Below are 144,179 nucleotides of genomic sequence, written 5' to 3'. Positions count from 1 at the left end.
TAGACTGAGTTGGCAGTCAAACTTTGTGTGGATAACTTTTTACCAGACATGCAACAGTATGAATTCTCAAGATAAATAATGACATAAATGATAAATAATGACAGGGTGGAGGAGCCCTGGGAGGCTATAATTTGACCTGAGGGCAACTTCTAATTGCGATGAACCTATTCCTCTTTTGTCTTGAAACTATGACTTTGTTTTTCTTCTCCAAGGCCTTCACACTCTAATGTTCTGTAATTAAACAATAGCCCTTACTGTTGAAGGTTTTACTATGTCATAATTTGGCCATGGTATAAACTGGAATGCATAATCTACTACAGTCAATTATTTCTTTGTACAGCCTCAAAACAAAGGATAGATTGTGGTCAGGATAAAAAGACTTAGATCTGGATACATTCTGAGATCTGAATTACTCAGCTCTCATGTAAGCTAACGGGAGATACATACTTTGTGTTTTGGAAATCTGGGGCAGTGGGTAGAATGAAGAGTTGACCTATTCTCTGTTCCCCTTTCTCGTTCCTATCTCTGTTTCTTCTCGTTTTGTTTGTCATTCCTCATGTTTTACCATGAGAAAATATGGTGAATCAGCTCCCCTTCTTAGACCCTCAAACAGGAACTTGTTTCACATGACCAAAACAAAACAAAACAAAACACAAACAAACAACAGGACTCCAGCTGGACATATTCCAGGAAATTCCAATTACTGTTGGAATTCCAATTAATATTTTCAGATGTAGAGAATGGTTCAGAATAAATATGTGCTTTTCATTGCACATAATGAGAAAGATCAATCTAGCAGACAGCATCGTAGGAAGATGGACAAAATCTCTTTTTCAGACCACTGTAACATGTTAGCTTTGACAGTCACAGTTAGATTTATGTTCAGAGCAGTCCTGTGAGTTGCAGGAACAGTCATTCCTGCTTTATAGTTCAAGAAATGAGTTACAACACAGACTTATTAAAGTATGGGGAACTGTACTGAAAGACTAATTATCAATGGTTTAGTGTTAAACTGAAATAAAGTATTGAATGGTGTTCTGCAAGAGTCCATCTAGTCCTGTTAAATACTTTCTTTAATAAGTTGGATGAAGAAATATAGAATGACCTTATTGAATTAACTGATTATATAAAACTGGAAAATATTTGCAAACATTTTGTAGACTAGGATGGGGATTCAAAAAGATCTCAGAAAATGGATAGCATATGCTGTAAAAGAATGGAACATATGTTGTAAAGACAAGAGAAATATTCCATGTTTAGATAGGCATAATCATTCCACAAGATGCAAGCAGAGACATCAGGCCCACATGAACACTCCCACTTGAGATCATAAACTGTACTTTCAGAGCACAGCAGTCCTCAGTGCAAAAGGAAATTGTTCCCAGAGGAGCTAAAATATCACTGTGAGTCCCATCAGTTTTTTACTCTACAATCAAAGATGATTTCTTCAAAACTACCTGTCAATACCTGCCACTTACTTAATCACGCTCCTGTTAAAAAAGAGTGTATGGCACCTACGTTTCTACCTTGAGGAAAAGGAAGAGATGGCCTGCACCATAATACATGTTGCCCTTAGAAGCTGTGGATGCCCCATTCATTAAGGCGTTAAACAACAGGTTGGATGAGGCCCTGGGCAACCTGCCCATGGCAGGGGAGTTGGAACTGGATGAACTTTAAGATCCCTTCCAACCCAAGCCGTTCTATGATTCTATACAGGAATATGTGTGTTACCACACCTCTTAGTGCCCATGTGGAAGGAGAGACAGTAGGGAATCAGTATATACAAATGCAAAACAAGCCTCTCTCAATGTTGCTGGATTCTTCTGAATTTCACCAGTTCCTTTATGAAAAGTTTCTAGCTAATGTGTTTTTCTACAATAGCCTCAGAAATGCAAGGTGAGAAAACATTCTGTGATATGGTCTTCTAGAATAGCAGATCTGCTCAGCCCCATTGACCCCTATGAAGAACTGCCTCAGGTGGCTGTTGACTGTCATAGATATGACCAGTTTTAACATTGTTCTAGTTTCAATTAAAAAAAAAAAAAAAAAGTAATGCATGTCCTTTCTGTTTTTGTTTTGTTTGTTTGTTTGTTTTTGTGATGTCATCCTGTTTTCGAATACCCCCTGCATTAGATCCCACTTGACACTCAATCAAAAGGTTCATGGAGTCATGGAGTACCTACTGGACATGTTCAGTCCTCAGACAGGGAAAGCCTGGCTTGGTGAATCCATAATCATAGAATCATAGAATAAGTCATAGAATGCTTTGGGTTGGAAGAGACCCTGAAGATCATCTAATTCTAAAATGTCTAAATCTAAATCTAAATCTAAATCTAAATATATATATATAATTTAAATCTAAAATGTCCCATTGGCAGGGACACCTTCCACTACAACAGGTTGCTCAAAGCCCCATCCAACCTGGCCTTAAACACTTGTCTCTCAGTAACTATACACAATTAAATTTGTCCACTATGCTCAAGAAAAAGCTTTGGATGTGAGTGCAAGAGGGTGAGATACTACCTGTTAGAAGCAGGAAACTTGGCTACAGAATGGAATCCAATCCTCCATTTAAATTAGACCTTGTTCTATCAAAGCTGTTTCTCATTTTGTCTTTCTGCCTTTCATCCCTCATTTTTTCCTCCTGCTTTTAACAAACAATTATGGCAGTACAGTAAAAACAATATATATGATTTTTCTTTGATGTTTTCAACGGCAAAAAAAAAAAAAGAATCTGCACATTTTCAAGTGACACTCTGCTGTGACTAAAAGATTTGTCATCTGATAGAAGTGCTAATTAGAAGCAATTATCATTAAGATTTACCTGCCAATGTATTCTGCCATCCAAAAAAAATTACACTTGTTTACTTTGGGAATCTCACAGCTTTATGGATTTATAGACGCTGAAAATGAGTGTAAAATGTGGCAGCTCACTGCTCAGAATTACACTAGAAGCAGCACTCGTCTTTGTCACTGGTATTTTTATACAGTACTGTGGAAATTATAAAAGCCTTCCAGCCATTCTACTAAAAAAAAAAAAAAAAAAAAGCAGTACTGAGAAAAGTATAATATCTGAATATCTGAGAGATGACAGAAGACTCCCGTGGAGATTCCAGAGCATGGCCAAGTAACATTACTATTAATCAGGAGCTGTATCCCAGAAGCAAGGAAAACAGCCACACAAAGTTTAGTAGATTCAATTGAAGGGAAGAAAGTAGGTGGTCACAAAGCATGGATTACATTCAGTGATGATTGCACATGGATGTTTCTTTATTTTGAAAGAAAGACTACAGCATTACTGCCAACTCCAAGTTTTAAGGTTTTTGCCCAGATGGATTCAATCCCATGTCACTGGGGAATTGAGGCTAACCAAACACACAGAGATAAAGTGTTCGTTGCAAGGAGTTAGTAAGGCTTTGTTGCTAAATCCAGAGCTAAGCATATAAGGCTAAAAGCACAGCAGCTTTATGTTCCTACACAGCATGCCGTGACACCTTTTAATTTTTAGGTCTCTTCCACCTCATGGCATTCACATGACTCCATTAGACACCTGGGCTGATGTAGTTCATGAACAGTTCAACATCTTAGACTGGGATCTACAAAAGCTAGCTGGAAGGCTACTTATGTTAGCCAGCAGGACATGATCATATGTGTCACAGACCTCCAAATCATGGTGTTTAACTTGCAGCTTCAGGGAGAGAGTCTCAGAGATTAAAATTTCTAAGAAATCTCTGCTGGCACAGGGCACATTTTTCCTAAAACACAGGAGAAAGTGGAGTTGTTGTTCGTTTACTTAATAGCCTATTGACTGCAAAACTTATCCATGATTTTGAAAATCTAGGTTCAAGACCAACAGAATAGTTGGACATGCTCACTGGTCTACAGAATTTAGAGGGATAAGGCAGTGAACTGATAGTGTTCTGCTCTTCAGAAGAAGAAAATCTGGACCTGGTCTCTCCTTCACTCCACTATTATGTTAATGCATCTCCTGATCATTGAACTGTGGATGTCTTGGTGACATTTGACATACACTAGACATGACATTCAATTGACTTTGTGTAGATGTTTAAAATAGCACCAGGGACCTAACTCTCCCAAGCTCCTGTTATAGTTAATAGAAGACAAAGAAATTGATCTTAGGTGCTATGTACCTCAATTTAAGTTGTATGAATAAAGTAGATTTGCTAAATCATGCTCTGAAAGTGCCTATTTCTCTCCATTGACTAAGAATGGCCCTAATGAGCTCTGATGGGTGTATTTATATGTGTACCCACAATATCTCTAATGCATCACAGTTTTAATTATCGTTTCAAAAGAAAAATGTATTTCTAGAGAACTGGCCTGAGATTCATGGAGACCACAACTTTCACAAATCCCTTTTTGTTCTCCCACACAAAGAAACTGATTATGTGAATTTGTCTGTTTCTGAAGAAAATGTGTTTACAGTTTTGCAGCTTGGTGACAATTAATCTCACCAACCTCCTTTATTGCTTATTCACAATAACATGGTAAGAGCCTTTTCCTGTGCAAAGACCTTAGTGTACTCTACACCATTAAAATACATAAGTCTTCTATGGAAGAAGAAAACAGTAATCATGTTAAAATGGTAAGACGTGAAATGGAAAACAATTATAAGATTTAGACAGGATCAAAAAATCAGTGACAAATGAATGGGCAGAGTTAGGTAGAGAACTAGTTGACCTTTATGCTCTCAACCCTTCTTCCTCCTGTTGGTCAAGTAGTGGAAAAAAAAGAAAAAAAAGGAAAAAAAAAAAAAAAAGAGGGTTTGTCTATAATAGGTAGGTTCTTTTAAATGCTTTACAAATCAGGAACGTATAAGCATTTCCTCAGCCCACATTTACCTATTTTCTTTTGTTGACACGTTATGGAAAATCTTGCTATGTGTTTTAGAGGTAGAACAACTTGTCCACTAGTGTTTGCATCACCATGGGGTGCTTGGCAGCTCTCAGCACTTTGAAAGCACTTCAGCAATATGTATCCCGGAGCACTTTTGACCACAGGTTTTCCCTTTTGTGTACACTCCTGCCATTTGGTGCATAGAGGAACTTCAAAAGACACAAGAGAGCTCAGCCAAAGATGCTGCTGTTCACTTTAATTTATCCTTTGCATTGAATCCCAGGAAGGAAACTTGAAAAGAAAATATGGAGGTGGCAGGTTATTAAACCATATCATCTCTTAAACTGTTTTTCCTCTCTTTTGCAATTTGCGAATCCTGTCATAAAGCAGGTATTAAAAACAATCAATCTGATTTCCTGAAGGGTGCTACATTAATTATTCAGATGCAGCTCCTTGCAGAACAGACGGGGTCTGACAACCTCAAGTGCAAGACGAAAAAAGAACTAAACATGTCCAGGTAATCTCCAGAAAGTAAAGCTGACAGTGTTTCCAAAGGCAAAGACAGCAAATAGTGATGTCCCCAATGAAAAAGGTGGGACATTACCCCCCACATTCCTTCTCTGCCATAGGCATAGGTTATTTGATGAGCTTTCTTGCTTGGTATCTTACTGTCCTTTGGGATGTGACAGATATAATACATGCTGGATTCCTTTATGTTTCTGCATTAGAGACCAGTCCTATTAAAAATATCTGATACATGTCATTGATTCTAATAGGCAGAGGAGTCCAGGCCTCATTGTGTCCCATAAGTACTCTTTACCTTTTCAGCCTCTTTTTATGATGTTTCATTCTAAAGCACCTCAAATACTCTATGAATTAAACAAACTCATCTTGTTATGAATCTCCAGGGTGCCTTCGGCACTATGGCTTCTAACTTCAGCCCCTGGACACAATCAATGAATGAGTCAATAGTAATCGATACACAGAGCATTTCAGCAGGATTAATGACTGGCTGGGAGGTGCTGATGGGCAGAAATTAAGTCAAGGGCCGTTAAACCCAGCTGGTCATTGGTCTCCAGGCAGTGTTCTGTGCTAAGGTCATAACTGCTATTCTAAGGAAAAGTAAAAGGAAACTGACATTGGCACTTGGGTATTTTTAACCTGACTGGTGCAGTCAGTTGTTGTGTGTAACTCTTTCTAGCAAACGTTATCCACCCTCCATTAGGCATTTCTGTTGAATAAAGTGTCTCAGCACCATTTTCTCCATCTGGTGAATCAACAGACATTTTTCATGCAGGCTGCAGAGAGGTGTCCTGGGATTCATGGAGCCTGACAGACCACGGTTTCCTGCAGCGAGGATTTACTCACAGCCTCTCCCCACAGACATCCAGCTGTGTCTAGGATGACAACAGAGACATCTGCCTTTCCGCCAGGGCGTTAGGAATTGTGGCAGTCACATATCGTGTCTACTGGGTCCTCAGGAAATCTTACCATCTCAAAGCAGAGAGGCATCACAAAATCAAAAAGACTTCTAAAGATTTTTTTACCTCTTCCTGGACAGTCCCTAGCATGCATGCCTAACCACACAGCTACATACAGATGGGATGAGAAAAGAATTATAAACTTTCTCAAAGTATCCTAAGAATCAGTGGCCCACAGTGAAAGGCAGCCATATTGCATCCGTAGAGTATTTTTAAGAGCCAACTTCAAGATGGAACCAGGATGATATTTGTTGACCATCTATGTTAGTTAGCTGTTAGAAAATGATCAGAGACAGCTTGGAGGAAACCCAGCTGCTGCAGCCCAGAACTCCTTGTTCTTCAAAGCGCAGAGTATTCCACTGTACCTGATGTATCTTGAGGCTCTGAGCTTGTCCCTTTTCCCTCTGTGCGTGCAGAACATGTTATCTGTGATATTACTTGGCCAACAATGGTTGGATGAGCCAAATCAGGTTCCTTCACATCAGGGTCCAGCTGTTTTCTTTTGCAAGAAAAATATAGTATGGACAGTAGCATAATGTGCTTGGTAATTTGGTATGAGGAAGGAGCTAGGCAGTCCTAATTATGCTAGGGAAACAATTATGTCCCAGAGGCCTGGAGAATTGTCTTGTGTTACTTATTATAAAGTGCACTTAAGTGCAACTCACAACACTGTTTGAAATTTCTCCCATTTTCCAATCAACTTCAGGTTTTCCTGTAATTCAAATATGAAACAGATTAAATTCGAGTGTCCCTCTGTTCTATGGACTAATTTTCCTATCTAAGTACAAACATGAAAAACCTGAAAATGTTGGAAAGGGAGATGAATATTTTGAAGGGGAAGGCAATAGATGAATATACTCCAGGAGACAACTGAATGAAAAGAGACAACAGGTGAAAAGAGTTTCAGTACTACTTTATGTTGATCGGGTAAAAGTTTACCAGACGTGTTACTTGCTGGAAATTTTGTAAAACTTGTACACAACCAAGGTTTATAACATAGGAAGAGTAGACAATTTGGATTGAGACAGGATAATGTGCAAATTCTCATGGCAGGGGGGAATTTTGCTCTTTCTCACTTGAGTACCAGAAGAAAAAAGTACATAAAGCTCACATTCAGTGCAAACATGGTATCGATAGCAAGACAAATTGTTTTGCATACAAACACAGAGTTGCCTGGGCTGTAAGGAAAACTAACAGTTACAGCACTGAACTACAGAATGGGGCTTGTCGGCATAGATAAGTGTTGAGTGAAGTAATATTTACTATTGCTTTACTCTGTCTTTCCATGATTTTATTAAAAAAAAAAAAAAAAAGGTTTTTAAAAAGAAACAACAGTGAACAATCCAGTTCCTGTTCACTTTCTGTAGGCCTTTTATGATTTATAGGTGTTATCCAGATCCATCCTCTGGACTGTCATAGGTCTGGTAGGAGAAAGAACTGTATAATTGTATGTTTTTCTATGGAACATATAAAACAAACTCAGTATTGAAACATTAACAAGGCAAACTAACTGTATGTTGCAAGAGAAGCTGACCAAGTGATATTTTAACGCTTGAAAGAATTAATGTTACCAAATGAAGCAGTTTCCTGTGCATGGTTTGTGTCATGTTGTGCAATTGTTTAACAAAACTAAGAGAAAAAAATAAATGACTTAATAACTTAAAATGCTGAAGAAGTCATGCAGAACTAGATGGAAATCTCCTGGAGACAATGTGCTTGAAACAATAACCTCTACTGTGTACTACAGAAATGGAGAAAGACTCAAGCAAAGCAATCTTGTATTTTCCTGGTTATCTTCATCAATAACAGGACCATTCTCAGCCTACGGCTACAGCCATGTTAGAAGATGCTTCTGGCCTGATTTCAGAGTTGTTGCTGACACCGTTTAATTAGAAAATTGCTACCTCACCCTGTTACAGACCCAAATTAAGTTACAGAAGTGTATCTCTGCAGAGTTCCCCTGGATATTCTCACAGCTTAACCTCCAGTTTTTAAACGCAAGGTAGACAGGCATATTCAATTAGATGCTGTGTTTTCTCAGGGCTTTCTGGAGCACAAGCTACACAAGGAATGACAACAGTCCCCCCTCTTGTTGGTCCCATCAGCTCATGCAAACATAGCAGGTATTGCAACCAGTATCCCATTTCAGAGAAAGGTCAATGTGTCTGCCAAACATGTCCAAAGGCAAAGCAAGAGAATATGAAGAAACTAAGTGAGAAAGAAGTCCCCGGAATGAATAGCAGGGTGACACCACAGCTGCCATTCAGAAACTCTCAGTGGAGAAGGCTGGGCCAGTGCTGCTGTTAACCCCAGGATATATGCTCCTGGCTGGGTTGCACGCTGAGTTACAGGCTGACTTTTCTTTCATACCAATTAAAAGACAGGCTGCTGAGCTGTCTCTTGCCGTCACTGTACTTGGACCCAGTGCTCAGAAAGCCTTTGGCACAAGATGAGAGCAGTGCCCATGCCCAAGCCCTCTCACAACTGCTGTGGTCACTGCTGGGAGAAGGCTGTACAAGGCTGTCATCACCAAGCACAAGGTAGAAGTGGTAGCAAAGGGGACACGAGAGCAGGGCTAGCTATCAAGGAAGAGAAAGCTGAAATAATCATCCTGGAAGCAGACCAGTTACCCTAAAACCCTTTAAAGCATTCACACACACACACACACACACAAACACACATACACACACACATCCTTACCTGAAAAACACTTGAGAAATACTTGAGATTGTTTCCTACTAGGGCAGATATGAGGACTTTTGTGTTGCTTCGGATGAGAGAGGAACAGTTCCTGGTTGAATAAACTGTATTTGCTTAGAGAGAAGAGACTTTTAAATCCAAAGCAGCAATTAAATGTGCAAGCATTCTAAGAGTATTCACATGGGTAAATACTATTGACATATCCTTTCTGTTTTTTCCAGAGGAAATGTCAGTCAAATTATTAATATCATATTGTTACTATAATGAGCTCTTGATAGTCATGGAACTTAGTTCTCCCTCTGTTGGTTTAGCCCTGAGTCAGTTTTCACTGGCAATAAATAAGAGCTTATTTTGCTTTAGCATCACTGACAACGGCAGAAAGATGAATACAACATGGGAACACCATGAAATGCACTGCAAGGCTTTTCTGAAGTCAACGAATCCAGGGCATCGATGCCAGTTTGCCACCTACTGCCTCAGTCACTGGAAAGTGCTGACCTGGTTAAACTGCAGAAGCAGCAATTGAAACCCTGGACCCAAACCACTAATGAGATAGTGAACAGCTTTCTAAATCCTTTCTCTCCTGCTCCAAGTACTTGGAAACACATTAGCATGGATCTCCTGGTCCTACTGCTTGCACAATGCTTTGGTCTGTGAGCTATTCTACAAGCACCTACAACCCTTATCATGAATAATTAATTATAGACTTGCTTACTCCTTTGCTTTGGTTTTTTTTTGGTTGGTTGGTTGTGGATTTTTTTTTTAATTGTGGTTGTATTATTATTGTTGTTGTTGTTATTATTATTATTATTATTATTATTAGGAATGTAGGAATGTTCCAGGAACAGAACCCTCAGAACGTTTAGTAAAAGACTCTGGAAATCTGGAGTAACTACTAAAATATACTGTTCAGCCTGCCTCTGGTTTATGGTCTACTACTTAGGATCCACGAGGGTAATTATAATAATTGATGGGGTTTTAAAAAAAGCTGAGTCTTTTTTTTTTTTTTTTTTAATGCCTCAATGCTGATCTAGAAAATGAAAGGAAGTAATCTGAAAGGAAATAATTTGATTTTGTTGTACAAACAGATAGAAAGCAAAAATGTTTCAAATAAAAAATATCTAATTCAACATTTTGGTCTTAGCAGACCAAAGCATACTAGGATTGAATAGATTTTTTTTTTTTTGTTCTTGTTTTGAAATGTATTTCTTTTAATAGTGAAACAAGATTTGTAGGGAGAAGTAATAATTTTTGCTAGACAGGATGATGCATATAGAGAAAAATAAAGAATCTCATAGGCATACAATCCTCCCTTTTCTTTTAAAATCTTTAATATAAAGTGAAAGAAATATTATGCCTAAATGTGAACTAGTTGTTTCTATTAAAAAAAAAAAAAGATATTTACAATCACCTACGTCCCCTTTTTTTTTTTTAACCCTAATTATTACTATTCTTATTTTTGAATATAAATAAGTTTTACATGGAAAAACTGTTTTCAGTCTGGCCATCTCAGCATGTTAAGGATGGAGTTTTTAATTTACCTTTTTTTTTTTTTTTTTTTTTCCCTACAGACACCAGATTTGGAACTAAATGGAGCTGGAATGCTGTCTGTCTGCTGAGCAGCCTCCTTGTGCTTCAGTCCATTCATTTGGACTGAGGGAACTGGGGTTGTTGTCTGAAGAAAAGGAAGATGAGGGGAGACCTCATTGCTCTCTACAACTACCTGAAAGGAGACTGTAGTGGTCAGTATCTTTTCTCAGGTGACAGGTGATAGGACATAAGGAAACAGTCACAGGTTGTACCACGGGAGGTTTAGATTGTATATCGAAGAATTTCTTCATGAAAAAGGTGGCTAGGAATTGGAACAGGCTGTCCAGGAAAGTGGTGGAGTCCCCATCCCTGGAGTATTTAAGAGATGGGTGGGTGTGATGCTTAGGGGCACAGTTTAGTGTTGGACTTGGTAGCATAAGCTGATGGTTGGACATGATGACCTCAAGGGTCTTTTCCAACCTAAATGATTCTATGGTTCTGTGATTCAATGATTTAGATGTTGACAATCATTGTCAAATGATCTGATTCCAATACAGAAGAGCAGCCCAAGAATAACATTAACACAGGGGCTGTGCCAACCCAGACTTAGATGGCCATAGTGCTATACTTGGCACAACCTGCTCCCTGACACCTGATCGTGTTGGTCACATTGCTGCTTCCTTCATTCTGCCCTGGGGCACCGTCCTCTGCCCCCAACTACTCTACATTACATGGTTGTTTTGAAACTGTCCTTCAATAGTGATCTACAGGATCAGAAAAGGAGAACAGCAAACAAAAAGGTGTGGAGGCTTTTGTCCCTTTCTGCCCCAGGCCACTGGGCACACTGCAAAGTTGAGACCTGCTGTACTTGTTACTGCTTACTGGAATAACAGCCCATCTTGTCATGGCTTCAGGCTATTTTAGGAGGAGGTGTCCAAACCACAGAACTACAAATCTCTTTTTTGCTTAATATGTCACTGTGCTTGGCCCTGAAGAGACAGATGTGAATTTTGTTTGCACAGTGTTTTCTTTGGTAATTGTCTGTAACATGTGCATTATTATTATTACTGTTATTGTTGTTGTTGTTATTATTATTATTATTATTATTTGGCACATAAAAATCCCAAGGAGGAACCTATTGCTCATTTACACTGTCTCTCAATAAGAACCTTATTTCTCCTGAGATTTGCTGGATGCACACAGACAGCACTCATCAGTTACTTCAAAGCTGCATTCATTGTCTCTTGTTTCCTCTCCAGTCCAGGCTTTTTTAGGGCACCCTGGGAAGAGCCAGGACACTAGAACATCTCTCAAGAACTACACTTGAGGAAAGTGGCTTGCTGGCTATAGTGACCTCCGTGCCCACCCTTCAGAGTGGAGGCTTTTGTGGTCTTGCAGATCTTTTCACCTTTTCTTTCTGGTGCCGTGGGAACCAGAAAGTAACTTACCACAAAGTTGCTTTGACATGAGACTCTGGGACCAAGACTCTTTGCTCCTGTGAATGGTTCATCTCATACTTGTTTTCTTCCTTTTCATGTATTTTAGAAGCTTTCCCAAGATATTCTGGCATAAAGACCATGTCAGAAATAACTGCTAGCTTTAAAGTACATGTTTTGGACATCAGCAATGTGATGTTCAAACTGCATCTAGGCTTTGGTTGACACCTGTTGGCCCATACCTTTTCTCCCAGAATAAGATGACAAAATATTGTGTGCAAAGCACACAGTGAAAGCACAGCCCAGGATCACGCTCCCTTGGGTTCTGTGGAACTTTTTATTAGCAAAGAACGTTGTTGAGAACAATTTGGGTATCTGAACCTGTTGCAATTCTAGCACAGATATCTGTAAACACAATCATGTAGAGTGCCCTGTCATGCAGATGCCATTAGATTTTTAGGTAGTCTGGGATGATATTTCCATGCAAAAACCTGACTGCAAATTATTTCTGGCTGTTCTCTCTGCTTCACGGGATCCAGGCATATCTCACCTTTACACAGGATATCAAAACAGAATAAACATGCACAGAAAATGTGTTTAACCTCATTTCCAGTTCTACGTGATTGTTGTCCTATAAAGTGATGCAACAATCCCACCAGCCAAAAAGAGATGAAGCATGTACTGTTTGACCAGCAGACCTCTTAGAAGGGATGTGGGGAACAAATGACATTGATTAGGAGAAGAGAGGAGAGGAGACATAGAAGCAACAAAGACTGTTCCTATGGAGCAGAGATAGGGACTCTGTTTCAACAAGAAGTGTTGCACATAGATGGAGTGGAAATTGTATCATAGTTGTGATAAATTGAAGCCTTAATGGACCTATTTCCTGGTTTACATTTAAGGCCCTACTCTTAACTTTGCAATGTGGTGATAATATGAAGGAAGACAGATGCTAAAACTCTGGGTGCTAATATTCTTAGTGGTTTGTGGAGATGTATGTCTTCTTGTTCTCTGAAAAAAAAAATGATGACAGTAGTAAGTATTCTGTATTCTCTTCTGCAGACCCAGCACATCAAAGGGCACATGCAAAAAATGTCTCTGTTCTCCTTCTAAGTTCCAGTTCAGGAGATAGCAGTGACAGTACAGGTGGAAGAGGTTTTCTCATCCATAACACATCAGTCATGTCAATAAATAACCTAAGGTACCTGCTATGTGATGGAGAACAAAATACTGTAGAATATGTTTTACTGAACACCCCCCCCCCAGCCACCCCTGACTTTGAATATGTTGTTTGTGCTTCTGTTTGCCTGAAAGAATAAAACCTCAGGGATAATGGGGACCGCTTGCCTGTACAGAGTATTTTGTGCATAATTAATTTTATGTATGGACAAGAGCTGCATTATCTACTAGATTAAGTATCTGTTCCAAGGTAATGTTTTTTGCTTGTAGTTTGGGGCAAGGGAAGGTGGTTTATTAGCCATTTTAGAGGGCTTGTTGGATTTTTTATACTTCAATAAAACTTCTGGCATAGTTGTCATTTCCCCTTCTCTTGTAGTTGAACAGAGAACAATGTAAAGTTTTAAAACAAAACACCCTGGAGGTTTCACTGAGCTCACTACAACGTACAAAAGGCACGTGCACTGTCTGACCTGCCAGCAGAAGCTGCTTCATTTCTCCACCAGTTAGAGTTCTTGCTGCATGACAAACTCACAAGCAGCATCTCCCAGGACCACGGTGTACTCCAGAGAAACATTGCTAAGCCACTGATGTGCCTTTGACTGCTACTCAGAGACTGGCTCCATTTCCTGCAAGAAGAACCATAAGCGACTTGGAACAAGAAATTAATGGTTTGTAGTTTGCTCCTGAAGGACTGATGATTACCTCAGTGAGACCATAAAAGACGATACCAGCTAAAAACATTTTCTTTTTGCTGTACCAATACCTTGGTGAGGATAGAACAACCCTTGCTACTCTTGGCAAGGACTGAAGAGTTTGATGAGAGTTTTTTTCTTAAACTCCAATCCATGGCAGAAACACTCATAAGGAAAAGCAAATATCCAACATCACACATAGCAGGAGCAAACGAGACCAAAAGGGCTGAGAATGGTGGGAGAGCAGAGGACTGTCTGCTTGTGTTCAAGATCAGTAACGACACTCTCAGAGCCACACGAAAACCACTCGACAAACTGATCAAGAAAAGAGCTTTGACATCAGTAGAGCTTATGGGCATGGGCTGAAACAGCGCTTCAAATACTCAGCTTTCAAGTGTGGTTGATAGGATAGTGTGAGGGACAATGTGAGCTTGAATATGCGGTACCTTGCAAACAGACAAAGACCAAGAAAACCAGAAGAAAAGCAGAACTCCCACTGCGTACAAATAATCAGCTCTATATATGCCGGAGTATGACCTCCAGCTAGGATATAATAACCAGCTTTCATGAACAACACTCATTATATTGTGTCCATTATAAAAGTGCAGCTACATGACAGTGCCATAGGCTATAATGTTGTTACTCAGAAGAGTTTCAATTTTCTTCCGAGAGACAATGTCTCCCTTTTGCGAGCTTATTTTGTGCATCCTGTGGTCGCTTTTATGGGACAGGGTGGGTGGTTTCATTGTTGGTGGTGGTGGCTTGTTTGATTGTTTGTTTGCTTGTTTTCCTTCTAAAATGAAAAAAAAAAAAAAAGAGAGAGAGAAAAAAAGGCACAATCAAGTTCTGTGATGATTTGGGAGATGGCTGGGCAGGTATACCGCCATTGTAAATCAGTGTGACAAACACCAGCTAAGGACTTTTACCAGATGACTATAAACTTACTGGATCAGAGTGTTTGTCAATGGCCAAAAATATCTCACAGAAATGTCCTAGTTGGCCTTCTGTTGACACAACAGAAAATGCTGCTTGGTCAGCAGAAAACTTGGATTTGTTATGTAATGGCTTAAGCAAGGTTTTCTCAGTTATTTACTCAGTACTTTTGCTTGAATATTAACTGTGAGATAACTCAGGCTTGTAAAGTACAGGCATCTGAAACACCTGCGATTTTATAGAGAAACGCCTGAATGGCACAGGCAGACCCAGGCAGAGCCTGGCAGAGGTCATTATCTTTGAGTAGTTGCCCTTTATCTGGTCCAACCTTTCCAGGAAACAATAAAGCTACAACTACATGTTGCCAGGTCTGTCCTAAGAAAACCTACAAATCTCAGCCATACAAAAAGCTACTTCTAAGTACGTCATCCTCAATGTCCTTTGCAATGTGTGGAGGTATAAACAAGGGGATGCAGGATGCAACTCATCTAATCCAGCAGTACCTCAAAACCACGGTGAAGAACAGCAAGCTCCAGTGCTTGTTTCCTTCTTATTAGCCATAAAAGAAGCTCAGAGAAACAAATTCCCATGGGTTTGGTGTCTCTGCAAAAAAATTTGAGATCTGACAGTTACTTTCCCTAGAGAGTGACTTGCTGGGATGAGTTTACATCTCACATTTTCACGGAGGTATGGGGAAACACACAGGAAAGTCACTCAGGAGTCAGCTTCCCAGAGAGACAAGACAAACAGGTTCCCACTCCAGGTGCAGAGCTGTTATCTTTCAGATCATGCAAATATAAGTGTTTTGTGATATGCCAAATCACCGGCTAAGTAGTTAACCTGAAGAGCACTCTTGAGAGCTCTCTAGGATGCTAACGTTTTCTATACATGTAAGGAAAGTTTGTCTGAGGTCGTCTTGAGCACAAACGCTTGCTAAATGTAAGTCCTGATGGAGCCTTGTCTTGAATTTCACAGTAGGAAACTGGTGACTTCCTTGATAGAGACAGGAGCTGGTTTTGGTCTGGGGAACGGGTTGATTTCCCTGTACCAGTTAGACGTGAGGTCACCTGCAGCCTCCTCTCAACCTCTCCTCTCAGCAGAGCCAACACAGGAGATAGCGCCAGTCACTGGTGCCAATACTGCACATGAAAAAGGGCACTGAGCCCAGGGTGAAATAATCAGGGTGAGATAACATGCTAGCAGAGATGTCACACTGTTGTCTTCTCCTGATAGGGATGGGAGTCCTTTTCTGCCTGCTGGCCTCCTGCTGCCTGCCTTGTTAGCCCCAGATCAGGTTCCTCTCCTTCACCTTGTGCTGGGGGTCCTTGGCAAAGGGACCCAGCAACCACCCTACAAACTCTAGGGATGATGGGGACACAGCAGAAATTATCTCGGGCCCTCTGAGTAACATTGGTTCCCTCTTTCAGTCCCACTTTGCAGCTAAACTCTTTTTGCCTGTATGTCTCTTTACTCAAAGCCTACTTTCACCAGTGAAATTGGGTTTGTCTGACTAAGCTGTCTGTGTGTGTCTGTGTGATCCATACTAATAACCTCTGAACCTGCTGGCCAAAGGTATTGACAGATGTCAGAGCTGTGAATTTCTGCCACTTTATGAAAATAAATAAATCCTGTCAATCTTTCCACTGGAAAAAAAAAAATGGCATGAGGCTAATCTCTAGTGAGTAAATGTTTCAAAATGCTTTCGTAAGGGACTGCTGGGTCTTTAATCTACTCAAGTCCTCTCTTTCTCTGTCTGCAAGGTGGCAGTGTTTTTTGTTTGTTTGTTTTGATTTTCTTGTTTTGTTTTGTTTTGCTTTTTCTTTTGGGTGGTTGGGTGGTTTGGTCTGGTGGTGGTGGTTTTTTGTTGTTATTTTTGTTTGTTTGTTTGTTTGTTTGTTTCAGTGAGCTAAGGACTTGCTTGTCCAAATGACTCTCTGCAAACCTTTCAGTTATTTCCTTGCTGGTGATTTGCTGGAGCACAGATACCCCAAGGATGCTCCATAACCTACAGAGGTAATACCAGAAAGGCAGCGGCTTAAATTACTATTTTTAGCAAGCACACCCACCCTCCTTCATACAGGAGCATTGCATTTACAGAATTGGTGGGATAACAGCCCTTTAGCTTATGCCATCAGGATTCATGGTTAGGTGATAAAGGACTGCATTAAAAACACTGACAAAAATCCTGAGCTCACTTACCCTATATTTCCCATCATGGTTGCTGCAGCACTACCTGCCCTAGTAAAAGAGCATCAGTAGGGGATTTGCTAATAAGTTCTAGTGCCCAGGAGAAGTGTGGGAGGATGTGCTTGCTGCAGTTATCTCCTGTCTCCAGGGGAAAATACACCAAGTGTATTTTAGAAAAGGTCTTTCCATGCATTAATTAGACCACAACTGAGTCACCCATCTCTTTACACTGCTGATAGAGATCAGCAAACACTTCCTTCACAAGCATTTGATATCTTCCAGGGGCTGCAAATAAAAGCGTAGAGAGATGCACCATTTCTTTTTGAGGAAAACTTGGGTGAACTGTTTTCTGACGGACCAAAATGTTGGCTAGCAGCTCGTGCAGGGATTAACAGTCCGGATCCTCTTCCCTGTGTGCAGACCAGAGCTTTGGGAGGTTGGAGCTTGACACATCTGGGTTGATGGCACAAGTATCTCACTGTGGTGGGAAGGGGGTCAGGGCTTATATGTGATGCCTGATGTCTGCAGGTAGTTTTGAGTCAGCAACACAGTCGAGAACTCCCACTCTGCTCCCTAGCTATCTTCACCTAGCTTCTTGCTCTGTGTCCCATGTAGGACCAAGCACTAGGGGAAGGCTGAAAGTGGCATTTCTGAGTGTCAGAAAATGCTCTGGATGGAGCAACAACAACAGCAACATCAACAACAACAAAACTCTCTATTTTTGTAGGGGGGCCAGGATTTCTCCAGCTTTCATTTCTAGGAGAGAAAAAATGGCACCCCTGTGGGTCCCATACCTCACTGATGAAAATGAAACCCACCAAATCTTTCAGACTGGCCAGAGCATGAAAGTATTACTTTTTTACACACTCTCCTTGGAGGGAAGGAGAACAAAGGAAAGAATTTCACCATCCATTCTTTAATCCTACTCAGTCGGTAGTTCCTTTAGCTGAAATGTTTGTGTCACTTTGGCTGTCCTCTTGTGTCAGCTGTGGGATTGTAAAACTTTTCCTGGTGGAATATCCAAGTGGCTTGGAAAAAATTATGCTTTTCAAAGGAAATTTTCTCATTTGGCTGTTTCCATAAGAAGTTTATTAAATGGTTCTACCAAATAAGAAGCCAGAGACAATGATTTCAAGTACATTACTAATATTTTTTAAGCAAGCTTTAATTCCTATTTATTTAAAGAATGTGTCATGTCCTACTATGCAAAAACTGAGGAGCATGTCATAATTCACTTGGAGTATGACTTATGATTTTAGGAATCCTGAAATGGGCAATGTAAGAAAAGAATATTTGCATAGTGGGCAATACTGTGGAGTGGAGTGTCACAGAGAAATGTTGGCATTTGTCCTCTTTATTTTTCTTTATTTTTGTAAGTCAAAGCACAAGCTAGAGAACCTAACACACATTTCAGAGCATCAAAAAACTCCCTTTGGCAGACAACTAATTCATACCGAAGAAAAAGCACCTTGCCAGGTTCAAAAATTAATTAAAAATGCCTGGTGTGATTCTAGAAATCACCCACTGAACCTCTGTGATACAGTTTTAATGAAAAAATACTCCTGAAATTCATTAAATATTACAGATTTATACCTTCCAAATAATTCAAAGCAACATGTCCAGAACTAGGAATGATCTAATCTCACAAATTTATAATTATTTGGAATTACATAAATAAGACATATGACATGCAGTAAATACTCCCAGATATTTTATTTCACAAAAAAAAAAAAAAAGGAAGAAAAGAAAATAAAGAGAAAAGTACTAGCGATTAGCATTTAAGAAGACCAAAAAGAATTATGCCATTTGATATAAATCAAAAATGTCAGTTCACAAATAATTCAGTGCTTCCATTATTATACTTTATGGCTTTTGTGAGGTTTATAGTATTGCTTGTTACTGTATAGTTCAATGCAAAAGGCAGCTTTGGGGGATAACAGGTATAAAGTGTTTGGTGCAGAATGACAGAAGCAATATAAAAGCAGTAAAAGATCTGTAGAGTGACTTGTGATCCAAATTGACTACATTTTTGATGAGTGTCTTGAGAGACCTTTGAGGGACCTGTTTTTTAAGAATTCACTATACTTAGTGTTCTCTCAAGTGCTTCTGATACAGGAAGTTTTGTACCCAGAATTACTAATGATGCTTTGAAGATCTAGTATAGAAATGTGCATATTAATGTTAAAAAGGGCTGTGTTGTGAGGTTTTCCTTTGTTGGCTCTTTCTAGAGAAACATCCATTTCTTCTCCTAAATCACATCAGCCAGAAAACTAATCATTCGTGTTCTTTGAAAAAGTAGATTTAAATCTCAATGTCAATGAGAAGATATAGGTGTGTTTTAAGGTGTCCTTTAAAAATCTGGATCCTGGATTAATCTGTGCAACCATGGAAGTAATGAACATCTACAGGAATGAATAGCTCCATTGAGCTCCAGAAGGATTCCTTCTGTGAAACCCTACTCGCAGCACAAGGAAGGGATAAACAAACTAGACCTTACCACAGGGGAAGACTAATATTTTTTAAACCTGGCCAAGATGCGAAGTCTGAAGTGTTATGTACTGGCTGTGAGTGACTTACCGGTGTCACATTTGATACAGTAATGGTCTGGCTTGTCAGACAGGGTTTTGTAACATCTGCCAGGTTTGCACCTACACATTCCTGGGCATAGCAAGAGAACAAGAAGGGTCTTCAATATTTTCTTTCCTCTGGCTGGCGGTACCACAATTGGTCATCTTATTTCTGCTGCCGACACAGTTTTATACAGGAGTCTTAGATTAAAAAAAAAAAAAAAAAAAGTAATTCAAGTGGAGAATGCAGAATTCTTGGGAATAGTTGTATGCTGACTTTTTCTTTTCATATATGTTCTTTTTGTCCTTAAAATGTTCATAATATCTAATTGAAGCCATATCTTATGGATTCCTTTGTGCTTGGTATTACAATTACTAAGGTGTTTTTTTTTATTATTATTATTACAATGACTAATAATTTTATTTTTTTTTCAGATCTTGCAATAATTATAAATTCTCTAGTGTACAAGGTGACCCACAGGACATTTAATTGTCTAAATGAAAATTGTTATGAGTTGTGCGGCTGAGAGAGAGGGAGACAGATAGACATGCGCACGGGCTTGTAGCATGTCACTATTGGATTGCAGTCATTCTGGAGGGAGGTTACCTATGTCAGTTTGGGCCATGGTATTTCATCCATGGACTGGTTAAGGTGAAAATGTAAGAATAAAGGCATAAATAAATAAATAAATAAATAAGCACTTATCTTCTGTGATGGGTTCAATTTGGTGGCTGCCAGGTGCCCGCCCAGCCTCCATCTCACTCCCTCTCATCAAGACTGGGGGAGAAAATTACATGAAAAAGCTCCTGGGCTGAGGTAAGGACAGGGAAATCAGTTCCCAGCTACTGTCATGGGCAAAACAGATCTGACTTGCAGAAAATGAATTTAATTTATTGTCAATTATAAATTAGAGTAGGATAGTAAGAAGCAAAACTGAAACCATAAACATGGTCCTCTCACTCCCAGTTCTTCTCAGGCTCAGCTTCAGTCCTTTGCTCCCTGTTCTTCTGTTTCTTCTTACCTCCCCCATCACAAGTGATGCAGGGGAATGGGGAATGGGGGCTGCAGACAGTCCCTGACGCTTCATCTCCGCCGCTCCGTCACAGCCCCTCTCTGCCCCTGCTCCCCGTGGGGTCCCTCCCATGGGACGCCGTCCTTCCCAAACTGAGCCTGCGGGGGCTGCCCACAGGCAGCAGCTCTTCAACAACTGCTCCCACATGGCTCCGTCCCACGGGGTCCATCCCCCAGGAGCAAACTGCTCCAGCATGGGTCCCCCACGGGCGGCAGCTCCCCCCAGACCCCCTGCTCCTGCGTGGGCTCCTCTCCACGGGCTGCAGCTCTGGCCCGGGGCCTGCTCCTACGGGGGCTCTCCATGGGCCGCAGCCTCCTCCAGGCCACATCCACCTGCTCCACCGGGGGCTCCTCCACGGGCTGCAGCGTGGAGATCTGCTCCGTGTGGGACCCATGGGCTGCAGGGGGACAGCCTGCTCCAGCAGGGGCCTCTCCACAGGCCGCAGGGGAACTGCTGCTCTGGGGTTTCTGCAGGGCTACTTCTTTGTCATCTTTCTCACTCTTCTTTTTCTCAGTAGATGGAAAGCATTTTTTATCCCTCTTTAACTATATTATCACAGAAGTGCAACCAGCACTGATGATGGGCTCAGTTTCATCCAGTGAGCAGTCCTTTTTGGAGCAGCTAGACCATGTCCTACATGGGTGCAGCCCCATGTCTCTTCTCATAAAGACCACCCCTGCAGTCCCGCTGCAACCTGGACATAAGCCCAATACACCTACTTAGAGCTGAGAGAGAGGAAACTTTTAGGTGAAATTCCACCATACCCTGTAGCAAATGCAGTCTTACTGAAGATAGTGCAACTGTGCGCAGTGTGAATTAAGAGCAAAATGTGTCATTAAATTGGGGCAGTGAAAACCGAGGCATAAAGGAGGATGGCAGAGGAGATCAGGCCCAGGAACATAAGAACTCTATTCCCTTTCTTCTTCAAGTAATAACTTTTAAGCTTTTTTTTTTTTTTTTTTTTTTCAAATTAAGAAAAAAAGTCACCCTGACCCTTCCATAATGCGGCAGAATAGCAAGACTCAGCTTGGTCTGCAAGGAGACTGAAAAACCACCTCCAAGAAGGTAGAGATCTTGGTTTTGGCTTCCCTAGGAATGTGAGGCAGCTGCAACCTTCCATCCAACCTCATAATAAATCCCAGGCAGAGTCCAGCCTTCCCACATAGCCAGTAACCAGTCTATAAATTGTAGTGATCTCAGCTGCCTCTGCTTGCTGTTTATGCCAGTTACAGATCATTTCTCCATACCTCATAAAGAGGCTTCCTGATCCAGAAATATTCAAGTTTATAACTGCTTGAGATCCCCTCCTTATATGAAATACAACATTCTTTTTTTTTTTTTTTTTTTAATTTCCTTTATTTGAAGATGTCTGTGGGTTTTCAAAACATGCTGTGGGTTTAAAATAATTCTTTCAAGGGTTAGTATTTTTTACTGAAGCAAAATTTTCACAAAACCACAAATGTCTTTGGTCACTCAGGCTTGCTAATACTTTCCACAAACATCTCAGATAGTAGTTTAAAGAAAGAAATTTGCTTTAATGTGATTTTTTCACATATTTCATGAACCCCTTGGGGGAAAAAAAAAAAAAAAAAAGATATGCTCTTTCAGTGTTTTGGTGGTGGTGGTGGTGGTTTTGTTTGTTTTGTTTTGTTTTGTTTTTGTTTTAAAGGCTTTCTCTGCCTACAAAGAAATAATGGATTCTCAGTTGTGGAAAAATCAAGGCAAACTGTCACTCAGATAAAAATTAATTAGCTCAGAAGATCACATCCTGGAATCTGATAATAACGAAATACATTGTTTAGTGTGACCTGACACAGACGATGTACATTTGTTGCTTTGCTGATAAGCAAATGTTATTTCTAGGAAGCAATCATTCTATAAAAAAGCAAAAATCTCCATGTGGGATGGGGTGGTGCTGTGCAATAAAGGGATGCTGACACAGCCTGGCCCCACAGAGCATGGGCTGCAAAGGTGGGTGGAGGAGAGCCAGCGTGGATCCAGGCACTGCTGGGGATGGAGCTGTGGATAGAGCTGTGACAGTGGTAATTCACATGAAGGGTTCACCTATGCTGAAGCTCACACGGCTGCTCCTTCACCCTGGCAGCCTTAAGGAGTGGGGAAACACACTTCCTGAGGAAGACAGGAGGATTCACCATAGGTGATCAACTCTAGGCAGTAAATCTTGGGAAACCTGTAGTGCTCCATCACTTCAGCTTGAGCATTAGCCTCAAAATTCAAGTGATTTATGGGTTCCTTGCATAATTCAGGGACCAGGGGATGGAGGAGCCTTTCTCTGAAAGAAGCTAGGCAAGAAGTAAAAAAGCTTCTGGTGAATGCTGGCTTGTTCAGAGCAGATGTTCATAAAGCTCACTCACAGCATTACTGATCTGCAAGCTTCACTTGAAGCGCCATGCGTGTTTAACAACATTTTTACTCTGTTACTCCCTCCTGGAAAACTGAGCTGTAAAGGGCTCTTTTGTTGAAACCAGCTGCCCTGACTCACAGTTGCAGGGTCAGTCCCTTTAGATAGACCAACAAATGATTTGTCGTCTGGGTGGATATAAGCTTCCACATGAGTGCCCATTGCCATCACAGCTGGGTGGCATCCGACTACACCAACATCCTGTGCGTTGTTGCCTCCAATGTGCTGAAGGGGCCAGGACAGTCAGGGTGGAGTAAGGCTTGATTTGACCTTGTAGCAACATTACTAGGTGTTTTGGGAGGGTGCTTTGCCTCACAGGTATTTGGGGAGCGAGTTGAAGAAACTTGTTCTGGTCTTTGCTACATGTGCATGCAATTTGCATTTGTCTTTTTCCAGCAGGCAGCTGAGCAGACAGAGCTGGCCACACTGCAGAAACCATCACTGCAAACTCAGCAACTCAGCGACTCAACCCTGAGTGATGAATGGAGTTAATTGGAATTGCTCCACCATCCCTGAAGCTGGAAGGTATCATTCAAAGGCATGGCTGTGGGGAGGAAAGTCTCACACTCTGGGAATCTCAGGCTGTTACCTTTTCATAAAAGTTTTTTCTTATTATTATTAAGTGAAATAAAAACTATGGAGCAGCGTAGGAATCTCTACAGTCGGAATCACAGAGTGGTTGAGGTTGGCAGGACCCTCTGGAGGCCCTCTGGTCCAACCTTCCTGTCCAAGCAGTGACATCCAGAGCAGGTTGCCCAGGACCATGTCCAGGTGGGTTTTGAAGATCTCCAAGGAGGGAGACTCCACAACCTCTCTGGGCAGCCTGTGCCAGTGCTCTGTCACCCACACAGCACAGAAGCATTTCCTGGTGTTCAGAGGAACCTCCTGTGTTCCAGTTTGTGTCCATTGCCTCTTGTTCTGTCATTGGGCACCGCTGAAAAGAGCCTGGCCCCATCCTCTTTGCACCCTCTCTTACAGCTATTTATGGACATTGATGAGATCTTACCTGAGCTACCTATTGGACTCTTTCCAGTATGTGCAGGTCTCTCTGGTATTGAGGAGCCCAGCACTGGACACAGCACTCCAGGTGTGGCTTCACCAATGTTGAGCAGAGAGAAAGGATCACCCCCTTTGACCTGCTGGTGATACTTTGGCTAATGCAGCCCAGGATATAATTAGCCTTCTTTGTGATAAGGACTTATTGATGACTCGTGTTCAACCTGGTGTTCATCAAAAGGATCCTTTTCTGCAGAACTGCTTTCCAGCTGGGTGACCCCTGACATGTCCTGGATCCAGGGGTTGTTCCTCCCCAGGTGCAGGACTTTGCGCTTCCCTTTGTTGAACAACCAATATCAACTTTTAGCAATAAGTCCCCTGAGTGTTTTTTAAGCGGAGAAGAAACTCAACATGAAGCAAAGTGAAATGCCAAAACAATAAGAATGGGGCAGTATCCAGGACCTCCTGACTAGAAAACTACTTAATATGAGAATGAGAAACATAGAGGAAAAAATGTTGTTTCTCTCTCCATGTCCTGCCTGGTTCCTTGTGCAGTCTGCTGGGTTATGGCTGCAGCTAGCCTGAACACCCGTAATGAAAGACAAGAGGTTTGCCATGCACTAGAAGACTGAAACATTAACAAAAGTTGCTGAGCACCCTTCCAGTGTATGCTGGGATTTGTAAAGGAGTGGTTGCAGCCAGGCATGCATCCAACAAGCTGAAACCCAGGGAGTGCAGGGTAAATGTGCTGCCGTGTGAGAGAGGCATGAGCAGGTAGGGGAAAAAACAGAGCCACAACTTCAATCATGGCTATATCAGCTCAGGAGGGTCCCCCTTGGAGCTTATCCTGAGAGAATTGTGACAATACAACTTTCCTGGCAGAAAAGGCTTTGTTTTTCTAATTAAAGTATTTCACAATCAGTCAGTAGTTAAAAAAAAAAAAAAAAAGTAAGAAATAAAGGAAGAAAAACTCCAATTTTAAAATCACTTTTAATAGGAGAAAAATTGAAACAACTTTCAACTTTCTAGTTTTTATTTGTTTTGTGTAGATAGACTAGATGAGTTCATATTATTTTTTCTTGTACTTTGTACATGTTATAACAATATTAATCTGGGCTACCAACACTTTTCTCTATCTTACTTAACATCGTGCAGCTTCTGGGACTGGAGCTGTTATTTCAGTCCTGTCCAGAACATTTCCAATAAATCTCAGTATGTCCTGTGGGAATGTTAAATGGGGTCAGGAGTGAGGGAGGGGAAAGAGCATAGAGCCAGGTATGAATGTAGGACATTCTGTTGTCTTTAACTGAACTTTTACACAATAAATGATGCCCTCTGAGTCTGGTTTGTTTTATATTGGACATGTATATTTCCACAGGGAATTTCTCTGCTTTTATTAAGACTAAAAGAAATTCATTTACAGCTACATTTAATTGGCTGCTGTCTTGACACAAGCTTTTGAGAAGAGTGAGGGTTCTTCTTGCTTTCCAGGCAACACATCTCCAGAGACCCTGCTACCTGTTACCACATGACTTTCCTCAACCTTAGAAATGCTCTGAAAAATAAGTTTTCCAGTGTTAACCTGTGCCATGAAGAAGATGAAAGTTGGAGACAGATTAAGCGTTGGGAGAACATCCTGCGTCTTGGTCTATAAACATGAAGGGCTAAAAGGACTTAAGGCTCTTGCTGAGTAGGCAGATGTGTCTCAGTTGGAGAAGCCCAAGTCTGAGAAAACTGAAGCAATTGTAATTTCATTAGTTACTCCTCAGTGCATCTCCTCTTTGACCGTTCTTGTATGTTGTACCTTATAGTCTCCTTCAGAGCCTTTTCCACAAAGCTCCCTGCCTTCTGGTCAGCCTCTTCTCCAGAATAAAAAGCCTTGCTTATAAAATACTTGCTTCCTAGGATGCCCACCTTTTGAGGAAGCTCTTTGCTATGCCCATGGTTCAAACCCTCTGCAATATTCTCCTTCCAGGTGAGTGTCTTCCCCGAGAACAAGGCAGATGGAAATTCCCTTCAAATGGCCCCCTTTGCTTCTGATGATGCGGGGGTGGAAGGAAACAAGCTGCTCCCATCCATAGTTCATAGGTGAATGGTCCAAGAGGCAGCACACAGAGAAACTCTGAAGCTATAGATCAGACAAGAAGAAATGCAGAAGTTAAACAGACACCTCTGGTGGCAGCTTAAATGACCCAGAGTCAAGTCTCTAGAGGCAACAGAAGTTTCTGCTGTCACAGGTACAAACATCTGGGTATTAAGATGCCTTTTACATCAAACTCTGATCTGTTTCCTGCATGGAGAGGTCAGTGGTGTTTCAAGCCACTGGAGAAGCTGCATCAGCAGAAAGTGTTCTGCACCAGGGAAGGCTGGAAACATTAAACGTAAAAAAAGAAGCAGAGATGGAGATTGTTCAGAAGACAAAGTTGATAAAGAGTGATGGGAAATCAAAGACTGAATTGGTGTGGGGACAGAAAACCAGGCTGAGATAAAAGGCAAACTTAGAAAAAAAATGAAAGGATACTGAAAAAAGAGAAAATGGGGCAGGAGAGAGGGGCAGGGAGATGAAATTGGAGGAGTCTGAAGGAAGTATTATGAAAAAGAACACTGCATGAAAAGGAGATGGGGAAAGGAGCAGAACACAGTGGACCAGACAGAAAAAAAAACAAAAAAGAAAAAAAAAAAAGGACTTTCAGAATAGCAAACCTATCCATACAAATAAGAGGTAAATGGAAAGGGATATGGACCCTTCCACCTGTACAAGCTGAATTTGTATATAGGTATGCCCTACCCAGGAGTAGTCCATCAGCAAGTAGATGGATGGCTGGGACCGATTCATCAAGTGTGTTTCCCTCATGGAAATGCAGATGTTCCCACGTGAGACCACACCTATCCTGGGAACAAAGCTATCACTCTTAGAGAGCTTGTTTTAGCCTCATAACTCTAAGAGACAAGGATCTGAGAGGGAGGGAGGGAATTAAATTAAAAAGCTCTTTGCCCTCAGCAGGAATGTACAGAGGGCTTTACCCCAGAAGCTTTCCTCCCAGCTTTTACACCCAGTTGGGGTCATAGTGGCAACAGGATGGACAAAGTTGATTGACACCCATTGTTATTCTATCTCAGGTGATGGTTTAATGTCTTGCAAACATTTTTAATTAGCATTTCTGGGAGGTGAGTTTCTTCAGGGTGAACTTCCTTGCTAGCTTCAGTAGTCTGAATGTTAGTGGGAGCCTGTCTTCCCTATGACTAACACTATTTCCATCCTTCTCGTGCATGACATTTCTGGTCCTTCTTCTTGTGCACATTTTCCATCTTTGGTAGTTCTGGTAGGAAATGTGAGGTAGAGACCTCTCTCTTCACCTTTGGTGGCACTTCTCCCATTCTACCACACTCACATAAAATGTATGGCATCTCAAAGCTTGTTCTCTCTTGCATCTCAAAGCTTTGTAAATAACAAATCTCACACACCAGCCAAGCATGCTAGTCTACCATCTACATTTCCTGGTGGCTTTATGATCATTCTCCCTTTGAAACTTGCAACCTGACATGGGAACCAAGTCATGACAGGTACCCTCCAACTTGGAGCCCCAAGTCTGGTAGATTTGTCTCTTCTTTCCCTTTTGCAGCTCAGCTCTGCAACCCGAATCAAAGTGCATCACAGCAGCAGAAGTCAAAAAGAATCTTCCACTGTTAATTAACTGGTAAGTTCCACTACCAAGAATACCAGTGGTGGCTACCTACTATTCATACAAATAGGTTCTGTCATATCAGTTCTTCTTGAGGTGATCTAAAAAACTGCTTTTCTCCATCCTGTTTTTTTTTTTTTTTTTTTTTTTTTTAACCTACACCCCAAGGCTGCAGCAGTAGCACATGAGCTGAACACACAACCAGAAGCACATCCTTTCCCTCCTTCCAGCAGAAGTACCACCAGGCTGATGGTCCTTCCATTTATATCATCCAGAAGTGTATAGATTCTATAGAAAGGAAATGGCAGCCTGTCAGTCTAACTGTGGAAGTAATTAGGTGCTGGATGATGGTTATAAATAACAAGGATCACTGATCAAAGCATTTCCAGAAAACAAAGCTGAACAGGATCTATGCCCTGGGAGGTGTAGGGTTTCTCTCTGCCCTGGTATAGGAAATGCAGGATGCATTAACATACTGCAGCACATCTTTTGGTAACATATGTTGCTATCTAGAAAGAAGGCAACACAGTGCAGGTACAAAGAAGGAGGTAATTTAAGGAAGAAGAGTGGCCAACAGGGAACTGCTGCTTTCCGAGTCACTGCATCTGATTAGTTAAAACAGCAAAGCAGAGCTACCTTCTTCTATAAAACCTCATACATCAAGTTTCAGTTCTTTCACCCTCCTATCTCTTTTGCTGAATTCTAGTTGCAGACACTGACAATTTCTCAGCCATTGTTTTTTTTTTCTTACCATCCATTATGATTATTTAGGCTACCAGCTGCCTCTGGAATAAATATACCTTGTCTTGTACTTATTAAAACAATTAAACACATTCTCTTCACTCCTATTCCTATCTTTCTTTCTTTATTTATTTGGGTCTGTGAAGGGATTGACACATAGAACCTTTTGAGATTTAAATTTGCAACCAGTTTAGATTCAGATGCTTCAAGATGAAAAGTTTTAAGGAACTGGAAAAAAGTATGTCTGATTTTCATTGCAGATTCTGTCCTGACGTCTCTCTGGCAGGAGAGGCATACAGTTATGAGGAGTGTTTATGTATGGAGTGGAATCTGTAGCATCCTGGATATACAATGGCCATAGGAATTAAATTAAATTATATCTTAAAATACGTAACTCAGGTACTGGGCTTTATCTAATCTGGTTAAGAATAAATAAATAAACAAACCATTTTTGTTAAAATGGATGCAGAACCTAAATAGAATTCTTTGTCTTCCTGCCAGTTCGGATGTTTTGGGCAGCAGAAAGCAGTGAGCCAAGTCTGCTGCATACCACCCTGCTAGAACCATTTTCTAGGTGAAGAACATGTCAGATTTACAGTGCCTTGGGAACACACGCAGTAGATTTTTCATGACACAAGCCCCATAGGAGATATAATTCGTTTCAGAAATTATATGCAATAAATCCTCTGGTTGGTTATTACAGTTAATTGACACTTCTCATAATAACACTTAGTAGTGCCTCCAGTGCCTCCTGCCTGTGTTGTTGCAATGGAAGTCCAAGTTTTGTGCATTGGACTGTCAGAGGCATCAGCAGCCCTGCAAGCTCAAGTAAGAAAAGACCAGTGTCTCACACTGAAGCCGGCGGACAGAATTCAGGAGAGGTCAGAAAAAAGCCCTGCACCTTGCTTCTGTGGACTGTACAGATGGTGAGGCAAATGATAAGGTGTTTCTTATTTTAGGAAGGCATATGAGTACGCTGTGCTAGAAGCATTTTTATGAAGGAGGGAAGGCTGGTTGTTCTCATTTGCTGGTATTTCCACCGACTATCACAGCAGAATTGTAAAACTATTCACATTCATGGCTCCCTTTTATTTCCCTCTAGCATTAATTTTTCAGTAATTTCCATACAGAAAATTGCTGTGTACTGCTGTAGGCTGTGAATGGTCAGGATAGGGGTCTTGCCCATAGACTCCGTTTTCCGAAAAGCAACCAAACCCTCAACATGTACTGTGCATAAATGAAATCTTGTTAATCACCTTTGGACTCTAGTTGCAGGATGATTAGGACATGTAGGCTGGGCAGCAGATAATAGTGCTGGGTACTGCAGTTCAGATGATGTTCTCAGGGAAGATACAACACATTTTGAGGATGCTCTGTGTCAATGGGAAAAGTACTGTCCCTGTATATATTTACAGGACTCAGATGAAAGCACCTGGATTTAGCACATCTCACACTTAATGTCATCTGCATCCCTGCCATTGCCATCAATTGATCCAAAAATGCATTAGTCTCAACCTTGACACAGGGTTATTAGATCGCATTGTCTGCATCTGAACACAGAGTGAAAGCACATGAATTGGTTAGAATAGAACAAATGCCCATTCCCTCGAGTCTAGCCCCAAAAGGATGCCTGTCATATGCATGTTAGCATTGTTGGAGAATGGCTGTGCTACAGACAGAGAGAAGGAAGGAAGGAAGGAAGGAAGGAAGGAAGGAAGGAAGGAAGGAAGGAAGTTAATGAGCACGTTTTATCATAGTTGATAAAATACTTGTGTATCATATCAATGCAACATATATCATTGTATTTGCGGTAGCTTATAAATAACTTAGTGCCTCACAGACACTGGTGGTATGTCAAAGCCCCAGGTCTGGGTCCTCTCAGCAAGGCTCAGGCATACTGTAAGGCCTGAAGGCACACCTGGATCCCACCCCAGCACAAGCTCATCCCCATGTGAACAAACAACAACGTTTACTTGCCACCAGGCTTCACACGCAGGCTGAAAGGAGTGATGAGCAAACATAGGCTACTGTCTGCTCAGTAAGGGTTAGATATAGCCACCGTCACAGAACAAAACTATAGCAGTCACAGTTGTCTTCAGATGGAGAAAGTGTGGCTTTGTTACAGGCTTAGACCTTTCCTCCACGATGAATGCTTCTCACTCATCATTACATCAGTAGGGAACTCCATCAGGGATCAGACAAGAGCAGTTCTGTGCAATTAGTTGACAAGGAAATCTCTTACCCAAACAGTGGTTTAGTTAAGATTTGGATTTAAAACAAATGCAATGAAATGTAAAGGTCAGGCTCAAGAGTATTTCCCCAAAAGCTGGTTCCACAAAGGTTTTGAGTATCCTGTGTTAATAAATCACCTTTTATTTGTAACCTTCTGTTATGCCTATAGCACATGCTTTCCAAATTTAGACTAAAATGTGGTATATATTTCATAAGAAGTTATGACAGGGCAGGCAAAAATTGGATTTTGGAGCTTACAGTGAGTTACAGCCTTGGATGGTTTAAAAAACACCAGAAGATAAATGGATGATACATGCCTACCATTGTGCATCGATCACTGTGACCCAGCTTTGGGAAAGGGTCTAGCTGTCTTTACCTCATTCCCTGCAGCCCTCTTTCTTCGAATACTGCACCGCTTCTATGTGCAATAAGAACCATCCTCAGTGATAAAACAGCAAGAATTTGACTTTTCAGAAATCTAATTTATGGCTGCCAGTGCTGCTCTTTTACTAGTGAATCTTTTGTTTAACTTACCTTGGAGAAGAAAGAAATCAGCAGGTTCCTATGCTGCTAAACACATCTTTGAAAGAGGGAAAAGGGGAAGGGAAGGGACTGGGAGGGAAGATATGGGAAGGGACAAAACCAAATGAAATTTTGTCTTCAGGAAAGTTATATTAGGGAAGTAATCTCTCCAAAAAAGAGCTGAGAGACCTCATTGGCAAAATATGAAAGATGTGTCCTCTCCTGTTCCCCAGTGGTATATGGTTCTTCAGTCTCCTTTGCGGCTCATCCAGCATTACATTCATTTTTAGGAAAAGCCATATAGCAGCAGTCACATATTCTCCTTCAGTATCAAATGCTGCTTTTCCTTTGGGCCTTGAGGCACGTAGTTTTCATTTGCTTGCCATATGTGACTTAAATCACCTAAATGTCTCTCTGATGCTTCATTGTGAAGAGGGCTGGAAAGACAGCCTTCAAGCAAATGAATGTTAGTGTGTGGGCTAAGGACTTCTATGTGACTTCCATACAAGACTTTCATATAGCCTTGTGGTGGAACTGTGCAATATGTTTGGAGGTGAGTTGGAGATGAGCCAGAACTGAAAGGTCCTGACAGGATCCACCTTCAGCCAAGAGAAGAGACCCCCCTAAGGAAGATCTAAGTAACCGCATCACCGAACTGGAAACAAGACAATTGCTGCACTCTTACCTTCAGCATACTGAACATGCATTAGCAATGGCAAAGGATCACAAATGCCTGAGCTAAATTCAGTGGTCATGTTGTTCATCTGCACCAACTGAACTTGCAGAGACAAAACCTAACCCACTTGCTTCAGCACTGGCACAGGTTGCCCAAAGAGGTTGTGGAGTCCCCCTCCTTGGAGAACTTCAAAAGCCACCAGGACATGGTCCTGGGCAACCAACTCTAGGTGTCCATACTTGAGCAGGGGATTGGACCCCATATGACCTCTAGAGGTCCCTTGTAACCTCCACCATTTTCTGATTCTTTGAGGGGGCTGCAGACAGTCCCCGACGCTTCATCTCCTTCACAGCCCCTCTCTGCCCCTGCTCCCCATGGGGTCCCTCCCACGGGATGCCGTCCTTCCCAAACTGAGCCTGCGGGGGCTGCCCACAGGCAGCAGCTCTTCAACAACTGCTCCCACACGGCTCCGTCCCACAGGGTCCATCTCCCAGGAGCAAACTGCTCCAGCACGGGTCCCCCACGGGTGGCAGCTCCCCCCAGACCCCCTGCTCCTGCGTGGGCTCCTCTCCACGGGCTGCAGCTCCGGCCCGGGGCCTGCTCCTGCGGGGGCTCTCCATGGGCCGCAGCCTCCTCCAGGCCACATCCACCTGCTCCACCGGGGGCTCCTCCACGGGCTGCAGTGTGGAGATCTGCTCCATGTGGGACCCATGGGCTGCAGGGGGACAGCCTGCTCCACCAGGGGCCTCTCCACAGGCCGCAGGGGAACTGCTGCTGCGTGCCTGGAGCACCTCCTGCCCTCCTGCTGCACTCACCTTGGGGGCTGCATTGCTGCTTCTCACATCTCTCTCTCCCAGCTGCTGTTTTGTTGTTGTTGTTGTTGTTTGCTTTTTATTATTATTATTATTATTTTTTATTTCCCTTCCTTAGATCTGCTCTCCCAGAAGCACAACCAGAAACACTCACTAGCTCAGCTCTGGCCAGCAGCAGGTCCATTTTGGAGCCAGCTGGAGCTGGCTCTGATCTGACATGGGGCAGCTGCTTGGCTCTGCTCACAGAGGCCACCCCTGCAGTCTCTCTGCTATGAATTCCTTGCCACGTAAAAAAATGAAGGTTTAACCGAGCCCAAAGCAGAAGGGTTTTCTCTGGAGAGCTGTCGAGTCCGGGTCCTTTCTTTACAACCACAGGAGCAAAGGAACTGCCAAGTGCTGTCATATGCACCAGGAACCACATCAGCCTGCATCACTCTCAGCATGTGCCTCCAGCACCTGAAGCAAGCAGAGCTGTGGGTAGGTGACGTGTAAGCCTCTGTCTAATGAGACTTAACAGCAGAGTGCTCCATTTTCTTCAGCCATAATCCAATTTCCACACTGAGAATAATCCACTCCGGTTTCAGATGGAAACTTTATCCATCAAGGGGAAGAGAGAGGAGCAGATTATCACCTTATTGAATGAAGTGACCTATTGCTCCCTAAATAGTCCCTTGCCCATGTATTGCTTTAGCTGTTGGCTACATATGGGGAACAACACTTTGTCACTGCTGCTCTCCTTTAATACATATCTATATTCCCCCTCCACTATGATGCTACTGTTACCTATTTCCCAGCTATCTTTTTAATGTTGCTGTCAGGAAAGTGTGTGATTACAAAACAGAATTTGGTTTCCTAATCAAGGAAAGCCAGGAATTTACTTCATCTAGTTTTGCTCAAGACAATTAGCAGAACTTCATTTATGTACTGTCTAAGAGCCTTTGAAACGCCCCAGATTACTGAGGTTAAAGATGAAGTGAATCTGTGTTTACAATTTATGAGATTATTTTATTTCCTAGGAATGTGTTGTGCATCTGCTGTTCTTGTGGTGCAGCCAGTGACAGCAGAGATCGCTGCATGTCGTGGAGTATTGAATTTGTACTGAGCAACAGGCAACTACTTATAGTACAACACATGAACTGTTATGTATGTATCCTCGCTCTGCACAGCAGGATGTATCACTAAGATGTGAAGAGTGGTCCAGGATATTCTTCTTGACAGAGTTTCAGTGGTTTACAACTGCCAGGAATCATCTCCAAGAGGCTTTGCTATAACATTTATAGCAATTAAGACAAGGGACTGTACTGCAGACAGTTCCCATCTTGGCAATAATTGTGGACATGTTTCTGGGGTCTATTTTAAGCTGTCCAAGGACAGCTACATCAAGGCTACTATATAAAGTGCAAGAACTATGACCTTGAATCAAAGGGAGTATAATCCAGATTAAACTTGCTCTTGGGAGCCTCCTTATGAAAATATGTCATACATTGTTGTTCAGATTCTTACTCCAATCTGCATCTACCTCCCTGGGAACAGAAGTCTGTTGCGTTACTTTCCAACAGTTAAGCTATGCTTTTTGAAAGAGGAGAAGCACGCATAAACTTGGTTTGGACTCTGTTGGTGCTCAGTATGAAATTTAGTAATGAAATAAACACAAAAGTTATGGACAAGGTAACTGGATATATAATGAATTATGAAGAGATATACAGAGATAAGAGCTATATGTGTATGTATATTAATGTGTATATATATGTACAAATTTCTCGTCAATGATTCCCATTAATTTAGTACCAAAACATGAATCTGATTATCATCAATTCCCCTGTGTTATAGTACAGGCTGAGACAAAAGACTTGGGGAAGGAAATAGGGAAAAAGAGTGCAGATTTAAGTCATGTGCTGGAAGACATGCAGAGAGTCACTGTCAATCCCCTACTTCTCGCACCATGCTAACAGGAGGATCACTTTGTTCACAGCGGTAATGCAGATTGCAGTTTATATTAGTAAAACTATGTTGTGATTGGTATTTCTTAGTTCCACCCTCTTCTGGTCCAGTGGTGGTACATATGTGAAACGTAGCCTGACAACCTAAATTACAAGTGAGAATATTCTGCCTTGATCCACGTGCTTTTATTCACGTAAGAACATGGTCCATGCAGAGTCAACAGAGCCCAGGGCAGCAGTGGAAGCAGCCCAGGCAAGAGTTGTAAGAGGAAGATTAGATTAAATTTAATGACATTTTGCCTTGTAAAGATCACACAGATGGAGAGGCCTGTTTTTAAGGAAAGCTAAAGGTCATGCATTGCTAAGGCAGAAGTGAAATTTGTCCATTCTGCTAACCTTAAAATTAAACTGTTAAGAATGTAATAAAATTGGACTTAGAAATGGAAGCATTTTGATTATTTTGAAATGCTTATGCATGAGCCATGTGGGATGCATGTACAGAACCAGGGAAACAGGGAATTTACATAGTGATTAAAACCATGAGTAAGAAGACTGTAAAGTCTACAAGATAGAAACCATATTGTTGTCCCAATGTTTATTATTGAATTGCCCTGAGTTCAGGACTGATACCTCTTGAGACCACAGTAAAAGCAATGTCTGTAACCTCAGAGGAGTGGGTGCATATGATTAAATCACTGAAATTGGCAAGGATTATAGCACCTTACCCACTGACTTCAGGGGGCTTTGGAAAAACTCTTTTTAGCTTATGCATGATATATTATTTTTTTTTTTTCTAATTAAACTCTCTGGTAGATAAGAGTTTGGATAAAGAAATAACACAGTCATCTGCCCCCAAAGGAAAATATACAACCCCATATCTGCATCAGTTCCAATTAGTCTTAAAAAGAAAGGTGAGTCCCTCTAAAAAAACTGACCAAGGAGTGCTTCTTTCTCTGTAATGGATAATGACCATGAAAGAACTCAGAACTCACAAAATTAGAGCAGCTCTTTTTTTCTGAGACAAGTATTTACAAAGATGCAAGCACCATTTTAGCCATGCATGCACAGCCTGACCTGATGGATGTCTCTGTTTCACATGCCTACTCGTCCTGCATGCCTCCTGCTGAGCCTAAGGCCAGTTAACAAAGGTGCAAATGGCACAGGATTTGGTGTGAGAACCACCAGCACAGGTGTCATATAAGTGCCACCTACCTATTTGCAAGACCTATAGGGAATGGAAGAGTAGGAGATCTTGGAACAGCTCTCCTTGTCATCACAAAATACCAAGCAGTCGCCACGTGATGCGCAATGTTTCCTTGAAGGTTATCAATTTAATATGATATTTTGACAAGACCACCTGCTGCAGAAAAACATGCTACATATATCATCAGAACAAACTTCTACCCTAAGGGAGGCATATTTTTGTTCCCATTTGTTTGAAGAAAGTGTAGCCTAATGCCAAAATAAGTATTTTAAGGACTTTTAATATACCAGCATGAGATTAGGCCCCATGGTATTTCTTTGGTGTGATACAGCAATCGAATACTGAATCATTTTCATCCTCTATGGACTCTGGTGGAAGCTGAGGGTCTCAATTGTCTTCGGGAGCTCAGTGCAAGTAAGGAGGAAAACTACCAGTGTGAGGACAGACATATGCTCACTATGGGGCTTGGGTCACCAAATAACATAAATTCGGTTCTTAAATGCATGAGACCTTTTCATACATAAGCAGAACTTATCTTAATCAGGACTTGAAATCCATGCAGCAAATACCAATGAGATAAACTTGGGAGTCTTGTCTTTCAGTGGGGTTCACATACAGCATGGCAGGAAGGAGGGTGATGTTCTGAGTGGTATAGAGCTGCCTACAGTGGAGCTTTCACAAATCACTCAACTATGGGGAGACAATTTACTTCTCTTTCATTGCACTGTGTTTTGTCCTGAACTGTAAGATTCACAAGGGGTTACTTCACCATGCATGAAAGTAGAGTGATAAAAATCACAGGCTGTTTCATGAGCTGGTCTTACGTGAAATCGTGGTTGGGATTTGGGCAGTAGAAAAGAAAGCATTTGCAAGCGTTAACAAAAAAAAGCAAAGAAGGAACTATACATGGGTAAGCCAGACTGTCCCCACAGGGTGTGGCATGAAGAGACCAAGAAAATGGATGTTAAGTACACTTCAGGCTTTTCCACCCTTTTATCTTTGCAATATAGTTGCAGAACTTATTAGAAGACTTCCCACACAGAACTTCAATCCACAGAGCCCGGAGAGCTTTGCTAAAAATGTCTCACATTTGAGAAGGAACCTGCAGTAGTGCAAGGCAGTGCTCTGCACTCAGTGTGTCTGCTCTGCATCCCTGCCACCTCCCCAAACATGCAGAGCTCCCTTTCACTGCAGTCTATCTTTGATGCACACCTGACAAGAACATCAGTCTGGCAGAGAACAAAAGATTGGAGGGCTTCCAGGCTCAGAAATAACGGTTTGAATACAGGGTGCAGCCAAACACACTAAAAGCAAAAACAAAGACTTTACAGCCAACAGGAATTCTGCTTATCAGTTGGCTTTATTTATCAGCTCTTCCATATCGTAACCTAGATCTTTGCCCATAACATAATGACACTAATAATCATCTGCCAAAAAACTGACACAGACAGCATTTAGGTGTTTTGTCAGTTTATGGGGATTTTTTTTTTTTTGGGGGGGGTGGAGGGGAGAACTCTCAAACTTCTAAACTGGTGTACTGGTCTTGACTGGGATGGAGTTAGCTTTCCTCGTAATAGCTTGTGTGGTGTTATATTTTATGATGAAAAGAATGTTGATAACACAGTGATGTTTTAGTTGTTGCTGAGCAGTGTTTACAGAGCATCAAGGACTTTTCTGCTTCTCACACCACCCTGCCAGTGAGGAGGCTGGGGGTGCACAAGGAGCTGGGAGGGGACAGAACCAAGACAGGTGACCCAAACTGACCTAAGGGATATCCCATACCATGTGGTGTCATGCTCATCTCAGGTTAATGATTGCCTTTGATGTCACTTATTCTTGAGTGTTTTGTTTGTCTGTTTGTTTACTTAATTAATTTTCTTTCTCTCAACCCATGAGTTTTCTCTCTTTTGCCTTTCCAGTTCTTTTCCCCCCACCCTGCTGGAGGGGAGCGAGCAAGCAGCTGTATGGTGCTTAGCTCCCAAGCAGCGTTAAGCTACAACTATCAAATTCAGAACTAAATTTGATTTATTAAAAACTGTAGGTTGCTTATATGGTGGAATTTAGTGTGTGTGCCTGGTTTAATACAAATAATTCCCTTTGTTTCACTGTTCCCAATGAGGCTTTTTGCCTCACAAATACAACTGGCTGTAAGGAGATCAGAAAACGAATTCTTCAGTCTTGTGGGCAGTCGACAGTGCTTGTACAGATACACCAAAAAAGCCTAGAGAGAGGAAAGACACATTCCTCTTTTCACAACTCATTAGTGCTACTTTGGGGTGGAAATAACTCCTCACTTGGTGTGCTGTGCCAGAGCAAAGCCTGGGCTGAAACAGTTCATTGCCAGAAGAAAGGACTTCTTGTAAAATAGGGCTACCTCCTTGCTCCCTACATCTCTCTTCTAGTGGGCTGATTGCTCAGGAGCATGACCTGCATACAAACATACTGACCAGCAACATTTTTGCACCCAGCTGGCCACTTGATCCACTTACCCCTTTATTTTCCCATACTTGCTCTTTCCCAAACCAGTTATATTCCTCCCTTTCCCTGCGTTAGTTCCTCCCCTCAACATCCCATAATAAGTTTCATGCAGCCCCACATGCTCTTCCCTGGAATCCCATAGTGTGTCCAATACCTCAGGCAGTGACCCGGTTGGATCTGTGAGGTGTCCCATAGAGCTGTTCCCACCTCACCGCACAGTAGGACAGCCCCAGTCTGGCCTAGAGGCTCGTGTCCCTGGCTGAGATATTGGGGACTCCCCCAGTGCCCTTGTGCCTCTGGGTTTCCTTCTGTGTGTGACGAGTCTTTAATCACGCAACCTAACACAGTCCTTCCAAAACATTTCACGTTGGCTGAAGGAAGATCTCAAGAACAAAGTACTGGAGGTATCCTACTGCTTGCTGGGCTCTGCAGCTGTGCATTGCAGTCTGTTGCATATGATGTGTGCCACAATACATCGTACAATGGGTGAGCATGAGTGGAGAAGGGTGATGACGTACTGCCTAACGTTGCAGAATGCAGTAATGAAATGCAATTTTTTAATGGCTGTGTGTTATTGCAAAGTCTTGTTTGTAAAAAGGGTTAAAGAAGGGAACACTGAGGTATGCCAGAAATTAAAAGAAAGGCCAGAGGCTGGACCGTCCTGAGAGAAGGATACTTTCTGGGGGACTTGGAACATCTGGGTTCAGTTAAAAAGTTCTTGGAAATCATGGTCATATGGAAATGATCCATGGTCCATGCATCATGGAATAAGCCTCTGAGGGGCATGAAACAGTATAGGGTCAGAACCCTGGACCCGCTCTACCACATGTTATCGCACACTCTTTATCCCACACTTTACAACTTTCTCTACCAGCCTGAGGGGACTGTAGTCTGTATATCTTCCTCAGTTCGGGCATTAAACCTAAGTATTGATCCTTCTTTTATCTTCTCCCATGAGTCCAGGTGGAAGTACTACTGCATTTGCTGAATTCATCACTGTGTGCAAACAATATTTACATGACAGCAAATCCATACAACTTTCAGCTAGCAAAAAAAGGAAACTTATTAGGTCCTTGCTGGAGGGCACAGTAGTTCCCTCTTTTTCGTGGTTCAGCACAGATCCTTTGCCCTACATGAAAATGGCCACCACAGCAATTTCCTTGCTGTTTGCTTGCATGTTTGTTTGTTTTTGTTTGTCTCTTTGTTGATTGTTTGTTTGTCTGTTTTTTAGATGGGAAAAAAAATGGATTCTAATAAGTGATTTTTCTCAGCAGTAGTTCAGTTTTAACTTGTTCTATTTACAGTCAGTCTAGTCCTAGCATATATACCATATTTCAATAATCCTTAGGTTTATATAAATAAAGCAAGTCAAAGGGATGGAAAAGAAAGATAAAGCCCAAGCAGAGCTAGTAAAATATTTAAGGGAAGGAGGAGGTATCTTGGTCTATCCATGCCTTTCAATCATGAGTTGATGGCAAAACACTACTGTGAAGGCTTTGAGCAATCCATTGGTGTGTTTGTAGGGGGTTGGAAATAAGAGTTGTCCCAGATTAGCAATCTAAGACCATCTGATAGCTCTAGATTGGAAGCAGGACTAGTGGATCTCAAATTAGACACTGAAAACACTTCTCTTCCTTGGGAGATTCATAAATTCCTAGAAGACTTCCCAGTTTTCCTAGTCATTGGTCACCTTGTTTTTTGCATACCATAGTGTAGCCTTTAGAGGGATAGAGCTCAGTGTTGTAACTTGAGGACACTCAGGAAAGAAATCTATAGTCTATGCAGCCTATAGAATTTAATTTTGCAGAAAAATGCTGATTTAAGATATTCATGGAGATGTGCCAGGTGCAGTAATCTTTCATTAAACTATAAATTTTCTTGGTGCCTTTGAGGCCTGCTGTGGAACCCTGGTACCCCCTGGTGGGATGGGAGTTTGGAAACCACATGAGGTTACAGGTCTCTCTACTGTAATGGTAGGTGTGAAAGATATAAATCAAGCAGTCCAAAATCCTCAAAACTATGTCAGAATTTTGGTATGTTTCCCAAGTCTATAATAAAGGTTTGGAAGACTTGAGAGCTCCAGGTTGACATAGGATTTTCATACCTTCTATATACGTTATGAAGTGGAAGGAGGAATCTGGAGAATAAGAGACAAGTTTACAATATTAGGAGCTCTATAAAGAGCCCAAACCAACTGTTGTCTTTGTATAAGAGACATTAGTTCTTCCCATGTTTTCTGGCTTCAGGCTGAGCCCTCTCAGGAACCTGGTGGGAGGAATTTTCCAAGGGTCACAAATGCACCTGACAAACTCATTTGGTGGTCAGATCTGACCAGATGATCACTGAAGATCCTCTCTTTCTAGAACATCACTTGGCAGAGCATTTGAAAATAAAAATTGGAAATATCAAAGAAATTGGAAATTCAATTTCAGCCGGCAGTATTTCAGATCTCCCTTGCATCCATTTTACTTATGTTGAGAAAGTCATTCCTGAGGTCGTGACTGGGGAGTGATCAGCAAGGAAATCCAATTAGACTGGCGTTGATTAACCTGAGTATTACTCTGATAATCATGTTTATTATGTAGCATGGCATTTCTGAACCCTTAGATTGGATTGCCAAATCCATCTTGCACACATATTGGAGGTATCTGAAACAGTCTATCTCCCCCCAAATTTAGTAACCATATCTTTACTATTTTTCTCATACCACTTTATGGGAGAAGATGCTGTCAGGACAGCAAATGTCTGGCTATGCAGAGGAAAGCAACAGATGTAGTCTGTCTGGCCACAGATCCCTTTTCTGCTCCCTGTTGTCTTGCCCACATCTCACAGCTCAGCAGAGGAGTCCCACACTGATGGGATGAGGCATAAGTCTGTTGATGACCAAATCTCTTCTTACCCAATAAGAGGAACCAGAGCCATATTTTTTTGTTGTTGTGATTTTAGTATCTAAACATCCCAACAAATCTCCCCTAAGTGTTATTCAAGCTACTGTGACAAATGAGGCTCAGTGAATCCAAGTGTTAATTTTGATTCATGTCAGAGACACAAGCCCCTGCCCTGTCCCCTGCCAGGCCTGCCCCAGGGGCCCCTCTGCCCCATGGGCCAGGGGTCCACTCACCCCGTGGGGCAATGGAGCAGCTCTCCAGGTCACCTCACTGACTAAGGAAGATCACTGCATGGGATATGGGACACGTCATGGGATGCAGGGGAAGAGCATCTGGGGATTGCACAAGGCTTTTTATGGGATGTTTAGGGGAAAAACCAAAGGCAGGGGAAGGGAAGCATTAGCAAGGTTTGGGAAGGAACAAGTGTCAGAAAATTAACGTATAATGGGATAAAGTGTCTAGTCAAGTATAAACAGTTTGCTGGGCAGTACACTTGTCTAGTCACACTGTTTCTCATGAGTTCAGCCTGTCCTGTCTTTTCATTAGACCCCATTTCTAACTCTTTTCTTGGGTAAGGGACTCTCTACTCTGTGTATGTATCAGTGTATTGGGGGTCTGAGTACAGCAACTGGAGTGGGACTAGTGATCTTGGGGCCCACACATCCATGGTGCAGCAATGGGAGCCAGTGCAGGTGTGTGAACGAGTGTGAGATTGGTAGTGAAGATCAAACTGGACCAGCTGGCAAGTAGGTGACATGGTCTGGGACCAAGTTGGGTGAGTGGGTCTCTGAGGGCATGACCAAGGTTGGAGCTGGCTGGTGGAGGGACCTGGAAAGCCCTGGGAAGCTTTGTGTGTGTGTTTGTGGCAGTCTGTATGAGCACCTGGAGTGGGGCTGTGGCCCTGGGGGCTCATACTTCCAGATGCTATCAACTGTGGAGACTGGGAGCCAGGGCCAACTACTACACAGGCTGAGTGCCTGAGCCCAGCTGCTGGAGGGATTACACGTTATGTACGTGTGTGTGATGACACATTACATATGTGTGTGCATACATACTCCCTTCTGCTCAGCCAGAAAGGGGAGCAGGATGAGGTTGGTGGTGCTGTGCATGTTCATGTGTGTGCTCTGAGAGTTTGTTCTGTGTGGCCAGCCATGCCTGTATGTATATATGTGATGTACAGGTGTGTGTGCATATATGCCTGCCGGGAATGCGTGCTCAGCCTGGCCTCTGGTGGGACCTGGGCTGGGAGCTGCTCCAGCCTCACCTCTTTCAGGCTGCTGGATTCATGGAATCACAGAATCACAGAACAGTTGATGTTAGAAGGGACCTCTGGAGGTCATTTGGTCCAACCACCCTTAACAAGCAGGGACACCTGGAGCAAGGTGCCCATAACTCTGTCCAGATGTCTTTTCAAGATCTCCAATGAGGGAGACTCCACAACTTCTCTGGGCAGCCTGTGACAAGGCTCAGTCACCCACACAGCACAGAAGTGCTTCCTGATGCTTAGACAGAACCTCTTGTGTTCCAGTGTGTTCCCACTGCCTCTTGTCCTGGCACTGGGCACCACTGAAAAGACGCTGTCTCCATCTTCTTTGTACCCTCCCTGCAGGTGTTTGTAGACAATGAAGAGATTTCCCCTGAGCCTTCTCTTCGCCAGGTTGAACAGTCCCAGCTCTCTCAGCCTCCTCACATAGAAGTACTCCAATCTCTTCACCATCTTGGTGGCCCTCTGTTGGACTCTTTCCAGCATGTCCATTCAGCCTTGCCCTAGCTGTAACCACCACCACTGACAGGACACCACCACCAGATACAGCTGGGAGCTGCTTGGTCCACCTCTGGCAGCCCAACATCACTGGCCTGGCAGAAAAGGCCAAGGAAAGGAAGAAAGGGAAAGCACAGCAATAAAACCCAGGCTGTGGTGGCAGCTGCACACATCAGCCACAAGCCCATCTGACCTATGGGTTTCACAGCCTCTGTCGCCTTCTTTTCTCCTCCATTACCATCCTAGAAAGTTCCTGTCTTCATACAGGAAAATGTGTAATTACTCCTCAAACCTAGCCAACACTTCTTCCCTGTCTCCTTCCCACCTTCTCAAACCTAATCTGTGATCAAATCCACCCACGAAAAGCAGATGTCTTTCCAGGGATGAACCTTCACACCACCTTGGAAGAGATTTTCTAGTTCTGTGGTTGGTGAGAATAAAAAATGAATGCAGCTTGTTCCGTGTAGAAGCATCAGTCACACGCTGCATGTACACCAGATTCACAGGGTCACTGAAATTAGAGGTTGGAAAGCCCAGGGGAGATAACTGCTCCAGCTAAGGAGCTGTGCAAAATTGTTATCTGCACCACATTAAAGCAAGGAAGAGCTCTGGGCATTCCTGAGCTGTCATGTTGTCCTTGTTTTCTTGTCACCTTCTTCCTGAAATGTATGTGCGGGTATTGTCTTTTCCAGAGAAAGTAGTTTATTAATTTTAATGAGCAATCAAAATGTGTGCAGTTGAACAACAAGCTCAAATTAAAATATTACTCTTATGTAATGAAACATGGATCTTTCACGGTGACATTTAAAGAGCCATGTTTTTATTTTCGGTTACAAAAATTTTAGTGCATGGAGCTGACATGAGATCCATCAACTTACCTGTCTAAGGAGCTGACCCAGGTTAGATATATTTGATTCAGTTCTCAGGCTAGTATGCACTCTTTCATTGTGGATCTAGCCTTAATGCCAATTAAAAGCAGTTGGAAAATCTCTAAATGGCTTTGCCTGAGTAGAACTAGACCCCTTTCAGACCATGTGCTTAAGGTCAGTTGCTGCTCTCAGGTATAAATCCAGCAGAGTGCCACTGAAATCAGTCCAGATACAGCTGATTTATTGACATGACAGTGGGAGCAGCAATTGACTCATTGCAAGAGTCTGTCTGTGGCCTCAATCCAGCCCTGAGCTCCCAGGCTCCCCATCCCAGGCACTGAAGTCAAAGCAAAGAGAATCCAATCTGTGGTTATCTGCTGACTCTCGTTTGAGTTCTTTCAGGTTGAATTTTCTAATGAAACAGCCATGATGGGATTGACAAGTGTCTTGTTCCTGGTAAAATTGTTGCCCTGTGTTTTCCTTGCCCTATGCAAGTTGCCAACATTGGAAAGAAAGCGTCCTCCTTCACTTTGCCTTCCTAGCTGAGGGTCAGCCAAAGCACCCCCGCAGTTCTTCATGAAAACCAAGCCCTTGCTCTGTGGCTTCAGCTGCTCCCTCTATTGCCACCTCCACACTTCCCAGCGCTGGTTATGACTTTGCTGCTTGCTTTGTTTGCGTCCCAGATTCACCCCGCTTCATGGAATTAGAAGTTCAGCAGAGGGGCAGCCCCATATGAGGATTTGGAGGGCTCCTGTGCTGCTGCTGCAACAGATCTTTCTCTCACACTTAAAAGTAGCAGTGCTGGACATTAGAAGAAATCCACAAGGGGCAAGGAAAAGATATTCATTAGCAGTGACTTGCTGATGATGTGGTTTCTCTGTCAAAACCTGTGACCTGAATTACTGCCTGTGCTGCCAGAGGGATTATTGGAAAGAGGATAGCTTCACTGGGAAAAGAAATCAGACTGCTGGGCAGAGCATTTATTAAAATAAAAGGGAAAGTCTTGCTTGTATCTCAGATAAGCAAAGAGGACGTGATCATAAGAACATCCTTAATGCTGGACCAGGCTGCAGAATGCAGCTGGTTTATGTGAGCCACAAGTCAGGGATGCTGCAAACTGCCTTAATGCCCTCTTCAGCCAAATCCCCCAAAACTTCACTCCCCAACCTGCAGTTATTTAGATGCTGCTGTTGTTTCCAATAAGCTGACAAAGATCATAGCCAAAGAAGTGGCATGACAGAGGGCTGTCCTCAGACCATCTCCCATCTTTTGTGGTCACCCTCCAAATGGATTTCTGTGGAGGTTTAAGGCTGCTGGAAGCCTGGAGTCCTCACTCAGATGATGTTCCTGAGACACTGCCCAAATATCAAGGGTGGATGAACTTCCAGAGCAGCCATGAGCATGACAGCTTGGGTCCTGCCCCGCTTCTGGATGGATGCATTGCCAAGAGGACCATTAACTGGCTCAGCCACGCTGTCCTTTGGGTGACACAGGGACAGGCTTGGATGCCCTGCCAGTCCCATGGTATAAAAGCCATTCAGTCCAACCTGGAGAGCACTTTTACAGTCAACAGCAGTAGTCAGTAAAGCATATTTATCACTGTGGAGTCACTTATATTTTGCTGCAAGAAAAAAGATATTCCTATGTTTTATTCCTAAAACAGATGTTCCTATTACTTTTCCCTTGTTTTGAGGAAAGTAATAATAATAATAATAATAATAATAATAATAATAATAAAACACAGCATTTAAGAATGACTTATTCATGTTGCCTTGATTTATTCTTCCCTGGAGTTCAAGGGACTCCTTGGGCCAGAGGCTCTACATCTGGCTACAGGAAATAATTTCACTCAAACTTCCAATGTGTCCCATTCACAGAAGATATTTTGACTACAAATATGTAAGAAACATCAAGAAGGGAACTAATGAATCAACTAATGAGTCAGTCCTGAAGCAAGCAAAGAAGCTGTAAAAGGGCTATTAATGTAATACTAAGTTTAATTAGGCTACAAAATAGCATTGCACTGCCTTTGATTAATGCTTGTTACAATGTCCTGTCTGCCAGCCCAGATCCCAAAACTGCTTCTCCTGTGCATAAAGATTTATTGGCTATATGATATTGTATATAAAGAGTCTGGGGAATAGGGAGAAGAAAAAGCACAGGGAGGTCAGGAAACACAGGTGTGGATTTCACCAAGCAGTCGGCACTTGGCACATGAGTTTAGTAAGGTGGACCCATCAAAGCCTTTTATCTGAGTGAATCATTTTAATGATGGCACTTTAGCAATCTCCATATTTGTCTTGTGCACCATCTTTCAGGATAAGTCCCTTCCTATACCCAAAGCAAACAGGAAGCAAATTGTCAATTCTGTCTTCCTCTTGGCTTCTCCTTTCTTTGAGAGCTCCATGAAGATGTTCCAAAGCCTACATTATCAGTGAATTAAAGATACCAGCGTAGCTTTAGGAAAATCCTTAGAGACAGCATCACCGCCCCTTCTAATCCTGGTGAAGGGTGTTGTCAGGGTGGTGGCAAGGAGGCACAGTGATTGAAGCATCTCAGAGGTCCTCTTGCCTTCTGCAGGCAGGCGGGCATTGCAAAACAGCCCTTGGGCTGCTCTGCAGAAGCACTGATATCAAACTGTTCAACCTTATCTACTGCAGGCACCAGGGTATAGCATGTCCTCGCTTGTCTGCCTTGTCTCTCAGGTGCCTCTGCATGTTTCTTTGCAACATCACAGGGACAGCTGAGGAGTGATAGCAATTAATAGTTTTGAAAACTTTGACTGAGAAAGAAAATAACATCAAACTCACCTGAATACCGCTAATGAGTTTGTCTCAAACAGGTGACCCAGGGATATCAAACACTGCAGCTCTTCAAATGCATTTTAAAATCACTGTAAGACTGGAAGTGGATTTTGTTAGTTTATTGCCTTCAATTTTTAGCTTAAGTTTTTATTTTTCTTGCATATAGCATCACTTGATGATCCCCAAAGTTTAGGATACACACCATGCACAAAAAAATCCACAGCAAATATAATCAGATAAGTCATTAACATGGGTGCTTATGCACCTTTACTAATAAATCACCATTCCTTACCTCAAAGACTTTAACCTCTATACAGATAAAAAAAGTCTTCTCAGATCATTTTCTCCCTCTGATAAATGGAGTCATTAAATATCAAAGGTTTCAATGTTTATCTACTGTAACATTTCTGCCATTGTGCTTCTGTAAATTGGATGCCAATAGGACTCATGACTTTAACAAGCTGCAAATCTTCCCTCGTGATGTTACCCTTTATAGAGATATCAGAATGTGTTTTCTTTGCTCTTGCTTGTGGAAACTCTTGTTGACTCTTCAAATATTGTGGCTGACTTCAGAAGGGAGTTATATGGGGGGGACAAAAAAAAACCACATTTTTCTTTTGGCATTTTGGCATATTTCAACACACTGCCCTGAAAACAGACTGATGGGCATTGCTACTTTTTCCCTCTGTGGTTTTGGTTCTGATGGTAGTTTATTTATACTGAAGGTTTGTCTATAATGGCAGATTAGCTTTGATCTCAGCAAGCCATCTTCCCTTGTCCTTTAAGACAAATCCCCATTGCCGAGTGAGTGCTGGTGTGATGGGAATCAATACATTTGATCCTTCAAATACTATTGCTCTCCTAGTAAATACTATGTACACTACCTGTGCTGATCTAGCACTTTCTTGCAGACCCTTGCACAAAATCCTGCTGTGAGCTGCATCCTCCAATACCAAGTTACACATACTCAGTATATGTCCTGAAGGCACGTGCTAGTTTTTGATACATAGGTTGGTAATGGCCGTAGCATAACTCCTTTGCCCTACTGAGACCTGGGCTAATCTCCAGTACAAACCACCGGTGACATTTTCAATGGCATTCAAATGACACTTTTTAAAGGCTTTAAATCTTTATAGGTACTGACTTAATTGGTCAATACGTAAAAACTTTTATTGTTATAGCTACACACATAGAAACCTGTAACAGTTTGGCTCTCGGTGACTTTGGAATTCATATCTTATCTCTAAAAATGAAAGGCACTGACATGCTCTAGTATCAGTGAAAGCCTGATACTATGCTTTAAGTTTGTAAATTCAATAGCTGATTTGATAACTTGACCTAGGAACCAGTAAAGAGATTCACATGAATTCCCATTACCATCCCCATGCATATCAGTTCTTCTGTCCTTTCACTATCTTCTTTTCAAAAAATGTCAGATTCTAACCTCTGTGCTAAATACTCCATCATCACTCATTCTCTACTCTGTCTTTTCTGATTAAAAGCTATTTATTATATCTATGGAAAACAATTTTGTCAAGATCCATCTACAAATACAGAGAACAAACTGCTAACACTAGAATTGAAGATGATAGAACAATTATTTTTCTCTTGCAGCTGTTGATTTATTTTCCAAAACATATGCTCTTATTTCAAATTTGGCAAAGTGTTCCAGCTGACTAATGTACGTGTGTGTGTGTGTATTTATGTATATATGTATATAATAATTGACTATTAATAAGTTTCTCTTCTTTCCTGTCATCATAGGTTATAACACCCTCACAGGCTGTAGGATAAAAATGTTCAGTTCAGATCCTCCAGAATAACACCCCAACTGTAAAACAGCAGTGCTCCATATTTTCCATTTTGCTGAAGTCGTTCTATTCTGCATAAAACATTTAATTTTTTTACTAGCACAGCAACAGGAACCCAAATGGCTTACTGCCCAGGTGAGTCTCTGAGTATCTGACACTGTTGATCCCTTTCTTCCTTTCCTTCCCCTGTTTTCTAGATCACGGAATAATTACCTAATTTGTGCAAAAGACAATATTATTAAGAGAAATAGTAAGAAGAAAACAGATTGCAAATGCATCGACAGTATCCTGGGAGATGTGATCCAAGGAGCGGGTGAAACCTAAAACATTGTTTAAGCTGGCTTTTTATATCACTCTCTGTTGGTTATATTATCATAAATGATATAACTATATCAGTAATGTTATTATATTACTGTCTGTAGATTGGCACACATACATGAGGGTACAGGTTATCTGGAAATCCAGGCTATTCCATGGGGTCCTCTGTGATGGACACCATGGGCACCTTTCCTACCTACCACTGGCCACTGGGCATGCTGGTGGAAGGGAATGTGATGGACTGGGATTCTCTCTCAGAAGGACACACTGCGAGGTTGCACAGGTGCAGAAGCTCAGCCCAGTTATTATGACAGTTCCCTGTAACATACATTCATGTTTTCACTTGCTCTCTGCAGATACAAGGCAAACTGAGATTGAAACACAGGCGATGGCCACACTGAATAAGTTTCTTGAGATAAACTAACCCAGGAAATAAGGTGATTTGTGACCCCTGTTGGGAAGTGGCAGTTGGCATCAGCTAAGCCTGACATGTCCACTGATGCCCTGATGAGCAAAAAGTGATAATATGTTGTTCCATTTATCTGGGGAGATAGGCAATGAGATAGGCTGTAAAAACTGTTAACAGCCACAATGCTGTTGCTGGCAATTCCATCCTTACCCAAAAGTGTATCAGAAGCTAAGTCAATATTTGGACAGTCTAAGCCCATTCATTACTACCTTCTGTAAACCCCCCAAAACAACATTAATGCATTTACTTTTTCCTCAGTGATGTAAGAAAAAAGAGAACAGAAACATGAAGAGGTTTCTCACACACTGTATGCTGCATTCAAACTCCATGAAGGAATTCTGTCCTGGTTAACCACTACAGGTTATCATCCAGTGTCAACCTTTCCTTGAATCCTTCACCAACCTTTCCTTGAATCCTTCACCAACTCAGATTAGAGAACAGAAAGAGAGAAAAATTAAGGATAGGAAATTGAAAGGGTTTGTGAGCTACAGCTGCTGGAGCATCCTGGAGGCACAGAACAAACACCTCAGCACCACCTAAATTGCCCTTCTGATGTTTGTGTCTGAGCAGGTCATGTGTCTGAGTGGTCCCCTGTAGATGTTTCCATCAGCTACAAAGGGACTTTGGATCAATGTGAATGACTTCACTAGACGTAACTCATGTAAATGGGTTGAATTCTGCCTCTGCCCAGCTCTGACCCCAACTGGACTGTCACTGAGATGAGACAAACTTCGCTTGCTTCATCCTCATCTGCGACAACCTCTAGGGACCTCAGAGATCCCAATAGCATTTCTTCTTTTGATCTTCTTCCTTCTTTTCAGTACCTTTCTAGTCTTTATTCTGACCCCTAGGTTCTTGGATTAGTTGGACATTAGTTCTTTTTCTAAAGATGACAGGCAAGACTCGCTATTGGGACAGGAAATGGCAAAACCTGCCAAATTCTGCTCTCAGAACCACAAATTTTGAATAACTGTCCAGTACTGTAGATGCTTGTTCATGTTCTGGTTAGTCCTACATGGCTTAGTGCAGTGCTGTGCATACCCAAGCCATACCAGGACATGCCAGCTCGCATACTGAAAGCAGCCTAATCATGCTAGTGATGTCTTTCACCCAGGCAGTTAATCCTCCTGAAAAGCAAGATAAATTAGGCAGGAAAGCCTGGCTGTCTTACTCAGAACTGTTGCAGTATCTTTATGTGTTACTGCACTGCTCTGTGTAGATACCCTTTGACTTACAAGCTTCATTTACTTCACTAAAATTAATGCATCAGCATGCAGTTACTATGGTGATGTGGGCTACCTAACTATCTTAGGCTATGTCCATACTCATGTGTGAGCTGGTTCTTGCTGTGTCTGAAGTTTGCTGGCACCTGACTATAACCAGACTGCAAGCCAAACTGTAAGCATGGCTGGATGAGCAGGGGACGTGAATGTAACTTAAATAGGGAATTTTGCTCTTCAGTAGTTAAGTAATTGTTTGGGTGTCCCTATGTACCTATGTGCTCCATGTGCCTATAGGGGACAACCACAAAAAGACCTCTGATGAAGAAAGCAGAGACACATCCCCTGTATCCCAGCCCCATTGCTTGTGCACCAGTGTATGCTGCTTTCATTTCACCAGGCTCCTGCCTTAACACGGGAGATAAGGGTACTTCTGGGTTTTACTCTCAACTGGAAAAGACAAGACTTCAGAGAACATGGAATTAACCCAATGGTAAAATCCTCAAAGTCTCTGGAATACCTGGGATGATGAGGCATCCTGTATCTCCAGGACTTCATGAGATTTAACAGAGGCACTATAGTTATATTGGCTCTCCGCATTATAGGGCTCAAACTGTAAGTACCATAAGCAAGAAGAAGATGTCTAAGGGCTTTGATGATCTGTTTGTGTCTAGGAAAAAGGTGAACTTAATCAAAACCATGATTTGCTCTTAGTCACCTCCTCAGCTACTGATGGTGTCTGGCTTTACTCTGCTGCTTGTTCATAGTCCCTCGAGTCTCAGATACCTGATCATTGCTATGGTGATTTTATTTCACTGAACCTCTTCTTTAGAAATAAATCTTTGTCCACTGATGGCTTAGTCAGCAATTTGCTTGCCTGATGCAGCTCACTAAGACACATGACACTGTAGCATACTCTGAAAAAGAACAGAGATGCTCTGATTTGCTGTAATGAGGTGAGTCTCCCTGCTGTGATGGCACAGAGGTGTTTACTCTATTTGGAGATTAGAGGACATCTGTAGAGCTTCCTACTGACAGCAGTGTTGCTGCAGTAGGCTGTTTGCAGAAGCACCCTATCATTACCCAAACTATCATTACCCAATGACATAGACAATGGGATCGAGTGCACCCTCAGCAAGTTTACAGACAAACCAAGCTGAGTGGTGCAGCTGATACAACAGAAGGAAGGGATGCCATCCACAGGGACCTGGGCAAGCTTGAGAAGTGGGCCCATCTGAACCGAATGAGGTTCAACAAGCCCCAGTGCAAGTTGCTGCACCTGGGTCAGGGCAATCCCAGACGTGAGTACAGACTGGGAGAAGAACTCATTGAGAGCAGCCCTGCAGAGAAGAACTTGGGGGTTGTGGTGGATGAAAAACTCGACATGAGCCAGCAGTATGTGCTTGCAGCCCAGAAGGCCAACTGTGTCCTGGGCTGCATCACCAGAGGGGTGGCCAGCAGGGGAGGGAAGTGATTGTGCCCCTCTGCTCTGCCCTTGTGAGTCCCCACCTGGAGTGCTGTGTCCAGGTCTGGGGCCCCCAGCACAAGAAAGATATGAATCTGTTAGAGAGGGTCCAGAGGAGAGCCATAAAGATGGTCTGGCCAAGAAAGCTGGGAATACTCAGCCTGGAGAAGGCACTGGGGAGACCTCATTGCAGCCTTCCAGTACCTTCCAGTACCAGGGAGCTTATAAAAAAGATGGAGAGAGACTTTTTACACAGGTAGAAAGTTATAGGACAAGGGGGAGTTGTTTTGATTCTTTTGATTCTTTGATCTGTTTCTGACTTACCTACTGCTTAGGCCTCTAGTCTGGTCTCAGCCAGGATAAAGTTAATATTCTTCCTAGTAACTGGTATGGTGCCGTGTTTAGATTTAATATGAGAATAATGCTGATAACACACTGATGTTTCAGTTGTTGCAGAGCAGTGCTCACCCAGAGCCAAGGACTTTCCAGCTCCTCTTGCTTCCCTGCCAGCAAGGGGCTAGGGGTGCAAAGGGAGCTGGGAGGGGACAGGACCAGGACAGCTGGCCCAGATGGACCAAAGGGATGTCCCACACCATGTGGTGTCATGCTGAACAATAAAACTGGGAGGAGTTGTCCAGCCAGGGAGGAGGTGCTGCTGCTTGGAGATGGGATGGGCATCGGTTGGTGGGTGGTGAGCAATTGCATTGTGCATCATTTGTTTTGTATATTATTTTTAATGATAATAACTATCATTATTATTGTTATTATTACTATTTTCCCCTCCTTTTCTGTCCTATTAAGCTGTCTTTATCTCAACCCACGACTTTTAACTCTTTTTCTGATTCTCTCCCCCATCCCACTGTGGGGCAGTGAGTGAACAGCTGTGTGGTGCCTAGCTGCCTGCTGGGTTAAACCACAACAAACACTAACCAATGTTGGACCAATACAAATTACCAGTCTGGAAAAAAAAATTTTGGGGGTAGATTTTGAAAAGTTTCTGTAGATGCAAAAATCTTTCCAATATTAGGAAAAAAAAATGTCTAGGGGGATCAAAGGAAGTTGGATGCCTAAGCAGTTGGGGATTTTAAAATCCCACTTTCTGCATTTTTAGATATTGAGTAGCTTTGAAAAGCACTGCTGAGATTTATGAATGTCTTTGAGGACTTTATCTACGGAGATACTTTGGATATCTATGGATATTCTTCAAATTCCCAATGAGTCGGAAGCACCTCAGGTGCTCTCTGGCAGCTGAGGAAAGAGTGCAGGGTGCTGTGAGCTGCAGAGGCACTTGTGAGAGTCTGAGAGAAATACAGCTCCAGAGTTATGGCGAAGAAGAGGAATGAATGGCTTGAGACATTTTAAAGGTGTTTCCTGGTGATGGGACAGGGGTGAGAAAGTGCAAAGCCTGCAAAGACAGGAGGCTTCCAAACACCGAGTTCCCTACCAACATCAAGGCAACAACTTCAGGATAAATTAGTAGATTGTTTTAACCAGCCTAAGCAAGCACAGTGGTCCTGCAGCACCAAGCCTGCTGGGGCGTGCACTGATGTATCTGAGCTTTCAGCTCTGTCAAACCTCTGCATTTCCAAAGGAACTGTCTCCCATGAAACCTCCTATTGCACAGGATGGAGCAGCCCCAGATGGTTAACAACGCTGTGTTCCCTCACATGGACTTTATCCTCATCCTTCTTTGTTTTGCTTTTTCCTTCAATGAAAGCATTTCTTTTAATGCCATTTAAGCTAGAGAAATCTGGCAGCTACTCCTGTGTGCTGTAAATCTGCTGCCCTCCCAGTGCAGCACAACAGCCCCCACCCGCAACAGCAACGGAAACCAAGAAAGAAACCAAAAAGGAGATGAGAATAAGACCTGAACTGCACTAAGAGGTGTAAGTTTTTAAAAATCTTGTTGGACAGTTCATTTTTCAGCACAGGTTACCTGCCACTAAAACTGGAAAGGAATTTTTTTCTTTTCTCTAACACAGAGAAGTAATTTTTGTCTCACTGAAATATAATCCAGGTAACTGCCCAGTTCAAGATATTTACTTGTTCCCAATACTGCAGATCATGAGCTACTACTGTATTTAACTGTTTAAGCAAAGAAAGAGAAAAAAGTATTTCCCACAATAAGTAGAAGCAGAAGAGTGGGCTTCCAGGCAAAACAAAACCAAACCAAACAGAACAAAACAAAACCAAAAAAAAAAAAAAAGCAAGCAACCAAAACAAGCAAACAGAAACATCCTGTGCAATCACACAGTGCCTCTTGCTTTATCACTGCATGTCAATGTTGTCTCAATCTGAATGGCACAATCACCAGTTCACATCAATAATACAAAAAATTAGGTAGCTGTGACTCTTCATGTTCATTGACCTGCCGTCCAACCCACCCACATTAAGGAAGAACCAAAGGGAGGGTTTGGTTATTCAAAGCACTTCATAGCTGCAAAAGCCTAAACTGGAATAGAAATGCTCATTTTGGGGTGCAGGAACCAAACCACAGCTGGAAAGGAAAACACTTAAAACCCAGAGCCAAGCAATCCTAAATCTTTCTCAAGACTGATGGAAATGTGATATTGAAACAAGCAAACAAACAAGCAAAAAAAAAAGAAAAAAAAAAAAAAGGTCTGAGAAGCCTTGAGTCAGGCATTATGTAGGACAAGAAGAAGAGTAATAGTGACAGTAACGCTAGAAGTGGTCCTGGTGGTCATCTCTGCTGACCTCGTGCATACTGTACATCAGTGTTTCATCACTGCTTCCCACACCAAGCCCATAGATCATGGCTGAGCATCTTTCAGATGGCACAGAATTGTCTTAAACTCTAAGCTTTGGGTAAAGATGGATAACACCTCACTGCCCTCAGTAAAGGGATGTTAGAAGGTGGGCTTGGCTTTGGCCTGGAATACCTCCCATCTCAATGTGTCCAAGTTATAGCACAAAAATCAGCACGATTCCTACCTCAGAGGGAAGACGGTGGACCTTGGACTTGCTCAGAAGAAATACTGTCGATTTCTCTCTCTTAGCCAAGAGAAAAGAGAACAAAATAGAAGAGACATAAAGACTCAAGTATGTTATGCAGCCTATCCCTAAGGAGTTAATTCACCTCATGGAGGGTGTGTGAGCGCATAGGAGCAGGGATCACGGTCTCCATCCAGCCTGTGCTGAGAGCCAGCAGCTAAAGGCACCCTGCCACGGCTGTGCGAGCCGCTGTCCATATGGAGGGTGGAACAAGAGCTTCTTGGCAAGTACGCCAACCGTTTGGTAAACCTTTGCTCTCCTCCTTTTTCTGAAGAATGTCCAGGCCTCACCAGGGCAATAAGGAGTGTTGTAAACAAAGTCCAAAGACTCCTAAGCACCGAGCAAAGCATGAGTCAGGATGCTTGCATACTCTGCCTCAAGGGTAGGTCTAGCTAGCAGCATAGCTCACTGATTTGGCCTACTTACTAATTGGCCTCATTGTGAGAAACTTTCGTCTTATTTAAGTTGTAAATATGTTTAGATTCACCTTCCAGATACCAGTGAATTTGGGGTTGTATGTAGGTAGTATAATACGAGCCGTGCCTCCAAAATCTATACCCATACCTGCACTGGGAGTGGTGCAAAAAAGGTGGGTTAAGAAGAATTAAAGATCTCCAAGGAAAAATCTGGTTTGGCTGGCAGGATGCACGAGGTGGACGGAGCCCGATCACCATCTGATGTGCCTTCTGCTTCTTGACTGCAAGTTGGGCAGCTGAAGCCTCTCGTTAGCACCTCAACAAGCTGCGTTCTGCAGGCATGGCCAGCTGCCTGCAGGACCAGTCAGCTCAAGCGGATGGCAAATAGCAGTGAGGACTGGGAATCGGCCCCACCAGGGACACCTGCTGTGGGTTGGGTGGGGAGGAAGCTTCGCCATGCATTGTTTTTTCCTCTTGGGTTTAGTCAAGCCAAATGTGCTCCAGAGATTCTCACTGATTTTCACAATAATGCCAAATTCAAAACCCATGAACTATGTTATCCCACATCGATATTAAAATATTTCTTTATTCAATACTATAATAAACGTTGGAAAGTTTTTATATGCCTTCTGCTTTCTAAACCTTTGGGGAACATTCAGTACACTCATCAAAGCTAGAAATATGCTTTTTCTCCCAAATAACTAGATCTTCCCCAAATCACCTATTTCCAGAAATGACAGATTTCAGTAAAGCACTAATGAGAAGCCCATGACAAGACAACACTTCCGATGCACCGTGTTTGCTCAGGTAACAGCAGATTTTTTTTCTCCCTTCTATTTTGTTGTAAATGAAGCCATAGCACATACCAGTTCTACAGCTACCACACAAATATTGCATGTTACATAAGTAATTTGAATGCTTGGCATTCAGAAATGGCAATTCAGCTTTCTAAAGCTGGGCATTAAAAACTAAAAGCTATTTCCAAAAGTCTGGTCATAACTGGTGTATCCAATGACACCCACAAATCCAGAGTCAGAGTTTAAATTTGAACTCCGCAGTCTTTAATTTGTAGAAACACACTCAGCCTCTGCATATGCTACCTTGGGAGATGAAGATCCATCTGAAAAAGTCTATAAATTTGAAAAATAACTCTCATAAAAACTAATGTGATTTATGTAAGCACATTAAGGGGAAAATACCCTGAACAGTTGGTTTAAGTGCTTAGACTTCCTAAACTTAATATTTCCATATGGTTACATTGTAATTTTAGATTTTTAGTGCCTTCTTACCCTTCTCTGTTAAATTTGAGAAACAAATCAAGGTACCAGCACAAAGAAATTAAGATTAAGGAACAAAAATGCCTGCAATGAGTATTTGATTGCTCCCACATGAAGCAACGGTTCTTTCCACAAATTTCCGTAATCCTCTAGGAAACATTATTGCAATTGTCATAGGATTGTTTGTGTGATGTTGTGAACAGATGATTATAAAAGTCTTTTGATATAAATAGAAAGCAGTAAAATAAAGGGAGAAGTGAACACCAGCCTTTTTTTTTTTTTTTTAATGCAGGATTATATTAGCTAAGTAAAGGTTAGTTTCAAAATACCAGACATGGTTTGAATTCTTGCTGAATTATTTCACGCCTCTAACACTTTCATATTTATCCCACAAGATTTTCACTTTTGCCTAGTCCTTGGCGGCTTTGCAGTGAACCACCCCTAAACGTGTTTCATCGGTAGCACCAGAACTGGCTTATGTTCCACTTTTTAACTAAAGGTAACAAACATCTTAAAAATGATTATTTGAGCCACCACAAACTGTTGTGTGAACATTCTCAAATCGATCGAAGCCCACGTTATATCGATTTAACTTAGGTTGATCCCTATCGACTAAAACTAAATGGATATAAGTCACTCACGCAACAGCACAGAGGGATCTGTGTCTGTGTGTCTGTTTGTGGTCTCAGCTCACTGACGATGATACTGTGCAGTAAAAGGTAAGAAAATGCAATTCTTTGTGAGGAATGTCCACTCTGCTATGATCCATTCTTGCCTCCCCAGCCCCAAAACAGAAAACCAACCAAACCAAAAAAACCATGGTGTGAGCATGTGAGGACGCAACACTGTAAACAGCACCATCTGCCTTCATTGTACGTATGGGACCAGTTTACAGGTAAAGATGAAGTTGATGAGAAATAGCACAGCAAGTCTAGGCTGCAGCTCAGTTCTCTAACATGGCCTGGGCATCTGTGGGGATGCAGATGTAGGTAAAACAAAACAAAACAAAACAAAACAAAAAAAACTTCTTCAGAAGTGCCACCCATTTTCCTGAAATTGTCTGCAGCCAGAGGTAGTAAACACAACAGAGAGGAGAAGACAGGGATGGAGAGAGATTAGGGAAGACAGAGGGGAGAGAGGGACAAACGAGGAATGGGGCATGCCTGAGCTGTTCCTACAAGTTGTGGTAGAAGACCCCCAAAGGGAAGAGCAGGGTTCTGATGGGGAAAAACAAAGAAACAAAACAAAGAAACAAAAAAACTCTTCTCATTTCTCCTAGCCAGCAACACGTCCAAGTTCCTATTCAGCCTTGCCTGCTGCCCAGGTGAGCAAGCAACGTGTAATTATGTAAAAGAGATAATATTTATCACATGAGAGGTTAAGCAGGGTTAAGTTGTTGGTCAAGAGAAAAGATTTGCATTACTCCCTGTCTTCAGACCTAATAAAACACTATCGAGTGATGGTTAACACGCTGACATTTAAATACACTTGATTTAAAATAAAGGGAACCAGCCCAGCTACATGAATGCTTTGTCTTTTGTTTCAGAGATTGTGTAATTCTTTGGTTGTCTTCTTCAACTGGAAGAGTAAAAAAAAAAAATAAGGATGGATTCATTGCTCTCTGCTGCACAATTTGACAGATGTTAGTATTTATTAAAAAAAAAAAAACATCTGGCAGCTGTCTGGCTAGGCTAGTGGCTGAGCCTGGTGTTATTAGATACAGCTGATGCTAGAAAACCAAGTTGGATGGAAGGAGCTGAAGTCTGTGATGCTGCAGGGGATGTTAATATCATAAAAATGGAAAATGGATATGGAACAAAAATATCAAGATTAATAGTTGCATAATCTAGTCTATTTTTCCAGGAGGACCCTAAGTATTAAGGTGTTTTCTCACTAGTGCCGCGTGTATGTCATCAAGCAGGTATGAACAATGAAAAATGCAGACTGTGGACAACATGCATACTGAAATCCAGCTATATCTCCCTAACCAGATTTTCATTGAACCACACCACTGCATAGTCCCAGGACTTAAGAGGTAGGCATCCTCATATATAGGAATTAAAGTCCTGCATCTGCTCGAGATGTTTCTAAGTCTCATCTGTGTGAGGTGCAGAAGGGAAAGCCAAGGAAATGATTCAAAGCTGAAAAAATGACTTAGCTGGAGAGTCAGATCCGTCTTGCCTAAACACAAAGGTCTTTAATACAGGCATTGACATGAGAGGTAGTCACCACAGGCTTCCTTTGCTGTTGCTAGAGAGAAATAGAAATGCTGTGAGGGACATTTATCTAGTCTGTTTTAAACAGCCACTTTAGGATGAGAGGAACTGCATTCTGGAAAGACTCATTTCTCTGTGCTGCCTGCAAAGGGAGGCAATGGTGAGCAGTGCTCTGTAGCCATCTGTTGGGAAGAAGTTCACATCTGGTCAGAGATATCCCACCTGAAAAAGCTCAGTGTTCTTAATTCATTACAAGATCACAGTTTTAACTTGATTATAGTACCGAGGACCTTCAAATGGAGACATTTATTTCCGGTGGGCATTGTTGTCCAGCAGAGATAAATAAAGATTAACAGCTGGAAGCTGAAATTACCAGATTCGTCCAGGTAGTGTTTTATTTATTTATTTATTTATTTTATTTTTGTACAGTGATTGAGAAAGCCCGTTGTCACATAGCAGCAGGAGAAGAGAGCACTTCTTTGTCTCCTTGAGCCTTTGATGTCTTTTTAAAACACCTGTTCGGACCAAAACTCTTTGTTCGACTTAATAAGTGCTAACTGGGTAAGCTCCTGTGGAGTATGCTGCTCCAGAAATCAGATCAGATGCCTCATCCAGACCCTTTGGCTGATCCCTGTCTTAAATTTATTTTAAAGGTTGCATACTGAAAAGTCCTCACTCCCTTGCACTCTGCTGGGAAACAAACACACACAAAGAAAACACATAAAACGGTCAAAAACAAACAAACAAACAAAAAAAAACCAACCAACCAAAAAAAAAAAAAAACCAACACAACCAACCAGCCAGCCAGTCAAACAATCAAACAAAAAGAACACATGAAAATGTAGCAGGTTCTTTGGTCTACTCAAAAAAATAAAATAAAATAAGAGATGTGATCCTTTTTGACCATAACCATGCCTTACATTATTGTGGGAGTGATGATAAGGATTTGGTCTGCACATTTAGAAGCAACTTCACAAGCAGAAAGGGCCAAGTCTTCTGAGGTTCCACCCCTGGAAGCAATGTCTCCTTACTCATATCTCCTTTAAGTGACAAAGGAAGATCTGAGGGACTGAGCATGTTCGGCCCCCTTCAGCTGGTACCAGTGCCCTTAACCATCTAGTTTTTGAGATAAAGAGAGATATTCGCCCTGGGCTATGAGCTTCAGGCTCAGTTCCGATCTTAGAGGGTTCAGTAGAATATAAACTGCCTCACGTGGCCTGGTGCCAGCCAGCTCCTCTGCCTCCTGTACGCAGCAGAATTACTGCAGCAGGCAGCTGGGAGATAGAGTATGAGCTGCGCTCAGTCCTGGTGTCTTTATCCATGGTGGTTCCTGCTTTGCTCATTTTTGTTGGTCTAAAACAAGAAAATATTTTGACTGAAGCTGCATCTCTCTTCTCTGAGCCACGAGAGCACCCCATAAGGGTAATATCTCAGCTCTAATGCAACTGCTCCTCGGGGAGGAGTGGCTGGAGTATAAGGCAGCTGCAGCAGTAAAAGTGTGTTCATACTGGATAGGTCCTTGATCCACGATGGGGACTGCTAGGAACAATCTCAGTATGAGAGATACAGATATTGCCCAGTGATGGCAGCACATAGGCTTTGATACAGCACAAAGAAGGGAACAGAAAACAGCATTTTAAATGCAACAGGATGCGTGTATTTCTGAAGTCAAGAGGGGAAGGATATGTCAGTGTGAAGATCTATGGAGATACAATGGGGGAAAAAAAAAAAAAAAAAGGATTGTAACAGCCCAGCATTTGTTTTCCTAGACAATTGCTTATTTTCAGCTCCTTGCTTACGATCTGCATTCCTGTGATGTGTACTTTACATGGGGCTGATACTTGGATGGAAATTTTAATAATGTGGATGGCAGAAGAAAGCAAAGACAAAATGAGTGTCCTGCAAAATAAAAGATGAAGGTAGATCCCTGCCTGATGCAGATCATCATAGACCTATGGAAGCTGATAAAAAAGCTGATTTACGCTGAGGATGTAGCCCTAGTGTCTGCAGTCATTGATGGATCAGGTCTCAGTACTCAGGCACATGGTGTGGGAGTAGCCTCCACCAGGGAAAAATGCCTTCTTGGAATAATGGTGGAAGAGTGGGGAAATTGCAAAGGCATTGCAGCCTTGTATGAATTCACGAAGCTTACTTTGAAGCACATCCTTTTCTAATTAGCAGCGGTGAACCTGGAATGTCAGCCAGTACTGCAGCAGCGTGGTTTTTTCCCCCCTCATATCTTGATCAAAACTTCTTTTGACTTCTCAAACTGCTCGAAGTACAATTGAAGGAAGGAAAAAGACAGTAAAGATAAAAAGTACATTCAGTGACACAAACTAGCAGTAATGAAGGAAACTGAACAGTAGCTCATATTTTGCTTTAAAAACACTACTGTGCCATACAAGCTGGCATTTTTATTTATTTATTTATTTATTTTTTCATGAAAATCTCTCTTCTGCCAAAACTGAAGTATTTAGAAACTACATTCTGGAACAATAAATCTGTGGGAAACTTCAATGTTGCATAGAATGTGCTTGATTATGTGAACATATTAATAATAACAGATCTCAATAGCACTTCCTATGACAAGCAGTTTCCTATTTGCAGCTTTCTTCGGTTCAGTGCTCTCGTAGGAGTAAACCAGACATCCCTTTGACCATCAGAGAAGTTAGGAAAGGGTCCTGGAAGGTGGCCTTTGCTGGGATCAGCAGAATCTCTGCCAGGCTGTGTAATGTCTTTCTTACTCTTTTCAGAGCAATTAAACGGATGCCACCTGCTAGTGATGTACATCCTTGAGCATAAGCAACATCAAGCCACATTTCCTTATATAAGGAGAGTTAAGTCTGATTCATTAAGATCAGTTGTTTACTCATACAGGAAACCATATCATAAATTTTTCCCTGGGAATGCATCAAGCCCCATATGTAAACATCAGCGAGTTTGCTCTCCCGTCTCCAGTAGAGGCTTTATTTTTTGCATCAGTTTGTCTTTTTACATACTGGTTAATAACACTGTTTTAATTTACAGCCCGAATGTATTCACCTGCAGCTGATACTCATTGCTCCTTTAGCTGCTATGCATTCCTCACTTCCCTGACATTTACCTCCCAATTAATCGACAGCAATCGGATTCTCCCTCAGCTTTCATTTTGCTAGGCTGAGCAAATCTCATTTGCCCATTTCACGGCTTCATCTGGCTGGCGGCTTAGAGTCATCTTGTATACCAGAATCTTCCCCCTCCTTAATTGGAAGCAAACAAAGAGCTCCTGTCTCAAGGCAGATGGTTTTCTTCGTTCCTAAGGGTGTGTTTCACTTCACTTCACTTGGTCTAAAGTGCATATTGTCAGCTTCCTCAAATTTGCTGCTTTCCAGCCATGAAGCAACCCCCAGCCCAGATAAGTCTTCCTACATGTCCAAGAGCCGTGTATTGGCTGGCTAACTCCTCTTCCTCAACAGTGGGCTTCTCCTTTATCTTACCTTGGATGACAAGACCCTCTCCAGTTGCATGAAGACATGCTATGCAGCCACGTTTCTGAGCACTGGCTGCAAGCTCTGGATCAGCTGGGAACTGAAGGTGAGCACCTTGCACCAGGCCAAAGGGATGTTCCCAGAGAGATGGAGAAAGCTGGGGACAGTGCAAAGGCATGATAGCCTTGGATGAAGCTTATTTTGAGCCACCAGTTTCTTTACAATGCAGGATGGGCTTTCTTCCCTATTTCTTCACAAGAAGCTATTTTGAGTCCACTTTTACATAATGTTTTGGCTCTGTCTATAACTTCTGATAGCTCCTGCTCAGCATGCACGCACTTTGGCCTATCAGTCTCATTCCACTCTTAGCTTCTAGCAGAACTACCAAGAGTCCAAGTAGTACCACTCCACCTGCTTCATCAAAGATAAATACAACCTACTACGAATCTTCTCTTGAGAATCACTTCCTGTCTCAAATGCACTTACAAATTATTCTTGTTTAATCTCCCTTTGGTAAATACAGGTTGCTTTTTATCCCATTTTTCCATTTATCTCCAGATCTTAAATTAATGTTTCCTCCTGAATTTGTTCTATATCAGCCTGGTTTAAGCTTAGATTAACTGTCCTCTCATTTTCTAAATAACTGTCTGTTAAACTTCTTAGATGTAGATTATGATCTGAGTGCAGCATCCATCTAGTTTACAGAAAGACCATCTTCAAGTCTTTGAGCTCTTGTGTCCACCTCTCATCTCTAATCATTAAAGCAATTCCTTAGTTTACCCAAGTTTGGCCTTCTGAAATCAGGAAAATGTAGCTGTAGTCTTGCTTATGTTTGTTTATCTTGCCATACAACTTAAGAAGAAAAAAGTCATGATCAGTTACTCCCCAGTCATCTTTGATGGCAAGTTCCTCTATAATAGCTGATTTGTTACTGTCAGATCTAAAACAGCATTATGGATGACTTACTGCTGCTTTAGTGAATAATTCTACTAGCTTTTGCTCACAGAAATAATGCAACCTAAATATTTTCCAGTCTACATCTGGGAAACTTAATTTTTCTAGACCGTTACAATTGCCAGATTTTTTTTTTCTCTAGTAACATCTCAGACACTCTGCCCAACGTAGATCTCCAGCCCTGTGGGTTAATGGGAGCACTACCCCCAGCACAATGCTCACCTGTCTTCCCTGGAGCAATCCTGTCCACCCCATTTAGCCCTGCTCAGCTTGTCCCACCAGCTGTAAGGGATTGTGCAATGTTATTTCAACCTTTACACCTGGCAAGAAAAAAAAAATTTCTATCCTATGTAGCTTACAATACTGCATTTCTGCCATTGAACATAAATGCCATTCCCCAGTAAATTAAGCTGTGACTAACATCTGTCAGGTGTGGTTCATTGTTTTTCTCATCATTTACCCAACGGATGACTTCCACATGCAATTAGCGTGCTGTTTTGTTAGCGTGTTTAATTTAATATAGCATGTAGAGCCCTTCGTATGTGTGCGCTGTCCTTTGGGGGAAAACATTTGTCTCAAAAACTGCACGGTGGCACAGCTTGTGTGCTTCTGTGACATTCAGGAGAGATGAAACAGTTAGCTGGTACTGATCAGACAAGCACATAAGCCTGACTTTGAAAAGGTTGTTCTGCGTTACTATATTTATTTTGTTTGAGCCACAGAAAAATGCTTCCTTGTCAAAATGTTTCTTTAACAGGCTTTGCTTGCCATCCTTTTTGTGGTCTGGAGACTCAAACACAAGTCTAACAGACACTTCAACCTCATCAACATTTGTTTTCTGCCTCTAAGACTGATCTCACCTTCTGGTTTATTCCTGACTATCCTGGGGGACAGCTGAAATGAAATAAAATGAAATGATGCTAATAACGACACAATCAGTTAAGGCACAAGTTTTTAAGTCTTTGCTTGGGAAAAGCTGAGGATTTGCAGCTGAAGTGGCTGGGAGTAGACAGTACTCGAGGCATGACAGGATCAAGATGCACGAAGATAAATCAGGTGAATTTTACTGTCGTGCCTTTCTGTAGGTGATACCTGCACTGCCTAGAATGGTCACTTATGTTGGGGAGCTTGTGCATGTTACAGGTGTACAAAACACCCCAAAAGTATACCACGTCTGTCCCTCTTTGCCATATGGTTACTTATATTTACCCTCTTTTTTATGTACTTTTGTCATTTGTTTGTTTTGCAGTAAATTGCTTGTGGCCAATGAAAGTTTCTACATGAATTTAACTTCCTGTATCCTGAGAGATGTACTATAGTTTTATCTATTTTAATATCCTCACTGTGTTTTATTCCTATCTGGTGTTTATTATTCCTCTCAGGCTTTATATTGTCCTTGTAGGAAAAAAAAAATCATTTATCTAAGAGTATAAAAGCAAAGCAGTATTTCATTGCTGGGATTTTTTTTTATGTGAGTTTGCTAAGGGCTTGGCTTGAGCTCCAGACTTGCTGCGTATTTCTGCAAATCAAGCTTTTGGTATTTACTGTGTGTTTTTATGTGCTACAGCACTGAAATGTTTTTCTGCCTTTCCCAGATATTTATTGAGAGCAAGTTCTGCCATATCACAACCGCCACCCACAGCGGATGCTCCCATGTCCAGCACTAATGGGTCCTAGAAGGTAAAAATGTGTCACTGTGTAATTGTTTGGCATCGAAGGAAATCCTGCACTGATGTAAAGCTCTCTCAGACACAGTTCTGCATCTTGGTGCTGTGAAGCAGATGCTGAGAGCACCGGCCGTACGTTCAGTCCCACCGAGCTCTTCCACCTCCTTGCCATACAAGCACCAACAGCAACCAGAGGAAGATGCTGCATGCTTTTTGGGGTTCTTTCCTCCTTGATTTTTAAAGCACCTTAACCCTGGAGTCAGATTCTGGACACTGTGGAGGCTGCTGAGGACCTGATCTAAATACCTGTTTCAAACCTCTGAGCAGTTCTCAGCTGCCACAGCAGGCTTAGGATCAGAGGACACCACCGCAGTTCTGTGAAATCTGAAGAGATAGGACAGCAGTTCAGCATTTAGTTTGCAACATAAATAAATAAGTAAACAAGGCAAGATGACCTAACTGGCTGAGATCAAACCATCTATCAAATATGGCAAAGTCAATTGCTACCAGATACCTTTATAAAGTTCACGTTCTTGTTTTCACTACTTATTACGCTGTTCTAATGAAGACATTTATGTAAAGTAACTGCAGTGCCTCTTGTGCATCTAAATAAAGAATATTGTTCATCTTCTCAGCAGAAATAACATATATGTAGATGACCTGTCTCCCTTACCAGTCAGAACAGAGTTCAGAGTTCAGTTGTGGCCAATAATCCTAGTTTCACGGTTACAAAGGTTTTTTTTTTCAGAAGTATTTAATCTTCACAGGCAGCTCTAGCAGTCAATAGGTGTCTCTGTACAATACCTAACAAACACGTATGATCAGCTGCGATAAGAAGACAGATTTCCCAGTAAGCCCATCTACATGGAGTTTGGCCTTGGAACGGGGACAGCATTTATATCGCTCCGGCAGGGTCAGCAATCGCTCCCATGATGCCGGCTGTGACGGCACACAGCCATTGCAGTGCATTTCAGCGTGCACGAACACCCTGGGTCTCATTCAGCCCAAGTATTGGGGAGCTGGGGATGGGGCATGTGTTGGCCATGTTCCCACTTGTGCCTCCCCTTTCCTCCAGCAATAGCACGGTGATAGCGCTTAGCTTCCCCGCGAGTCTTTCAGAGCAAGCCAGCCATTGCTGAACAGCAATTTATTTACACAGGCGAGGAGAAATAGCTTCTTGGCAACTGCGTACACAGCAAATGCCGATTTTTCTATTTTAACTTCTGCTTCTTGGCCTAGCCGCGATGGCAGTTGGCTTGTTTGGAGGATGGCAGGTTACCTACTGAAAAGCGAGCAAATGCGGTAAGGGCAAACACCAGCCCAAATCTGCTCTCTCCCCTTGGGGTGCCCATTGTTACATCTTGCTGAAACACTTGACACTGGTTTTGGCCTCAAAGAGCTTTCAGAATAATCCAAAGGATTTCTTTTTTAATTGCAATCCCGGAGTTAAAATAGAAATGAAAAGCTGGACAATCCGGAGAAGTGAGGGAGTGGAAACAAGTCTGTGAGGCTGAAACCTGCACGGACTTTGAGCACCCACAGGATAGGTGCCTAAAGCCAGCATTGTGTCGTTAAATAGTTTCACCAGACACTTTATCAGTTGCAAGTATCTGTCTGGGGGTTCTTTAACGATGCTTTTTAATTCCGTAGCATTTTATAGTAACCTTAAAAACGTCAGATGCTGGACGCAAAAAAGGCATTATTTACTATGTGCTCTTTCTTTTTTTTTTTTTTAATCATCATTAATGACGCAAAACGCGCTCTCCCCACGGGAAGCACTGAATTTCTTTCTGCCTTCCCTCCTGCGCTCGGCGCCGGGGATCCGCGCGGGCGCAATTTTCAGACAAGGAGAGCTTTTGGGGCGCGGAGGGGAAAACGAGGGGGGCAAAAGCATTTCGGGGGGGGGGGGGGGGGTGCGACGCAGGGCGTTTTGTCAGGAGCAGGTATTTCGCCTCGGTGGGTGGGGCGGGGGTGAAGTTTGGGCTGGCGGCCGGCGGGGCCGGGCTGTGCGCGCATCTCGCCTCCTGCCCGCCCCGCGCCTCCTGCATCGCGCAGCACCGCGGAGAGCCGCGGAAAGGGGCGGAGGGGGGCAGAAGGGGGCGGCTCCGCCTTGCCCGGCTCCGAGGAGGAGCCGCCGGGGGCCCCGGCTCCTTCCACGTGGCTGGGGGCGCGCTATATGAGCGGGCAGGAAGCCCTGCCGGGGAGGGAAGGGGAGGGACGGGGGAGCGGAGGCTGCAGCAGCTCGGCGAGGAGCCGGCAGCGATCGGTTCGCCCTTTCCCCGGCCATGGGGTTTGGCCGCCAGCCGGCCCCCAGCGCCCCGCCGTGAGTACCGGGCTCCCTCCTCTTCCTCCTCCTCCTCCCCCGCTTACCTGCAAATCCTCCCGCTCCCCCTGCTGCTCCTCGTTCGCTTAAGTTGGTTGTTATTATTATTTATTTTTTGGGGATGGGGGTGGCGGTGTTATTCTGATCAGCTGGAAGCAGAGGGTGGCCCCGCCGGAGCCCGCAGCATCCTCCGCCGGCCGCTCCGGAGCGGGGCGGCTGCGCCCCATCCCGCCGGGCTGCGCCCCCAAAAAATCCCCGGAGAGGGGCAGAGGTGGGCTGGGGGGCACGGAGAGGCTCCGGGCAGGCCCCTTCCATGGCTGGGTGGCTGGGGAGAAGCCTAAGGGAGTCCCACACCCCGCTGTTTGTATGGATTCATTTCTTTGCTTTTTTTTTTTTTTTTTTCACTTGGGTGGGCTGTGCGGCGAGGGAGGGAAGGCAGTGTTGCTCCGTTAGGGGAAAGCAGGCTGGCTGCCTGAGGTACCAGCACATCCCTGCTCGCAGAATGAATTTCCAGCGGAGTATAAATAACTAATCTCCGAGTTTGTTTGTTAGGTGTGTTGATGTTGCGCCGGAGGTGTCTCAGTAGCAAACGTGCGACCTTTGTCCTTGTAATAATTGATTTTAGTTTTGGCAGAAATAGAAAACAAACTAATTAAAAGATAAAAAAAATAAAATGCCTGGATGCGTATTTACTCCTTTGAGACACGCAGGATTTTTCAACTCTTTGTAAAGGTTGAGTGTGTATGTGTCCAATACACAGAAATAACTCTTTCATATAATTGTAAGTCTAAATTATATATTTGCCTGCTGGGCACACATGTTAAAGGAAAAACCTCCCTAATTATGAATCTTTCAGAGAGATTGGAAGGGTGACAAAGCCCTTGTAATCTTTTGGGTCAATTTTCATAAGCTCCAAAAGCTCTTTTTGAAAAGGAAATTAAACTTCAGTGTGGAAAAGAGACAGGAAATTCGAGGATATGAAAAAGAAACTCCACCTTTCGCTCTGATCCTGTCCCCAGGAGTTCCTTTACGTTGGTGCTCTTCGGTGACAGAAGGGAAAATGAAGAGCCAGCCGCCTCTAAGCAGTCTTCCTGCCACTTGGCAGTTCAGAAGATACTCAGTTAGCAGCAGCACGCTCCTCCTGGGGGTTACTGACATGGCTGTAGCTGGAGGGGTGGTCATGGGAAGCATCTGCTTTGAAACACTTGGATCTCTGCTCCTAGTGTCCCGTGCGGTCTGTGCCAGCCAGGGCCTTCTGCAGCCGATATGTTCACCCCTCCTCAATTTTTAGGACTTTCTCCAAAGCCCGTGGGGTTCTGCCCACTGTTTGTAATGGATCACCAGAGCTGCTCTCCGGTTAGAATTTGGGGTTTGTCCCAGGGCCCCTCTCTGGCTTTTGGCAGCGGCCGGTGGCTATCTGCAGGGCATGGCTGTGCTTGAGGTCCCTTCTGGGAACTCGATAGCTTCTAATCTGTTTGAACACACTTTCAGGCTGAGGCTGGGGGGTGGAGAAGGGAATGACCGGATAAAAAAAAAAGGTGGATTTTTTTTTTTTTTAATAAGTTAAGGGCACTTGTTTTCTTGATTATCCCTGAAGCAGTAAAAACTCCAGTGTGGGTCCACAGTGAACTTGGTGCTCTTCCTCTGCCAATTTCTCACTTTATTTACTCTATTTTGGTGCTGCTGTAGGATAACATTTCAGCAGGTTTAAATCCTTTGCCTCAGCAAAGACAAAGCCCCAGACTGTGGTCCTCCCAAACCTGTGGTTTTTTTTTTCTCTCAAAAATAGTTTTTTAAAGTACACTCCTGTCTGATATACTTGTATTTTACCTTTCTGCTAGTAGCATGTAAGAGCACAGTCTCGGACAAAGCAAAAGGAGAGAAAAATCCAATTGCATATTCTTTTGGCTCACTCAATTTGTGCACAGTTGGACTGTGCAGCAGAGACAGCTTTTTGTATGAATTTTTCACGCATCCCGACCAGAAAGGTACCTGCAGCCTTGCTTGCAGTTTTTCTTCCAAACTTGATGATATTAGTAATGGTGATAGCATCTCAGCTGATGAAGGGAACTTTTAACACTAAACATCACTTTGTTTAAGGCTTTGTATCTGCTTATCAATTTGGTTTTCTTTTGATGGAAAACTGGGAGTTATTTGAGGGGAAATTAGGGTCATGCAGATGGCAGTTCCATCTTCTTGGCTATAACAGCATCTTTTATCCCAGATACATTGTAAATGCTGTCATTAAATGATAGCAATAATATGTTTTTATTAACAGCTTCTTTCAAAAGTATTTTTGAAAGTGTGGTGAAGCAGAAATGTGCTTTTGAAAGCAGAGGAGTAGGAGCAAATCCAGCTCCACAGAAAACTTAAAGTGCTGTTAATCCCACCACCTGGTGGAGCTTTTTATGGTGCCAGCTGAGGGACCACAGAATAAGGATGCATTTTTGTGTTTGGTTTTATTAGTCAAATGCTCTGTGTAGAGTTTCTTTAACATTTTTTTCCTCTCCTCACACCAGACGCTCTTACCAGTCAGAACAAATAAATTGTGGCGAGCATAGTTGTGGCCAATAATCCTAGTTTCACGGTTACAAAGGTTTTTTTTTTTTCAGAAGTATTTAATCTTCACAGGCAGCTCTAGCAGTCAATAGGTGTCTCTGTACAATACCTAACAAACACGTATGATCAGCTGCGATAAGAAGACAGATTTCCCAGTAAGCCCATCTACATGGAGTTTGGCCTTGGAACGGGGACAGCATTTATATCGCTCCGGCAGGGTCAGCAATCGCTCCCATGATGCCGGCTGTGACGGCACACAGCCATTGCAGTGCATTTCAGCGTGCACGAACACCCTGGGTCTCATTCAGCCCAAGTATTGGGGAGCTGGGGATGGGGCATGTGTTGGCCATGTTCCCACTTGTGCCTCCCCTTTCCTCCAGCAATAGCACGGTGATAGCGCTTAGCTTCCCCGCGAGTCTTTCAGAGCAAGCCAGCCATTGCTGAACAGCAATTTATTTACACAGGCGAGGAGAAATAGCTTCTTGGCAACTGCGTACACAGCAAATGCCGATTTTTCTATTTTAACTTCTGCTTCTTGGCCTAGCCGCGATGGCAGTTGGCTTGTTTGGAGGATGGCAGGTTACCTACTGAAAAGAGAGCAAATGCGGTAAGGGCAAACACCAACCCAAATCTGCTCTCTCCCCTTGGGGTGCCCATTGTTGCTTAAGTACTTGACACTGGTTTTGGCCCCAAAGATTTTTCAGAATAATCCAAATGATTTCTTAATGTTCTATAACTTCTATCTATTCCGTACTTTTCAGAAGAGAGCACGGTGTTATCAGTGTCTCATCTAAAGTAGCACTCACCTGTAGGTAGGTGCATCAGTGATGTAAGAGACAAGATTTCTTCCTCCCATCCTTCTTTCCCTTACAGCACGCTTTTTATTTGTACTTTCAAAAGCAGAATTATGCTTACATAGAGCACACCTGTAACCTGGGCATCCAAAAGCTATTTATTTTCACTTAGGGGCCTTTCTCAAGTGGAAGAATGTTTTTAATAGCCAGCTCCTCTTTAAAGATGCATTGAATGTTTTCTTTAGAAAGGTAACCTGAGTAATCTCAGTTAGCTTTGTACTAATAGTTTTGCTGTGATTATTGCTATACAAAATTTCCTAAACAGCCTGTGTACAATCATGTGTGCTGTGAGTTCTACCTATAGGACAAAACTGGAAGGGAAAGGCAGATCTGGAGCCTTAAAGCTTGGTGTGTTGCACAGAAATTTCATGCTTTTTTTAGTCCTGAGCAGGTGAGGTGAAAACGTACCTTGGACTGTGTGCAAAGTATGATTTATTTTTTTTAAAAAGCCCATAAATTTGCAACTCATTTCTCCAATCTATCCATAACCAGACTTAAGGAAGGTTGTTGAGACTGTATCTTAATCTGTGGATCTCTGTTCATTTCAACCACTGAAAATAATGTCTAACAACTTACTGGAGAAAGTATCTGACCAGGAAAAGAGAAGCAACAACACTTTCTACTTATCTGAGATTTTTGATAAAAGATAAAACAAGGGTGTACATGCCTTTTAATAAGGCGAAGTGTTGAAGGGATGTCTTTGCCCCTTTCTGGTGTATGTAGTCCTGCTTGACTGCATAAGAACCTGTGAAATGAAAACATGAGTAAGTCAGAGGTATGCAAATTAAAAATAATATTTTGACTGTCTACGATTTCTCATACCCCAGAGTGGAATTACAATAGTGAGAAATGTTGTATTAGTCATATTCCTAAGAAGACATCTGTATGGGACAGGAGACTGAAACATGCAGGCAAGCTACAGTTTATGCATGGTTATATTGCTTTTATTGCCATAGTATGTGCGTCAGTAGGCAAGAGACTAACCCAGGCTTTAGCTCGGGAAGGTGGTAACTCCTGTGTGCCTCTCGAGTCCTGGGTGGTGTGGTCCATCTGGTCCCACTGTTGAGGTGGATAAATGCCTTTGCAGTCCATCCAGAGCAGAGTTCCTCTCTGGGCCAGCCTGGTGTTTGAAGGTAGATTCAGCTCATTGACCAGCAGGCATGAGAGTACCACGAATCCTATTCCTGGCTTCAGGAGCTTGATCTCCATGGAGAGCAGTGGGATTGCAGTTGTCTACCTGCAGGCACCTGTATTTCAGCATCTTACATATGATGTGACTTTTGTTTCCTAACCATAATCACTTAGTGCCATTTGAACTGCCCTGGACTGTCTGTCCTGGCCTTCTGGAGCCGGTTCAGGAACTTGTTTGTCTCTGACACCTTGTGTCATCATATCTGGACCCCAGGAAGGTGGCTGATTTTTTGGGCATCTCCAGTGGCATTTGAAACCTGTGTTGTTGAACTGAATTGTCCCTTTCAAGAACTGTGGGAGCTAGATATGTTTTCTGGGCACTAATCTTTAACTTAAATATGATCAGCTTAAGTGTCTGCACCTACTTAGGAGGTAAATTCATTAGAGAAGGGTTGTTTCCTGTCTCACGTGTCTCTGTTCTGGAAAGACCTCTGGACCACCCTGTCATCCATAAATGACAGCCACAGAGGAACCACCATCAGCCTTTTGATCGCCTTTCCCTTTCTTACCTACAGTCTTCTCTTTCTGCTGGTGTTGAGTTTCCCATGGTGTAGCTTGTAAGTAGTAGACTCAAATCACTTAATAGAAATATCCTGTGAGGATGTGAAAAGCTCCTGTAATTGGGACTGTACAACATGCATAGCTGTGAAAAGCTGTAAAGCAAAGAAAACAGAGCTCTGGGGGACAGGGAGCATTTTGCAGAAGAAACTCCCAATAACAGTGGTAGAAACTTGCTCTGAACCATGAGTGGAGGTTAGGGATGTAGTCAATTGTAAAAATTGTAGTAATTGTTCACATATAATTCTGGGGGAAAAGGAGGGTGGAACTTAATTTGTTCCTGGCTCTGTAGCACGTTGAACTGCTCTTGATTAAATTGCTTAATCTGTACCGACATGTGTGTCCCTCCACTGGGAGAGCAAGACTTTTGCCTGCGTACTAGACGACAAAGCCTTTGGGTAGAGACTGGGTGCATTATTTCCAAGGGGCAGACAGGAAATCTGTAAACCTCATAAAATGACAGCTGTTTCTGTCAGCTGATGGCTGGGTATAGCGGAGTGCAAATGAGGCACAATAGAGATGGTTGTACCCTGCATCTGGTGACAACTGCTTGAAGTGTAGAGTTCTTGCTCTGAGGACATCATCTCAATAGACCTTTTGTTTTTTAGTAGTTCTACTATTTCATTGGAGGTCCTTTCTCCCGGCAGCAGTTTTTGATGTGGGCTCAGCCCTCTGTAGCTCTTCACCCCGAAGTGTTAGAGTGGAGGAGAAAGTGGTGGCTGTGGTCAGAGACTGCAGGGACTAAACATCACCTTCTGACACAGGATTGCTGCTGACAGAGGTGCCCACACATACTCTGGGTGTCTCTAAAACTCTTCTGAACCAGACCAGTTGCTATCCAGCCCCTTGGAGGATTGTTCTGCAGAGCAAAAACTGGCACAGTGACGCTTAGGTATTAAACTGGATGCAAGACGAAAATGTCTCTGGACTAGATAATTGCTATTGATGTTTTCTCAGGTTTGGTGGATTTTTGCAATTTTATTTTTTTTAGCTTTGACGTACCAACACAAAACAAAGGTAGTTCCATCTAAAGGGCATCACATTATTTCTGGAAGCTGATTATTCAATCAATGACTTGAACATACATATCTGAAATGCTGTATTGGCTGACACATCACAGTACTGTACCAGCTCAACAAAGAAATCTAATTCTATAAAATCTGCCAGCTCAGTTAATATGACCCTGCCAGGGAAGCATAAGGCATCACCTCCAGATTTTTAGGTAAGAATCATGTTCCGTATCTCCAGCTCAAATTCAATGAACACTACACATGGTCAGAAGTGGATTTCTTTTTAAGGTACCTGCTTATATTATGGTGCACAAAAGATCAAATTGCAAGATGTCATCTGAGTATTGGGGTTGGCACATACCAGCTGAAGTCCTGCAGAAAGCCTTGACTTGGGATTAGTGTGGAAATAGACTGGTCTTCATCTTGAGACCTCTACAAAATCATACAATATAACATGGTGTAGAGCTACCTACAACTTGAATTGGAGCTGAGCTTACAGTATGACATTGTCCTCTTTTATGTTGCTCTTAATTTGGTGGCAAAACTGAGAAAAATACTGGTTTATATGGATTCAAAAGAAAGCTAAATTAAACATAATCAGGTCATGGTAAATTTGGTTTTGATCAAACAAAGTGTACAGGGTTTGCCTGTCAAGGTTTTGGTACCAGAGGGACTGCAGGGGTGGGTTCTATGAGAAGAGCCCAGCAGCTGCCCCATGTTAGATAAGGGCCAGTTTCAGCTGGCTCCAAAGGGACCCTCTGCTGGCCAGAGCTGAGCCACTAAGAGATGTTGTTTGTGCCTCTGTGAGAGCAGATTTAAGAAAAACAGGGAGGAAAAAAAAACTTCTGTGCAACAGCAGCTGGGAGAGAGAAGAATGAGAACCATCCCTGCAGCCCCCAAGGTGAGTGCAGCAGGAGGGTAGGAGGTGCTCCAGGCACCCAGCAGCAGTTCCCCTGCGGCCTGTGGAGAGGCCTCTGGTGGAGCAGGCTGTCCCCCTGCAGCCCACGGGTCCCACATGGAGCAGATCTCCACGCTGCAGCCCGTGGAGGAGCCCCCAGTGGAGCAGGTGGATGTGGCCTGGAGGAGGCTGCGGCCCACGGAGAGCCCCCGCAGGAGCAGGCCCTGGGCCGGAGCTGCAGCCCGTGGAGAGGAGCCCACGCAGGAGCAGGGGGTCTGGGGGGAGCTGCTGCCCGTGGAGGACCCGTGCTGGAGCAGTTTGCTCCTGGGGGATGGACCCCATGGGACGGAGCCGTGTGGGAGCAGTTGTTGAAGAGCTGCTGCCTGTGGGCAGCCCCCGCAGGCTCAGTTTGGGAAGGACGGCATCCCGTGGGAGGGACCCCATGGGGAGCAGGGGCAGAGAGGGACCGTGAAGGAGCAGTGGAGACAAAGTGTCAGGGACTGACCACAGCCCCCGTTTCCCTGTGCTGCTTGAGGGGAGGACATAGAAGAGGGCATATAAGGGGTGAAGATGTTCTTAGTTTGCTTTTAGTTTTTCACTGCTCTACCCTGTTAGTAATAGGTAATAAATTGTATTAGTCTCCCTGTGCTGAGTCTGTTTTGGCTGTGACGATAATTGTTGAGTGATCTCCCTGTCCTTATCTCAACCCTTGAGCCTTTTCTATTGTATTTTCTCCTTTTTCCCTCCTTTCCCTTTGAGGAGGGGGAGTGAGAGAGTGGTGATGGAGCTCAGCTGCCCAGCAGAGTAAAACCACCACACATGGCATTCTTGCTTTTTGGTTCACTTAATCTTAATTCCAGGTCTATTTCAAACTCTTTGACATGGTCAAAATTATTTCTTTTGGAGAACCCAGAAGGAAATTCTGCCTTTAGAAATGTCAGAATAATTCCTCTGAATTTGACATGGCCTGCATTAACACCATTTATGTTGGCTGGTGGCTATGTTGAAATTATGCATGAATTTGGATTTTTCTTTCTTGTCTTTGAAATGCTTTTTCTATTTAAGTTGTTAATGTTCTTCAGAAGTTTCACCCAGCTTTCCTCTTGGGGGCAATTCTGTAGATTTTGAATAAATAAAGGATCAGTCTTGTGGCGTGGTCTTAGAGGAATTAGAAATCTCCCCTCTTGCTCTTTTCTTTCCAGCATCCTCTGCTTTTCCCCTTTAGGTAATGCTCGCTGTTTTGGGAAGCGATACCTGTATGATCAGGTCTCCTGTGGTTTCAGACTGCATTTTGCAGATGGATCTGGTATTCTTCCCAAGCATTTGGCCTAAATCTAGTCTGAAAATTCACCCTGAAATGTAAAAAATGAACTTTTGCTTGCCCTGTACTCTGTTAACAAAAGTTCAGCATCAAACTTACAGAATCAAAATACAGAGTGTGAGAGGCTAAAAGCTTTTCCAGAGCTTGGGGGTAAGTCTTCCTTGTTTCTCTTCTGTTTTTCTTCTTTCTGAATACACACTGAAATATTCTTCAGTCCTAGTGTCCTGGTACCCTCCTGTGTTTCTTATCCCCTCATTTGCATGTCTTCTCACCACTCCCTGTACCACAATTGCTCCTTGCTAGAGGGGAGCAGACTTGCAGGCTATTTCTGTCTCTCCTGCCACTCCTTTTACTCTTCAATGTTTTGTCCTCTGCATGCCAAGTTCCGTGCCAAGTTCTGAGAGAACCAAGACATGGGAGGGTGGAGGGCGCTTAAACTTTGCACCTGAGGTCATGTGTGTGGCAGTGGGAGGATGCGCTTGGGCTGAAAACCTGGAACCTCCTCCCGTCTCAGCTCTATTTTGCCAGCTGTAGATGACAGCATTGGACCTTTGTTTACCGGAGGCTGAATTCATCCTGTAAGATGCACGGAGACTCCAGCAAAGTTGAAAACACTGCTCTCTTTGACTGACAGCTTCATTTATGAATTGGGGAACTAAAAGATGATCTTCAACCTCATGGACAGCAGAACTTTAGGGACAGGACATTTGGCTTCAGCAATTTACTGTCAGCCACTCCATTGAGCAGTGCAGTCATCAGTGATGTGCCAAAGCATGGCAACAAAAATCACCTAAGTTTCTGCTTTGTCAGCTGTGGTGATTGATACCTGTGCTGAAAGAACAGTTTAATCTGGTATTTTTTTTACAGATGGCTGTTGTTGCAGTGCTTTTGCTTGCTTGGTTCCTGAGACCTTACAGAGCAATGGGAAGTGTCTCTGTCAGTCACTCACTGTGACTATCACAGTAGACTTATGTGAATATTGCAAAAATACACATGCGAAAATAGAAACTGCTTTAGACCAGAAAAGCTAGAGGAAAAGCCTGTAACATGGTAGCAGGATGTGTGAAATAGCAGCTGCTGCACAACTTCTCAGATAGCATGATAAAACTGTAGGGATGCTGGAGCCATCTCAGATGGCCACTTCATTAGCTTGCTAGGTCAATGATATATGTGTATGCTGGGAAACAACCTAACAAAGCAAGCCCATTAAGGAGTGTACTGATTACAGACAAATTTTCCCCAAGGTCACCACATTAGGTTTGATAAGACTTGTTTAACTGTACATAGTTGTGTGAAATATTCAGGTGCTCTTTGGCCACTTTGAGGAACTGAAAGTGTTTGTGCATCTGTAAAGTATGTGCTCTGTAAAATATTTAAGGACACCGGAGAACTGTGATGCATAGTCCAGACAGAGGAAAAATGGGGTAATTTAGGTCTCTTGCAAATGGAATTTCACTCAAGTTACAGGAAACAAATGTGACAAACTGAGATATCGCCTGTTTTTTCTCATATCCTTAAAAATCATGGAAGTTTTCAGGGGATGGGAGGGGGTGGAAATACCGATAATATATAGGTCCTCTGAGTGTTGCCGTGATTCTCACAGCTCAGACTAGACATTAGGAAAAATTTCTTTACTGTGGGGGCTGTCAAACACTAGAACAGGCTTCTTAGAGAGGTGGCTGATGCCCCGTGCCCGCCAGTGTTTGAGGCGTTTGGGTAATGCCCTCAACAATGTGCTTTAACTTTTGGTTAGGCCTGAAGCGGTCAGGCAGTTGGATGATCTTTGTAGGTCCCTTCCAACAGAACTATTCTACTCTGACAGTTAGATTTCACTGCCATGCATTGGGTGTAGATGTCTGGTTAAGACATTTGTGCCCTACCTGGGCTTTTATTAAAGCACCGTAACTCTGGCACACAGGATGGCCAGTGCCTCAAATGGAAATGAGCCTCAAGCAGCTAAATAAGTGGTTGTGAGGCCAAAGAGCAAAGGAGCAGGAGATGGATGCTGGCTCTTGAAAAATACAAGGTTGTTGAAAAATACAAGGTGGTACAGTAATTGCAGAAGCTGCTGAAACATTTGCTGATAGCAATGAAACAAAGGAGTTTAGAGTAAGTTGCCTCTCTGCAAGGCAAGAGTCTCCTGTCAATACTGGGTTGAGTATAAATATTGGCTGAGTAAGCTGCTATGTAAGTGCAATTTATTTATTTATTTATTTATTTTTTTTAATAGGGGAAAACTGGAGATTTGGATGGAAAAGAATCAATAGGGTACAATTACCATCCCAGCTCACTTGGAAAGGAATGTCTGTTTTGCACAGCAAGAGAACAGGCTGCTCTTCTCTGCTGTTTTCTGACCTGTTGGAGTAGGAGAGGGGCTCTGTGCCTTTGTTCCCACCTGCCTAAAAGGAGGGCACGCTTATCCTTTACCTATAGCTTTGAAAACAGTGGACAAAGAATACTTTGTAAAGCAAAAATATCGCTAGAATAAGCCAGAAGTGCTCAGCGTGGTCACTGCTGCTATTGTTTATTAGAGAAGAGCTTCTCTCTGCCCCAGTCTAGACTGTAGCCCTTTGTCCCTGGGGCTTAAAATACCCAAATCCAGTGTGCTGATGGGGAAACAATCCCACAAAGTCCCATGTTTGCCCCATTTAAAGTTAATATGTTGGAAAAAGGACAGTTCTTCTGTGGGAACAAGCCTGACCAAGAGCTGGATGTTAGTGCAGCTGAGAGCAAAGCTTCGATCCTTGTTAGGCAAGCTGTCAGGGCCCTGCACATCCCAGCTTTCTTCCCTCGTGCATGTGTGAATTTCTTATTGAGGCTTTGCTCAAAATGTCAACTTCCCTAATTTATCTTGCCACACGCAAACTTAGAGGTTTTCTGTATTTTTATGAAAAATATCCAGCAGAGCTTCATTTTGGGAAAACGGCATTTCATCGAGGTGTCAGGCGGCCCTAAGATTGTTCTCAGAGCCACTAACCACACTTCTGGCATGTCTCTGAGTCTGGAAATTAATACTAGTAGTCTGGCTCTTGTCTGCCAGCAAAATCTTGTGCTGTTACTGTCTTGCTTTGAAATTTACTGTCTGTGATATGTGAATGCGGAAGATATTGGTGTTTATCTTCAATGAGGAGCTTCTTGGGGAACAGACTGGAGGCGGAAGAGGAGACCCCCTCCCTGAGTTCCCACTTGAACCTGGTGCACTTGCTGTGCGTGTTTCAGATTTCCTTGGCATGAATGCATGCACTGGGTGTTGGTTCACCAGGGTGGAGTGTAACTCTTAACACTCTTAGAAGAAACCAATTGGCTTCTCAAGACAGCCCTTCTGTAGGGTGAAGCGTGGTGCTGTTGAAACTGGTGCTGCGTGCTCCTGCACTGCTGACCTCGTTCTCAGTTAAACTGTGAGGTGTTGCATTCGGCCGCCGGCGCCTGAGGGTCAAGTCGAGGGTAAAACCAGGTTAGGCTTGCTCATTTGGAAAAGCATCCCCCTCAGATGTCCACGCCTCTACAAAAGGAACCGCTTCAAATTTGTCAAAGCCCAGATCCCTTTTTTAATACTTTTGTATCTAATCAGGCTTCGTTTGACAAATGTAGCTCTTAGAGATGGAAATTCTGTTATTAGGGCACTGACACTTTTCTGAATATTAAAAAACCCTCTTGCCTTTACAGCTGTCAAAATCAATCTTTCTGATCTCCCCTTGAGCTGACATGCTTTCTTCTGAGCTGATTGCTGCTCCCGGGCAGGTTACGTGGCAGCATTGCTTTGGCTGGTGCTGACAATATTGACTTCCAAGGAAATTAAGGTGTTTCTGCTTCTAGGACCAAGCACTGCGTTTGGTTTTTAATCCTCTTTTCCATCAGGAATAAATGCTGCATGACTGTTTCACCTTTCTCCAGGAGAGAATAGGGTCGTGCACGGTAACCTTGAGTATAGAGTTGTCATATCTAATGAGCTCATTAGGGCTTGATCAGCTCATTACCTGGAGACTCTTTAGAAGGCGAGACTGAAATATCTTACGGAGACAGAGTGGGTAGTGTGCTTCTCTCTGAGTCAGCACAGGGCTGTTGCTCAGCACGTGTTAGAATCGATTGCTGAAGGTGTCATCTGCTTAATGAGACTTGCAAAGCATCTGACTTCTCCTGATCTCTAGAGCACACGGCACTTTTATGAACAACTGATGATATGGGTTTCCTTACCCAGTTCCAACAGGACTCCTTTCAGCCTGCACAGCGGAGTATTTTTCTTAGACCTATCTGTCATCACTGTCCGAGAGTCCTGTTAAAGGTACAAAAGGATAAAATTTCCTTTCTTGCAAAGTTACCCCTTTGGATTTCCTCCCCTTCCTGAAGGAAACTTTCATAGATGTGACAGCCTGTGGAAGTCTACTTATAGCTCCTATTGAAATTCAACTTCCTCTCCAAAGTTATTGGGATGTGGGATTTTTTTTTCCCTCCCTCAAAGGTCAATTTACCTTGCAAAGAGTGCACAGTGTAAGATTTTAAACCTGATGCATGAACTTAAGGCATGTCACAGAAACCCATAGAAAGCAACTTAGGTGTTGGGAAAATTAAAGATTGAAGAATAGGTTCTTCAGGAGGTGCAGAACAAAGAAACAGACTTGGCATCCAGAATTAAAGGTGCCCTACAATTAGTCTGCTCAGCAGGCTGCTTTGGGAGGCATAAGCACTGTAAGCATCGTGGCAGAGAGACTGAACTGCTCCACATCAAATGAGAATAGTATCTGTGTAGGCTATCTTTCTTGGCAGGTGATTTTTGTAGTTCTTCATTTCTTGTGAGATTTGTATCCTGATCTAAATATGAAAGACTTATGTTTTAGCCTCTTTCGCCAGGTTTTCCCATGCGTACACTCAAACTGGTGCACTGGCACAAGCATTATGAATGGCAAAACTCATGTCCTTTTGATGTAGTTGCACAGTAACACGTAGTTTGATCAAGCTGGTAACTTTGTTTTTGATCTTACCAAAAAAATAAGCAAGACACTCACTGGCATGTTTGTCTTTTTGTTGCCTGAACCTTCAAAGGAGGTGTCAGGGGAAGGACACAAGTGACTTTCAGATGACATTGCATTCATTTGTAGCGGCGCTGGAATTCTTGTTGAGATGCTTCCTAAGGTTGTTAAATGCATCTGGCAAAAGCTCTGCTTATGTTTTCCTTTGATATATGCCCGGAACCAGAGACAGATGCTGTAAATCAAAACAATTAAATGTGTTCATTTCTTGTAAAAGATGGTTACTGTAGTTCATTTCATGGTTCAGGGGTCAGGAGGGGTCTTTAAATAGAACTGTGCTCTGCCTGTGTAATTTGATTTTTTTTTTTAAATATTTATTTCTAATTGCAAGGCTTACTTAAGAACTTTGTAGGCAAAATAATTTTTCAATAACAAATGTCTTCTGTTGGGTGTTAGCAGCAGCACTGAGCCTTTGCTCCTCAATTCAGAGGCAGAATGGGAGAGGGACATGCTGAAGGAGAATTTCTTAGTGCTTAGAAGAATTAGAATAAGCCCAGCAAGCACATGGTTTGTGCTTAGCTCTGAGAGCCTGAATCTGATTCTGCTCTTACTAATCTCTAAAGGGATTATTCCTGATTTACACCATAATGAATGAAATCAGAATCTGGCCCTGAAAGCCTATTTGTACTTCAGGCATTGTTTCAAGGCAGCTGACCCATGAGTATGAAAAAGCAGCTTGGCTTCCTGCAAGTTAATTGTTTAAATTTGTCAAGCTAAATGGACTATAGTTTGTTTAGCAGGGTTTATTTTAAACTACAGGTTCTTTATCCAGGGAACTGTATGGCACAAACCAGGGCTAGAATCCATTTACTTCTATTGGACTAATACGAGATGGTAATCAGAAGACCCTCTTTGGTACATCGCAGTGCTCTTTATTTGCATAGTAGCTTTTGTCTGAGGATATTAAATAACTCCTTCGTTGCAATTCTGGAAGCTGTTCAGCCAGACAAGTCTCTTTAATGACCTGCAGTGACTCTAGATGCTAGCAGTGAAGCAAAAATAAGCTGCTACGCTAGGTCTGTGGTCATGAGTGACATCTGTAAGAAAAGGTCTTCAACCAAGAATGGGGTGAAGCTGTTAGCTGAAAATACTGGGGTTTCTGAAATAAAGGTTACAGCATGCCTACTTGCTGTGAAGAAAATTGATCTTTCTTAGCACGAGTTCAGCTAGTGCTCACTGAGACAAGTACCGAAGGCAAACATACAGCTTCGGGGTGGGAAAGCACAGGTCGGTCACCTTTAGATCATTGTGGCCAACTGCTTGACAGTCCCCAGCAGACACACTTTTTTTTTTGATTGTCTACGTGCTCATTTTGAAGGCTGTATTTATATCATACCTGTCAGTATTGTGGTAAAAAGGAAAGTGGAATACACCTTTTCACAGGACTGCTCTAAAGGAAACTAATACCTTATATACCCTTGCGTATGAGCAAGTCACATTTCTCGTTGCTGTAAGGCACAATTTTGCTGTAGCAATACACTTGTGCATTCCTGGAGAAGAGACTTCAGTGATTCAAACTGAGATGCTGGTGAGTGATGCTCTGAGAAGTTTGCACTAAGAATGAAAACCTGGTAGACTTTGTCTGTAGCTTGTGCAAGCATCCCAGAAAACGATGCAGTGTCCTCTCCTCTGCCAATGTGTGTGTCAGCCTGAATCTGCTTCATCAAAAAGAAGCAAAGCTGGAGCTCCTTTTGGAGCTTTTTCCATTTAATTAAATCACTCTAGAAAGTCTCTTCATCTGTATCTATGATGTAGAGTGAGAGACTTTTTACCCCAATGCATCTCTGCTCTCAGATGGTCCTGCTAAGGCTGACACCACCGCAGATGTAGAGGTGGAGAAACTTCCAAATGCAGCGTGTGCCAGATACGAACTGCACTGCCTTACCAAACTGGTTAATGTTGTTTAGCTGACAATTCTGTAATGTAGAAAAAGCTGCATGTTATTGGCGAAGCACTTCATAATTTTCTGGTATGTCTATAAATGGATGCCAGCACTTGGAAAAATTAAGTAATCTTTAATTGAAAGGATATGATCAGTAGGTGATTAGTTTGTAAAGTGTCTTGGATGTATGCTGTGCTGTAGAGACAAGCCATCTGGAGCAAGCCTGTGGTTTGGCTTCTGTAATGAGTACTCGCAGACCACGATGCCAAAATAACCAGCTTTATTACGTAGATGAAGATCTTGAGTAATTCGATTCATTTTCACAGATCTAAATGAACTAAAATAGGATCATAGTTTGGCCCAAAGTATTGATTTGCTGCTCTTAACTATTAAGTCAGGATCATCGGTGTTTCTTCCAGTATCCTCAATACAACCAGCCACCACAAATCAGATTATTGAATTGCTTCCTCTCTGTAGCTTTTACCAAATTTGTTGTGGCCAGAATTTCGCTCTGTTTTTCGTTACAAATCCCAGAGCTTGCATAGCTGCAGGGTACCTGGGTGATTATGGTTACAGGTTACATATGTGAAAATGTGGGGATTCTGCTTTTATGAAAACTTGGCACTTCTCATCATGTAGGTTGTTCCATAGCCCCCAAAATAGTTGGAAAATCCTTGGGGTGACTTTCCCACTGACTTGGCAGGGTATGGCTTGTCAGCCAGTGACCAAGTGGCTCTTCAGTTCCTCTCTTTGTTTCTCCAGCTCAAGCCTTATGTTGCATTTTGCTGATGTTGTGGTTAACCTGGCAGGCAGCTGAGCACCACACGGCCACTTGCTCACCCTCCCCAGGGAGAGAATCGGAAAGGTAAAAGTGCAAGAACTCATGAGTTCAGACAAAGACAGTTCACTAGGTTAAGTAAAAGCCACGTGTGCAAACAAAGCAAAACATGGAATTTGCTTCTGATCAGCAGGCAGGTGTCAGCCACTCCCAGGAAAGCAGGGCTCATCACGCGTAAGGACTTCTTGGGAAGACAAACTCCATCACTCCAAACATCTCCTGCTTCCTCCTGCTTTCCCCCAGCTGTCACTGCTGAACATGACACTACCGCATGGTGTGGCATGTCCCTCTGGTCCATCTGGGCCAGCTGTTCTGGTTCTATCCCCTCCCAGCTCCCTGTGCACCCCCAGCCCCTCGCTGGCAGGGCAGCATGAGGGGCTGGAAGGTCCTTGGCTCTGGGTGAGCGCTGCTCTGCAGCAACTAAAACGTCCGTGTTTTATCACCACTATTTTCATCACAAATCCAAACCACAAGCCTGTGTGAAGGAATTTAACTCCATCCCAACCAAAACCATGAGAGCTGGGCACCAACAATCTCTGTGAGAGAGATGTGGGACACACAGGGGCCTCTTGGCTCCCACCCCTGCAGCAGCTGTTGGTGGGTACCTGCATCTCTGCTGCCAGTCCTGTAGCTGTTGGAGCTAATTACTCTGAAATAGAGATTGATCTGCAGCATCACACCAAAATTAATCCTCCCTCTTTCTGAAATTATCATTACATGGACTTTTTGCTGAAGTCCAATCAATCACCGTGATGTACAGCGTTAAGCCCCGAATCCGAAGGGCTGCCCTGTATCAGGTCTGTCAGGTGGTGGAAGGAGTGAGGGTGGCTGGAGGGAGGGACTGGAAGAGGAAGAAAGAAAAAAATCTTTGAGAAGGCTTTGGTCTGAAGTTGGATGTCAGTGCACCCAGGGAGGAGGGTACTTTTAGGAGAAGGGCACAGTCTCCATGGAAGCAGATGTATTCTATTTGATGTGCTGAGATCAAGGTGTAGGAGCATTTAACTGCTCATCTGGTTATCTTATCTTGCACATTTTTTTTTCCTCTTAATTTTTCCCTAGTGTTTTAAGAATTGGTTTTCCCTCTTGTTCTGTGAAACATTCTTATGCAAAGCCCAATCTCCTGAAACTTGAGCAAGCTGTTTGTAGCATAAGAGCAAAGAGATTCGGGAGTTTTGACTTTGCATAAAAACACTTTGCTTATTTTTTTTTCCCCAAACTTGTTATTGAGTGAGCAGTATTTTAATGAAGGATTTCATGGAGGGGAAACAAATGCAATTGCTATGTCCTGTAGATCTTTCCCAGATCCCTGAAGGAAAGATTATTTACAGATTAAAGCCCTTACTGTTTCCTGTGTCACTGCAAAGCAAATAATGAGCAGAACTTGAAAAGCTCTGGTATCTTCTGTCTTGGAGTACCAGACCCTCTCAGAACATCAAACAGACATGCTAGTGCATTTTCCTGGTACTAGATGACTACATTTCCTAGCAGATATTCTGCCCTGATTTAATGCTGCTAATGACTGGGTGAAATAGACCAGAAAAGTGCGCATGGGTTTAAAATCCCAGCTTCAGTATTTGAACTTTAACAAGTCTGTACAGGAAGAACCTGTTAGAAAGGGGAGCATTGGTTTTTAATTCCCAGGTTTTTCAGGTTTTTATTGTGATTTCCTCAAAGCCATGCGATCCGTGGCAGGATATACTGCAGGAATCAAGTTCTTGCTGTAAGCACGGGCAAGTGGTGTGCTGGCACGTGATGGACAAGCCAACTGTCCCTCCACAGGAGCTGAGTCACTGGGGTAACTGGGGAGTTTCTTTTTTAAACAGCAGCAGTGAATTCATGCTTCACGCAGCCTCAAACAGCCAAAAAGGAATAAACTTTAGGTTAAAACCTTGTGGCTTCGTGTCTTCTTCTCTGTTCTCTTTCCCCTGCAGTGACAATGTACTGGGTAAGTACATTGGTAAGTTTGAGGGGAAAGGGAGCTATGTCATAGGTGGGAATAATAAAAACTAATAAAAAAAGGTCTATGTTATGAGGACCTAGACTAAAACAAGAAATATAGAAGCACCTAACTTCTAACATAGGGGAAAGAAAAATAGAGGCAGGTTTATAGAGAACACTTGGGCAAACTGAGTGTGGATTTCCTCTGTACAAGGTAGATAAATATACTGACTATTTGGCTACCCATCCTCAATCAAGCAAAAATACGCTTCTGGTTAACTGAAGTCTGTTATCTATGACATACCCAGAATATGTCTGTAACCCATTCTGCTGATACAAGCCTGAGTTGCTCACCTCTGAACTGCGCTTTCCAACAAAATCTGGTAACGCTCGGCCTTTCTACCTGCACCCCTGATATAGCCGCTGCTTCAGAAAGATGGGTTTCAATGCCAATGTTGATCTGAGCATACTCTTAACTACGTTGTAGCCATGGGTTGAGCATTGGTGACCTACAGACTCAGGGAAACAAGATAACATTTACTTTAACTTCGTTTCAACGGAAGCCTATGATACAATCTGATTCCAGCATTTGAAAGGGTTTGTAGAGATTCGTTATATAGAGACTGATCATTTTTACAGTAAGAGAAATGGGATAGATTTTAGATAGGACACTGGCTTAAAGACAGGGATTTGTTTCTATATCTGACATAGAAGATCTGGGAAATTCTGCTTTGTCTGCTGTGGTCCAGCTCTAGACTGAAATTGTCACTTTCTACATTTTTCAGAGCTAACCTGGTTTTAATTAGTGTTTCTTTCTATCACTTTTTAAAATATGCTGTCACACTCAACATTTTTGGAATAGAGCTGGATGGGTCTACACGCTTTACTGAAGTATTGACAGTCCTTAGTCATCTACTATTGAAGAGCTGAAGTGCAGATGGTTTATTCCACGGGGAAGTCACAGATGCTAAAAGTTTAAAGTAGTGAAGAACCTTTGAATTTGCAGTATACAAAGACTCGGGTAGCATAAATAACACTGAGTTCTTTTTTCTCTCTTTAGGGATTCTCCATATCCCATATTGTGCAGACATGACAGAAGAGATGTTAAAATGTGCCAGAGTAATATTTCTAGAAATTCTACTGGCTTTGGATGGGGAAAAGAGAGCTTAAGACTTGATTGTAAATACACCTGTTTATAAAATAAAAATCTTTAGACAGATAGGTATTTTGTGGTACATGAGCTCTCAATATATGGGAATCTCAGTTAAATGATTTTGGTTTTGTAAGCTATACCCTTGTAAACCTTACTATACTAGATGACAAGAGCGAATATGGTTCATTAATAACTCTTGATAGGTAGCAGACATGGTGGCAAGCAGCAGCAGGTAGCTGGCAGTGTGATGAAAGTAGGTTTCCCTCAGCAGGATTTGGTGGCACTGGAGGAGCTGCCTGGCAAAGAGGATGAGCGTCCTTGGAGGGGGTATAAATATGGGATGCTGCTGGCTGCCTGCCTGTAAAAGCAGAGGTGAAATCCAGCCAAGCTGGCCCTTGAGCAGTGAAGGGTGGTGCATGGGTACAGGGATGGATCAGTCCAGCTGCAAATCCCTGTGGGATCATAGTTTGGAGGGCTGCCAGGCCCAGAGTAGCTGCAAAGGTGTCAACCTTTGGGGATGGATGGGTGGTGATTGTGGAAGGTGTTTTCAGGGCCCGTAACCAGGTTGGCAGGGTTTCTGCATCTCTCAGGGCCTAGCAGGCAGCGCACACATGCAGCTCTAACGGGTGAGGCGCCTGCTGCATCTCCCCACCCCAATATTGCTGGTGACAGCACTATTGGCAGAATCAATACTGTGAAAAATACGCTGCTGCGACCCAATAATTTAAAAACGACCTTGCAGAAAGAAGTACGTTTGCCCGCATCGCCGAGGGAATTGGCGCTTCATTTTCTTTCAAGAGCACTTCGGTTTCTTTTAATTAGGAGAAAACCGCTTGCCTTACAGAATGAAAGGTAGAGTGTGGAGTGCAGGCATGGCAGGGGAGGCAGTTCACGCTCCTTTTGGGGCAGAGAGCGTTTTCCTGTCCTGGGACCTTGTTTAGAGCAAAGGAGACGAGCGTGGGATGCAACCGACCAAGTGCAAGCATCTGTAACCTATGCACTGCTGTCAGAGCTGGTTGTAAGGTCTCCTTCTGTAGGATGCAGAGAGAAGTAGGTACTTCAGCATCTGATTCATCTCACTGTGGAGGAAACGACCCAAAAAGAGGCTGTAAGAATTCTCTCTATTGATGGTTAAATTCTCTCTGTTGATGACTTGCTCAGGTGTTGAGGTGTGATGTTAGATCAGGTGGGTGCTAACATGGGATTGAGAGCCTATTCACCTCTCTGCTATGGGTGTATGTGCACTAGGGCAGTACCCGGGGCATCTACACCAAGGGCTTTAACGTTTGCTTTTGGGGTTTTCTCGTTCTGTGGAGAATTGAAGCCCGAAGGCTGTGCCTGTCGGGTAGGCCGACAGGAAGTTTGGAGCCCAAAGAGGATTGAGTTGTCTGCACCTGACTGAAAGCTGTGCCTTCCTGCTGCTTTCATGCCCTTTAAAGAAAAATAAATAAATATTTTGGTGTCAGTGTTATCTGTTGAAAAAACCATCCATCGCATGAGTGTTGTTCCTTGCAGGTGAATGTGGAAGAGGTGTGGAAGCTTCATTAGGTTCTGCTCCTCTTCCTTTGGGGGTGGGATATCACTGGGCTCACTGGCTCGGAGCTGCCCTGCCGACACCACTGCACAAGTGAGTGAGCCCCACTCACGTAAACAGAGTGAAAGCCCTAATAATGAACCATGCTTAAACGTGTGACACAGCAGGAAATTGACCCAGCTGGTGTCTTTCCCTTGCCTGACACCCACTTGTAGACGTGTCCTCTTAGAGATGAGAGGTCCAGACTGACCTGATTGCACCCACAAGTGCCATGCATTAAGCCTTTTGGAAGGTGTTTGCTTCACACACGAGAAAACAACTTCCCTGAGTATTTACTATTTGGTCTTGTGCCCTGCTTGAAAAGATGCTGTCAGCCCTCTGCCATGGGGAAGATGTTTGCATTTTTATTTTTTCTTTCAGAAGTGAAAGAATAGCAGTGTTTAAACACCAGTGAGCTGGTGCTGCTTTGTCAACGTCTAGCTGACCCTGAAACTTGCTGCTGCAGTATGGTTTTGAGTAAGCATGAAAAACAGGGTATCTGATATGACAGATGCTGCATCTCATGCTCTAGGCTGTATTGCTGCCTCCAGAAGGTTGAGGAGATGCCTTTTCCTATATTAAAGAGCCTTTCACAGCTTTCTACTGATCTTCTGAAGCACCAATTGCTGATGATAACCCAGGGACTGAATTTCTCCTGCACCAATATCTGATTATTTGTAATTTCTGCAGCAATTTCCCTTTGTTCACACCACTCAGATGCTTTTGTTTGGTGTTCTATAGAAGAGCATTCATGAGCTCTTTTCTCAGTGGGATACCTCTGCTGGGTATGCAAGTCACCCTTGTTATTATAACAGGTTTGCCTTTAATTTGATAGCCCCATTGCTGTTACGCAAATTCACTGTCATTGCAAAAAAACACTTTTATTGGCTTTTCTCAAGAAGGGATGGGGGGATGCAGAAGTGAAATTTCTTTAGTAAAGATATGTCATTTCTGCTCTCTGCTGATACCTAAATATGTAACAGAATAAAGCTAAGAATATTGGTCATTCTGTAGAGAATTTAAAGGACCAGTGGCTTGCGAATGCAGCTGTGGGGTGTGAAAACATGTTTCTTACAGAGATTTTGGATTGTAATTCTGTATCACACCTCTGCTGCTCGAAGCTCCGCTCTGTGTCTCTCTGTGTGTTCAGCTCGTAATGTTTGGAATATTTGTGATGAGCCAGACAGCTATAGCCTTAGATATGATGTGATCTGAAAATCCTCTGAGACACTGAAATACTTGGAGGCAAGGAAAGCTGTGGCTAAAGAGTACATGATGTAACTGGAAAGTCTGACCACAAAAAGTCTGAACGTCTGCTAAAGGCACTATTTGCTTAATTACTTAATTTGAGACGTTTAAGGCAGTATGTAAAAAGAAACAAAAACAAAAAATAAACCCTAAGTTGCAGGCAGTTCTTTTGAGGTCTAAAATGACTGAGGTGGATGATCAGGAGACTTTCAAAATACAGATGCTTCCAGAAAAATAAACAAATAAAAATTACTGTATGACATTTTAGCTGGCTGTTTTTTAATTATTGTTATTATTTCTTATTCTGGTAGCTTTTACAGCAAATCCATTGGCATTTTGGCTTGCTGCAAATGTGAAGTGTGTTTCTGGGTGATACTTTACGTATTTCTGAGGCTCGTGCCGAGCCATTCATAAGTATCTGGTTTCTCTCAGTCCCCAAACTGCTGTCTGCCTGCATGTGGCTTTGCACTTGGTTGGCTCTCCGGTCCTCTGGCCGCTGCTGTTTCTCAATGCCAGACCCCAGGGAGTGACGACTTCCCAGCACAAAGCACTTGGCCTGTAGTTCTGCTTTCATATTGTCCTTTCTTTTTTTTTCTTTTTTTTTTTTCTGGCCTGCTGTCGATGACCATGTCGAACCCGTGCCCTGCTCTGTAGCCTTCCCGCCCTGAAATCTCAAGCACAGGAAGCATCTGGCCGTTCCTGTGCTCTATGGGGAATTCTTTTAGCGGATTATCTCCGTTTCATTCTGCTTCATTCTGGCACAAAGCCCTGAAAAAAGAAGTCATTTGACTATCACGGGCTCTGCAGACCCGCATCACCCATCTCTCTCCACTCCTGCAATGCAAGCAATTCCTCCAATTTCTGCCCAGGTGAGCAGCTGCTGCCTCCACCGCCTCAGAGCTGGCTTCTCAGGACAGGGGGAATTCATCAGGTTTGCCTTTTCCTTTCTCATTGCTTTACCCTTTACGTCCCCTGGAAGAGGAACTGCAAGTCATTAGGAGGAGGTGAATCAAAACATGTTAAACTTGGCGAAGTTTGGAACGGGGATGGAATTTTTGAACATCTGCTTTCAGTATCGCTAGTGTGAGGGGTGGTTTTTCCCTCGGCTCTGCGTTTGCAGGCTTTCCATTATGTGAAGAGGGAAGTTAGTTTAGGTTTTGCAGGTGTAAGAGAAAACAAGTGTCTATGGCTTCCTTCTGACTGTGCATTGACTTTTTTATTTTTTTCATTTGGCGCAACCGCTCTGCTCAGGCTTGGCAGGTACTCAGCCGTCTGCGCTTTCTTTTGTTGAGTCAACAATAAATCCAGCCAGAGGAGAACAGCTTAATGATCTATAGTAGTCATCTAGCCGAAACCATGACTAAAATATCCTCTTCCCTCCAACCTGTGCAGCTCTTTGGTTTGCCCCCTTTCATCCCAAAGGGGATGGCGCTTGTGTAGGCGGTGGGGTGCTGAGGGTCCTTGTTGTGCCTGGGTAGGGCAGGCGATGCTGGTGTAGGACAAAGTGGCTGGGAACCCCAGAAAATGACGTGAAGAAGTGGCATGGCCCCTTCATGAAAATCAGGAGAGTCTTCACTTGGCATGCAGTGCCTGTTCTCTGGGTACAACGCGGTCTGCTCGGTTCCAGATAAATGGGTTTTGCTTTGACTTCGGAGCTGCAGGTTTTAATTGTGTGGTCTGTTGCTGTAGTGATGAGATAAATGGTGCCATGGTTGCAGTGTTGCACCAAAACACCGCCACCTTTTCAGGTTGGGTTGGGCGGTGAGATGCTCTCCCTGCGCTTTAAAAGTCATTTTCTGTCTTTCTTATCAGCAGGATAGGAGAGGCGTTGGGATTCCTAATGCTAAGATCAGAAGCTCTATTCAAAGAATTCAAAACCTCACAATTTCTGAGGCCTGACTGAGGGGTATTTAACGGTTGGGGCTGCTGACATGTACCAAACCTCTCTGAGTATGCCTGCGAGGAAGAAAAGCCTGTGAGAGACGTACTTATTCATTACTATGTATGCTCATACATCATAAAGCTTAATGTTTGCTTGAAGCCTGGGTGACAGGGACTCCATTTATGCTGTGTTTGGCTCTTAATCATTATGATAATTTATTATACATCATCTCTAAAAGGTAGATTAAGTCCAAGCATGACAAAACCTCCTATTGGGTTGCTGCTGAGATCTGTCTCATAAAACCAGCGCTGGGCTTATTTTATATATGTATTTTTAAAGCAAAGTTCTTGTTTACCTATTACCAAACCGTGCAATTACTTAAAGACGTTGTTTTTCTGCTCAGTGAAGAAGTAAGCCCCAAAGTTGGATCAGTAGGGTCACCCCGCTACCTGCAAACGAGGTCTCTGAGCTTGGCAGCGGTTTGCTAATTACTGCTGATCCATTGCCCGGTGAGCAGCAGTCATTAGTAGGATGCTGTTGGCTGCTGGCAGTCCCCAGGCTGGTGGCTGTGCTGTGCTCAGCATTACGGAAATTCTCAGATAGTGACAACCCCACCGTCAGCGCGGGTAGACGATAACAGAGAGGACATCCTGACAGAGGCCAGGCAGTTCGCCGTGTGGCCTTTCTGCACTGCGAGAATTTATTTTCCCACTCAGGGCCCCTGGGCTGGACTTTGAAAACGAGAAGCATATTTTGAGCTTTTGTTCCTACAGAGTGTCAGCTCGCTTGCTCCTGCTGAACCTCTCCGAGTGCTGCAAAGGTGTAAAGAGAAAGCAGTCTGGCTCGCATCTTCAGTTTTATTTTTTGTGCTTGCCTCATGGGCATTTTCGGTCGGTCCTGAGCCCGCGGGTCAGGCTGTGTGGCTGAGCGGGAAAGGTCCCACGGTATCAGTGCATACTACAGAGCTGCCTGCAGCTTCCTCGGCTCACTTGGTGTGAGATATCCATCCTCCAAGGGAGTAAACCACAGGCATGACTCCCCACACAATGACCAACTTTTATGGGGAGCTTATGGCTCCCCGCAAGGGCTCCTCCTCTGCGCTGCTCCTCTTCCAAAGGCAAATTAAACAGATCTATTCCTATCCGACTGAAGCCATTGAGTTACTTAAACAGATTGACCTGACTTAGGCTTATCAATTTCTTTAATAAGGTGTCCTCTGCAACTTCTGCTTGGCTTTTCTCCATCCTCCTCGTTAAAAAAGTTTATTTTGGGATCTCTTTGTTCCAGGTGGGTTCATTGCCAGCCAGTTGGCTGGCTGTACGGCTGACCCTTATCCCCTAATAATGCTTTAATTTTAGTTTTTATGTCATGAGAAATTGAAAGCGAAGGCACTGAGAAATTACCTCGCTTGTAAATTCATGATTTAGAGATCATTTTGACTCTACCTAAGGAGCAGGAATGGAGAGAGGGCTTCTTAACTCCGCCTGCATGGAAATAATCCTGCAGAACAGAAGAGTTTCAAGATTAAGATGCTTCATCTTGCAGCCTGGGTGAGATGCCTTCTCATGATAGCCTTTTAAAATGACAGAATTGACAGATTCCACCCATGCCAGAGGATAACAACCTCCCACTGCAACTTCTTTACCAAGTCAAACCCGCAGGATCAAATGGTGGGTATCTGTGAAGGGCCTACCCAGAGCGTAGGAAAAAATTCATTATTGATGCATAGAGAAACCAATGTGTTTCTCTGGGATGAATATGCACCAAAAAAGACTGAACTGATCCAGGTTTACTCTGATAAAACTGTGCTCTGCTCCAGAGTAGCTCTCCATCTCCCAGTCTTTCTTTTGGATGCTGATGGTGCATCTCCTAAAGCTATTAAATCAGTTAATGTTAGCGGGTTATTTTCTGATTTTTTTTCCTTCAGCCAGTAGCTATCACATATATATCATTTATCACCCAGGGCCAGATCCTCTAAAGGACCTGTATGTGCATGAATTCATGCCTTTTTAAAGGCTTCATTGAAGCCTACGCAGAGGCCACCTTTCCTGTGCTCCACATCCTGCCCCTTGAACCTTCATCCAAAGGTACCCCCAAGAGCTACATCCCACCAAGACAAAACCTGACAAGCAGATCTGGCTATTTTCATTTGGGGCACAGATTATTAATCCAGCAGGTGAGATACCGCGATGGAGATCCTCCCAGGTGGAAGAGGAGATGTAACTTGCGTGTCCTGTCTGAACACTCGGTGGTGGTCCCTCAGTCTCCTCTCAACAAAACTGATGCCTGTGGTTGACTTTTCTGCTAAAGCCTGTCTTGTCCACACGTGTTAGGCACAACATTGGCAATGCTGAGACCCCAAGGTCTGATCAATGCCTGTTTTTCAGGTGTCTGCTGTGTGCAGCGATGACAGATGCTAAATGTTCAGTCCTGTCCAGAGGCAGTGTTCAGGGACGTCATTCTGAGCTCCTCTGGGGGCCTGTTGTTGTTGTTATTATTATTATTATTATTATTATTATTATTATTATTATTATTATTTTATATTGTTCTCCTTTAAGGCAAAGTCCCTGCAGAGTTTAGGTGGCAGCGTGGGAAGAGTGCTGCTAAGCAGAGGGTATCAGACATGCAAGTTTGCACTCAGGCATCCATCTTAGTCTCTTTTTGTTGGTTTTAACTCTGACCTTTTCCTGCAGCAGAGTCTATCAGAGCTGACCAGGCTTAGCAGGGACCGCTTTCACCTTCTTCAGCATGCAGCATATATACTGCTAGTAGAGGCAGGATCCCAGCTCCAGGGAGGTATCATTTACGTTTATCCTGAGGTTTGCTCATTTGTCCTAGTTGAAATAAAGCCAATTTAACACCAGGTTGCTGCAGAAGAAAAACCTTCTGCTTTGGCAAATAAACCACCTCTGCTTCTGCCCCTCCAGCTTCAGACACCCAGCTGAGGCACTGACACCACCACCTCAATCTCAAATGCATGGTTAGAAGAGCAGGGCAGGGAAACACAAGATAAATCTTGCATAATAGATGCCTTCTATATCGAGACACATCTTATTCCCAGACAGGGAGGGGAGGAGGAGTGTGTGAGGCTCTCAGCTTGTCTCTGCACAACCAGGGAACAGAGGAGGATGCAGGGAAGCAGAGGCAACCCCACAGCACCATCATTACAGGTTGCAGACTGTGACTGCAGAGCAGAGATGACTCTTGCATGGCACGATATTTATTACTGACTGCTATTGGATTTTTATAGACCTGATTCAGCAGAGCATTTGCATCTGCATAATTTAAGTGAGTGGAAAACCCACTCTGTCTTTATAAAGTTAGATGTGTGCTTAAGTGTCTCACTGAGCTGGGATTAATTTAGGGAAAATAAATAGCTGCTGGCTGGCTTGGATAGCAAGCAGTCTGGGGCCAGCATTTGCAACCTGACTAGATTTAGCATGTTTCTCTTCTGAGTACCTAACTTCAGATACCTCAGCGCAGAAGTTTATCAAAAATACAAGCGTTAGTGAGAAAATCAGAGCCTTAGCTGCATCGAATCCCACTCAGCCCTCCAAACACTAATTTACAGAGTGTTTTCCAAAGCACGTGGTCCAAACAGTTGGATAATGAATGTAAAGCTGTCCAGAGGGTCATGTATATCGGATTTGCAGGAAGCATTATTGAGTTGTGGTCAAAATGACCACAGATAGACCTATCCTGACTCAAGTAACCATACACAAGTCTGCGTGTGAGCCAAAATAGTTTGGAGAAGGTGTTTCTTGTGCCTTTGTGTGTGCCCAACAGGCCTGAGCCTGCGTTCCTCTGCAGGCTCTGAGAAAGCTCCCATTAAAATCAAAAAGGTTTTTGCGTGAATAGGGAGTTTAGGCTGTATCACTGTGGATTTTAGTTCTTTCCATTCATTTTCCTTTGATTATGAGTACAACACTTTATTTTTGCACAGTGTAATATTTTCTTAAAGGCACATTTGTAGCTAATAACATTTATGAAAAGGTAGCTTTGACTGAAACTGTCTGAATGTCACTTTAATAAATGGGAATGCCATATATTCATTAAAATTTGAACAATGATAACTGTATGTCTGTTAGAGTTCTCTTTTTGATGGATGTGGCCAGCAGCCATTAAAATACAGTGGGAATTTTTGTTTGCAGACTCACAATGACTGATAATAACACTCTTGATAAGCATTTGCAGCTCAAGATGCTGGATTTACAAAAGGGATTCATCACAGCTAACAGAGGCTGTGAAGATTGAAATGTTACCATTATTCAGCTCTACATTTTCTTTATTTTTTTTGTAGCCCTGTGTGTTTGAGAAAGGATCTCTCTTCCCCACCCATCTGTAGAGTTCATTTTATGCTGGCTCCTATGAGAAGCTACTCACTTCGCAGAAGGAAAATGTTAGCCCATATCCCCCGTTGGTTTGAACTGGCCGCAGGGAGAGAGGTGAGATGAAGGTGTTTGATGAAGGCATGCACCTTGCCTAGGCTTTTCTGCCCCTTTTCACAGCAAACCATGCACAGCCAGAAGAGTCGGTAGCAGCTAGTATTAGTGTATAGTTTCAAATGATTTACATCTAATTTCAGACCACTGTGACTATAAATATACTATAAATAAATATAAATATAATATAAATAAAGCTGTTCAACAGATCTTTAAAACAAGCCTATCCTTGCTCTGAGGACAAAGTAGTTTTTAGCATCCTGTCCCAGACGCATTCCCTCTACCCAGACAGAGTGTATATAGCTACTTGTGACCTCTAGCTAGTGTGCCCCTCTCAGCCTATAAAGCAGCACTGCTTTAAAGAAAAAAAATCTACTTTTCACCTTATTTTTAACTCAGAAGGTTTGTAGAATTTAGAGGTGGAAGTGACCTATTGGGGCATCTAATCCATTTTCTACACTCCTCTGCTCTTTTTCCAAGAGTTTGTGTTTCTGGGCTTTTTAATGTTTACAGATGCATTAGTACCACCACTGTTTCTCCAGCTCAGTGATGTGTGGATGTCATTTGGCTCTAACAAGGAGACCCACACAGCACTTTGGAGCAGGCGAAAAATGTGGAAAAATCCTCCTACGAGCATCCATCCCAGAAAGTGACTTTGCTTAGCTTACAGTAAATACAACATTCTTTAAAAATACAACGTTCTTTAAAAAATGTGTTAACTACAGACTATGTAACTCATTGCCTAGACCTACAAAGCTGACCCAACAGACAGTGTAGTGCAGTGGCTAAGATGACTGACAGTCAGCTGGCAAATTAGTATTCTTCATTTTGACCTTCAAAAAGTCACTTTATGGAACTTTTCCTTTCCATCCTTGAGCATTCTGCAGGGCAAGGTTTATCTGAGCAAGAAGTGCTTACTAAGCATCAGTATAGCATCTACTGGGCCAGGACCCTGAGCTTTATCTCTCAAGCCTGGTTGACTAAAAATAATATGTTGCTCTCCTGAAGAAATAAAGCTTTGGAAGAAGCTTGTAGGACCGGGTTTTTGGCTGGCACAAAGGATTTGCCAAGGCGTTTGAGTTTAGCATTTCCTTTGTCATCAAGGATATAGTCTGTTGACTTCACTGATTCTTTCCCCATTCATGTGTTCAGTTCCGATCTGGCAGTGGGAGCTGGAAGGCTCACATCCTTGTGCATTAAACAGGATGAATCGCCTAATTATTATTTTGATTAAATTTTGTGATTAAGTGGTCTGTAATTGTCTGTGGGCTCAGACTTTCCAAGATATTACTCAGAGCTGTGTTGACTGATCATCTGGTCAGGGCTGAGGTGGCAGTGCATTGATTAAATCTTGAAGGGGAAGTGGCACGCATCTCTACATGCACTTAAGCTCTGTGGAATTTTGTTATATTTGTTTTTGGTGAGCAATATGTACAAGTGTATCAAGTGCAAAGCTGGATAGGTAATAAATGTCGAGAAAGGATCTGCGGGGAGATACACATGTAATATATATTAATGATTCCTTGTTTAATTTCAGAAGAGAAAGAAATACCAGATTCCTGATAAATGTCCAAAGTAAGTACATAAAACAAAGAAATAAATATATGGTAGCAATGTAACTTCCCCTTGATGACTAATGCTGCAGAATTTTTAAAGCTAGGGAAGATACAATTTTAGGGGTGATTAAACTGAAATCTCTGGTTCTCTGCCCTCTCAGAATAACCATCCATGCATTTCAAGTATTACTCCTTTAATAGGGTAAGGCATATTGATAAATAATAATAATAATTAAAAAAAAAAAAGCTTATTTTAACAAAGAATGGGCAGTCCAGAAGTCAAATGCTGCTTTTTCCAGCTCTGTGCAGCTTGGACTTAAAAGCTTGAATAGCACCCAGCAATAACAGGGTGGAGATGAAATCCACTTGGATAAAAAGTACAGAGCAATGCAACTTGACAGGCTGAGTCCTAAAGGGCAGCAGTCTTGGATGCAATAGTCTCTCTCATTTTGAATAATTGCTGTGCAACCTGAAATCCAACATTTATTGCTGAGTACAGGCGCATTTGCTGTCCCTGGTGACCCTCTATAAGCAAATGTGCAATACGATTTTATTACGAGAAGCGTTTCACACAAACTGTTTGCTTTACAGAATTAAATAAACGCAGACAAAGGACAGTCAATACGATTGTTTTGCCTTCTTGCATTTAAATGCTGTATCCTAGGCAGTTCAGTAGCAGGCCAGGAGAGAGAACTGTTCTGTCTAAATGGGTTACCCAGAGGAATTCACCTTTGAGAAGAAGCTCACAAGAGCACCAAAACTAAGGGGTTACTCCTCTGTAGACCAGCAATACATTCAGATTTATGCCTTCATCTTAAATAGTCAGACGTGATTGATGGCTTGCAGGGATTAGGTTGACTGGGGAGATCTGAGCCAAAAAAATTTGTTTCCAAACTGTAACGGCCAAGCAGTGGAGAAGCTTTGATTTTACTGCCAATGCAGCATTTGAAGAGTGAAACCATATTTGTGGCTGTGGCTGAAAGAGCTTCTGGGAGACATTTTGAACCTGTGCCATGAATTTACGAGCTAGAAACATTTTTCAGTGCACAGAAAAAAAGGACATCTTGGACTAGCACTTGCCTCAGGAGGGATTGAGATTGGTCTTGCCTTTGGGCAGAGCCTGCACTGAGATAGGTAACTCTTCAGTGCAATTAGAGATAAAGGCATCTGTTGCATCCCTTGTCGTGATGACAGCACATTGCACTTTTGTGGAGGGACATTAGGAGCCACTTAAAGTGCCAGCTAGTGCCTTATTTGTTGTGCTAATGCATTCCTTCGCTGTTGATTCTCCCTGCTAGGACATCTCTAGACTAGGCAGAGGCAGAAAGCTTAATGTGTTCAGCCCTTTTTCTTTCTACCAGGGTTGTGAGCACAGCAGGGCTAAGACATCCCAAGGCATGGAGCAGGGGCTGTGCTCGCCTCCATAAAAAACTTGAGAACCCCATTCAGAGATACACACCCTAAACTCTAGAATCTTCTCCTTGTTCATATTCTGGTACACGCTGATGTGGTTTCTCCCCCCCCATGTTGCTTCATCTCTGTGCTCTTTGTACTATGATAAAGTTAAATCAAAGGGAGGAATTGTAAAATATATATTGTATGTGATTGATAGCGTTGCATGAAAGCAAGAGTAAATTCTGAAATGTTTATTTGCTGTTCAAAGACCAGTGCTTGGGCTTTTTATGAGGCTTGAGCTGAGGAATATAAACACTGGATGACAGGCACGGTGGGACTGGCTATTCAGACTATACCACCAGACTTTCCTATTACTCGAGGCGCAGCACGGAGTAGCAGAGAGAATCCACCACTACTCAGCAAGAAGTTCTCGGTGGCTGCTTCTCATCGTTTGGTGGTGCAGGGATGAGGTGTTCTGGGGGTCAAGCTCCTGTATGTGCCTGAGCTGAACCAAGGTATTCTGGTGGGTTTGTCCTCTGCACGAACCAGGATCAAGCCTCCAGCTCCAGGGAGCAGAATGGGCAGAGTGCAGGAGTGCACAGCCAAATGAAATGGAAGCTAACGTGAAGCTGGTCAAGGGGAATATAAAAGGGCTTTTCTTTCAACAAGTTGGGTAGTTGGTGACCCAGACTTTCAGAAGAAAACGTTTGATAACTGATTGTGGTAGGAAGAAATTCCCCTGTTCACTCAAAAGCTCCTGGATCCTGCCAACTCAGTAATGTGCTGCTGGGACAGGTAGAAAGGGCTTCTTTCCAAAAATAAAGAGGCATTATTCAATAAGCTTAGTTATGTTAATAACTAAAAAACGGATGTACTACTTACTGTTAGCTTTCAAATCCAAGCAGGCAGTCATACTGAGTGTTACGGATTTATTTTTTTTCCTCTTATACAGGGAAACGTGGGGAAGGGCAGGACTCAGTATTTATCATTCTACTTTTGATTCTATATTGCAGCATGATAATTGATGCCAGATCATGGCCCACGCTGCTAGAAGCTTTTGTGTTGACTTTGGACTTTGAACCAGGGCTGAGAAGCCACATCACGAATCATTCACAGGTCCCCCTGGTAGAGTAAGACCCTTACAGGGCCAGTTCTGGAGTTCTCAGTGAAAGGAATAAATCCGGATAAAAAGTGCCCATCTTTGGTCTGTTACTTCGTATTTTTCTGTCCTGGTTCTGATATAGGAGGTGTCCTACACATAATGCCCACCGTTGTAAATACGAGAAATCTTAAAATTCATCCTGAATTTAAAAAAAGGGGATTTTTTTTTTTTTGATAAATCTGCTGGTAGAAATCATTTGGAAGACTCATCTGGCTTCACTTGAACTTGGAGCAGGCTCAAGATACAGTCACAAGTCCAGCAGTGAAAAAATCTCTGTGTTTGTTGTCAGCTGCTAAATCCTTCCCCTGCACTCTGGGTTATTCACACCGCCTGCCTTTAGGCAGTTAATTGGGATGTCTCAATTGGGAGGCCAGTAACTGAGAAGGCGAGGGAGGGAGAAGCGGTGGGGCGAGCCTCTGCACTGGGGTTGCTCATGGAAAGAATTTAACTTTGAAATTACAAGTGTGAGTTGAACGTTTGAGATGAAGGAGAGTGTCCCACCAGCAGGCTCACGTGCTGGCAATTCCTGGGGTGAGACCCACCGAGCGTGTCCACCTCTACTCCCCTGCTTCCCAATCCATAGTGACTTGCATTACCCTCTGCAGCTCATTTTGTCCCAGAAAGTCTTTCAAATGCCTTTTTTTTTCTCCTCATTCACTCTCCTTGCTTTTGAACAGATGGCATTGAAGGACTTTTACCTTTCCTCCCCGCCTCCATCCTTTTTTAGGCTCTCCATGCCTTTCCCAGCTCTCCTCCTGTCACGGACGATGCCCCTGACAGCTGACCTCTCAATCCTGTGCCAGCAAGCATTTTTCTTCTCCAGAAACCGATCTGGTACGAGGCTCCCTAACAACTAACCCCCTCCTGACCTCTCGCCCTGGGGTGCCTGCTCAGTCCTTCTGCAGGGGGCACGGGGACGGATGGACGGATGGACAGACAGACACCCACCCTGCGATGCTGCGGGTGGCAAGCATTCACCAGCACAGCAGCACGGGCTGGATAATAAATGAAAAATCAGCCAAAGAGACAAAGTGTTCCCTTCTGCAGAGAGAGCCTGTTCTCACCTGGCATCTTGGAGCTAATCACAGTGGCAGGAGCCATTGTTTATTTTCTCCCATCCTTGTCTTTCTTGTTTTATGGTAAATTAGAGCAGGCAGGCGCGCCATCCATCAGGCTGTAAATGCTGTGGGGTGTTTTGGCTTTGTGCTAAATAATTGTGCGTTTTATTGCTATTTACACATTCATTTTCCCAGGCAATAAAATGCAAACTGCAGGCCCCGATACTTTTCTTGTTTTCTGGATGTATCGAGACAGCCACACAGGCTTCAGCAGCAGCATGCAGCCTGCTGCCGTAAATTCACCGTTATTTGAACAGGTCTAACATTTATTTATAATTAATGTCAAAGACCTTACACAGTAATGCCAATTATTGATTTTTTATTTTTTTATTTAAAAAGAAAAATAAACGACTTTTTTTTTCCTTATTACTGCCATAGCAACCCAATCAAGTTAGAGTGGCTAATCTTCTCCAGGGTGGTGGGAGAAAAGGCTCTGAGAAACTGGTGGTAAAGTTATAAAGCAGCATGCAAACCCTTAACTCTAGGGTCCTTACAGATCGGGGATGTCGTGCTGGAGGAGCAGTAACTCAGACGAGCAGCTCTGATGGTGGGCATCAGTGGAGATGGCTGGGAGAGGGAAAGCTCTGCAGCAGGAGCTGTTACAGCCACTGCAAACCAAGCACGTGTGGAGGTGGCAGCGGGATTAAATGTCCCACTGCAGGGAATGTCCCAAACTCCAGCTGTGGGTTATTTAGCATTTTCTATGTTTGACTGCACAGGGGATTTTCTATCATGGGCTGAATGCAGTGCTTGCGTGCACTGCAAGGGGACGGAGTTGGGATGGAGAGGAGCCACACACACACGCACAAGGCTTTGTATCGGCACCAAAGAAGCCTTAAAATACATTTCCAGACTTCGAGCCGCCTTCCTGGTGTTAAGACATTGACCATACATTTGCAAAACTAATTCCCCTTGTTGGTAGCCCTTGCATGGCGTGTGCTTCCTTTTCAGTCCTACTGTGGCCCGTTACACCACCGAGTTTGCTGCGGGCGGCATCAGGCTTGGCAAAGAGCTCTGGGAACAGCAGCCAGCTCCATCCTAAACTGATTTCCCCCTGCCAGGGATGGCTGCCTCACAAGTGCAAGGACCCAGCTGATCCAAACCCCTGGTGCTTTACGCAATGGAGGCTAGAAAGGTCTGCAGAGGACAAAGCAATATTTCCGTTGTTTCTCCAGCTCCTAATGATTTAATTTCAAACTCCTGGGCAGGGAAAGGAGAGGATCAGGTTGGTGGAGTGGTAGAGTTGGGAGCTGGGGATGGATGCTTTCTGCCTCAAGCACCGTGATGGTGGCAATAGGACGGATGCCCATGGATGCCCCCCCTGAGGCTTCAACCCCATTTTTCTCCTGAGGGATTCCCCATCGGCTCCTGGGGGTGTTGAGAGGCCAAAACTGTGGAAACCAGTGAGGGGCAGGTGCTCAGCATCACTAGAAACTCAGCCCCCAACATCTTGGTTACACCAAATGACTGCAATGAGCACAGAGGCCAAAGTTACTTGTTTGACATCAAGCAGCTGAAAATGTTGCCCAGATTTTGTCACTTCAAGCCTGGTGTTTCCAGGGATTTGTTTATTACAGGTTTTGTTTGTTTTGTCTGGGACAAACAGGATTTTTTTTCTTTTTTTTGCTTGCTTATCAGGAAGACAGCTCTATTTTCATTCCTTACTTAGGTTGGCATTTCTGCAGTTATTAAGATATGTCCGGCCGATTTGAAGTAAAGCACAACACCCGTCAGGTCACAGGCTTTGCAGATCAGGGGTAGGTACTGTAAAGATGGGACCACGCAGCAAATTGGCTGTTGGGGCTGCAGAAACAGAGGGCATGAACTTCTGTCTGCTGTGACAATGCCGAAGGTGGGATTTAACTCCCTGTTTTCTTTTAAAGCTGCTTCTGGAGGTTTTGGTTCTGCCTGTGCCGAGCAGGGGGAGACGGGAGCCGCATTTCACCCCAGGGTTGCTTCGTAGCCCCAGCCCTGCTCTGCAGAGGGGGCACCTGCAATGGCAGCCGTGGAGAGAAAGAGGGGTGATTTCCTCCTCCTTTCTTTCAGCCTTTGCTGTTTTTATTGTGGTTGGAGCTTGGTTTGGTTCAGAGCAGAACTGTGGACTGCGGGTAGGTCTGTGTGTACCTCGCACACTTCTTGCACGTCCCACATAAGGGTTAACTCCAGCTGTAAGCCCGCAGCAGGGCTATAAGCCCTCTCTCAGACCCTTCCTGTTCCCAGCTAATCCAGACAAATCCTCTTTCCTTGTGCCTTCTCCTCTTTCCTCCACAACCTCGGGGCAGAAAGAAGGCGGGGCTAAGGGGAACGTATGGAAACACGCTTTAACCATTTTTAACAGCTTTGGTATCTGCGTGAAAGCAAAATAGCCTCCCCCAGGTACAGCACAGCCCCTGATTTCATGGGGGGGGGCTACATATATGTGGCTGTGAGCAGACTGTGTGGTCCTCCCCGTTTAGCTGCCTGCCTCAGGACTTTTCCTATAAATTCATATAAGCCCCCCAACTTTTCCTATAATTCCCAGCACATCGTGTCTCGTAAATGAGGCAAGGGGTCCCAGGCTAAAGCTGTTTCCCCGAGTGTCTGTAGCTGGAAGGAGGGAGATATTCCTGCTCCTCGTCCCCCTGGGGTGCAGCTTTAGCAATGGGTGGGTGCTCACACACAGCCCACGGCAATGCACAATGATGTTACAAAAAAATTTGGGTTTCCTGGTTGGGTTTCCTAACAATTCAGGGCCAAAAGTTTGCCAGCATAGTGTTACATCCAATGGAGGGACTTGTTTCAACTCATTTCTGATTGTTACTAAAATGGGACTTTGGGGAAGATGTGGGAGTTGTTTTGTTGATTTTTTTTTTTTTAATTTTTTTTGCTATTGTCTAAGCTAGGAATGGTTCTGTACTGATAAAAAATTGCTTGGCGAGGCAGGAGAATGTCCTCTCCTGAGTGTTTTCCGAACAAGTTTAGACAAACATCTCATAAAATGGCTATATGTCAGTGGCTGGTGCCGCCTTTGCAGAGGAGGAAGCCTCCGAGCACCTCGCCCAGCTGAGCCTCCTACGTTTCCGTGACCACATGTCCAGAACCAAAGCCAAATGTCTCCGTGGCAGTCCTCCAGCGGTGCCAGCCACAAGCTGCACCTCTGTGTGGCTGTGAGGGCTAAAGCATCCTCCTCAGCTGCTTTTCTGGGTGGTAGCTCAGCGAGCAGAAATGAGTGCACGTATTTGTAAAACTCAGGCGAGATGATTTTGCCTTCGTATCCCGAGTGCTGTCACTGTGAGTCCTGGTGCCGCCTGGCTCCCACACTTGCCTCACCATTTCTCATACAGATCAGCGATGCACCAAATCCGCTGTGCATGTAAATCAGAGCAGGGTTGATGAAACTCAGGAGTACGAAGCACAGGAGGAAGGAAGACGAGAATGATTTCCATCAGCTCCAAGTTTAGAAATATCTCTGACGCTGATCTCTGAAAGCACAGCTTTAAACAAACATCTGGGGGCAATCCCCCAGAGCACAGGACCCCCTGATGCTCGCTGGTTGGATGGGAACAGCCCAGCAGCAACAACTACCTTGTGCTAGATGAACCCCTCATAGCCGTGTGTGATGACGATTTGGGTTGGGGACTCTTGACCCCTCTTGGAGCAACTTGCAAACAACGATGCCCTTGAGCTGATGCTGTCTCCTGCATAAAAAGCCATTGATGAGTTCTCCTCTAGGAACTTCAGCTGTATTTGCTTCCTTCTGGGTGCAGTCATTATTTTTCTGCATTTACTTTTTTTTTTTTTTTTGAGCGAGAGATGTTAAAAAAAGGAGAGATTAAAAACTCATCCTACCCTGTTTAAAACCAAGCCAAGCAGAACAGCGTATTTTCAAGAGTTCGTGGTATACAATTCCTGACAAATCCTTGAGACATTTTAATTAAAAGTGAAATGACTTTTCTTTTTCCTTTGCTTAATTGAGACCACACGAATAAAAATCCTGGAGCTCCCACTTGCAAAGCAAACGTTTTGACACGAATTGACGGCTCATTTAAAAGCAAACCCAAAGCCCCAGGCTGCTGCTGCCCGCAGTTGTTGGGACAGTTAGTTTTTAACACTGTGCCCATTAAAACTTGCCCAGAGCTCTAATGCTAGATCAAGAGGTGACATTTTTCTAAGCCCCGTTTTCAAAGCTACCATGAAACTTTTCATGGGGGTGAGAACGGGAGCCCTGGGACCTCACGTTCATTGCAGTAGTCTTTCCTGGCCTGAAACATCCATCCTTCAGGGAGATGAGGTAGCTTTTCCTTCTGTTGCAAGCTTTTATGTGTATTAGTAATATTTGTGTGAATTGCTAATCATCTTCCATGTTGCAAGACAGGACCGATATTTATCTTCGGTTGACACAGGAGAAAAAGATCTTTGTTTTCTGAGACACCAGGTTGTACCAAATGGGCAGATTTTGGAAATTGCTCCTGGGGAACAGTCAGCAGCAGGGAATCCCCCGTTGTCCTTCAATAATCAGCATCCCAAGGACAGAGCTGTTCCCTCTTCTACTCCTTGTTATTGATAAAAGAGTAAATCCAAGCCTGTGTTTCCAGCATCTGGCCTGCTACAGCTTTATTTCTAGGCTGGATGAGGTTGTCAGCACTGCACAAGGAGCAAAGCATTGATGCCATATATTGCAAGATGATATTGGTGACCATTTTCTTGTGCTAAAATTTCAGTTTTGCAGACTCAATGGGCTATAGTATGATACTGACTTAGAGTTCAAAATTTTAGTACTGAATAAACTAAATCTTCCTTTGCTAATTATTTCTCTATAGAGAAGTGATATTCTGAATTTCTCTTTGAACCAGGAAGCCCTTAAATATTTTGGGACTGCTGGCTGCCTTAGCACTCTCCCTTTTTATGTTTTAACCACCCAAGTAAGACAAATGGAAAAGATGCCATAGTTTTGTGCACGCCTGTGTGTATTTCTCCAGCATTCAATTATCAACATCCACATACTTCAGTATTAACATTTTTAATGCACTTCAGGATGCCCGGTCGAGCTGCTGCATGTGCAGCTCTGATGTATGCAAATCCATTTTGTATGCAGCTCTTGACATATTTTCATATTCAGGATTATTGGAAGCCTTTTCTGTGCCACTCTGATGTATGCTAATCTTTGTTTCTCTACAAACACTTGAAAAGTCTGGACAAAAAGACACAATTTCTTCTTCACTGAGATCCTGCAGTTTTCTATATCCCAGTTGCCACACAGTCCAGAACAAAGCTTCCACCGATGGAGCATCGTAGGGCTGGATTCAAATTGCCTGCTTGGGGCAACTACTTCTGTCCATCAGGTATTAGGGACAAAAGGCAGCCTGAACCCTTCATTTCTTTCCGAACTGGAAAACTAACTTCACAGCTGGCCTGGGAAGATCCCCATGTGCACAGGGGCTGGATGATGTGTGGGCTGGGAGCAAGAGCACACAGTGCACGTGGATCCAAATAGGTCAAGTGCTCCTATTAAGGGTGTATAAATGACCAATCAATTAAAGTAGCTGCATAATGGCTTTGTACTTCTGGCTTGCAGCACAGGATATTAATTACTGCATGCGTTATTTATATCTATACGGCTTTTAATGTCTTATTGACTCCTTAGAAACTTCCTGTGACTGCCAATCTCTCAGAAGCCTGCACAGTAAATGGAAACCTGGAAGTATTATTTTGTACATACCGTAGCTTGCATGGACTGCCAGGTCCAGACTGCACACAGGTGCTAAAAACCCTCTGAATTTTATTGTGGGCAGGTCAACACCAGTGCCTTCATAGCACAGGAAAAACTAAGCTTCAATCCCACGTTTATGAAGGAGCCCCCTGTGGTGCTGTTAAACCTTCTCTAGAATGAATTCAGCATGTCTGATGAATAAATGTTTAATGCAGAGCCATATCTGTTGGTGTCATTGATTGTAAGAGAAAGGCTGTTAGTTGTGAACAGGAGTTAACAACCCTGCAGTGCCAACAACTGCTTGGTAGCGCTCCCAGGCAGGAATCCCAGGGAAGAGAGTTAGAGATGCTCCAATGGGCCTGGAAACGTTTCCTAGGTTTGGGGCATTATTGACAATACTTTTATCATTATTATCTACCCTTTTTATCATTATTATCTGTCTCTGGATTTAGAATTATAATGCCCTCAGGGTCCCTGCAGTGTGTTAATCACATTCTTACCATCAGAAATCAAGGTGGCTCACAACATATTCCTTGCAGCGTCTTCCACATGAACAGCTGTATTTATAGTCACATTTCCTTTGGTTTTAATCAAGAAATAGACTGGTGACTATTTTGGGGCTGGATACTCGTAGACAAGCTAGCAAAACACCTGCTGTCAATGTGATTGAATTCTACCTTTAGTTTAAAGTGTCCTTTAATCTGAAATAATCCTATATCCTCTTCTGTAATCCTATAAAACTGAAACTAATGCATGTACAGGAATGCACTTCTACAATATTTTTAACTTGCCTCTATTTCTACTACTGCTGTTGCCACCGTTAATTTGTCCTTCTGTATTTGGATTACCTGAAAGTGTTCTTACTGTCTCTGGGAAACCAGGAAGATTTTAAAATATATATATATATATATAGTCAGCCCAAAAGGAATTAAAACTAAAAAGAAGAGGTGAAATTTTCTTAACCCTTCTCCTATGAGTGAAATTAGAGCTTTTTCATTTTGTTCTTCTCAATGTTTTGCTTTCCTTTAATTGTTATAAACTACACATTTTCTAAAATACGTTTTTTTGCAAGATGAAAACTAGAACTTTTTATTTCAAATGTTAAAGAGTCCTCTTTTTTAAAAAAATTTACTGAAACAGAAAATGGAAAATTATTGTATCCTCAAAATTATAGTTTTAGCAAACTGACACCCCCCTAAGAAAGAAAGAAAGAAGGAAAGGAAGGAAAGAAGGAAAGGAATGAAGGGAGGGAGGGAGGGAAAGGGAAAGAAAGAAGGAAAGAAGAGAAGAAGGAAAGTAAAGAAAGAAAGAAAAAAGAAAGAAAAAGAGAAAGAAAAAGAGAAAGAAAAAGAGAAAGAAATTTCCCGCAAATTGTTCTTGAAAACTCCTTGCCAGATGCAGCTCTAGGATTGTCCTATCATGATCTGTTAAAGAGTTATGCTCAGTAGAAACATATGTGGATGCCCTGGAAATCCCTTCGATAGTTCTTGTTTTCCCAAGCAAAAGCTAGCAGAGCTTGATCCCAGACTAAATACCACCTAATGGCATGGGAAGGGTTTGAACATAGAGGTACTCTGTCACCATGGACTCTTTGCCATCAGAGGATGTCAAAGGTATCAAACAACAATTTTTAATGTACCCAGTCTTCTGTTCAGATGTTTTCAAGGACTGTTGGAAGTAGAGCAATTCACAGAGATAGATACCATGTATGACTTTTAGTTTAGGATTTTCACAGGGGAGTTACTGTATTTGTTGCCCCAGCTTTCGGCTGTTGATGTGCCGGCTTGTATAAAGACAACACAAAAGTCCCAGCCCAGCCCATCGGTGGGTATTGGCCCACCACAGAATAGCTCTCACAGTCCAGAAGGTTCATCCTATGAGTCTGTCCAGCGTTGCCAACTGCAGGATGAGGAAGGAGAAGGATATTTTAAAGTTTGTAGTGATATATTTACCTTTGAAAACATGAAATGTGTCTGTGGGGAAGGGGATTTCGAAAAATATGTAAGAAAATGAGGTACTACAAGGGAAGCAGAGTTGTTGTTTTTTTGAGTGTGTGTGAAAAGGAGGGCTCCTCATCCAAAAATCACTTTCTAGCAAGGCAGAGGGGCTGCGAAGGACGTTGCTACCTGCAGCATGTCTTTCCACTGCTGGTTTCCAGCACAGCCCTGGTGAGACCTGGCAGCCTCCAGCCTCTCTCTTGGCCTTAATCTCTGCTCTTCATAGCTTGGGAGGATGGCTCTTGCTCTGCTGCTCCTAGTTTCAAATGCTTGAACCTAGGGCTGAGCCAAGGCAATGGACCATGAACAGATGAGCAGTGGAGCTGCCCATAAGCTAGAGTTAATCGCCCGTCTCACTGGCCTCTCCCAGTTTATCCCATGATGAAGACACCCAGGGGCTGGTTTGCGAGGGGTGGCTGGTTCACGGGTTGCAGGCATGGCTGAGCGCTCCCCTGGCACCGTCACTGCCTGGAAGAGTTAAGAAGAGGCTTATGTGGGTGAGTTTTGGTACATTAGCAGAGGGATGTTTTAGTGAGCCTGGCATGATATCAAGCCCGGCACTAGTAACAAAGGGCCATTATACAAACAGCAATTTGCTCACACTATAGCTCCCTCCAGAAATAAATTGATCATGGGTTTGTCTCCACAGTTGCAATCACCTCTGTGTTTCCCAGCGATAACTGGGACCCAGGTGAATGTCAGCCTTACACAACTGGTGCCACCAGGGGAAAACCAGGCTCCACGCAGCCTTGCCCTTCACCCCAGACCACATCTCACTCCTCTCCCAAGGCTGAAGGTCAGATGCTCTGAGGAGGTGGCAGTAGGGCACGTGGTGTTTATCAGAAAGGTGACAGGTTGATGGGATCCTGGAATGAATTTGCAGCATCAGCATCTTTTGACCGGGATCAGCCAGGAGAGCAAACACTTAAACCCAGCGAGTTACTTTTTCCTGAGCCAATTTTCGTGTAAAGTCTGATGCAAGCTCCATTGATCAGAGCAAACTTTGCTTCACACCCAATTCTGGCTGCACCAGCTCCTCAGGAGCTGTCCTGTAGCCCAGCTCCTGAGATGACCTCTGCCACGGACATGGTAGATAGGTGAGGTCGGAGATTTTGTGCAGAGCAGAACATCTTTCATGGCATTTCTAGTCCCATTCAAAGCAAAAATTCCTGCTTGATTGAAGAGATGAGTAGGAATTGTAGCCCAGGGAGGACAGCACAATAATCCTGCATATTAACACCACGTTTTTTTTTCTAAAGAAAACACCCCTTGCAGGAAATAACACTTAGTGTGGGAGGGAGGGGGGAGCTCTCACTGCTGCAAATGCTCCCACAGCACCGGAGGACAAAACAACTTAATTCACAGAGGGAGGAGGCAGGGCTGGCAGCTCTCAGCACCCAAGGGTGCCGGCAGGCTCATGACACTTCCCAGGCCAGAGCCTCGAGCCCTTTCCTCAAGCATCATGGTAGAGATTCCACTTCCAGATGGCTCAGCAATGCGCCTGATAAGGGCTGCCAAGATAAAGATTTATTTTGAGGTAGCAGAATGCAACTTCCCCACCCAAGTTTTTGCTAATCCTTGACACATCTTGCACAAAAAGCTGTTTGCTTACTCTGACTGCACAGACCTGCTAGGTGTGTGGGCAGGGAAGGCTGTTTTGGAGCACCAGGGAGATCTCCTGCCTACCTGGCCAGCTTGAGCCTGCCAGCAGACCTGCTCACTGGTAAGACACGAGTCATGATATTTTTTTCAGATCTCTAGCACCTAAAATGCCATGCAGCTACGCTCTATAAACCACCTCCAGTTCTCCTCCTATTCACTGCGATGGATGAAACAACGCCCTAGAGCTGGCTCTCAAGAAACATGGAGGAGTTGCTGCCTTTGGATATGTTTAGAGCGACTTTTTCTCATGGCTTAAATGTTCCTGAACATGTGGTTTTGTTTTTGTTTTTTGACCTTTTTTTTTTTTTTTTCATTTTTATATAGGCCGTGTTGATATGATTAATTGGAGTTGCCTGAGGTGAGCATTTTACCAATCCAAGCAGTATACCAACGGGCTACTTCAGTACTGTCACCCTTTTTGACAGTGGTGGTCAAAGAGCTTTGTGCCTCACAGTGTGGTCAGAGATGGGGCAGATTGTTTTCTCACTGATTAAAAGGCAGGTGGGATTTGGAGCTGCTTTTCCATGTCTGTGGGCAGTCAGGACAGGAGAACCTCTGTCACCCCTGTGAGGAGGTAAAGAGGGACGGGCGAGAGCTACCAGTTAGCTCAGAGGAACAAAACACATTTTGATGTTAATTAAGTTACAGATGGAAAAGAGCAAATTCAGCGGTTCCTAAAATCATAGAGTGGTCTGTTTTGGAAGGGACCCTTCAATATCATCTAGCCTACCCCCTGTGCCATGGGCAGGGACACCTCCCACCAGACCAGGTTTATTCAAGCCCCATCTGACCATACTTTGAACACCTCCAGGGATGGGGCATCCACAGCAATATTTTCCAGTGCCTCACCACCCTCATGGGTCACCTGGTGATTTCCAAAACTGCATCCTTTGGCTTTTGGTGTCCGGGAGGGATGGAGCTCACCTTCTCCTGCCAGTCCTGTGGGGCCAGCAGCATTTGTGAAGTCACACCGTGAAAAGGCTGAATCACAGAGGCAGGGGCACATGCCGTACCGGGGCACGTGCAGCATCCCCTTGTGTCTACAGACCTCCTCTGGACCTTGACTCCTCTTGAGTCCCATCGCCTGGAGATGGGGGAGATGGACCAGAGGTCTTGCATGGGCTCCCAGCATTGTCTGTGTAAGGGAGGCTCCTGTTTCTGCCCTGTGTTTAACTGTGAAGGGTTGCCAGGCTCTCGTAATTGCACAATACATCTCACGTAGCAAAAGCCTTATGCTCAAAGGTCTTTGGCAAGGTGTCAGACCAATGAAGTGTTTCTTTCTAAATGTCAGCCAGCTCCTGGCAGTGGGAGGTAGCCAGCGATGAGCCAGGGCAGGGCAGACAAGCCTGTGGTTTGGAATAAAACAGTCCCATCCATTGTTCCTTTCCAGGACTTAGCGCAGAACTGAGGCAGAAAATTGTGTGTATTTTTCCAGGGACGGGCTTTCTGCTGCCCCAAGGTGACGTCTTCCAAACTGTTCTGGGCCTCTATGGGTGCAGCAAAGCAAGACTTAACTTTGCACCCTCGTGGTTCATCCTGGGCCAGCGCTTAGAGACCAACGGTTGCCCAAGTAGTTACTCACGGGGAGCGTGTGTGTGAATAAGTCCCAAAACAGCAGGAAGGATGCTTGAGGAAATATAGCTTGTGTTGCCAAAAGGCTTTACAACAATACAGCTGTCAGTCACTTGGCTGGGAAACTAATTTGTATTTGGGGTTTTTGCAGTGGGATGACTGTAGTTGTGCTTCTTAAAACGGGCATTTGCAGTTCTGCTGCTGCGACCTTTCTAGCACGAATTAAAATTGCAGCCAGTCCCAACTCCTTGATGTCTACATTCTCCAACCCTACAATGCACAAAGGGCTGGACGATGGCTCCTGACGGCTAGCTGCGGCAAGTCGCCATGTCCTTCGCCAGCCTCCTGCGGGGTGACGCACACCAGGGAGGGTGGGGATGTGGTTTCTGAGTGTAAAGCACTTTGGAACTTTGAACTATTCAAGCAGTGAGGCTGGAAATGCCTCTGCACAAGAATGTTGTTTCCTGTTGCCTTTGCGCTGGTCTGACCAACAGGCTACATCTGGAAAACGTTGGTGGCATCAAAGTAGGGAAGTTTGTTTTACACCTGGGTATTAATGTGGGTTAGGGACCAGAAGGCTGGAGCCTGAACTGTAGGCATCTAATGCAGGCTAGCAAAGATCTCATCAAAGTGGTGCCGGTAGAAGGGAATTCTGCTAGCAAACAGGTATCAAAAGGGGTCACATTCAACCATAGACAGCTTGGGGAGATGAGAAGTACAGTGATTTTTTTCTCATTTTTGTAATGATTATTTTTGTTATGCTTTTCCATTTAAGACCCATCATTTAAAAAAAAATCGGGAAATGAAACATTCTGTTAATATTGAAATATTCTCTTCTGACACACTTACAAAGACATATTTCTAAAGGTTTGTTTCATTTCTGCAATAATTTCAAAATAACATTGGCAAATAACTTGCATATTTAGAAACAAATAAAAGTCACCTAGAAATGATTTTATTGTAATCAACACGAAGCATGTAAATTTGACCTCAGCAAAATAATCACTTGCGTGGCTCAGATTATTTTCTGTCATTCATTCCTGAATGATATTTTCTTCAAGATCTGTATTTCCAGTGAAATTACCTGTGGCCTGTGGCCAATGTGATTTGACACACAGTAATTCACACCGCTGCTCTCACTCGGCACCATTGGGGGGAAATCGGACTGGATCCAGCAAATGAAGGGCGTCGAGGCTGGGGCAGCTCCGTGCCCAGGTCCTGCCAGTAGACATGCTGGGCACGTATTCCCAGATGATGCTCACAGGGCAAGCATACAAATATATACACCACATATATACATGCGTACATAGCCAGCCACATACGTCATGGAAAGACACATGATCTTGTGCCATCCCCAAATGACCTCCCCTTGCACCCCATACCGTGTCCCATGCCACCAGGCAGCAAGCCCCCAAAGATGCTCTGGTGTTGACCCATCTGGGTGGGTTTCACACCTGGGCACTGGGGCTGAGGCTTTCCTGGTTCAGCCCCAGGGCCCAGACAGGGTGTCCCCTCTTCTGAGTCCACACTTCATGTTCTCACCTGCCCTTGTGCCCCTCTCCTCCTTTGGGCTTAAGGAAATGGAGCTCTGATGGGCTGATGGCTCCTGGGATGGGCCTGGTAGCAGCAGGGCAGGGTATTTATTGTTGGGGCATCCCCACTTGCCATTGTCTCTCTGTGCTCCCCTTTGGGTGCACAGACAAGCTTTTTCACGTAACCTAACAAGTACAGTGAGAATACGTTGCGTTTGTAGGTGGAGTTGTCAAAAAAAATCTCCTGAAGGTGTTATGAATTTTTTGTATTATCCCATTGAACTGATGTGGTTTTATCCTTGTCTGCTAATGCCCAGCTGGCAAGCAACCAGGGACATTCTTCAGGTTTTGAGTTTGCAATGCAAAGATCTACCCTGAGAGGGGAAAAAAAACCAGTTATTTCTGTTCCTCTCTAAAATATGAGAAAACAATGAACGCAATCAATTGCAATGGATTGATCACAGTATATTTTATTTCAGCTCATAAAGCCTAGACAAAAGACTAAGCTCTGCTCTCCTTTACGACTCTGTAATCACACTGGCACCACTCTTGCACTTTGGTCCCACCATGGAGGAACATGCCCTGCTGTGTTCTTGCCTGGGAAATGAAGTTTTGCATTTTGGTATTGGAAGTTTGCAGCAGAACTAAGTTATCCCGGCATGTCCGAGGGTGTTGTGCACGAGGGCAAGGGTAAATGTAGGAAGGGGGAGGAGGTGGGAAGGTAACAAGAGAAATCCAGACTGCAGATAAGACCTTAAGCACCCAGTTGCTTAAGGTAGCTTATCCTGCTGCCCACAGACAGGCCAGCCACATGCATGCTGCTGTTCAGCCCCGTTTAGCTCTCAGGGGACGGCAGCTGGACTGAGGGCTGGGCATGTAATTTAAACCTCCGCACCTTTGGTTCCCAGAAATTGTTTCTGGGTCTGCTGCCAAAACGTCCTGTTTGTAGATGTGTCGATGCCAAGGTCATGGTGAGTTATGTTGACAAAGACTGTGGCTGCTTGCACGCTGCTTCTTTGCAATGATTTAAATTAACTAGTGCAAATAGGATCATGAAACAAAACACGTTCCCAAAGGCTGAGCCTGGCAGGCACCAGCCCCGTGCGATGTCTCACGCTGGCAGCAAACACGGGGCTGCTGCTTCGGCATCGTCCTGCCCTTCGTTCTTCTAGCACGGCAGTGTGGAGCCTGCAAAACCTCTTTATTAAGGATTTATGAATACCCACGAGCAGAGGGGGCCATAGGACGGTGCTTGGTCTCAGATGCAGCAGAGGAGGCCTCAGCTCAAGGAAGGAAGAAAGAAAATCCTGATCTTGGACCTAACTCGTGTTTTAAGGAAGGAAAAAAATGGGCTTGGTCCAAGTCACAGCGAAGTTGATGAAAGCATTTTCCATTCATTTCAGCATGCCTTTTCCTCAGGCCCTAAATCATATTTATAGTCCCCAGAGCCCTTCTGCCAGGATATATTTATATATATATTTTTTCTATTGTGAGTACCCATAAGAAACATGAGCGTTCAGGAAACCGGAAAGAGCGAGAATTAAAATAGAGTATGCAGTGTGGAAAAGGGCCATGGGAGTTCTTCTGGTTTCGCACCTTCCCCTCGTGCTATAAAAGGTGGCATGATTAGGAGTTTGGAGACACTGCAGTCCACTGTCTAAACACCGTTTGTTTTTTTTTTTTCCTTTTTTTTTCCCCCCAAATTCTAAATGTAAGTTTAACCTAAGCTCAGTTAAAAAAAAAATAAAAAAATCTGTTGAAATGGGTGTTTACTTTGGAGCCTGTAAGTGTGGTCTTTTATGAACAATACCCCATTTTATAGGCTTTTCCAAGAAAGGCTGGATAATCCCCCTCTCTCCTTCACTTAAAAATAATAGAAGAACAGGAACTGTGTTTACAAACAGTGACTTGGCTCGGCAGTAACAGCAGCAGGGGGTCGCCCCACCAGCATCACGGCTTTTGAATTATCTGGCCCATAAATGGAGAATCAGTCTGCCTCTGGGACTTGGCCCAGTTCTGGGGGGTTTAGAGGCCGTGTTTTTGTTTAGACTAGCAACTACATCCATACCAGTAAAACGAACGACTTTGGGACTGCTCGCTGACACAGAGGCCAGTTGGTGTGGACAGGGATGTTAAAACCTCATGCTTACTCTCCAAGGCATGGTGGTAGCATCCCCCATGTCTGTTGGGTTGTGATTCCCAAATTGTACCCAGGGAGATCTCTGTTTACCCCAAAACTCACCACGGGTCCCTTGAAAACATCCTTATCGGAGCCAGGCATGCAGGATTGCTCTGTGCCGCAGCGTAATTCACTGCCCAAGCAGCCCGGGTTAATAAAGCCTTTTGTTATCTGCCCTGACCCACTTGTCAGCCCTCGAGCTCCTGTAGATGCATTTGTAAGGGGCATGCTTCAAATAAATCCCAAGGCATTTGGCAAGCAGCAACTGACAGGACGGCACAGCCTGCCCATCACTGGCTGCATGGGGGAAACTCGGAGCAGAGGCTCGCCACCATGATCTGAGGCTCCTGCTTTCTGGTTTGGCTTCATGGGACTCAGTTAATATTTAACCACCGCCTCTAAAAAACAGTCCTGTCTATCTCCAAGCAACCATCTCCAACCCTTGGGACAAGTACTATGGCCTTGGGCAGCTCCTTGCAGCTCTCCAAGAGAAGAGGTGGCAGCAAAGCCCAGCCCAGCCCCGTGGCCACATCTCCTGGGTTTGGGCGAGCCTTGGCTCTGGGGCTAAAACAGGAGGGATTCTGCAGGGAGCAGTTTAAAATGGGAAGTTTTGACAGGTAACAGTTGCAGTTTTGCTCTTTCTTTTCTGGCCAGAAGCCTGAAGCTGAGTGAGTGAGACTTCGTTTGCCAGGCTTCTGCTTTTTCACAAGCTGCACTTATTCTGACACAGATGCTTCTCTGATGTTTTCTTCTTCATTTTTATTTTGTCATCAAAAGAATGTTATTTAAGCAATGGCACTTTGGGGGCTTTTTGCAAACATCCAAAGTTTTAAAAAAAACCACAAGACATTTTCTTCCCATGAAACAATGGCATTGTGGGAGGAAGGGATCCGGCTTTTGGCTTTTAGAGACTTGTTGCTTGTTTAAATCTCTGCTCTGGGCCCCTCCGCATCCCCCCTCTGCCTGGCTGGGATCTCAGGGGAACCTCTGAGATCAAAACCTGGCTGTACCTAACCTGCCTTGGCAGCGAGGGAAAATAGCAATAACCCATGCAAAACAAAGGCCATTTATCCTTTAACTTGTCCCATCTGTCCCAGGACGTATGAGCTGTTCTTGCTTGGCTCTCTCCAAATCACGAGTCCAGCCCCAATCCTTTAAAAATGAAGCTGGCTGGGGGAGGAAGAGAAAGGAACCGATTCCTCTTCTTCTCGGTCCTGCTCCTCCCTCCTCTGCCCACACTTTTTGTTCAGCTGGTTCGCCGTACGAATACTTTGCATACCTAGTGGCTATCAAGGTCAGTTTAAGGGAATAAGGTGATTCATTGCCATTCAAGCGACTGCGAGCTGTAATTCAAATAAGGCCAGAGAGCTGCGGCTAACTTGATACAAAGGGACTCAATGTCCACAGGTCGATGCTCTGCCCTTTTGGAAATTTCAGCCTGCAACTTGTCAGTATGCAAACAGGGCAGCAGAAGTCACTGCCAGCCCTGCGTCCAGGGCTCAGAAGTTTTGGGATGGGCAGCGGAAAGCACAGAAACTAGGTTGGGAGCGATGGCTTTCTGACATTTATTTTTCTTTCTTTTTACGTGTGTGTGTGTGTCTGCAGGCTGCAAACTGCTCTCTGTGGCTTAAATGGACATCAAAGTACGTCTCTCTGCTGGAACGGACGTCCCCGACTGGTCTGATCCTTGGTGAACTAACTTCAATGAAAGAGAAAAGAAGAGCCGTCCTCTGCTTTCTGTGATTTGGTTCCTTTTATTTATGGCTCGCTCCCACACAGAAAAGCTAAATTTTCATGCTGACATTGCTCCTCTCTAAATCTTCCGGAACGTGGAAGGACAAGGATCTGTCTTCGCTGAAGCCTCAGTGGGAGAGACTTGCCAGCACTGTGAAAAGGGGAAGGGAAATACCCAACTTTGCCTTTTTTCAGCCTATTTGGGGGAAACCAAGCTTCCCCCCGCCATGGACGGAGGTATCGGTGTGTCCATCCTGAGCCCCAGGCGGTGACTGGCTGTGTCACCAGCGCCCCATCCCTGTTGCCTTAGCTTCGGCCCACCTTGTGCTCCGCCAGCACACAGGGATGGGTACCGTAAGGAAGAGGAACGTGAAGGTGTTCACATTGGCCTTCGTGCTCATCACCGTAACGTCGTTTCTGCTGAACTACAAGCACCAGGTGACCACGAACACCTGGGATCCTAAACATATCATCACGCAGTTTTCCGAGCACGTCCGGAAACTCATCAAGTACCCCAGGAGGCCGTGCAGCTGTAACACGTGCATTTCAGAGCTGGGACATTCCCTCTGGTTTGACCAGAGGTTTAATTCAACTATGCAACCTTTCCTGACCTCACAAAATGCCTTGATCCCAGAAGACAGCTACAGGTGGTGGCTGGTAAGTGGAAGGCATGTGCGCGTGTGCGGGCCTGGATGCGGCCTGGTGTCAGCACGGTGGGTACGGTGCCAGGCTTCCAGCGATGCTGAGCAGACAGCAAAGATAGCATTTTTCTGCCAAAAATGTGTGCAATCCCAGCTGACGAGGCAGGCAGAGGTGGGACAGAGTGGGTGTTCTTGCTGTTGTTTAGCTTGCAGGCACTCATCGCGCACCTTCGATAGCTCCAAGTTGGAAAAATCCCTGGCAGAGGTAGGGATTTGCACATCACGGCATTGCCTTCTCCTCCCTTTTAGAAATAGAATTCGTAACGTGGATTATTGTGCTTCAGGTGGTTAAAAAGGGCTTCTGCCATCTGTCAAGGCAGCAAAGAAAACTTCTTGGGAAGTGTGTAATTCACCTGGGGCTCTCCCGACTGTGAGACATGTAAATAATTACCAGGATTAATCAGAAAGTGATTCATTCCTTGTGTACGAGCATGGGCTGTGCTGTGGGCAGTGACGTAAAGCAGGTCTGCAAAGCACACAGGTGGCAGTGGGTCACGGGGAGGCAGCAGCACAAAAAAAGCACGAAAGGGGAGAAGGAGCATCCTGATATTTTGCCTAATTGAAGCCCCTTTTATGCTTTCTTGAAACAAGATGTTGCATTAAATGAATTTGCTGGCCCCGTCTGCCCAGCTGCTGAAGCACAGGTTCTGGCGGCAGCATCCCACTAAAATCGTGGTTTCGTTATGAGGTGCTTTCCCCCTTGTTTCACATAGTTTAAATAGTTTAAATAGTTTCACATGTCTTTCTTTGAACATGCAACTTGGGCTCCTGTGCCACAGCCTTTAACGTGGAGTTTGGGGACCTGGGGACACCCCTCCAGCAGGAACTCTTGCTCACATGGGGAGGACTCAGGTCTCAGAGGAGGCATCAGGTGCTGCAGGAACAGGGCTGGATCTGATATTTATCACTTCACAATCCCTCGGCTCTTGCATTTCCTCATGAAAAAAAGATGCTAGTGAACTCCAGTGTCTAACTAAATAATATCCTAATTTTAGGACAATATCCACCTTTTTGCTATTAGCCTCACATATTCCAGCTGTTTCATCCTTTCACCTGGCTTTTGGCCATGACTGCTATTTTCAGTCACTTGTGGTTATCCTTGCTGCCCCCACATGCCCTTCCTTAGGTCCTCACATTTCTCATCTGGGCTATGCCAGAGCCATGAAGAGGGAAGGTGGCAAGCTCAAGTTCGGCACTCAGATCCCAATTTGATTTTAAACAGGTTTGAGTTTTGAATGCATTCTCTCTTAAAAAAAAAAAAAAAAAAAAGTTTTAAAAAAGGAAGAAAAATGGGACTTTCAGTACAGAAGTCTGAATTTCTGGTTCTCCTTCTTGTGGTGAAACTGGAAAAAAAAAACACAACCACAAATATCTAACATCAGCTCAACCTGAAACAGATTTTTGGAGAGGAGGGTTCTTTCTTTTTCAGCTAAATGAAAAATTAGAGACCTTCAGGACAGCCAAAAGCGGTTTGTTTGTTTGTTTGTTTGTTTCCCTATATAAAGGCTGCCATTAATTTTCAGGGCCGTCTAACCCTATTTTTAGCGTTTTCATTCATTTTTTAAATTCGGTTCAAGTTCAAAGGGAATACACTACTTCAGAACAGAAAATCAAAGCAGCTTTTTCTTAGGTGGGAAAAGTAAATCTTAGAAGATTTCTAAAATTCAGCCAGAACACATGAAATATTTTGGTGCCCCCCTAAAACTGCATTGCTTATGGTAAGTTAGCCACTAATGAAAATACTTGCCCTCGTCTAGATTAGATGGTGAAAGAGCCCTGTCTCCTCTAGCAGATCATTGTGGGTAAACCAAGGCATGACATGGCCTCAGCTCCTCATTGCAACCAATCCGGGTGACCCTTTCTGAGACAGTCAGAGTCATTTGTACAGCTGGTAATTCCCAGGTACATCCCTTTTTGACATTCTTTTTTAGTCTCCTCCTCAAAGTGGTTCAGAGATTTCTGTCAGTCTTAAAACAGTGCTCGTGGCCATGTTTTACTGCCGCTTGCTTTGCTAACTCAGTAACTTGTGATTTTTTACTACATTTGTACTCAAAAGATGAGGCATGAGGAGATCTGAAAATCCTAATTGTTGTTTAAGCTTCATTTTGGCTTGTGGGACTGACTCCAGACAGCGTGATGGATTCGTTATGCTGTAACTGAGATGAGGGTGACTGGGGCTATGTATTATAAGGCTGTGACGTTGGAGTCATGGCAAGACCCACATAATATGGACCACATACACGCAGGGCCCTTGCTGGAGAACTTGGTCTACCAAGCTCAGTCTGCTCTCCCGTCTCATTAACCCTCTTGCTGTATTTGTGAATAGGAATTATTCAGCCAAGTGGTCCCTTAACGTCAGGATCCCTCCACTTCTAGAAAAGCCATGTCTGATTTCAGAGCCCAGTGACAGGTATTTGAGATGAAGTGACTTTGGGGACCAAAGGACCGGGTGGTTTCACTTGCTTGCAACCCTTTGCATGCCTGCCTGGCTGATTCATGGTGCATTTGGAGAATATATGGCCAGCTGGGTGGGATATGGCCTTTTGGGGGGAAATCTTCGTGGTGCTTCGAACGTCAAAAAAATCTACGTGATTGTGCCTGTGTTCACAGAAACAAGGGGACTCTTGGCAGGGCTGTTACTGCTTTTTGTTTGCTTAAATCTACACAGCTGATAAACTCTACCTTGATTAATTCAGTCAGGTTACGAACAGAGGCCCAAATTCTCCTCCTAGGTATACCCCTGCAGATGCTCTGTGATTTTTGTGTCTTAAAGTGGAATTGGAAGTGACCTGCAATTAAAATGGCAGATTGTAACTGGCTTGTTAGAAATTATCTCCTTTCTTCCTTCCTTCTGTCTTTCCTTCCATCCGTCCTTCCGTCTTTCCTCTTTCTCTCCTCTTTTTGTCTCTTCTGCCTGTGTTTCTCGGTCTGTCCATCTGCCTTCACTCATTGCGTCCCTCAGGGACTGTGAGAGTCTCAGTGTTTTGGAAGCCGGCACCTCATGTCACGTGCTGCATTTCTTTCTATTTTCTCTCCCACCTCCCTGAGCTGGCTCCCCTTCAAGTTTTCCATTGTTGTTCTATGAAACAAATGCTGTGGACTCTTCCACTGAATTTAGTAACCTGTATATAAGGGGACAGGACAAAAATTATATGCTGTAACATGGCATAGCATTTATTTATAGTTTTCTTGTTTTATTCTGAGTGGTTTTCTGCATTGTTTTTGGTGGTCAGAAAGTACAAAAAATACGAGATGGGAACCTGCTGTTCTCAATCCCAAACAACTCTGTGGAACTTGATGGATTAAAGCTGCGGTAAATAAAATAAAATCAGGCTCAGGGTTCCCTGGCAATCTTATCTGTAGCACATTGTTCATAAACTACCACGTTACAACAATTTTTATCTTGAGTTATAATATTTGAGGGGTTTGATTTTTATTTTTATTTTTTGAAGAAAGCTCTTGGGGACGTGTGATTAGCATATCTAAAAGAAAATGTTAGCTTTTAGGCCTTATGGTTGTAGGAAAAAAAAAAAAAAAAACACAACATAATATATGGCTTAAAGTTTTTCTCACCAGACAGCAAATAAAAGGGCATCCCCAACACATGCACTGGGAAAGTCGTGGAAGCTGCACTTATTTTTAAGACAGTATCGGAGCTACTTGGCACCTGACTCATGCATTTTGAATGCTCTTTGTAGAAAATTTTCCCAAGTACTTTGATCATAGGGAATCTTCTTTAAAACTGGGACGCTGTCTGTGATACTTTAAATGCAAAACCAAGGGCTCAGCACCCCGAAGGCAGCGTGTTTCCTGCGGAAGGCAGTGCCAAATTCAGTCCCAGTGCTTGCTACATGCCCAGTCCCACCTGGTGTCATTCTGCTTGGCTTCAAGCAAGTGTGTTTTATTTACATAATACATGCACATTACATTCGTATTTGAAAATGCATGTTTTCTGACAGACACAAATCATTACGCAAAGCCAACCCAAACACTTAAAAGCCCCCGTATTCTCCCCCTAAATGTCTTTGATGTATACTAATTGCAGGACCTTAAGTGTAACAATAATAATGTCATGAAAAACCTCTCCTTCAGTCTGCAAAATGGAGATTACCTGCATTTACCCCACCAGGATCATGCTAGGATTAATCTTTGTGCAATGTTTTATAGCTGGGAAGCGCTTCCTGAGTGTTAATGTCTCCAAACTGCTGCAGCAAGGCAATTAGTAGCTGTGCAAAAGAGGTTCTCATGGGGTTTTATTCTCTATTTATCTTTTAAAAACAGTTAAAAAACGGAGAAGCCATGACAAAACAGTATTGCTACACCAGCTTCCCCAGGCTGCCTGGCCATGTGCTTGCAGAAGGGCAGACCCACACCTACGCCTGCCCACCACGCAGGTTGTGTCTCAGTCCATGCTCGACACGTTTCCATCTGCACCCAGGCTGCACCAATGATTATGGGTTAAGCAGGATATTTTCTACATGCTGATATATTGGGATCTTGAAGATGTATCTAATACAGTGCCAAACTTGTCCATGGATGCAGGATGTACAGGCACCGGGAGAGCTTTCCTTCCAGGCTCTCTTGACTTTAGCTTCCTCCTCGCTGCTCCAAGCAATTAGCTCTGAGCAGCGTTGGCTGAATTCACATCCTCCCCTTGCATCCCCTTAGCTGAGTTTTGGGTATTGCTTCTTGGCAATCACTGGTGGTGTGATGGTACCGGAGAGCCTTGGGAAACCTTCTGAGAAGTTTATAAAAGCAACAAATCCCAAGGTTTGTGGTCATCCTTAAAGGAGGCGTGCACAGTGTGGCGTGAGAAAGAGCAACAAGCTTTTCTTCGGAAAGCTGTTCATGGATTAAAGAAGGAACTGTGTAAACTTTAAGCTTTTTTTTTTTTTTTATAAGAAAATGTAAAACCAGCTGGAAAACCTCTGGATGTGAAGTGGGGAGTTTTAAAGCTAAGAGTGTATCTTCCCTGTTAAAATAATTAGGAAACTTCTCAATCTGGACTCCTGGACTCAGTATTTTATTTTTAACAATGTAGGGTGAAAAGCTGCCTCTCAGGTGCCAGACAAATATTTTTGGAGGACTAGAGCTGAAGTGTTAAGTGGTATTTTATGTGGGCACAAGGCAGGTTAAGATGCCTTTCGGACTTGGGCAAGAGCTTAAACTGCACCATTGCACATGACTGTTGATTGCAAAGACTTCTGAGAAATACAGTCACTTCACCCAGGACACAGGGGTCAGGTATTTAGGTGTATTTAAGCCCGCTTCCAGTAGCTGTATCCATATGCCTGTCCCTGGCACACATCTACACCACTTGGAGGGAGAATGGCATCCCAGCAGAGCCAGGTGGCACCAAACAGGCACTGTGCTGCCTTCTGCACTGCCATGGCTTGATGTGGCTTTTTCTTGTGTGACACAGACAGACTTTTACTCTGCACTGCTGTTCACTTATGGGAAATGCCGGACTGTTGGGAGCTTGTTAAAAAAAAATAGAGAAAAAAAAAGTGGGCAAAAATTTGGTGTGGGAAAGTGAACTATAATTGGCTTGTAATTATAATGTTATTAAAATGGACTTCTTCAAGAAGTCAAGTAAACATTGTGCAATATGGAACTGGCTGCACATTACGTCTGAAGTTTATAAAGAGATCTGTCTTGGAGTTAAACATCTTTATTGCCTGTTCTGCTCCATACTGCTGAAAAGTCAAAGACTTATCAGTTCTGATTGAAGATTAGGCTTGAAAAATATAGTCCAATCAGATAATCACTGCGGAAATGAAAACAGCACTTTTAATAAGTTAGAGACTGGTGTCTTACTGTATGGATGTTCAGCACAAAATCCTCATCCTATTTAAGGTCTTTGATGGAATCTCTGATGTCAGTACTAATCTCTGTTGGAGAAATTCTGTACAATTGAGGGTCTGGTGTTGGTGACCATGTTTTAATTTGGTTGCAATACAGTTACTCTAAATTGATAGCAGCATATCAGAAAGAAAAGTGAGATCCCTGTTCTGGGCAAATGGAGGTGCCTATCCATGATAATGATCCACATCGTTTTCATGCATCAAACAAAAGTAAATACTGCAGTTCCTTTCCTTTACTGATGTTATCATTCTGGCTGAAAAGGCAATTTAACTTAAAAAGAGAGCTCAGATGCTCAGGATTTTCTGAAAATGATCTTCTTCATCTGAATTTTGTCAGGTAAAATCAGTTCAAGAATACTTTTTTTTCCCCAGAATAACTATGTTCTTAAAAGTGTTTTGAAGCGTGTTTGATGGTTTTCTGTTTCATTTCTTAAAGACAGTTAAAGTCAGATCAACTTTTACAGAGAGAGAGAGTATGCACATGGTGTGTGCACATTTGTATACACAAATAACTCAAAACAAGCTCCTTCTGAAAAAGCTGGAGTTTTCTGCATTACACACCTGATGCTGCTCTCTGTGATATCTATGAAACACCTCTGTTTATTTTGAAGGCTGCAGGATTAGGCTACTATTAAGTGTTTTTTCTTATATTGAGTAATTTTGAATATAGGTTAGACTGGATTCATGCAGAACACACAAGTGTAGATACGTGAACATGTGTTTGTAGCATCACACATGTAAATTTAGGAGAAAACAATCCTTTGCAATTAAACAATTGAGCCATCCACCGAATACTCCGAATATGTCGTAATAATGACAGTGCTTGTCTGGGCATCCTCATTACCTTTTTTATTTATGTACAACCATTGATTGCTTGACTTGGCTTTTCTTCTGGGCTGCCCTCAGAGTAAGTTGAAGGAATGGCACGAAGTAAGGGGGTGAGCTGTGCTTGTTATTATTGTATCTGGAAGAAGGCAGTGACTATTTTGGTGATGCCGTGACTCATGTCACTAATCAGAGCTGCCCAATGGACTCAGAGCTGTGGTAACCCAAGCCCTTTATCTTGTCTCTTCCAGTGCTCAGCTTCAGCTACATCAGAGGAAAAACAAGCTGAGATAATAACGGCTGCTTAATAACTTCAGCCCAGCAAGAGTTTTGTGCTGACTACTTTTAACAGTAGACCACCTTATGCAGTCTATACATGAGTGTATATTTTAGGAAGGGTTAGCAGGAAGGTTAAGTTCTTGTAGGTAACATTTCTTTGGGTTCTTTGTTCTCAGCCCTTGACCCCAGTGTTGTCCTGTAGCTCTGAGCTCCACGGACCTGTTGTTCCGTTCAGTGCAAATAAGGTTTCTTGACGTAGGTCTGCAAAGATAACAGAATTTAGCTGACCAAACGAAATTTACAGGTCTGTATATATTTGTGTGCGATAGAGATAGGATGGCAAATTAAACAATTCCTGGTGCAGGTGAGAGAAATACATCAGAAACTAAAGCCAAATTACCCCAGGTTGTAGCTGGCAGTCATGGGAAAAAGCATTTTTCCTCCCTCCATCCCTGTCACTCCTTGCCCTGGGCTTACAGAGCAAGTGCAGAGCCTTTCGGGAGATGCTCTCTTTGGAGCCATTCTCCTTTTGGGAACTTTTCCTTCTCTTTGCAAGCAAGCAGCACCATGAGTGTGGGCAATGCTTCATGTGAGCCTGCCAGCACCCCCAACATTTTCAGTTGCCCTCAGAGAGCAGATTCCCAGAAAGGGAGTGTCTCACCATCACCTGCCCTGCAGCTTGCCCGCACCTTCACCATCCAGCCTTTGTTTCCACCATGCACCACAGAGCTGCTACAAAAGAGTTTCCCTCCATGGCAACAGGCACAATGACCAAGGTCCGGGGTGGTTTTCTTCATCCTGGAGGATTTTTTTAGATGGTTTTACATCTCCAGCTGTCAAAGCTAACTTAACTTTACCACAGTTTCCTATTGCACTAGTGGCTGGTTCCTTCACAGTCCGGAACAGCAGAAGTGAGATCTCACACTCCCACTTCTGTCAAATGCCAAAATTTGTGGGAAGGGTGTCCATGGCTACCCCAACTGGCTCAGCCCTATTTCTGTGCTCCATCAGGTTCCCTTAGACTGTTTTGTCCTTCTTAGGAGGGTTAAAAGAAATCTTATACGTGTCTTAACAGAAGATATCTGGCCCAAGGTGGGACAAAGCTTCTAGACACCAGAAGGACATTTATTCTGCTAGGGTCAACTTTGAGGAGAATGTATGATCTGTGGCTAGGTAGAAACTGAGGAGGTGAGGCAAACAGAGGAGGAGGAAGAGAAAAGGAAAAACAGGTTAAAAAAGTTAATGGGACAGGATTTTCCATATTTTTAATTCATACTTTCGTTCCCAGTCTGAAGCCATGTAACATACACCCCAGGAGACAACGTTTGCAGGAACACGAGCAAGATCAGTCTTTGAGACGACATTTGAAACTATGTCTTGCTCAGCTATATTGGTAACCTGGAGTGATTTTTCTCCCCAACAGAAACTGCAAGGAGAGAAATCTCCAAAGAATATTAATGACACTCTCAAGGAACTGTTTGGGATCATTCCTGCGGATGGGGACCCGCTGCAGGAGCGAGGTACTTTAACGTGCAGACGGTGTGCTGTCGTGGGCAACTCTGGGAACCTTCGGCAGTCTCAGTATGGCCAAGAGATTGACTCCCATGACTTTGTGCTCAGGTAAGTGGGCACCACCTCAGCTCCAGGTGTCTCTGCTGTTTGAGATTTACGGGTGTTTTTCAGGATAAATTAGCAAGCAACGTTTCAGGGGCTAGCTAGTGAAATCTGCTTCTTAGGTCCAATCTAAGCTATATTTTATGCCCCTGAATGCGTTGGAGATATGGCCTCATGTTTTAGCCTGGAAGAAAAATATGACCTCTCTTGGGTTTAAGTAGGTGTTGATACTGTAGCTTACTCTGCACTGTTCAGAATTGCTTGTGATTAAAAAAAATAAAAATGAAAAAGCTATAATTTTGGATAAACATTATCTCTGCAGCTAGTGCTCACGAGTGATCTTCTGCACACATAGCTGACTGCGTCAGATTTGACCTTTTTGCACTGGTTCACTCTTAAGCAATGGTAAGGTGGGAAGGCCAAAGTCAGTTGACAAGCAGGGAGAAGACAACTGGATGGCTAGAGCTACTTGTTAGCCAATACTTGGCTATTTTTTCCCACTGAAATACAACGGGACACTAGGTAGGTAGAGATGACTGCCCAGAGGGCAACCAAGGTATCTGGGTCAACTAAGTTGACCTTGCCAAGCTGTCAGAGAAACTCTTAAACCACAGTGGTCCAACACATTCTCCATCTTTACACTGCAGTTGCCAGTGCAGAACAATTTGGGGAGCAATGCAGGCAGGTCAGAGGGTCTGGAATGCAAGGACTACTACTGAAAATATGTGAGATTATGCCCTTAGAAACAACATAATCTTTAGCAGGAAGTTGTGTGCTGAAACTGAAAGTGAATCAACAGAAGATTAGCTTTATTTGAATTGTTAGACCACCTTAGGCCACTTGGGTTTTGATGTGCTTTGGGTACCTAAATGTGCATGATGAATCATTTCAGGAGTAGCTTGCTTCAGTTGAATGCCTTGCCCTCAGCAATAAGTACCTCCCCAAAAGCAGTCAGCCAACCAAATCTTCAGATACTTGAAGGGGAGCAAAGAATCATTAATCCTGCAGGTTTTAAGTGTGGGGCGGCAGAGATGCATCTGTACTTAACTCTACGTCCCTTGCTATGGAGATTGCCCTGTTCCTGCATGGACTTTCTCATCTTGCCTGGCCTACATTTTCAGATTCAGGCAGGAAAACCTGACAAGGGGGGATTTTTTTGAATAGTAACTAAGGAGTTACTATTCAAATTCAGATATGTGTTTCTGCTCTGAGTTTTCACCCTTCCCATAGCTGTGCATCCCCTGCAAGGGAGAAACTCTCTGTGATTTGGAACTTAACCTGCCAGTCTCTGATTTCCAGTTTATCAATCTCAAGCCAGATATGAATAGATGTCCCAAGGTTTTAGGATTTATCATGGAAATTTGTGCAGAGAAGGTAACCCGTCAGTGTGCTAATCCAACAAACAAAAGCTCTGGTGACCCAATAATTCACTTGCAGGTGCTCTGGCAATACAGCCAAGCATGGGAAAGAGCCAGCGAGTGTGAGGTGATACCTTTCCTTCCAAACACCATGTTCCAGGCCACTTTTATTTGTTTAACTGTCTGTTTTCATGACAAAGGGAAATCCCAGTCCTTCCTGCTGAGACTGTGTGTGATCACTGCCTTCTGCCGTGCCGCATGGCCAGCCCTTGCTGCAGATGGTGGGGAAGGGACACAGACCCCAGGGCAGGCTGTGTACCATAACCAAGATGCCACCCTTGGCTTTGACTTGACAGAAAGCAAGCCCTGGATCTTATATTTCAGGTTGAGTAATCTCAAGATAAAGATGTAGGAATTTCCATGCTTTGTTAGAGTATCTCTACACCGTGCAGTGAGGATCCCTGAAGCTGGCAGGGAAGAGACCAACTCAATAAGTCCACACAGGCCAGCAAGATGTTCTACCTATGCTAACAGCTCCCTTTCGAGGGAGTTAGAAGAAACTTAACTAATTCACCTGGGGGAGCACTGCAATAACACAGCCTGGCATTAACTTGCTGAAGTGACTTTACCTCCCTGTTAGCAGTGACCACAGCAGTCTGTTGTCCAGCAATGGATGATGCTGATCATCATCTCATCACCTACATCCCTTCCTTGCCCTCCTTGTGCTTCTGCCAGGAGCTGAGCTAATGTCTCTGCAGGAGAATCCAGGAGACTCCCATGAGCTTCAGAAAAAACCTATTTTTCTCAGAGCCAACTTGAGTGTTTCTCCTGGTGTTGCACCATGGAGACATGCAAGGTCAGTCACACGTTGGGGTTGTCTAATCTGCATTATGCTGCACCACGAAACCATGTCAATCTCTGCCAGTAGTGAGCTAATGCATCAGGATGGGAAGTGCTCACGTGTGCCCCAGAGTTGCTTTCAGGAGCAAACGCAAGCACAGAGGTATTTCTGCAGTCCTGAGTTCAGAAACCCCCCTCTGTTCCCTATTGCCTTATAGATCCAACATAAAGTAGCCCTGTTTGCTCAGCTTGCTTTGACTGAGCCTTGGTGGGCCCTGGGCAGGACTCCATACTGGGTCTAAAGCACATATTGTCAGGCTTTGAAGCTGATTTTCGAGTGCTCCTTATTACCAAAATGGATGTGTCAAAGCTGTGGGGTACTACAAAGTAAAGTTTGAGGAAATAAAGTGTCAGCAGAAAATCCTGCATTTGTCACTGTGGATTTGGTGCTTTCTTCTGGAAAAAAACATAAGGAATATTTTCTGCTTCTCGTCACACATAACGTGGTTTGTTACCTGCACCCTAGACATTCAAGTACACTTGTACAGATGGGGGGAATGAAACTGCAAGAAGTCAAGTTGATGGACTTCAGGGCAATATTTTTCTCACCTACTGGAGGCTGCAGCATGAGGGTGAGAGGAGATGTGTCCTGATGGGCTCCCTGCTCTATTAACTAGCTTTCTGCTGACTGTAAAGAGAACTCAGGGACGTGCTCAGGGAGACACTTGCTTTGCAGACATACCCAATTGCACACTAAAGCCTAGCTTTTTTTTACTTTTAATTTACCCACTATGGGTGATGGTCATTTCAGCCCACTTGAGGACCACTACACCCTGATGAGCCTGCATACAGCATACAGCCTTGGGAAAATATTTCTGCCACCTCAAACAAGCGATGTGAGGAAAAATCACACGTTTGTACCTACCTAATTCCTGTCCCACTTTCTCACTCTCTTGCTTCTTATTTTTGGGCTGCAGAATGAACCGTGCACCTACCGTTGGCTACGAGTCAGATGTCGGGAGCAAGACCACTCACCACTTTGTTTACCCTGAGAGCTACAAAGAGCTGGCAGAAAACGTGAGCATGATCCTGATCCCCTTCAAAACCCTGGACCTGCGCTGGATTGTCACCGCGCTCACCACAGGCACTATCAACTTGTGAGTAAGAGCAGCCTCAAGTGGATGGGCTAAAAGGGTGGGAGCCCCCCACCTCATATTGCTGTTGGAGAGGAAAGCCCACTCTAGGCAAATCCCCACTGATGAAGTCTAGAGGAGCTTTACAACCCCTCTAAGAGCAGGGGTTAGTCCTGAACACTTCATTTCTAGGAAAAGTGTAGTGTTATGGTGCAGTCTTTGAAGTGAAGATCCTTGGCCTCACACAGCGATCTCAGAGAAATGAATGGGACAGCTTTTGCTTCTGGAGACAGCCAGTTTGAGCATCAGCCTCCTGGGCTTTGGGGTTCTGTACTTCATTTTGGGTTTCTGCTCATCCATCCCCTCTCTGGTCCCTTGGGAGTAAAGTGGGTGTTGCCAGCATGCCCATACCCAGAGGTACCCAGCAGAAAGCCACCTGCAGAATCAGGCATAGGACGGGTTATTCATTCAGCGTGTTCTTAGACATCCAGATTATTCCACCTGTGATACTTTGGTGGCCAAACGGTCCTCCAATACACATTACCCGCTTGCAGAAGAGGACAAAGAGACAGAGAGGGATGCTCAGTTCGCTCATGAGCAGAAGCATGGCACTAAGACATCCATCCAGAGCTTCCTCCAGGGCAGGTCTATCAGGAGCTTGATGCATCTTTTGCAGTCAAAAGACACCTACTTCTCCCCAGTCTTCCCAGGAAGGCCCTGAACGCTCAAGACTTGAAGCATTTATTTGAACAGAGCTATGCCCATCTATCAGAGAGCTAGCTCCATGCCAGAGCACTATTTTACTCACAGGACATGGGGAACAAAAGGGAGGCATTACTCTGAGACTCGTTCTCAGGCTGGAGAGCCCCCTCAGAGCCTTTCAGTTCCTCCTCTCCAGCTCGGCCTCTCGCCCCTTCCCTCCGGCCTGCTTCGGAGAGCAAAGCCGCGGTTCGAGCTGTCTGCCTGGTGTGATTTTAATTTCCTGGTGGGAAATGATCTCCAGTCCAGGTGCTCTGGCACAAACCCATATCAGAGTTCAGACGTACAGGGGGGAACAGTGCTTGAGGGATGTGTTAGGATCAGATCTGGGGCTAATTGCGGGGCTGAGGGGGCCTTCAGGATAGGTTGCGGCAGAGAGAGATGGAAAATGAAGGCTTGACTGTACTTATCGGCTGTCACCCAAACCATCTGGATCTTTTCCAGTGTTTTCAATAGAGGAGAAACAATCCTGCCTCCACCCTTCCTGGGAAAAGCAACATTTCCTCCTGTGTGTGACTCAGGGCCGTAGGGCCCAGAGCAGAGGGAGCTCTGGAAATGGCTCGTCCCGGCCTGCCTTTTCCCACCACAGCAGGCTGTGTTAGTGTGCTGGACTTCAGTGCCCCAGTGTGATCACAGACACCCCCAGGATGGGCCTTCAGGGAAAACAAACAAACAAACAATTGTTCCAAGTGAGGAAAAGGCAAATCTCCGCTGTTTGGTCCAAGGACCTGCAATGGGGAATGGTGGTGAAGTGGAAGGGAGTATTTGAGGTCGGTGTGGCTTGGCCCTGTAGATGGAGGGCAGAGAGTGACACTGAGTGTCCTCCGCTGGCTTTTTCCTTCTCCTTTTCCCATTTAGACCTCGATCCCTGCATTTGCCTCTGAAAACCCAGCTAAAAACCATGAATTTCTGCTAAACCTCACCACAACAGAAGGGCAATATCTCTGCTGTGCCAGTATGAAGGTGTCTCAGGACTGCGGCACATGGTGACTGACAGCTGTGCAGAGGAGGCACCCTTCTTTCCTTTGCCACCTGTGTGCCCTAGCCTTAAATTAGCATGTTTTGCCTGGCAATAATGTGCCACACTGGTATTTATTCTCTATTCTTTATGAGTACTTTCAGAATGAAATGCTGTTCTGCTTAATATATATTTTGGCTGCACCAGAATTTGAAATACGAACAAAGCATATGTTTCTTCTGAACGCCTCCTAGCAGATGCTCTTTCCCACTATAAGATGGCTTTTCCTAATTCAGAGAATGAAATGTATGACATTTGTACTGTGTATGAGGTTATCTGCTGGCTGTAAAGCCACAACCGTGTGGGATTGCTACACATAGACAGAGCAGAGCAGATTATGTTATTCCAGAGAAAAGTATTTCAAGACATTTCAACTTTTTTCCCAATTTCAGAGTCTCAGAAGATGAAAACCTTGCAAAAATATGTCCCTATTGACTGAGGATTAGACCTCCTTTTAAAAAAAGCTTTTTGATGGGACAGCAAATGGAGTCTTAATTCTTCTTTTTTAAATTTTTCTTCTTTGCAAATTGATTTTAGATTTTCTTCACTTCTTAACATTCTCTTAATTTGTAACATTTTTTTTTCACCAGCACTTAATATGTCCAATCATAAGTTGTCACAAAAAAAATAAATCCATCCTCTGAACACACTCATAACTCAGAAAAATCAGCCCACTTGGAAAATCAGCTAAAAAATATCACTGACCTTTTTTGCAAAGCTTAGGGTTTCTTTTTTCTTTCATAAGCTTTATTGATAAAAAAGGTTGAGAAGCTCTGCCCTTAAGCCTGGATCCAAGTGCTATTGGAATTGAGGGAAGGCCCCCAGCTGCCAGCAGCAGCCCTTCAGTGAAGCCCCTTGCTGCATCTTTGTAAAATCCGTGTCTGTGCCAGGAAGCCTGCACAGGGCCAGTTGCTGCCACCGTCACCCACTCATGTTTCCATCATTGTCACTGCTCTGTGCCCAAACTGCAAAGCCATTCACTGTGCTTCAGAGGTCACAGCAAGTGGGTTGCAGTGGTAAAGTTGAGTGAGCCTTAGCCTGGCTGGAAGATATAACTGGTTGCCTACAAGGCAGTCACAGGAATAATTAGAAATTGCACATGAACGGAAAAATATCTTTGCTTAATAAGTTGCAGGATATAGATTTATAATTAGATTGTATACATGGGCTTGGTAAGCATCTGGTATAAATCAGTGTGTATTCACCACATGGAAGAAATACCACTGTTTTAAGATTTTGGGGGAAATTGCATAATTAATAAGCTGGAATATGCTGGGGTAATAAAACAAGACAATCATAAACACACAAATCATAACAATGCATTAAACATAATTTTAGACTAATGGTAGAAACCTATGAGGACCCATTAAACACAATGTCAGATACAGTGTATAAGGAAACTACTGACTGTACATTGGTGAAAGAGAGAAAGGATCAAATAAAAATAAAACCCATTTGAAACTTATTTTAGAAGAGAAGAAATATTCACCACCTTACACTCACTTGCATGGCCATCAGCTCTCGTGAAGAGGCTGCATAGTGTCAGCTGAGGTCGGGTTAACTGCAACCTAAGTGCACTCGTATAGAAAGAAAAGCATTCCTATTTATTAGACTTCTATACAATGTTTGATTTTCTGTATTCTATTCAAATGAAATAATAATTTCCTAAGACTCAAAATCTGTGATTTATCTTATTTGCCTTACAGCAGTATTAATTCATGTAATTTTTTTTCACTCTCCGAAAGAAAAGCCAAACAGCAGATATCCTTAATATTAGATACAATTGATAGCTGAATGACTCTCTCAGACTTCTCCCACTTGATTGATGGATGTCCCATTTCAGAGTGGGTCTGTAAGTCTGATCCAGTCTCTAAGAGATAATGACCTTCTGCCTGCTCGGCAGCCCAAATTTTACATGACCTTAACAGCAAAGGTCTGCATTTGGCTTTAAGTAGCATGCCTACGCAATGCAGTTGTATGTAGTTCTGCAGCTAAGTTACAGCAGGACTTAAGCATTGCTTCTGAAAAAAAAAATAAAAATCCCATGATTGACATGACTAATTTACCATCTGACAAGAGTTACAGTAGTCTCACGGCTGGATTAGAGCTGTCTGCAAATATTGTCATGAATGCTTCTTTTGCACCTGGCTATATGTCTGTGAAATATGCCCTCCTTATTTCCTCTATATCACCTTTCTAGAAAAAAAACAACAGACTATTTGCTTATATAATAATGAGGAGATTTTGCCAGCAAGGAAGCCCCTTCTGTCTTCTTAACCTTAAAAAAGGACATGTGATCACCAAATCTGCCTCTACTGACTTTGCTAACCAAAGTCAGGCATGGGAAGCTGAAGGCAAGCATGAGATTTGCTGAGGGCAGACTGAGAAGTCTGCATGGATGTCCCTTTGTCCATTAGCACTGCCAAACCTGACATGTCCCGTATCACGTCTGCGGGGACTGGGACCCTCTTATCACCTTTCCCACCACAACCAGCCCAGGGCAGGCAGCACACGTGAAGTACCTAAGGAAATGAGGACATTGCTAGGTCACCATTGGTTTGGGAAGACCTGGGCTAATGTTTCAAAGTGCTGATGATAGATGGTTCAAAGAGGCATAAAACCTCACCAATAAGATCCTTGTTATTACCAAAAATCACACATAAAAATCACACATTTAGATCAGACTAAAGGAAGGGCTACAATCTGCTCAAAAAGTATGCAGGGTATATTTTGAGATAAAGGCCAGTTACAAGACCAGTTCACCAGAATTTTCCTACTTGAAACAGCCTCAAGGAGAATTTTTTACAGCACTCATGATGAGCTGTGTGGTGTCAGCATGCGCTGTTCATGGGACACAAGGAACTAAAGACTTTCTTATTTCAAGGCATGACTCATGATTTCAACCCAGTCATAAGGTATGACCTGGAAGTTTTATGCTAGGAACTGCTGGCAGCCTTCCTCATCCCTCTGGGCAGGCAGGGAATAGCTTACTGGCGAGGGGATGTGTACTGGGATGCCCGAGTTGCACATAACCACAGAAACGAGGAACTCTGCTACCACCTATTCTGAAAAATCATGTGGTAGTTATAAGTATTAGGAGAGGAAAAGTCTCCCCCTGGTGGGAAAAGGTTTTTCTGCCATAAAATTAAATGAAAGCCGTTCCGGTCATCAACATGCAAAAGCTGCAACAGTGATGGTCCAAGAATTGGAAGTCGTGGGCTTCATGGCTGTACAGTATATATTCAACTAAATCTTTGATGTTCTACTGTCAATAAGTACCTTGAAAATTAAAAGATGTAATATCTTCCTATAAACTCTGCTTCAGTGAGAGCTCAGTTTTTTCATGCTGTATTACTTACTTGCAGCCCCGTTTTCCAACTACTTAATGTATTTATTACTTTCAAATCATTTGAATTTATTACTATACCTGAAGAATATTCTTTCTTTCTTTGAGAATACATAAAAATATAAATATATATATATAATAATATATATTAATATATGTTGGGCTTTTACTAATCTTGGTCATTTTTTTTTCTTTTAACAGCACGTATGTTCCAGTTCCACGGAAAATCAAAGTCAAAAAAGAAAAGGTGAGCAATGCTGGTCTGTTAATTTGTTCTGCTGATGCAGTGTAGATCTTTTGCCTCTGTGGGAGACTGCAAGAATCCAAGGAATTCCTTGACATCATAAAAACTGCACTCAAAATGCACACCCTTTACAAGGCTAAAGGTTGAGCTCCTATGTGCCGTTCAGGGCATTGGTCATTCACTAAATAATTGAGGTCGGGAGGAAACTGTTCTTATGACTTTGTCATTGTGTAACCACAGTTTTGAAGGTTGCATTGCTTCCTCTGGTACTGCTCAGGGAGATTTAAGGCGCTCCACTGGTGAGTGGTGCTCACTCTCCACAGCAATTGTTCTGCTCCCTCCCATTGCAGTCTTTTAGATGTAAGGACACTCTGAGCTGTGGAAAACCTTTGCTGCTTTTTAAAAATGATTTGACTATTTGATCACCAAGGATGCTTCTTATTCCTGGGTAAGTTCCTTGCAATAAGGAACTAAGTGAACTCTGAACAAATAAAGTCAAGAGTTTTCCAGTCAGTGAAGAACTCATGATGATAGTATCAGTGGCTCTTGGGGAAGGACCACAGGCCACAGCTGTAATAAATGTCTGTGTATGATTAAGCAAGCCTGGAGACTGGGTTCAGGCCATGTCCAGGCTGGTTTTGTCCCAGGTGCATTAATACTCCTCCAGGCAATGTTCAAGCAAAATTTGGAGGACTGCAGAAACAAGGGAACATTCCATGTTTTTCACAGGGACAGAACTGAGTAATGTGGATGTAATCTCTGCCATGCCACTTGCCTCAAGGCTAAAGAAATCCTTTTGACCCCTTTTACTTCACAGCATGGGTGTATAGAGGGCAATCAGTCAGTGAACATCACTTTCCTGAGAAAGCCGAAGAAAGATGGACAAACCCGGTGCCCACCCTACGGCAGTCAGAAGAGGCTCTATCTCATGCGGCATCCTGACTCATTTCCCGAGTATGCTGTGGTTTAATAGGCATATCCTACTGCTGGAGACAGAGCAGGATGGCCATTCCCATGTTGGACATCTAGCCACCATGCAAAGTCTTTTGTTGTTGTAGCTGCATGTTATAACATAACCAAGGCAGGCTGTGTAGGGAGAGGTTAAAGGTGTTTCATCTTCCACGGACCTTCCAGCAAAACGAAGGTCTCATTCTCTCAGCTTTTGAAAAGGGTTATTTTCAGAGGAGCTCAGGCTCCTAATGTCTCAAGGGCTGGTACAGTATGATGTCAGTCCAAGAGCATTAAAATCACAGATTGAAGCACATTCTTCATTCAGCAGGCCAGGTTTTGCCAAAGGCTTCAGCTGAGACCTTAAACCAGTAGCAGTTTATATCCCTGTGCTTCAATCGTGGGCCTCTGTGGGGTACTAAATAATCACTCAGCTCATCCCTACCTGTGGTGATGGACACATTAACCTCTGAAAAACCCTTGTGAGATATGCTATGGCAGGTTGTTAAACCGATGTCACAACTGCATAGCACCAGCCTGGGGTATGGCTGGAGGTATGCAACGGCTTCCCAAGCAGGGAGACAAGAATCTTGTATTTCCTCCCTCACAGTGCAATGCAAAACACCCCGTGAGAAGCGATTACACACAGATAAAATATCAGCAATTAACCTCTGACTCTGTAAAAGAAAAATCCCTGCAGCTAACCAGATAGCACTGAAACACCGTCACTCTAATTACGAACACAGCATGGAGGGAAAAGCCTCTCTGCCTGATTCAGAAAAGAGGGTTGAAACCAAGGGCTCCCACCAGTCCTTGGATTCACTGTTCAGTCATGTCTGATCTTAAGTGCTGTTTCCATTAGAAGTCCCCATAGTTTCCCCAGGAGATAACCAAATGTGATGTACGTCTTGCTTAAAAATAAATAAATCAAATCAAAAAATAACAAAAAATAGCCTTTTGAGAAATAGGAGAAATGTAGATGACTCACCCTGATAGGGTTCCTGATAGTTTATACCTGACCTCCGGGTTTCCTTAGACCGGGAAATCTAGAGAGGCCAGGACGTGGTTGGCATACTGTGCAGAAGATTCAGTTCCTTGTACATTTCCTCCCTAAATCCAGCATGACATCGTACATTTCCCTTGCTCAGGCCTCAGACTCCCCAAAGCTCACCTATGCTACCAGCAGGGTGCTAAGGGGAGGGCTGGATGCCTAATTTCCTTCTCGCTTGCACAATCTCATACCCATTGTTTTCAGGATGAATCACTTAGATTTACGGTAGCGTGATCAGGTGGGGTGTTGAGTCTGAGGAAGTTCTCCGTAATTGCACATAGTAAATATTATTGAATGTATTTTAACTACAGGACTGTATAGTTCCTTTTCACTTGACCTCAGGGAATACCTATCATGCCTTTCTTCTCCACTGCCCTCCCACGGTGTCCTTTAGGGATGAAAAGCTACAGTTTTTTTTTGTTTTTTTTTTTTTCCTAGGGTGTTTTACTAATGAATCCATCTCTTCAATTTTTCCTAGATCCTGGTTTACAATCCATCTTTTATGAAATATGTCTATGAAAACTGGCTCCAGAATCATGGGAGATACCCTTCCACAGGCCTTCTTTCTGTAATATTTGCACTCCACGTATGTGACGAGGTAAAGTCTGGCTATGTTTGGATATATGGGTATCAAATGAGGATGCTGGGACACTGATGCACACTGAGGTGCCGGGAACATGCCCTGGCCACTCAGCCTTTATTTGCCATCTTCTCTCCCATTCATTTCTTCAGACAGATGCAGAGTCCTCAGTAACATTCAGATACGCTCAAGTGACAGTGACCGATTTTTTTAATGTCTGTGAGTAGTAGGGTTTAGGATGTGTTTCAGAGAAATTTAATTAAACATAAAGAATGGAAGTCCATTTGGAATTAAAAGACATCTAAATATGGACTGTATCTATGTCTGCATTAGTTGTCTCTGTGCCCATCTCATCAGAGGAAGCCCAGAGTATATTCTCTCTGACTAGGCTCCTAGAGGCATTGGCATTGCCCTGGGCATGCCCTCTACCTCCAGCTGTCACTCCAGGAGAGTGAGAGTCCCTTGGTCCTGTGTGACATCTGCTCACCTTCAGCAGATGTCTTGACTACCCAAGGGCATCTCAAATGGCTCTTATGTTTGAGCAACTACAATGAGGTCTTACCTATGTGGTCAGTGGAGTCCAGAGGCTAATTCCAACCACTTGGCAAGGCATTTGGGGAGCAGCACTGCTCACTGAGCTCAAGGACTGTGCAGTCTGGATCTCCACTGACTGTAGTGGATGCTCAAGCACCTCCATTTGGATATCTAAATCTTAAACATAATCCCACCTGAACAACTTTGTTTACCAGCTCTTGAAATAGTCAGTTTGGAGAATACAAATGATTTATTTTCAAACCCTTCTCTGTTCCCAAGCTTGTAGGTTTATACAGTAGGTTATGGTAAATGCCTCTGTTGCAGGAGTTACTTGAAGAAATTCCCTCGCTAGGGTAATGTGCGGTGCACCTAGGAGATCAGAGACTTAGCTAGTTAGTGTAAGGCCATTTCAGCTCTACAAAATACCTCAAGCATGGGCTTGTTAGGATGGGGGAGAAAAATCACAATGCTGGCAAAATTCCTGGTCTGGACACAGCTCTGCTGTTAAAAAAGCGCTTTTGTCTCCCTGGCCTGTGTTGCTTGGAGAGGATGATGCAAGTATGCCAACAGAAATACTCCTCATGACACTGGCAGAAACTGTACCGTAGTCAAGGCAGATAGGATGGGGAGCTTGGGTGGAGCCTGGCTTCTGTCGAGCAGGCAAGGAGCAAGCCTTTGACATCATCAGAAATAATTTAAAGACAGCTCGTAATTGGGTGGGTCCAGGAGTTGCGTAGGTTAGGGGGTTCTGTGATCCATTCAAAGCCAGCCCTATTGCCACACCCAGTTTAAATAAAAGTAAACCACGAAGTTTTGAATTTATCACCAGAGGAGACAGGCATAGCCATTGGTAAATGAGCAGTTGGGAGTGGAGAGGCTGTAGGAGTACACACACATGAAGAACACGATTCCTGTCTGCCTCTGATCTCATGGAAGTAACTGCGCGTGCCATAAAATGAAGTATCTAAACAGGGCTTGACATAGGTCATTATTTGGAAGTCTAGGAACAAAACCAAAGATTTTTCTACTCTTTGTGGCCTTAATCTGATAAAGAGGAGATTCCCAACCTAGGTCACTGACCTCCTGAGGTCAAACATCATGCTTAGGAACAGGAATGTGTTTTCCATATTACTAAACAAAAAGTCATGGGTGGAAATTTCCTCTTCTGTCTGGCTACAGGTGTGGTGGTGGTCTCAGCATAGCTTAGGGTGTGTTGTTCCTTCATCATGATGTTCCTTGGGCCATTATTCTCTGATTGTATCATGTCAGGCAGTAGAATAACTTCGTACAGCACTAGGGTCCTCAAGTGGTACTGCCTATAGATGTACTGACAACCAAGAGAAAATTTTCACCATTTTAGATGAAGACCAATTCCTTTCCAGACCATAACAGTAGTTCTCTCTTACTTCCTAGGTGAATGTGTACGGTTTTGGAGCAGACAGCAAAGGACACTGGCATCACTACTGGGAAAACAACGCTTTAGCTGGGGCTTTCCGGCAGACAGGTGTCCATGACGGGGATTTTGAGTTCAATATAACTTTGACTCTTGCCTCCATTGAAAAAATAAAATTTTTCAAGGGCAGATGACCCTGGCCACAGGGACAAGTAGGGGCTGCAATTTCCAACATGCAGCAGAACAAAGCTCAGTGAAGATGATCTGGATGCCAGCTGGGTTTGAAAGTGTGAATCTGTGGTGGATCCGGAGCGTCTCGCTGCTGCAATGCTGACTGCAGGGAGCTCGGCCAAGGACCAGCTTCCACGCTGCACTTGATTTCCTATCTACAGATAGCTGGGAACTACCAGTCAGTTGTGGGAATAGATGACATGCTGAATCACTGCTTAGGCTCTACGACTTCGTTCCTGAATTACTGATGAAAGACCTGCCTGTTGCAATTAGGAGAAACCTGGGCACACGGACTGCTGTTTGTGTGCCCATTCCTTCCTTGAGTAAAGCAGGAAATCCTTGAAGAACAGTGAAAACGTCTTCTGGGATTTGACACCCACTAGGGTAGCTCTGAACATCACAGTAAGGATTACCTCAAAGAAATTAATTCACTTCTGCTGTTAATCTTCTTTTTGAACCATCTCCTTGGTTTCCTCTGTTACTTCTGGTTTCATGCCCTATTAAGCAAAAATGCGATGAAGTTGCCTGGAGTAGTAACTATTTCTACCATTGCCTCATTCTGCATTGATGGCATCCAGAAAATATGGATCAAATCACCTGTGATCATGTATTGTTTGTTATTGCTTCCTACACAGCCATAATAAGAGAAAAAAAAATACTGAAAATTCCAGAAAAAAAAAAAAAAAAAGAAAAAGAAAAAAAAAGAAAAAAAGGCCTTTTTAGCCACTTCTTGTCTTGTTTGGTTATATATAGCTTTTCATTTTTTATTTTTTGGTCAAAATTACTCCAGAATGCTTATTTTTATTTAATCAGTTTAAGGTTGGAAAGTGGACTATTTTTTCTTTCAGTCGTTTACATGTGCCTTTTATAGTTGTGCAACAGATGTGATTTTTTTTAAAGGTGACAAACCCTAAACTATTTTATTTTTATTTTTTTTTATAAGGGGGGAGAGGGGGATTAACCAAAGTGTAGCCTCCATATGGTATACTTTTGTAGTCAAAACTAAGAATAACAGCTCCTATATTGTATTTGAGCAAACACAAACAAGGCTAATTTTTGAAGGTAGCTTTTACCTTTTTTTTTATGGGAAAATATCCAAATGTTCCAAGGAAACTTTTCCTCTTATTTTTTTACGAATTTAGAAAGTGTTATCTCTTTACAGTGTCTCTATTTGAAATGGAAGAAATATCATGGGTTGAAATATAAGATAGTGATGCAATAGTGATGAATCTTTTGCACAGTAGCAGCATCTATGAAGACACAATCTACGCAAGCTTAGCCTACAGTGTAAGCCTTTAAGCTGTGCACAGCTCTGGAAGAATGAGTGTATTATTGTCAGTACTTCAGGGCAGTGAGAGAAGGGAAGTGACAGTGGAGATTTTACATCCACAGATTTTGCTGGAATCGATATATTTAATCCTCGAGGGAGAGAAATTATGAAATGAAGAACAAAATTCAGGTAGTGAAGAGTGTGAAACAGTGGTTTTTGCTTCCCAATATTGTGAAAATAGGATTCATGGATTATTGACCAATTTTCAGCTCTGGTGAAGCCAGAGTTCTTGCCACAGACTTCAAGGGACTTTAGATCAGGCCTGGGAAAAAAAATGGCATATTTCATTTTTAACGGATTACGGTGATTGGGGTTTGTGGTAATTTACAAACCATCATCTAAATGACCCGTCTTTCATGCACCAGTTGGGACGTCATGTCCAAGCAGATGGGTATTTTGATGTGAGCTCAGTGAAAGCCTAGCCCTTCAACCAGTAGTATGCTTCAGTCCAAGATTTGTCCTGTTGTCCAGTTGTTAATAGTGAGCTCCCCTCCAAGACAGCAATTCGTGGCAGAATGATGCAATCAGCTGGAATATACCTGTTTGACCAAATGGACTGCTTTACCCACACGAATATTATTGGACTCAGAGCATAAAAAGAGCCAAGGATGCCAAATGTCTGTGTGAGGAACTGAACTCTCTTTGATGTACACATGTAATCCTTCAGTTTAGCAATATGGAAAGAGCGGCATTTTCAAATCTTCATGACGAAACCAGTTCATGTCAAGAAGCCCTTTCCCAGCACGGTGGCCATCAGAACTACCCACCTGCATGCCACAGGTGGAGCAAATTCAACGGGCTTACTGTCTTCTAAAAGCCCTTTGTAAAAAAAAAAAAAAAAAAAAAAAAGTAACATTTCTACCTGAACCATGTTTGTTTGTTTCTTTTAAGCATTCCCACTGTTTAAATTGTTGCTACTCAATATGTTTCTAGCAAGATGTCATGCTAATATGACTCAAGGAAAGCAACTTTAAGAGGAAAAAATTTCCAGGGAAGAATCCAACAGTATCTTCACCCTGTGACTGGATTTTGGAGATACTTTTTTGCATCATGAGCTTCAAATATTTTAATTTCTTTTCTTATAGATGGATGCCAGTAACAGGAACATTTCATTGCTATTTCAGTCATTTTTAGAAAGATGTGGAAGAACACTCATGGCGTTTTGATACCCATTTCCTGTTGATTTTTTGTTACAGGTGGCAGCTTGCGATCAAGGAAAATGTTATAAAAATCAGTTATCTTCTAGAGTGTGTTGTTTTGAAAGTTTCCTGTTGCTGTCCAAATTAAATTTCCAGTTTTTCCCTGGATATTCTGCCTCTGACAGCACATGCAAAACATCTTGGCTCATACTATTCTGGATAGATTTAGTGTCTTCATCGTGGGACAAGCTGCAATTTCCATTTTTCTTGCCAACAGCAAGTAGTAACTGTGTAACACTGATGTCCATTTTTTCAGAGCAGGAGGACAGCAGAGGGTGGACCTTTCTAGCTCTAGGATGAGGGGTAGTCTGCACCATCACATTTCCAAGGAACTGTTCCTAGAGTCCTTTAGGTGACTGACTGCTGATGATTCAAATGCCTTCAGAATAAGGAGGTACCAAAAGATGATGCTGGAGGAAGAATTCACTCCCACTGCCAGTGTTGAAGACTGTCTGTCTTCCTGCTATAAACTTTGTTGTTCTATTTTGCTTGAAAAAGCAACAAAGGAAAACATTTAGCAACATGTCAAAGCTTCAAACTTTTGAACTGTGTTTGCCACCCCTGAAGTCTCTGGAGCACTCCTTGAGTGTCTGTTGTGTTTTTAACCAAAGCCAAATTTCTTGAGCACTTTTTTTTTCCCATGAACAGATTTTCTTCCTATTTTTCTTTGACTACATGATTGATTATGATAATCACTTTTTGTTGTTTTGGTTTGGTTTGTTTTCTGCGATGGTGTGGAGTCTCACTCAATCATTCTTTGACATTTTATTTATTTAAATTTTCAGTATGATATGAATCAAAATAAATTTTTTATTGTAATCAAATCAAAGGTGTTTTTCTCTGTCCACACGTCATTCTTCTTCCCACAGTATTTCTATTAGCTCCTAGAACCTCCTGTGACACATAACATTGCAATGAAGCATTGTCCCACCTTCACTCTCATGACACACTTTCCCCTTCCACCCCCCATAATGAAGGAAACCACCACAATCATTTTTACAAATCATTCCTCACTCCCAGAGTAAAGTTTAAAATAGCAAAACTTCAAATAAATTAAAGTGAAGAGTCCCAAGTTCTTCTGCAGATTTAGAAATTCCATTTCCAATCCTAAATCCCATGCAATGGCTTCCTAACCTGCAAGAAGATGCATTTGGGTGTCTAACTCTGATTTGTGGGTAAAGCTCACTTCTCAACATTCTTTGGGTATCTTTGGATCTTTTTTTTCTAGCTGACCCCAGTCCTACTGCTACTTCCAAGAACTCTCTCATTAGCCACCTGGTCCATCCTCTCCAACTAATACTTTCTTTCATTACTGTTATTCAAACTTCATTGTTATTGGGTGCTTTGAAACAAGAAATGTAATAGTAAAGCTATCCCAGTAGGAGGAGATATGATGAAAGACTCATGTTACAATTGGGTTGTGGGAATGTTGATGTGAACTTTTGTGAGAAAAAAAAAAGGTACTCCTCCTCTTCCTCCTCTCTTTAAGGAAAGACATTTTCCTTGTCATGTTTTGAGCCATGCATGCTCTGCCAGGAGGGCTCTAGGAGTGCCAACCAGAGGGATCACATCCCTTAGGTGACAACAGCAGAGGAACACACGCTTCAGACAGACAGAAAGCTTGTGGTCACAGGCATCATGCTGCTCAGCTTGTGGCAGGTCTAGACCTCTCTGGAGAAAACT

At 43.4% G+C, this 144,179-nt stretch overlaps 1 protein-coding gene across 5 annotated transcripts; it reads left to right on the top strand.

Annotated features, from left to right (window-relative positions):
- Positions 1-67,026: 67,026 nt before the first annotated feature.
- On the top strand, positions 67,027-143,325 carry ST3GAL1 (ST3 beta-galactoside alpha-2,3-sialyltransferase 1). 5 transcript variants are annotated; one of them, XM_035561672.2, is made up of 9 exons: positions 89,984-90,198; positions 95,512-95,656; positions 97,191-97,228; positions 117,121-117,906; positions 126,342-126,538; positions 129,708-129,887; positions 135,188-135,233; positions 137,708-137,827; positions 139,757-143,325. In XM_035561672.2, the coding sequence occupies exons 4-9, from the start codon at positions 117,595-117,597 to the stop codon at positions 139,928-139,930; spliced, it is 1,029 nt and encodes a 342-aa protein (XP_035417565.1). In that variant the 5' UTR covers positions 89,984-90,198; positions 95,512-95,656; positions 97,191-97,228; positions 117,121-117,594; the 3' UTR covers positions 139,931-143,325. The 5 variants fall into 5 exon arrangements, with proteins under 5 accessions (XP_035417564.1, XP_050564424.1, XP_035417566.1 ...); XM_050708467.1 differs by lacking the exons at positions 89,984-90,198; positions 95,512-95,656 and adding an exon at positions 67,140-67,279; XM_035561671.2 differs by lacking the exons at positions 89,984-90,198; positions 95,512-95,656; positions 97,191-97,228 and adding an exon at positions 67,027-67,279.
- The last annotated feature ends 854 nt before the right edge of the window (positions 143,326-144,179 follow it).

Source organism: Cygnus atratus, chromosome 2 (genome assembly GCF_013377495.2).
Source record: "Cygnus atratus isolate AKBS03 ecotype Queensland, Australia chromosome 2, CAtr_DNAZoo_HiC_assembly, whole genome shotgun sequence".
NCBI classification, from domain to species: Eukaryota; Metazoa; Chordata; class Aves; order Anseriformes; family Anatidae; genus Cygnus; species Cygnus atratus.
This window is presented reverse-complemented; position numbering and strand designations above follow the sequence as displayed.

Coding starts and splice junctions, on each gene's coding strand:
- ST3GAL1 (XM_035561671.2), top strand. CDS start 117,595: ATGGGTACCGTAAGGAAGAGGAACGTGAAGGTGTTCACATTGGCCTTC. Junction 117,907..126,341: donor ACAGCTACAGGTGGTGGCTG/GTAAGTGGAAGG, acceptor TCTCCCCAACAG/AAACTGCAAGGAGAGAAATC. Junction 135,234..137,707: donor TCAAAGTCAAAAAAGAAAAG/GTGAGCAATGCT, acceptor AATTTTTCCTAG/ATCCTGGTTTACAATCCATC.